At 41.7% G+C, this 121,896-nt stretch overlaps 3 protein-coding genes across 4 annotated transcripts; all 3 read left to right on the top strand.

Moving 5' to 3' along the window:
- The first annotated feature begins 15,595 nt into the window (after positions 1 to 15,595).
- On the top strand, positions 15,596 to 18,644 carry LOC142197804 (uncharacterized). The gene is made up of 3 exons (XM_075268395.1): positions 15,596 to 15,648; positions 16,083 to 16,157; positions 18,549 to 18,644. Exons 2-3 carry the CDS (start codon positions 16,155 to 16,157, stop codon positions 18,642 to 18,644), a joined length of 99 nt encoding a protein of 32 aa, XP_075124496.1. The 5' UTR covers positions 15,596 to 15,648; positions 16,083 to 16,154.
- A 304-nt stretch (positions 18,645 to 18,948) lies between these two features.
- Positions 18,949 to 24,618, top strand: PTP4A1 (protein tyrosine phosphatase 4A1). 2 transcript variants are annotated; one of them, XM_075268393.1, is made up of 5 exons: positions 18,949 to 19,084; positions 19,975 to 20,067; positions 21,577 to 21,707; positions 22,843 to 22,917; positions 23,388 to 24,618. In XM_075268393.1, the coding sequence occupies exons 1-5, from the start codon at positions 18,980 to 18,982 to the stop codon at positions 23,569 to 23,571; spliced, it is 588 nt and encodes a 195-aa protein (XP_075124494.1). In that variant the 5' UTR covers positions 18,949 to 18,979; the 3' UTR covers positions 23,572 to 24,618. The 2 variants fall into 2 exon arrangements, with proteins under 2 accessions (XP_075124494.1, XP_075124493.1); XM_075268392.1 differs by having other exon boundaries at positions 23,384 to 24,618.
- Positions 24,619 to 52,272: 27,654 nt separating this feature from the next.
- Positions 52,273 to 106,965, top strand: PHF3 (PHD finger protein 3). Its single transcript, XM_075268373.1, has 16 exons — positions 52,273 to 52,374; positions 67,264 to 67,530; positions 71,904 to 72,053; positions 74,217 to 75,771; positions 78,386 to 78,704; positions 81,975 to 82,152; positions 85,011 to 85,164; positions 90,560 to 90,716; positions 90,833 to 90,949; positions 92,316 to 92,444; positions 94,808 to 94,940; positions 95,435 to 95,630; positions 98,552 to 98,708; positions 100,416 to 100,505; positions 102,085 to 102,280; positions 104,115 to 106,965. Exons 2-16 carry the CDS (start codon positions 67,287 to 67,289, stop codon positions 106,172 to 106,174), a joined length of 5,835 nt encoding a protein of 1,944 aa, XP_075124474.1. The 5' UTR covers positions 52,273 to 52,374; positions 67,264 to 67,286; the 3' UTR covers positions 106,175 to 106,965.
- Positions 106,966 to 121,896: the final 14,931 nt, after the last annotated feature.

Here is a 121,896-nt window from a genome sequence, read left to right as displayed (position 1 = left end):
GTTTCATTTTACATCTCAGCCCACTGGTAGGGTTATTATAGGGAATCTATTTAGGTTCCTGTGAGGGGCGCCCTTGTAAGGACGTTACTCTGACGTTAGGCAGGTTCAGTCAGGGGTTCTTATAGGGAAAGTTTCCCAACCTGTTCCCGCCCACGTTCCAGGACTTGCACTCAGCCGTCACCAATCCAGGTCAGTGTCTTACAAGTAGTTACTCTCATTTGATTAGCTGTCTGAAAGAGTTCTTATGCACTTGAGAAAGGGTCTTTTGACTTGAAACGCGTTGTGTGTGAACTATAATAAATCTGTTTATTTAACCTAATCAAACGGGTGAAGCGCAGTCCTTGTTCCTCGGTCCCCTACATTTACTTCCATAGTCCGATGGCAGGGGAAGGATGCCAACAGTGTCAGACATGGCAAGCTGATTACAGATCAAGAGGATCTAGACTCCTGCAGAAGGGGGAAATGGTCCCTCCTGCTTGTAGAGCATCAACAATAGGGCTAGTCCTAGATATATATATATATATATATATATATATATATATATATATATATATATATTGGGGAAGGAAGCTCGGTAGAAGCAGTGGTGTGGACCCAAACAGTCAAGACAGGGACACAAAATATGCAGCAAACTGGTTTATTAAAAAAAAACAAAAAACAGCAAAATACATAAACCTTGACTTCAGGCACAAAATGATCAAAATAAAATACAGCCTTAAGTTCAGGCTAAAAAAAAAAAAAAAAAAACCTGCTCATCTGAGCGACTAACTAAACAGTAATGTTAACTTAACTATATGTATGGCTTACTAGCAGCCACACAAACAAAACAAGCACAACTTTATCTCACTGGACTCAGGGTTAAGGACAGACTCACACACCTCTTTCACTCCATGGATCTGCATTGGAGTGCAGAATCTGCAGCCTTTTTCTGGCTCAGTAATGAGCCAAGGACTCACACCTGGAGCGGAGGCCTACTGGACCACTCATAAGTTAAAATCCTGGAGGAGATATAGCGAGATTCCAGCACCCTGCCTGTCACTTTTTCACATACATCCCCCCCTCTTGTTCAGACCTGTAGGGACGGACCACTTTTGACCCATATACAATGGGTCCTGGATAGGGCATCTGCATTCCCCTGCAGCTTGTCTGCCTTGTCTTCCACAGTGAATTTAAAATTTTGAAGAGTCAGAAACCACCTGGCGACTCTGGCATTTCTCTCTTTGGCGCAGCACATCCATGTCAGAGGGGAGTGATCTGTGATCAGCTTAAAGTGTCAGCCCAGTAGGTAGTGCGTTAGGGACTCTGGGGCTCAATTAATGGCTAAGCTTTCCCTCTCCACAATGCTGTAATTTTTCTCCGGTGCTATAAGCTTCCTACTCCGGTAGATGACTGGGTGCTCTTCACCACCCACCATTTGGGACAGTACTGCACCTAACTCTACATCAGAGGTGTCAGTCTGAACCAAAAATTATTTTGTAAAGTCAGATGTGACCAAAACTGCCTCTTGCAGAGAACCAACTTCAACTCCTGGAATGCCCCCTCAGCCTCTTCACTCCATTTGACCATGACAGAATTAGCCCCCTTAGTTAGGGCTGTCAGTGGGGCTGCAATAGTAGCTAAATTTGGGATGAACCTGCGGTAATAGCCAACGATTCCCAGGAAAGCCCTTACTTGCTTTTATTTAAGGGCCAAAGCCAATTTTGAATGACTTCCACTTTGTTAACATGGGGTTTTTGTCACCCTTCTTCCAATTACATACCCAATGTCTCTGGGATTGGGGTGGGAGACTCTCAAAGAAAGTCCTGTGGTGCACTCTCCCTGCATGTACATACATGTTCACACTGAGACGTGCCTCTCAGCTCTCAGTCTGGAGTAGTCCTTCGCCTCCTGTTCACACAGATCATAGTAGGCCTTCTGAAGTTCCCCAGTGAGAAAAGGAGACAGCCCACTGATCCTTAAGCAGTTTCTCTTGCTTGGCAACTCACTGAAAAACCCGAAGATATGCCTCCACGTCGTCTCTGGATGTCAACTTTTGTAGAGCATTCTGTATGGCAGCTTAAGCAGCGGTCTGTACCCGCTGGGTCTCTCTTACACCAGTATACTCTCCTGCTATATCACAGCATAGTATGTAATTGGCATGATATATCGTGATATATATCATGACACACATTTAGGTTGGCTGTGGCTTCATCACCCTGGCAAAAAAGGAGTGTTTTACAGTCCATAGATTGCAGAAAAATACATGGAGCAATAATGCTGCACTTTCAAAAACCGGCTTGGATATCGCAGCATGTCGGTGTCGGTGGAAATGTCGGTGGTTTCCCTTTAGGTATAATTGAAGCAGAAAGAGGAAACCTCAGCGGACTTTCTGTGAAAAGTGCTGTGGGAAAGACCATGATGCATTTCCATTGCGGCCCACTATGTGGGGCCTTAGCCTTAAAGGGACCCTTTGGCATTAATGCATATCCCAAACTTCTCTATGTATCAAAGGAGACACAAGATTCCTGACTGGTCAAACCCCATTCCAACATGACCAAAAGGTGCTGATAACAGAGAACTACAGCATTTTGTAAACAGATTTATGTTACAGAATGCTTTATGCTGCATATTACATGGAAAGGTTACACACTTGTAGCATTGACATCCCACCTGATGAAGGTTCTAGAGAGACTGGTCCTGACACATCTACGCCTTCTAGTGAGTTTTGCTGTGGAGCCCCTCCTGTTTGCCTATCAGCTTGGCATTGGAGTGGTTGATGCCATCATCCACCTTCTTCACAGAGCTCTTTCTCAATCGGAGAAATCAGAGAAAACTGTGAGAATAATGTTCTTTGATTTCTCCAGTGCTTTCAACAGCATTCAGCCAGGGCTACTAAGAGACTAGCTGGATATTCTGTCCTCTGGTCAACCAAAGCCTTGCTGAGTTGTTTCACCTCCTGGCTCCCGAGCAGCCGCCATAGCCACCGGGTGTCTTCTGTTTTATAAAGGAGACACCCAGAACTAATGTCCACCATCGGTGCCCACATGGATCGCGGGCATTAACCACTCTGATGACCCCTTTGATTTCTGAGTGCAATTAGTTTAAAGGGGTTGGCCACTTTCAGGCCAATAGTGAGAAACAAATGTTATTGTTTGTACAGTAAAAGGATACACAATTTTGCAATATACTTCCTCTATCAATTCCTCACAGTTTTCTAGATCTTAGATCTCTGCTTGTCATCATTCATTCTGTTACTTCTAGTGGATAAAAGTCTGACCATGGTCATGTGATTTACGGTCCATGGTCATGTGATGAGCACACAGGTGCACAGCTGATTACCAGGCAGATGTCTGTTTACTGGGCTGTGACTGTAACGAGCAGCACCTGTGTACTCATCACATGACCACGGACCGTAAATCACATGACCATAGTCAGACTTTTATCCTCCGGGGACCGATCGGAGGCATTAACCCCTCCGGCGCTGCTGTCAAAGGCACCGGAGGCGCCATCTTCCCGGCGGCGCATGGGCGCCGCCATTTTGGCAGGGATCGCCGGCTCCTGGAGCATGCTCCAGGGCCGACCCCCCGTTGCCATGACAGCCGGGAGCCTTGTTAAAGGCTCCCAGCCGGTCTGCAAATTCTCTCTTTTGCAGGCTGGTGTATACAGCCTGCAAAAGAGATGATGATTTTTTGCAATGCATTGCAATGCATTAGCATTGTAATGCATTGCATTAGTGATCAGACCCCCTGGGGTTCAACACCCCTAGGGGGTCTAATAAATGCTAAAAAAAAAAAAAAAAAAAAAAAGTAAAAAAAAATATAAAAAAATATAAAAAGTATTAAAAGTTCAAATCACCCCCCTTTCCCTAGAACAAATATAAAAGTAGTTAAAAACTGTGAAACATATACATGTTAGGTATCCTCGCGTCCGAAATCGCCCGCTCTACAAATCTATAAAAAAATTTTTCCTGTTCGGTAAACGCCGTAGCAGGAAAAATAGTCAAAAGTGCCAAACCGCCGTTTTTTCACTGTTTTAATTCTGATAAAAATTTGAATAAAAAGTGATCAAAGCAATAACATTTCCCGAAAATGGTAAAACTAAAAAGTAAACCCGGCCCCGTAAAAAAAGACGCCCTATGCATCCCCGTACACCTATGTATAAAAAAGTTACGGCCGTCGGAATATGGCGACTTTTAGAAAAAAAAATTTTAACACCGTTTTGGAATTTTTTTAGGGGTCAAAATGTAAATAAAACCATATAAATTTGGTATCCCTGGAACCGTACCGAAACACAGAATACAGGGGACAGGTCATTTTGGCTGCACAGTGAACGCCGTAAAACCAAAGCCCGTAAGAAAGTCGCAGAAATGCATTTTTTCTTCAAATCCACCCCATTCTGAATTTTTTCCCTGCTTCCCAGTACATTATATAGAATAATTAATGGTGGCATCATGAAGAAAAAATTGTCCCGCAAAAATTAAGACCTCATATGACTCTGGGAGCGGAGAAATAAAAAAGTTATGGGGTTTAGAAGGAGGGGAGTCAAAAACAAAAAACGAAAATCAAAAAATGCCATCGGCGGGAAGGGGTTAAAGAAGAAAAGAAGACAAATTCAAAAATGGTGTTGCAGAGCTTCAAGATAAAGGTAAGAGATGCTATTAGTTTAAAACCATTATTTTTTGATAGAATCTCTTTAAGCATGGTGGCATGTCCAACTCATTGTCGATCTCCAACTTGCTTATCGTCTGCATGTTGTAAGTCTCAAATGCAATTTCCCTCTAACATTACTCTGCATTACCTCCTAATTTTCCAATACCCTCCTTTAACATTATTTTTGATTAGTTTGAATTTCTTTAAAATCCAATGTCAAGAAATAAAGCTCCTGACTCTATATGGGGTCAAAAAGTTTATTGCCCGTATATCAAATTCCTCATGAATTTCTTCTAAGGAAATAATGGCATTGTCTTTACGTGTACTTTTTAAGTTAAGTAGAAAGCTATATGCCATTTAAAGTGCAATCTACCATTATGTTCTTCAGATAATTCCTGATCTCAGCAGGTTTTTCCAAGGTCTCCTCTATTTCTGCCCGAATAGAATTATGGTTCTCAAACCAACAGAGATTAGATGCTTCTACTTCGGCTGATACTGCATATGCTGCAATATCTGGGAGAGCCCCCCCCCCCCTTTAAAAAAAAAAAAAGGCAAATGAAGGATCTTATTGGCCACTCTCACTTTACCTTACCCTCTACGCAAATAAAGTTGGAGATTAGGGACTGCAACTGTTATAAAATTTATTAGAAAAATCTAGGGGGGTATATATGAAAACACAGTCGGGAGTGGGATATTTATATGCAATTATATGTAACTGCATTTTATGATACCTGACATATAGCTGTTTGAACATCCCCCACCCTCATTTTCTCTTCACTTCACATAGTGCCAAACTCCATACATAACAAATAGGAATGGAGGTAAAATGTTTGCTTAATCATGATTTTGATTTAGGTCACAATTGCCAAGCCCTAGTTGCCTTCATTTGTCAGCATAGAATAAATCCATATTGGATTCTAGAGACTGATGTTGTGATGACAGTTTTCAAATGATTAGCAATGATAGAAACAAAAAAATTATATCACTATTAAGAAAAGAAATAGGTTGATAACTTTATGGAAGTTTACAGTTCTTCCCTTCCATAGTCATAGTTGTTATCATCAAGCCATACAGCAATTCTGCTGGAAATAGTGTCTCTCCACATGTCCAGTTCTAAATCTAGACTGTGCAAGGGGAATGAAATCCAGAAAAGGCCTGATTTGACTTTCGGTGCAGAATTTATTGCCCTCAGCGCTTCATCCATGCCTATAGGTTAATTTACACAATGGTAGAGGGATTGTTAACATTTTGATTCCTACACTCCTCAAGTTGCAGTTTCCCTATTCTGTCACCCATTTTGTATGTATTCGCCTGTTCTTTCTGTCTAAATTCAGCATAATTGCTTTGTAGGAAATTTTACATTTGAACGAAAATTAATTTCAAATCAGACTGTAATTCTGGAGTTTGGGTGCGCTTATGATCCATTACTAAATAATGCAATCTATTTATCACGTCCTAAAATGTCTCTGTGGTTTTCTTTTATGGACATATGCAATGTAAATATAATGATCATGCCTTATGAAATCCCCCAAGCAAAAATCCTGAGGAAGTTGTACCCTCATTGAACTGAATATACTCAATATACTTGAGATCATCTTCTAGTAGAATCCATTGACAGAAAATTGGATTTAAGTCTCCCAATCAGTTTAGATGATCTACCTAAACTTTTTCAGCTCTAGAAGCCCTTGGGAATGAACTGACCAGACTTTATTATCATTGCCTTCTTTACCATATTAACTAATGACACACTAATCAAAAAATAATCAATTCTTGAATAAGATTTATAGCCATTGGAAAAAAAAGTATAATTTTTACTAGATCCATTTAAATATTGCCATATATTATGCAAATTACTTTTAATCAGATTCTTAAATATAATCGCATAGAATTAGATTTCCCTAAAGCATCTAATCTAACATTAACTACCACATTACAATCCCCCACTACTATAACATGACAACCTTTCTATTCTTGTATATGATTTATTATTTAACAAACTTTAACTGCCCAGAGTTTGATGTGTATACATTAACCAAGACATACCTTTGATCATTTATCATACAATCAATAATTAAAAATCTGCTGGATGGATCAGACTGGATTACTGATTCTGTGGTGTCCTGCATTATAGTCCTTGACCTGCCTGGTTTGCTGTCACCAACACCAGGACCAAGAGGTAGCGAGCTGGAAGACTTCTTGCAGCAAAGTCCAAATACCCATGTGGGGGCTAAAGGGTGAATCCTCGGGAGTCCACTTAAACAACTCCCTTAGGAGTAGCCCACAGTCAAACTGGTTTAATAACGCAGTGGATCAAATTTACTATGCTAAGTTTTCATGGAAAGTGTGCCAATGAAGTTGTAAAACTGCCCACAATAGGAAAATCATGACTGGGTTTCTGACAAGTCCCAAAGCATAGAAAGCCCCTGCATTCATGGGCTATCCACTGGGAACCAATCAAGACAAAATATTGTCACCAAGTTGTTTAGCAAAAATCATTAAATCTGCCAAATTTTTTATTACATATATTTGCAAAAATGTTTAACTTTTAAACATTCAAATATGGTTATGCTCTTGAGATACTCCTTTAAGCTGGATGGCTACATATTTACCTTAAAGGGGTATTCCCATAACTCTTGTTCTGCAGCCTGAAGGCTCTGTACTCTTTTCACTTCCTGGATTTCTCGCACATTGGTGGGAGGGGTTTCACTTGCTCTGCTATCTGCTATGATCCACAGTATGATGCTGATGTGGAAACTGATGTAGAAGAGCTGGATTTGAGTCAGCTTGCATTACATACAGAGGTAACACTCCTTATCTCAGCCCTTATCAGCCAAATTCAATTAAACCGGCTGATAAGTGGAAAAGCTAAAGATAGACAGCACAGTAATCCCGGAGCTCTCACCTCTCCCAACCCTATATGAGGAGCTCCGTTGCTTGTCAGCCCCTCCCTCCCCCCCTGAGAGCAGGCAGCTAGTCACTTGACAAATGAGCAGATAATCCCAAAGGCTGGTGTCAACAATGAAGTAAATAAATTAAGATAGTGGCCAAACAAAACAGTTTTGATAAAGCAATGTATTTAGGAAAAGCCTTATATCCACATAAACTAGCAGTACAGATAGGATGCTTGTTATGGGACAACCCCTTTAATCTCTGTTCTAGAATGTACTCCAGTCAACGAGCCTGACTGGTTTCCTGAATTTCTTCCATCAGGCTAAGGCCCCACGGAATGACCTGCAGCTATAAGGTGCTGCAGGAAAAACCATAACGGCAATGCATTGCAGTTCTTCCCGCAGTGCTTTAAATAGAAAGTTCGCAGACTTTTCCTTTGCAGAATTTCTGTAACAATTATATCTATGGGGAAACCGCCAGCGTTTCCGTAGATATAATTGACATGCTGCAATTTTCGAAACCGCGCCAGTTTCCAGTGAGCATGGGATTCACAAGAATCCCATCCACTTTGCAGTTACTGTAAAACGCCACGAATTTTCCCACGGCGTTTCCGCAACAGACAAATCGCGGTGTTTCTGGTCCGTGGGGCCCCGGCCTCATCACTCTGAACTGGACAAACAGGAGAGTCAGCACAGGCCTTCCTCAGAGTAGATGTCGTGTTCAGTCTCCTGAGTCCTCATTATACACCACCAGAGGCGTAGATAGCGAAAGGTGGTGGCATTAATACATGCCATACTTTTAACTACAACAGCATCTATAGGACATCGATCTGGCTAAAATGGATCCTGACACTTTGCTTAACAAATTGTGGGGTGCATTTTCTCCTTCAACCCCTTGAGGACCTTGAAAAATTGCGGTTAAAGCAACATTTCTATGGCTCAATTCTGTGAAACATATGAAAGGTCAAAGTACTCACTATACCCCTTGATAAATTCCATGAGTTGTCTAGTTTAAAAAAAAATGGGGTCACATTTCGGGGGTTTTCCTCTGTTTTGCTTCAAATCTAGTCTCCAAAAGCCAATTAACACTTCTATTGTTTCAAGTACTACTATGTGTATCAGAACATATCGTAATTAGAGATATTGTAAACAGCCATTTACTTGTGGCTGGCGGGCATGCGCAGTCGGCTTTGCCCTAAGCCTAGAAGTTTGAAGCCTGCGCCAGAAGAAGACACGTGAAGAGGCCATTCCTGAAGAAGATGGAGGTGGCGCTGGAGAGTTCTCTCGCAGCATTGGGGACGCCCCCAGTGCTGTTTGAGCGCCGGGACCCACCCACAGTGCTGCGAGAGAACTCATTTGCATACCGACGAAAACCGGGATTTATACCGAGCGGCGGCATGGAGAAGACATCTAAAGGTAGGAGAAGAATAGCCTTTCTTAAGGCTATTCCTACATGTTAGTGAGGAAAAAAATGAGTTTTAATGATAGGATCCCTCAAAAAAATTCTGTGAAACACCTGTAGGGTAAAAGTTCTCACTGTACCCCTTGATAAATTCCTTTAGCAGTCTAGTTTCCAAAATTGGGTTGGACGGCAGTGTTTTCAACTGTTCTATTACCTCAGGGGCTCTGCAAATGCAACATGGTGCCTCAAACAGAGTCTAGCAAAATCTGCTCTCCAAAATCCCAGTTTACATGCTCATGTAGGATAATTTCATGCTCAGTAGAAATTGCATAATAGATTGTGGAAAGCATTTTCTCTTTTAACTTCTTGTGAATGTGTAAATTCTAGGGCTAAATGAATATATTGGTGTATTAGTGTAAATTTCACCTACATTTTGTTTTAATTGCTGTGAAATGCTGAAAAGGCTAAAAAATTTTCCTAAATGCTGTTTCTTTCAGGACTGCAGTTTTTAGAATGGGGTGAGTTATAGTTGTTTCTATTAGAGAAGCCTCCCAAAACTCCTTCTGAAATGAACTGATCCCTTGAAAAAGGTGTCTTGGAAATATTCTTGAAAATGTGGAAAATTACTGTTTGACTTGGAGGGATTGTCGAAATGTTTTTTTTTTTGTTTTTTTTAATTAGGTCAGAGGAGGTAAAAATAAATAAATAAATAAATAAATAAATAAATAAACAAACAAACAAACAAACAAACAAACAAACATACTCTTCTGTCCTCGTGCCTTCCAGTGCGGTTATGTCTTGAAGCTTCATTGTATTCTTCCGGTGGGAGTCCATGCCATATGTGACCGCTGAGGACTTCTGCAAAAGTAGATAACAGAGCAGCAGATCCAGACCGTGCTGGGAGGGCACCGAGGACAGCTGATTTTTTTAAATTTCCCTCAGCCTAATTAAAGAAAAACAACCTCTTTAAGTCTTATAATATACTTAAGCCTAATAAAATCTGAAAAAAATAAAAGGGAGATTAAAGTTTGATGCCAACATAAAGCAGAGATACGATAAATTATATTTATGAAGTAATTTGGATAGATATGATTTTCTATATGAAAGGTATGTAATTTCAAAGTTTAAAAACAGCATTTTTTTTACACATTTTCAACAAATTTCTTACTTTTTCATATTTTACACGTGTAAAAAATATCATTGAATTTTGACAAGTTAAAGCATCTCAACGTTATTAAGATAAGATAATCCTTTAACCCCTTCCCGACATTCGCCGTAATAGTACGGCGCTGCCGGGAAGGGCTTCCCGCAAACCGCAGTACTATTACGGCGGATGCATGGTGCGCACACAGAAACTGTGTGCGCACCATGCGCTGCGGGTGACAGCCGTATGTTATGGCTGACATTGCCCTGTAACACCCGCGGTCGGAACTGGGTCCGATCGCGGGTGTTAACCCGTGATATACTGGCGGTCAACATGACCACCGGCATCTCCGGGGTTTCACTTTGTTGTGGTGGCGATCGGCACCCCCCGCGCCGGTTTCGGGGGGTGCCGGTGTTCGTAGGGGGCAGCCCGGGGTCTGATCAGTGACCCCGGGTCTGCTCCATCACTCACCCCCTCCACGTACCTGGTTGATCCTGCCTAAAAAGGAAGCTGTCAGCCTGTGCGTCCACACAGGCTGACAGCTTCCTATACTCCGCAATACACGTGTAACACGTGTATTGCAGCGTATGTGTAGTGAAGCAGTGATCAGCCGATCACTGCTTCAATCCCCCATGGGGACAGAAAGAAAAAGTTTGAAAAAAGTAAAAAGAAAAAAGTTTAAATAAGTTTAAAATAAAATAGAAATAAATAAAGACCCAAAAATCCCTTTTACCCCATATAAAATGTTTTATTATGTAAAATAAAGAAAAATAGAAAAAAAATTACATATTTGGTATCACCGCGTCCGTAATAACCTGAACAATAAAATTAAAACATTATTTAACCCGAACGGCGAACGGCATAAAAAAAAAACGTAGAAAACCGCACAAAATAATGATTATTCACCACCTTTCCCTTACAAAATGTTCAATAAAAAGTAATCAAATGGTCAGATGAAAACCAAAATGGTACCAATAAAAAGAAGAGGTCTTCCCGTAAAAAATAAGCCCTCAACCAGCTCTGTCTAGCGAAAAATAAAAACGTTATGCCTTTCAGAAGATGGCGATGCAAAAATAATTGATTTTTTTCCTTAAATTGAATTTTATTCTGCACAAATAGCAACGCATTAAAAAATCATATAAATGAGGTATCGCCGTAACCGTACCGACCCGCAGAATAAAGGTAACATGTTACTTATGCTGTACGCTGCACGGGAAAAAAAAAAAGCAATGTCAGAATTGATGTTTTCTTTTACATCCCACCCAGAAAGAGTTAATAAAATGTAGTCAATAAGTTACAGGCCCCAAAATGGTGGCATTGAAAAGCTCATCTAATACCGCAAACACCAAGCCCTCATATGGCCACATTGCCAGAAGATAAAAATCTAGCTTGTACAATGTGAAGACAAAAACCCCAAAAGTCGCCAAATCATTAGGACATAAGTGGCTGCGACTAGAAGGAAATGTATAAGCTGTGCGAGCGTTTTCAGGGGACACCCCATATTTAGAGATTATGAGAGAGAATACACCAGCGCTGATCCCCCAGAATGCCCCTCTTCCCCGTCATAGGAGCTAGTGGGAAAATAGAATGGGATTTGGTGTACCCAATTTACTCCGCACAGCTTACACATTCACTTCGGGGTTACTAATGCTCACTACATCACTTGATAAATTCTTTGAGGGGTGCGGTTTTCAAAATGGGGTCACTTTCTAGAGGTTTCCACTGTTTTGACACCTCAAGGGCTTTGTAAATGCGACATGGTTCCTGAAACTGATCACAGCCATATCTGCCCTCTAAAAGCTCCTTGGTGCGCCTTCCCTTCTGCGTTTCGCACAAGTGGGGTACTGTGGTAGTCGGGAGAACTTGCCTAACAAATTGTGGGATGCGTTTTCTCCTTTAACCCCTTGTGAATGTGCAAATTCTAGGGCTAAACGAAAATATTAGTAAAATAAAATCAAATTTGAAAATTTCACCTCCATTTTGTATTAATTCCTGTTAAGCACTTATAGGGTTAAATTACTATGTGTTGTTTTGGCTTATTTAAGGGGTGCAGTTTTGAAAATGGGGTGATTTATGGGGGGGTTTAATATAAGGGTCTTTCAAAACGCTTTCAGAACTGGATTAAGCCCTTAAAAAATGGGTTTTGGAAATTTCTTTGAAAATTTTGAATATTGTTGTTTCACTTGTAAACCTTATAATGTCCGTAAAAAATAAAAAGGTGACTAAAGTTTGATGCCGACATAAAGCAGAGATCTGGGACATGAGATTTATGATATAATTTTGGCGGTCTGACTAACTGTATGTAATGTACATCATTTCAAACTTTATAAAATGCATATTTTTCAAAATTTCCACCAAATTTCCTATTTTTTAAGAATTAAACACAAAACATATCAACCAAAATTTACCACTAACATGAAGTATAATGTGTTATGAAAAAACAATCTCAAAATCACTTTGGTAAGTTAAAGCGTTCCAAAGTTATTGCCACATAAAGTGACACATGTCAGTTTTGAAAAATCGAGCTTGGTCAGGAAGTCAAAAAGTGCCATCGGCGGGAAGGGGTTAATAGTCCCACATTGGGGAAATTTCAGAAATTTATATTACCATATAAATTGACACATCAGATGTGAAAAATGAGGCCTGGTCCTTAAAGAGGACCTTTCATCTACGCAACCAATTCTAGTTCTTACCATCTTTTAATAGTTCCCTCCTTACTCCACTGATTTTGGCACAGTTGGAATTTTTTCTCTTGTCTCCATCATTCCCAAGCAACAGGGACAGTTAGGTGCATGATGTGCTATTTAAGCTCTGTAATGTTAGATGGATGGTGTCAGGCGGGAGCATGACTGGAGCTGGGTTCACATGGGGTTTTTTGGTTTGGCTTTTGACGTGGAATCCGCGTCAAAATCCGGACCAAAAAACCGCCTCCCATTGAATTCAATGGGTTCCTTTTTCTGCGAGCGGTTTGTTCCGGCTCGCAGAAAAAAAAGCGACATGCTCTTTCTTGAGGTGGATTCTGCGGCTGATTCAGCTGCGGACGTCCACCTCGCGACACTCCCTCCCAACTAGGCCCATTCATTTAGGCCTAATACGGAGTGGAATGCCGCAACTGCATGCCAGTGCACTGTATGCACTGCATCGGCATCCAGTCGCGGCTAACCGTTTTTTGGACCAGATTGTGAGGTGGCCTCCACGTCAAAATCCGGTCCAAAAACATCCGTCTGAACCCTGCTTAAGAGCTCCAGTCAGAGGCAGCCAGTGTCATAGCTCAGGATCACACCCCCTTGCCTGCTCCTGCCTGACACCGCCCTCCTGACAATACAGAGACTAAATAGCATATCAGACACCAAAAATAACAGCATTGATTGCTCAGGAATGGTGGGGGCAAGATAAAAAATTCCAACTGTTCCAGTGGAGGGGGTACTATTAAATTATGTAAAGAACTGGAGTTGTAAGTAGTGAAAGGTCCTCTTTAAGGGGATAAGGTCTGAGACTCAGGGCAGGCAAAAATGACAACACACTACACCCAGATCATAATGGCTACCTGGGAAATGAGAAGCATAGTGTTGCCACAGGGACGTAACAATCACAGTCACAGGGGATGTGACCACAACTGGAGTAGTACAGGACCCATAGCCAGCTGGAGATGGCCGGAGCCCCACAGCATCATGATAGCGATTGTGGAATGCTTGGTTCCCCAACTGCTATACATATTGTTGGTATTAGTGTAGCATGTCTCCACATTAGACATGTCTCCACATCGCAAAAATGATTAGACGCGTATCCACATAATGTGTACCGTAGTGCAGTATGTCTCCACATCTTCCAGAAGAACCAGTGAAATCTGCCTAGTGATAACCTTTGACCCTGAACTACACATCAGCTGAGGTAAGTGAAAAAGGCGGGAAATTTGAATTACAGTGCACTGCTTACACTAGCTTTACTTCCCTGAGTGAACCTGAGGAGAAAAAGTATATTTTATTAATTGACCACACATTTTGGGGTACCATACCGCCATGTGTCCCCCAAGCAAGCCTGCTTTGGGGGTCCCTTGTCATTCTCCACATCACAAAAGTGCAGAGTACGTATAAATATCAGGCTTAGTAACAACGCGATACATGGCTTTGGATCCAAATATTTACGAATTCTGTGAGCTAACGTCCACTGAAGATCTGGCTATTGAATTTGCCAAGCAAAATCGATGACTTGGGGTCATGTCAAAACGGAAATTCTGCGGAAAATGTGTGGTACTTCGCCGAATTTGTTGCCAGGACACTTGGCTGATGGTGGAGACTGCAGCATCGAGAGACTCAGTTTTGCAACATCATTGCTGAAATTGCTCGTCAGTTCCCATTACTATGAGTTTTTCGAATGTGGAGACATGCTACACTAGAGCAAAAACGTGTGGAGACATGCTACACTAATACCCATATTGTTAATGGAAAGCCTGTCCAGAGGAGGTGATTAAAAGTAACAAATACTCACCTCACCTTATTCTCAAAGAGGAAGCTGCAGAGAACCAGATAGAGCAAGTATGCGCAAGAGAGGTGAGGTAAGGTGAGTATAAGTGTTTATTATTTCCCTCACCTTCTCAGGGACTCTGAATATTATACTCTGGGGTCTGAGGCAACCCCAGTGTATAATAGTAGCGCCAAACCTCATGAATATTTGCCAAATAAATGCCAGAATGGAGTGGGTAAAATCAGATGCTGTCCAGTATGCCTCAGATCCAGTAGGTTGGCGCTACCTGCTTTGGCTCTTAGTATGAGGCACCGCATGCTGTAGTTATGTCAAACCAGGCAGGTTATAGCAGCATATACAGTAGTAGAGGCATTAATAGCCTCTGCTTCAATAATTCAACACCCGAAAATGAGGAGCCTATGGGTGTGTCAGCTGTGATAAGCGGTATACAGCGCCACCTACTACATCCACAACATACTGAAAGTAGACATACAGACTGACAGGGATACCAAGACCGTTATTGAAAAATGATTTATTTTTTTAACCTGGAAAACCCCTTTAATCTCTTCAATGTCTGCATGAATATATCTAGCAAGGGGGCTAGCCATCTACCTAATGTAGTGGCCAAGTGTTTGTAAATGCTGTAGCCATAGAAACTCATAGTGAGATCCTGAATGGAAGAACCAGGGACTGCCGGAAATGAATACAGTGAAAGCAGCCACCTGTATAGGACCAGTTGCCCTGTCTATACACCAGATGGCGATATACAGCAGCCAGCAGAATTTGCCTACTGCATTACAGCTAGTCCCCTTGCCCGTTACTAGCTATATTTATATTGACATTGGCAGGTTATAGTCTCCACTTCTCAGCACGCACAGGGTTAAGTCCCTGTCTCTACGTCGCTGATTCCTCCGGCTTCCTTCCTGTCACACGGCCGCTATTATCTGGTTATACTGTGAGACGCACAGCCACGCCCCTCCCAGTAGCTCCTGTTAATACAGGCCGTCTGACGTCATGACGTATGACGTCGGGTCCGGGATATAACACCGGACCCGGCGTCTGCATTAGCATACCACCGCTCTCAGGCTTCCTGTCTGTGCTATATAACCGCTAACATTCCAGGTTAGTCGTTGGTATACTGTGTCTATAGCCCCGGGATGGTTGCGCCGCATGGCGGATTGTAGTACCTTCCCCGGGGCCACGACCTCCATGATTGTCTGGTAGAGATACTTTATTAGCTGTTATTCCCGCCGCATAGTGCGTGCTCCAGCTCTCCTTCACTTTGGCGAAGTTCGCACAGCCCGTATCAGTATAATTGTATGACGTTATTCGCGTGTATGAAGCCCGTTTTCTCCTGCTATTGCAGGCAGGCAGCCATTACGCCTAGGGTGTAGTATAATGCCTCGGAGCCCTCAGCTGTTCCATCCTATAGCAGGACCGCCATATGCACTCCCCCACCTGTAAGCCTCATCCATAGCACTGTGCATGACCCTCTCTCATATGCAGCGCTTATACTGTACGTACTCGGTCTCAGCTTTACGTCCCTTCATTTCTAGGTCGCGTGGTAGAGGGGACTCGCCCCGGAGACGCCTTCCATAGATCTATCAATCGCTGTTACCAGAGAATAGATGGTAAATCTCTTATTTCTTTATTGCTAACCAGATGTGTGATATGTATATATTGTGTTATTGTACAGCTGTTCATATTCCTGCAGCATTCTGTATTTGCACTGTAAGGTAAATCCTGGTTATTTGTACTACAATCAAACCTTTATGTGACATAAGTTCATGGGGTGCTGTTCTACATGATCTTCACCGCAGGTCTTGTCTGCCTGTGGAGTCTCATGTTAGCAGTTGGTAACCAGCTCTATGGCAGTGGAGTAGATCTAGTCAGCCTGGGAATCAGATGTCCAGTGTTATATTAATCTGTCATCCAGTGCTAGCTGGAGCCTGGGAGTGTGATATGTGATTTGTGGTGCGTCTGATATGGGCTGGAAAGCAAATCTAACTACATAGTAATCTGATTTGTGGCACCCTCAACAAATACAATCTATAATCCTACAGAAGTAAATTAAGCCAAGCAATCCAGGTTACCAGTCCTCTGGCCGTCTGTGATATGTCAGCATTACTCCAAGCACAAAATACGTCCCAGTGCTTTGAAAAGGAAAGTCCTTTGACTTATATAGGGCCAAGTGTATTGGATCTCTGCGTTTTGGACAGATCCTTTCCTTTTCATGGTAAACTTGCTGTGAATTTTTTTCATTATGTGGCCAAAGTTCCTTTTGTAGTACTAGCTTTCTAGTTCAGAGCTGCATTGACAATTCAGAGATGGAATCTACCAGCATAGCTTTATAACTTGATGTTCTGCTGGTTGGTTTTCTAGTCACTCTGCAGCAACTTTAAGTGTAAAGGCCAAAAAATGTAAGACACTAAGGAGATCAGTCTCCTAGACAGTAGAAATAAAGTTTTTAGTTGCGAGGAATTGGCAGCTTCCAGATACCCTTAGCAGTAGTTACTGCCTTGAACAAATTGATTCGGCACATTGTAATCCAACATGCCTGTCCTTCTTTCACCTGTTACTTGTCAGTTCTTCTCCAGACACACTACATGGCTGGCAGGTTCAACCTACTTGACAATAGAGAGCTTAAGTTTTAGTGCTTGATGTGCCACTTTACAGCACTCTCTGCTCAGAATTTGGTCTAGATTAGAGGTTCTCAAACTTATTTCTTCGGCTGCCCACTTTGAGACTAAATTATTTTCTAGCGCCCCTAAAACTTTACCACATCTTAAAAATCGCAATCATTACTTTCATTTATTTATAGTCTGCCATATGAGTCTTATCCTGTTTCTGAGTTCAAACTTTCATTTTAAGGGTATGTTCACACGAAGTTTTTTGCAGCCAGGTTTTGAAGCGGAATCTGTCTGTCTGCAAAAATTTCTCCCGTTCACGTCAATGGGAGTCCCTCGCTCCCCTCCCATCCCACGCGGTGGAAAAGCTTTCTGCTGCATGAACATACCCTAAATGAGACTGTCCTAATCAGAGCAGTAAAACACAAACTTTTATTCAAATTAAAACACATTTAAATTTTAAAACAAAACTAATGTGAAGGATGAATCTGATGATTTTTAACAAGCTTCTTAATGTCAGGCTCGAATTTACTCAAACAGCCATAATTCACTGCGTTTGGTAACATGCAAATGATTTCTCTTTTCAGTTAGCAGCGTTGCCAAGTTTTTATTTTATACAATCCAAATGAGGCAGGAATAAGAACAAAATAATTGATATAGTGTAGCAGGTAGGTTTTGATTTTAATTTAAAATATTAGAAAAACACATCAACCATCGCGACCCTAAACCTCTTCAACAATCGGCGCACTATTTGCTTTCCCGTTATGCACCCCGGGGGAAGAGATGTCAACGTAATTGCCCATAGCACTTCACCGTCAGAAGGGCGTTCCTGACAATCTAGCTGGGAAGGCCCCTCCTGACAGTACTATCCATAGCTCTATACTAGAGGGGGGTGTTCTTTACCGCCCAGCCATGATGCTGAGCGGTGAGGAACGTGCTCCCCCGACAGTACTCATCCGTAGATTACTACTGGGGGCTGGGCAGTAAGGCACTCCCCCTCTGATGGTGTAGGACTACGGACAGTACTGTCAGGAGGGGTGTTCCCAGCTGGACTGTCAGGAACGCCCTTCTGACAGTGGAGAGCTATTGTGAATGGCACAGATATCTCTTGCCACAGGGCATGTAACAGGAAAGCAGACAGTCTGCTGAATATAGCACACTGTCGGCTTTCTAGCGGTATATAAAATTGCATGTGCCCAAGGACATGAAAGGTCTCTTGAATTTTGGTTGAGGGGTTTTCTTTGACTGTCCACAAAATGGAAGATCTTAGACCAGCACCATCAGGTCCAATTAATGCTAAACTGAAGACATTTTATTGTACTAGTCATTCTATATTGTTGTGGGTTGTAATTTAGTTCTATACATATTTTTATTTTTTTTCTTTCCCTTTTACAGCAGTTCTGTGGTATTCTTGGTCACACATTTATGGAGTTTCTAAAGGGCAGTGGAGACTACTGCCAGGCACAGCATGACCTCTATGCAGACAAGTGAACTGTAAAAGAAATTCACTACTACTCCACTAAGAAACCCCCCTAAGAGCAGTCAACCTGGACAAGAAGTGTTGGATTAAATTCGGCCGTGCACTCTAAGGGGCCAATATCTGGATGGGGTAAACTTCAGTGCACTGCTTGCCTTTTGTCTCAGTATTACTGGGTTGAAGATTTGCTTCTTCTCATAAGGAGGCTCATTTCACATCCATTGCTTCCATTCAAACAAGCACTGAGAAATTTATGTGGAGTAGAGTGAAGCTGACCTGTTTATAAACATAATTTCCTTTGCAATTAACTTTTTTTTCTTAAGTATTGATTTTTGCCTAAATCTGTAAAATGGCCCGAATGAACCGCCCAGCACCAGTGGAGATAACCTACAAAAACATGAGATTTCTCATCACCCACAACCCCACCAATGCAACCTTAAATAAATTCATAGAGGTAAGCGTCTGCATGAAATGGTTTTAATGCTATTTGATAAGAATTTCCTCTGCAAGGACAAAGATGAATTTTCTACCTTTATGGGGCAAGGTCTAGGAAGCACTGCGAAAACTAGAGCTTGGCCTTGTGCTACCTGATGCTAATAGATTTACCAAAGAATTTGTATTCCTGCAACATAACCTTTCTAATTTCCACATGGGTTAGACACTTGAGCCCCTTGCAGTGTGCATGTGTGTCATGACTGAGGTTCTTCCAAAATTTGGTATGCATGGATAACTTACAAGCTGGGCTGTTACATGGACCATATTTCCTGGGCTAAACACGGCTATCTGAATTTTTAATCAGGCAGTGGTCAGTGAGTAGAAGATGGATGGACTCATGGGACACAGCTTTCTTTATAGATTGATAACATACAAGGCTGGATGCTTACTGTTACACTGGGTTCACACCAGTGCTCGATTTCAGTCTTCAGATTTCCGTCTTCTGCAGACAGAAGTCGGAAACCTGACAGACCATGTCCAGCCGTGAGCGTTTTGTGCTTTCTGTGGCGACACTTTTTTTTTTTTTTTAAACCGGACACAAAATCCTGCATGTCCAACTTGGTGTCTGGTAAAAAAAAAAAAAAAAAAAAAAAAAAAAAAATTGCCGCGGAGAGCTCAAAACTCTCACGGCCGGACATGGTCTGTCAGGTCTCTCATTCAAATGAATGGTTTTGAAAAATGACTGCAGGTTTCAGTCTCCTGCCCAGTTTCGGGCAGGAAACAGAAACCTGCATAACGGAGACCCGGGGTGCAGATGTGAACGAGCCCTTACACTCATTTTGCTTTACATGTAGCAAAACATTAGATCAGAATATAACTTTTGGTTCCTCTTTCTGTCAACTCTACCAGGAACTTAAAAAATATGGAGTTACTACAGTTGTAAGAGTGTGTGAAGCTACCTATGACACTGCCCTAGTGGAAAAAGAAGGAATTCAAGTCTTGGTAAGTATGTGCGGAAACTTGGATAATATTTTGTAAATTTGCTAAATGAAATTTTAGTGCCAACATATTTCACAGCACTTTACAAATTGTAGGGTTCAAATACAGACAAAAAGATAATTACAAAGAAGTAGTCAATTTACACAATGGGACTGAGGGCCCTGCTTGCAGGAGCTTACAATCTGAGGTAGAGAGGGTGACACGAGGTAGCAGGGGTGGCATTGCTTATACAGTGGTCAGACAATTTTGTAATAGAGGTTACTGTCATTTAAACAAACTTAAAAGTTTATGAGCAGTCACTAGTCATGTCCTTTAACATGTGGATGGAGCTTGGACATGATGCCATCTCAGGCTAACTTTATATCATGTGGGAGCTGGAACATAGAAGGGTTAATTTTAGGGATTCTTATTACGATACGGAAGGGTTTACGTTAGAAATTGTGATAGGCCTGTCTGAAAACATGTCTTTACTTTGCGCTTGAAGCTGTAGAAATTGGGAGTTAATCTGATTGTCTGGGATAGAGCATTCCAGAGAAGTGGTGCAACTCAGGAGAAGTCTTGTATACGAGTGTGGGAGGTTCTGATAATAGAGGATGTTAGTCTTAGTTCATTAAGTGAACGGAGCGTACGGGTTGGGCAGTAGACAGAGATGAGGGAGGAAACGTAGGGAGGTGCAGCATTATGGAGAGCCTTCTGGATGAGGGTGATAACTTTATATTTTATTCTATAATGAATAGGCAGCCAATGTAGCGACTGGCACAGACCGGAGGCATCGCTGTAGCGTCTAGCTTGGTAGATGAGCCTGGCTGCTGCATTCAGAATAGATTGTAGAGGGGAGAGTTTAGTGAGGGGAAGACCGATTAGTAAGGAGTTACAGTAGTCAAGGCGAGAATGAATCAGACAAGAAGTGTCTTTAGTGTATCTCTGGTAAGGAAAGGGTGTATTCTGGAGATGTTTTTGAGGTAGAGGTGACGTGTGCGAGTGATTGAATATGGGGGGTTGAAGGAAAGGTCTGAGGCAGCGGCATACTGTCTAGGAGTTATAGCAAAGGTGCAAAGCACAGGGATGAAACCATGGTGGAAATTTTTTTTTTTTCCCCTCTTCACAGCGTTTTTTAATTGCAACTTTGCAGAGTCTTCCTATGCAGACTCTGATTCTATCCCTATACAGAAAATGCCAGTGTTTCCGCACATAAAAAAGGCAAGCTGCGATTTTCAAAACCTCTCAACATAAAGCTTCTGCCTAAAAGCCTTGTGTGTAGTAGGAAACTCTGATTAGATTTTCCTTATAGCACACTTTTGTGGCTCAAGATATAGCTTTTATTTCCACTAATTCTAGGGAATGTCCACCAGCAGAGAGGACTCTGCTGTAGCAATGTTTTATAGACATGACACTTAGATCTGCAACCAGAGTTCCTACCAGACATAACATATTAGGCGCATAGTAAATGTGAATGTTTGTTTACCAAGCAAATTGTCCTTTAAGATTTTTGTCTTTTTAATCACACAACAGGACTGGCCTTTTGATGATGGAGCCCCACCTTCTAGTCAGATTGTAGATGACTGGTTAAACCTTCTGAAAGCTAAATTCCGTGAAGAACCTGGATGTTGTATTGCAGTCCACTGTGTTGCTGGGCTGGGAAGGTATGCTATTGTAAACTTATATAGTCACAAGTTCCATAATCGCTCTTATTTAAGAAAAAAAATTTAAAAAAAAGTGTGTAAATGGGACGTTTCTGATTTCAGCTTAGAAGTGACTATTTTCTGCTTTAGTAAATGTCTACATTAGCTAAAGTAAAAGCTGGTGTTAAGCTCTTTACATCTGATTTAAATGTATATCATGCTGGTCTGCAGAATTGACAGGACTTCAGAGCTAAGTCTTCTCTATGTATGGCAGGTGTCAGCTGTTATACAACTGGTAACAAAGCCCAATGACTTGTATCTTGTATAACTGAGTCTTTTTGGTGTGTTAATTGAAATCCTTTCAACTATTCCAGAGAAGCCTTGTTTGTATTCATGTGATCAAGGGTCAATTAGCCAAGTGGGCAGTAACCCTGCGTTGTTTTTTTTTTGGTTTTTTTTAAGGACAGTTAGTGCTGTATGCCAAGCAGTGTTAGGGAGCCTTCACACGGAGTTTACACTCCGCTCATTCAGATGCGTAAACGCATGTCAAAGTGCCCGCTGTCAAACACAATCCCATAGATCAATGTGTGCCGGTCTTACGTGCGCTACACATTCACTTTCAGCACATCAACTTGCATAATGTCATTTAACTTTTGAGACCTGGTAATAAATTCTCCAACACTTTGGTGCTACAGTACCAAAAATACAGTACCAATAGGTAGCTCATACCACAAAGTGCATTTACACAGCACTATAGAGATATGTAACAAAATTATGGTCATGTTATGGTGTAGTGGAGAACCTTTTTTGAAAAAGGTATCCACCTTTAAGAAGTTTTCTGGGTTCCTAGTATTGGCACCAATGCTGGAGTAAAACAAGCCCTCATTCCACTTTGTGAATAGGACAATAAGTGGTGGCTATTGGAAGGAAGAGGCAAAAAAAAAAATCTAATTTACCCTGGCAGGAAATGAAAAGACTATACCAAAAGTTTGTACCCAAAGAAAAGGATGGTGTTACAGTGAGCATCTCTCATAGAAACCACAGCCAAAGTTCACTTCTCACAGATCTTAAAGGCAATTATGCTTTTTCTGGAACTGTTTGCTTTTTGTAGCATGTATGTAATGCAACTTGTCTTTAATGTATCTTTCTGTTCTAGAGCCCCAGTGCTTGTTGCCCTAGCTTTAATTGAATGTGGAATGAAATATGAAGATGCAGTTCAATTTATAAGGCAGTAAGTATGCAACTCATAGTCTTAAAACGTTCATGTATAATTCAAACTCTTTATATGGGTTTGAGTTGTCAAACTATGAACTCATTCATCCCAATGAATCATTTGGTTGGAGGAAAAGGGGAATGCCCAGGATTTTAAAATGACCACAAAGTGGAGAAAATACCAGAATAATTTATATTCTCCTGGTTGTCCTGTCAGTTTCTGCTGTTCTGTGGTGATATAATGGACTTCAGTAGGTACTTGGTCCCACCAGTCTCCGCTGTCCTGCTGTGATTGTGCCATCAGAGCAACAGGGACTTTAAGTCCATTTGTGGCAGTTTTAAGAACCTCCTGGACCACTCTCTTAATTGGAAAAACATATTTGTGCCATGAAAGTGTTAAAATGCCTAGAAAGTTATACATTGTAGAATATACCACAAGCGTGACATTGCTGACTCTATCTACATCTTTTGCATTGTTTTACCAGGAAGCGCCATGGAGCTTTTAATAGCAAACAGCTGCTTTACCTGGAGAAATATCGTCCTAAGATGCGGTTACGTTTTAAAGATCCCAATGGCCATCGTAACAACTGTTGCATTCAGTAGAGTTTCCCCTTCTCACTCCAAAAGCGGAAAATGTAGACCTGAACAGGATCCAATGCTAACACCTGGTTAATGTTTTATAGGTCAAGTAATGCTTTGGAGAATGTGTAGGTCACAGCCCTTCCAGTTGGGAAACTGGTCACGTAGTTAAATGTAATGAGCTTGAATGATTTGCTTATTTGTTTTATTTTAAAGTACCTCCTTGCTACAAAATTCTCAAATCTTGCAGTAAAAAAAAAAGGTTCATTGGTTTTCCAAAAAATGTATCAATTTAGTGAAGGACTACACAATGCCAAAATGCCCAGCAATTTTTCTTATAGTGCAATACCTCTCAGCAGTAGTGTTGTTTTTATGATGGTTTAAAAGATATTGCCTGAATATTTGCTGGCTGTACACTGTATGTTTACATCTTCTCCCACACTTGCTGTAAAATCAGGACTTGCACAGGTCTGTTGTGCAAGGCTTCAGTTTTTAATAACCTTGCCAATTATGCATTGAGTAGGCTTAATGCCCTATCATAACTTTTTTGTTCTGTAAAGCACACCAACCATATAGTAGAAGTCTCCAAACAAAGTCTTACTGTTTGAATTAATGTCTGCACCTTATGGTGCACTTTACATGGAGGACCTTGATGTATTTTACATTTTATTTTTTTTATTCTAGTAAAATGTTGCCTTTTGTCTTGTGCAGGAAGTGTAGAATATGCCATTTTATTCTGTAACTTTTTAAAAAGTAAATGCTTTAATGTAGCTGGTTTCTTAAAGTTTCTGATGGTCCTTTAACTGTACACTTGGACAGTTTTCCAACAATTGCTTTGTGACTTATTTTATTTCCCTTCCTGAGAATCTGCTTTAGCGAGGGCAGAACTCAACATCTGTAATATTTTGTATGCCTTTTGAGCTGTGTAACTTAATATTTGGATACTTGATTATTTTGTTTTATTATGTAATTGATAAAAAAAAAATGGTGATCTGTATCAATGTTAGCTCAACCATATATTTATAACGTCTTGGGAATGTGTGGTGTTAGTACTGTGGGAGAATAGTTACCAGTGTTTCACCAGCTTGTAAAATGTAGTAAGGAAGCATAAACATCAAATAAAGAAGGATGTTAAGTCTGATGCTTCACTATGCTTTTTCTAATGTATGGATTATACTTATCTTGAGGTTTAACTTTTTAATGCAAATTGGTTTTAATCCTCCTATTTAAAGAAAATACCACTTATAATTATTACATAAGATTACTTGTATATTGAGAAAACATGAAAAGGATGGTAAAACATTCAAAGAGGAGGACATTGTCTTCTATAGAACTAATATATTCTGCAGTGCTTTAGTCACACAGCCCCCTCCCCCCATGGGGCCTCACTATCTGAATTACTTATCAGTATGTCTTTGGCATGTGGGAGGAAACCAGAGTACCTGGGGATGCTCTTGGATGGATTTTTACCTAGGGCTCCGGTGGAAAAAACCAAATCTGGCTATTTTCGACTGACATTACCTTCTTCTAGCAAAGCAGATTGTTGAGTTGCTATGGTAAAGTCCCATCTACCTCTAAAATTGAGGAAAGCAGGAGATTTTTTTTTTATTTATTTTATTTTTATTTTTTTTTTTACAAAGACGTTGACATACTACTTGAAACTGTTAGAAATGCCATGAAGGAATTTAGTATTTCCCTGGCAGATGAGATTTCATTTCAACCCAGAGGATATTGCTAGCTGGAATGAGATCTCAAAAACTAGCATTTAAGTATCAAAGGTAGTGTGGGGAAGGTAGCTCAGTAGAAGCAGTGGTGCGGACCCAAAGGCTCCATTTCCACAGAGTAATGAACCGCTGATTCTGACACATAAACACGTGTCAGAGTGAGCGCTGTAAAACAGAACCCTAATGACTTCCATGGGTGCCATCTTACGCATGCTACACATTGAAATCAATGGGTTAAAAAGCCCCCAATTGATTTCAATGTGTAACACGCGCAAGACGGCACTCATTGAAGTAAATGGGATTGTTTTACAGCGCTCACTGACGCGTGTTTACATGTCAGAATGAGCAACGTGTTGGCTCCTTTCCCACGGAGTAAACAGTCAAGACAAGGACACAAAAATGTGCAGCAAACTGGTTTATTTAAAAAAAAAAAAAAAAAAAAAACTGGAAAAAAACTTTCACTTCTGTCACAAATAAGCTTAACAAAATACAGCCTTCAGGCAAAAATAAATCAAATTCCTGCTCATCTGAGCTACTAACTAAACTTATAACCGAACGATACATGTGGCTTACTACCAGAAATATGAAAAACAAGCACAAATTGGTGTCACTGGGCTCAGGGTTGCAGGACAGACACAGTCACTTCCCCTCCTCCCAGCATCTGCCACGAAGTGCAGGCTTTTATGGCCCAATAACGAGCCCATGACCCACATCTCGATCAGACCTGTACTGGACCATACAAGTCAGGAATTTGGGGCTGATATAGTGTGATTCCAGCACTTTGCCTTTTACCTTCTCACATGCCCCCATCCCCCTTGTTCGGACCTTTTGGGGTGGGCACTTTTAGCTCACATACAATGGGTCCTCCTGGATAGAGCATCAGAATTTCCATGCAGCTTGCCTGCTCTGTGTTCCAAAGTAAATTTAAAGTTTTGCGGGGCGGAAGCCATGTGTTGACTCTGGCATTTCTCTCCTTAGCATGGCACATGCATGTTAGAGGGGAGTGATCAGTGACCATCTTAAAGTGTCGGTTCAGGAAGTAGTACTCTAGGGATTCCAGGGCCCACTTAATGGTTAAGCATTCCCTCTCCACAATACTGTAATTTCTTTTAGGTGGTGTAAGCTTTCTGAGGTAAGTGACTGGGTGTTCTTTATCACCCACCATTTGGGTTAGCACTGTGCCTAACCCTACATCAGAGGCGTCAGTTTGAATCACAAACTCTTTACTAAAGTTAGGTATGACCAAAACCGGCTCTTGGAATGCTCCCTCAGCCCTTTCACTCCATTTGACCATGATAGAACTAGTCCCCCTTAGGTCTGTAAGCGGGGCTACAATAGTTGCAAAATTTGGGATCAACCTGTGGTTAATGGCCAACAATTCCCAGGAAAGCCCTTACGTGCTTTTTATTTAAGGACCAAGGACAATTTTGAATGGTCTCTGCTTTAACCTGGGGTTTGATCACCCCTCTTCCAATGACATACCAAAGGTATCTAGCCTCTTCCATACCCAAAGCACACTTTTTTGGGGGTTGGCTATTTAAACCGGCTGATCGGAGGGAATTTAGTACGGCCTAAACTTTTGGCAAGTGACTTTCTCAATCCGTCCTAAAGATTGCAATGTCAATTAGGTAAGCTGAAGCATACCTCCTTTGGGGCTTAGGGACTCTGTCCATCAACCTCTGGAAGGTTGCTGGAGCTCTGTGTAATTCATAAGGCATCGTCACATATTGGAACAAGCCCTCTGAGGGTGACGAATGCAGTTTTTTTCTCTGGCCTCTTTAGTAGGCAGTACCTGCCAGTACCCTTTGGTTAAGTTGAGGGTGAAGAGATACCTGGCATGTCCCAACCTTTCAATTTAATTTTCAGAAACTTACACATCCCTTTCATTACCTTGGACATAAAAAGAGTCTCTTGGTCAGTTTGGATCTCCTTGGGTATTCCTGTCAGAGAGAACATATAAAAGAGCTCCTTGGCAATTAACTTAGCCGAAGTATGTATCAAGGGTATGGCCTCAGGGTATCGTGCAGCATAATCTAACACCACTAGTATATACGGATGACCCCTAGCAGACTTTACAACAGGACCTATGAAACCCATGGCCACTCTTTCAAATGGTACCTCTATAATGGGTAGGGGTACCAAAGGACTCTTGAAGTGTGACACAGGAGCGGTTACTTGACACTCTGGGTAGGAGTTACAATACTCTTGAATATGCTTATCAATTCCTGGGCAATAGGAATGCTGTAGAATGCGCTCTTTGTTCTTTTTGTATTCCAGGTGTCCTCCTAACGCTAGTGTTTCACTTTCAGGGTTAACTTTAGGCAAGATAACATCACAAGATAACTGTTTTTATACTGGGTGTCTGGAAAGTAAGTACACAAAATGAAAGGGTGGACTTTAGCCGCTATATGAAGAGGTTTTTTTTTTTTTATTAATGACCATGTGACCGGAAATGCACTGTGGTGGCGCTGTAGGTAGACTGACAAAGTGAATGTAAGCTTGTAATTGTGAATATAACAGTAATTCTTGTGGGGACATGTTAAGTCCGTTGTGTACGCAACGCCTGTGCCAACCCTCGAAGAGCTCGTGAACCGCATCCAGGCTGCGTTCGTCGTGGTGAGGGCCATGTCAGGAGTCTGTGAACGGGTGCGTCAATCCATCTCTCAGCGTTGCACTGCTTGTATCAAGGCAGGCGGCCAGCACTTTGAGCAATTCTTGTAAATAAGTAACAGTGATTAAACTGATTTCCTATTAAAGCACTTTCTCTTCTTCGTTTCTCCTTGCATATGGCGCAGTGAGTGAAAAATCCCTCCCTATGGTCACATTATGGAACAGGGACTTAACCATGCCCACTTTGTGGGAGGCGATACCAGAGGTAGTTTTTATAGTAACCTCTGCAACAGGATACTCTTTGGTTTCACTATGCATACACAAGACCTCAAAAGTTTGTCCTTTGTAGAGGGCAGGGTCGACCAAATCATGGTGCACCAAGGTTACCAGCTCCTAGAGTCCAGGAGAGCCAGTACAGCACGCTCTGCTACAGTCACAGTACACATTTGTGGTTCCATCACAGTTTCTGCCGAACAAGTGGGTTGAGCAAACAGGGACACCTGCCTGGAACTGCTGCAATCCATGGGCTCAGTTGTCAGAGAACAGTATGCTGCAACATGACCCAGTTCATGGCACCAACAACACCTGAGGCAGTGTGAGTCTCCATTCTGAGACCTGGGCATAACACTTTCTTTCCCAGCTGCCTGTTCCACCTCTGAGTGTCCTCGCCTCACAACCTTTCTAACCCCCACAGTGGTAGATGTAGTCTTACCCACCTTGGCGTTAGTAGATCCTGGAGATGCCCGCAGTAGCTCCTTAATGGTTCGGTATCGTTCCACCAAACACACTAACTAGTCAACCGTTGTAGGTACCGCTTGTCCCACCCAGTGCTGAACCTTAAATGGAAGCAACCTGGTGTTTTTGTCAAGTTCTACTCTTTCCACCATCTGAGCTCCTTAGGCTGAAGTCATTTCTTAACAGCTAATTCAAATCATACATCTAGGACTGGGGTGGGAGACTCAGAGAAAGTCCAATGGTGCACTCTCCCAGCACGTACATGCATATTCACACCAAGACGTGCCAAGATCTCACCTCTCAATTTAGAGTAGTCCTTAGCCTCCTCTTCACAGAGGTCATAGTAGGCCTTCTGAGGCTCCCCAGTGAGAACAGGCGCTACTACATTGGCCCACTGATCTCTCAGCAGCTTCTCTCACTCGGCAACTCGCTCATAGACCTGAAGATATGCCTCCATGTCGTCTGTGGATATCATCTTTTGCAGGGTACTCTGAATTGCAGCTCGGGCAGCAATCTGTAGGCTCTGGGTCTCTCTTACACCAGTACTCTCTGCTGCCGTCCTCTGGTTGACCAAAGCGTGGCTGAGCAGTATCAGCTTCCCCATAAGTTACAAGTTCATCTCCTGCTGCTGTGCTTGCGCTTGCCGCTGTCACCTCTTGGATTCCATCAGGACTTTTTGTTGCTGTGTGTGAGCTTCCTGCTGTCACCTCTCAGCTTCCATCTGGGCATTTTGCTGCTGTGACATTTGCTGTTGCTGTAGGGTGACCTGCTCAAACTGTTTTACAAAGTTCTCCATTCTGGTGGTCTCCTTTTTAATTTCTCCTGCAGCTTTCACCCATATCCCTGACCCTACTTTTCGTTCATTTCTCATACTTATTTACTAAACCAGGTAAGGATCACTTGGATTGTAAAAAATTCCAACCCATCACCCTCCTGAACTCTAAAGCTGTTCACTAAGGTTTTGGCTTCCAGACTTAATGCTTGCCTCCCACACCTGATTTATAAGGACCAGGAAGGCTTGTCCCTTGTAGGCAAGGTGATGATAATACTGGGAGAACAGTAGGTTTGATTGACGTTGCCTCTATATATGACTCTGAACTCTTGGTACTCAGCTTCGTTGCAGAAAAGGACTTCGCTTGCCTGGGTTGGCACTTCCTTTTTGCCACTTTGCAAGCTTTTGGCGTTAGGGGATCATTTTTGACACCGATCCGGGATATTTACTCGACGACCTTGGCTACTATTAAACTCTTGCATGCTACCTCCCTTTTATTCCCTTTAAGTAATGGAATGAGACACGGCTGCCCGCTATCTGCCCTATTGTTTGTCCCCTGGCAGCACCCATCCATTTGTCCTGATAACCGGTGGGTTAGGGAGAATTAAAACGTTCTCTGTTTGCGGATGATATTCTCCTGACTCTGACTAACTTTCGTATCACCCTCCTTAACCTTCATACCACACTGAAACAGTTTAGCCGTCTCTCTGACTATAACATTAACGCCTCTAAAACTGAGGCCTTCCTGATCCAGAATCTCCAGGTCATCTATCACAACTCCAACCTTCCATTAAGTATAACTGGCAAAAGTCTTTTTTGAAATATTTAGGTATCTGACTGACCAAGTCTTTCTCTTCCCTATATCAAGCAAATTTCCCCCCACTCTTTAGGAAGATTTAGAGCCCTTTTCACTAAACGGTTGACGCTTCTGCTGTCTCTTTCCGCCTATATTGCTGCAGTTAAAATGACTATTCTTCTCAAGCATCTGTATCTCTTTGAGACCCTCCCAGTTCCAGTCCCTCTTCGAGACCTTTGGTTATTACAGGGCTTTATACAGCAGTTTGTCTAGGTCTCCTTAAGTTGACCATTTACTATTGAGCTGCCCCCCTGGGGAGGAAGCCAACTTGGTCAACCTTGTTGACTTATTGGAAGTGGAGTAAACAATAGAGGCAAATATAACAAATTATGTGTGGGTAAATGACCATAGCAACAAAGTGAACCAGCCACACAAAAATATGAATAAAAATTAACTTTTATTAAGTGCTCCTAAAAAGGTGTAGCAACATATATACATACAAAATATATAAACAAACATAAAACAAAATCATATAGGGGTAGACAATGCTACAAATACCAACTTGTCAGCCATGGAATGTACACTGGATGGCAACACTAATATCATAGTACAAAGAGCTCAACCATAGCTAAAACTGAAAGTGTCCAATAATAAAGTGTTGTAAATGAAAACAACAAATAATCAGTGTAATAACCCACAGATAGCTATGAGACTGCCCACATAAGATGATCCAAGATTAGCCTCCATACATACCAACAGTAAAGGGACCCGACGCGCGTTTCACCTGTACTTGACAGGTTTCGTCTGACGAAACCTGTCAAGTACAGGTGAAACGCGCGTTGGGTCCCTTTACTGTTGGTATGTATGGAGGCTAATCTTGGATCATCTTATGTGGGCAGTCTCATAGCTATCTGTGGGTTATTACACTGATTATTTGTTGTTTTCATTTACAACACTTTATTATTGGACACTTTCAGTTTTAGCTATGGTTGAGCTCTTTGTACTATGATATTAGTGTTGCCATCCAGTGTACATTCCATGGCTGACAAGTTGGTATTTGTAGCATTGTCTACCCCTATATGATTTTGTTTTATGTTTGTTTATATATTTTGTATGTATATATGTTGCTACACCTTTTTAGGAGCACTTACTAAAAGTTAATTTTTATTCATATTTTTGTGTGGCTGGTTCACTTTGTTGCTATGCTTATTGGAAGTGGATGAAAATCAAGAAATATGGTTAGCTCCTTACCAACCTAATTCCTTACTTTGGACAAACCCAAATAACCCTCCTGCAGGTGTTGTATAATTAAATATGGCAGTGGCCTAGGAACTGGACTCGTGCTATAGATCATGGATACTTTTCATTTTATAAAGATTACTCTGATCATGAAGAGTTAACCTGTGAAATTAATACTAGGGGCCCACTATATACATAAATTATTTGCCTCCCAATTTTTTTTAGTATTAGCCTTTTACCTAGCCCTTAGATTAAGGACCATTTAGCTCTGTAAGCAAGATGATTGGTGTTGGGAGTCCTACAGTGACTGTATGGAGACAGGGCCCAGGAGGAAGGATAGTGGTTGACCTGCCTCTGTGCCTATACAGTATATTATCTTAGCCATCCAATGTATTTATAAATAATAAATGGGTAGTTTGTATAATATTCTACCCAGTTTATTATATAGGAGAATAGGCTTTATGAGATGCGCAAGCACCAGCAGACATCAGAGAATAGGAGGAGCCATCTCCACAGAAGGAAATCATCTCCCGTACCCACAAGATTTGGACAGGAAGACGATGGTTTGGGGGTTCGTATTTGTGATGTTCCATTTCCGGAAACAGGGAAACGTAACTTCACTGGAAAATGAGCCTGCGATACTGGTAAATATACAGTTTTGGTAAACTAAGTAATTTATAAAGTATGCAGGGGGAGGGTATTTAGGTTACAGTATAAATTTAATTTAATCCATGACAACCTCTTTAATTTATATTTAATTAAATAATACACACATAAAAGCACATACTGTATATCTCAATACATAAATAAAAAATCCACATTCAGTACCCCTTATGATAAAAAAAGAGAAAATATGTATCTATCCTCTAAGGGGATTATAAACTATGAAAAGCTGCCATCAACAGATGCAGAGTAGATCTCGAATAACCATATGCTCCATCATTTTTTTTTATTTTTATGGTAGAGTTGGAAGGGACCTCAAGGGCCATCGGGTCCAACCCACTGCGAGTGCAGGTTTTCCTAAATCATCCCAGCTATATGTTTATCCAGATTCCGCTTGAAGATTTCCATTGATGGAGCGCCCACCACCTCCCGTGGCAGCCTATTCCACTCTCTCACTACCCTCACTGTCAGAAAGTTTTTCCTAATGTCTAATCTGTATCTCTTTCCCTTTAGTTTCATCCCATTGCTTCTTGTACTTCCTTGTGCTAATGAGAATAGGGTAGATCCCTCTGCACTGTGACTACCTTTCAGATATTTGTAGACTGCTATTAAATCTCCCCTCAGCCTTCTCTTCTGCAAACTAAACAATCCCAGTTCTTTTAGCCGCTCCTCATAGGACATGGTTTGCAGACCTTCCACCATTTTGGTTACTCTTCTCTGGACTTACTCCAATATATCGATGTCTTTCTTGAATTGAGGCGCCCAGAACTGTACACAGTATTCCAGGTGTGGTCTGACCAGGGAAGAGTACAGCAGAATAATGACCTCTCTTGATCTAGATTCAATGCTTGTCTTAATACATCCCAGAATTTTATTAGCCTTTTTTGCAGCAGCACCGCACTGTTGGCTCATGTTGAATTTGTGATCTACTATTATGCCCAAGTCCTTTTCCCCTATGCTATCACTTAGTTCTATTCCTCCCATACTATATATGTTTTTTACATTTCTGTTACCCAGATGTAGAACTTTGCATTTGTCCCTGTTAAATACCATTTTGTTCGCCTCAGCCCATTGTTCCAGTGTGTCTAAGTCCTTTTGAATACACTCTCTCTCCTCTCTAGTGTTGGCTATTCCTCCTATCTTCGTATCATCTGCAAATTTTATGAGTTCCCCAATAATTCCATCGTCCAGATCATTTATAAAGATATTAAAAAATACTGGGCCCAGAACAGAGCCCTGCGGCACCCCGCTTTTGACTTTCTTCCAGTTGGATGTGTAGCCATTTAGTATTACTCGTTGTGCCCGATCATTAAGCCAGTTGTGAATCCACGTAACTGATTTTTTGTCAAAGCCATACTTAATCATTTTTTCAATAAGAAAATATCTGAATATATATCTGAATATATATCTGAATATATCTGACATTTGTATATATTCAATCCAGGTGTGCTGTCCTTATTTTCAATTAAATAGGACACTACCTTTCATTCTACTAATATTATAAGTGTGAAAGTTTGTGTGTTTGGATGTTTGTGAGTTTGGATGTTTGTTCCTCAATCACGCTAAAACGCCTGGACGGATTTGCGTGCAATTTTCCACAAACATAGTTTTCCCTTAGGATTGAGTCACAGGCTACTTTTGGTGCAACTAAACAACATGGCTTCCTAGCAGGAGACTCACAATAAGCAGGATTCCTAGCCCTAGCTATAGACTCACACACACTGCCTGGCAATTCCTGCCTCAACCTGCCTGCACACTCCTTACTGTCACCTCAGGAGTAGCCCTCACTCTACTCACTCACATTTACATATAGCTTTCCACTATATAACACATCACATTGTCTGTATCACAACAGATCACATTGTCTGTATCACTACATACACAATACAACACATCACATTGTCTGTATCACTACATACACAATACAACACATCACATTGTCTGTATCACTACATACACAATACAACACATCACATTGTCTGTATCACTACATACACACTACAACACATCACATTGTCTGTATCACTACATACACAATACAACGCATCACATTGTCTGTATCACTACATACACAATACAACGCATCACATTGTCTGTATCACTACATACACAATACAACGCATCACATTGTCTGTATCACTACATACACAATACAACGCATCACATTGTCTGTATCACTACATACACAATACAACGCATCACATTGTCTGTATCACTACATACACAATATAACGCATCACATTGTCTGTATCACTACATACACAATACAACACATCACATTGTCTGTATCACTACATACACAATACAACACATCACATTGTCTGTATCACTACATACACAATATAACGCATCACATTGTCTGTATTACTACATACACAATATAACACATCACATTTGCTATCCCACCAAACTTTTTAAAGCACTTTTACAGTTTCACACGTCTGTGTCCGCCCAATTCTCAAATCACCGCAGACGAAGTCGCGGGTAAAAGCTAGTATTCCATAAGAGTCACTAGGAAAAGAAAAAAAAAATGTCAGAAATTCCAACCTGCAGTAAAGTATATGACATGTGGGAGAGATATTAAATGTATATATGAATAAATGTAAGGCTATCTTACACTATCCTACTGCCTGCATACATTTTTAATACTACTGCAAAGCTGACAGTATGTTGAATTCAGTGAATTTATTTAACTGTTCAATCTGTGTGAATAAATCACAATGTGACACTTTGGTCCAGCATGGACCTTTCTTGGACTGCCAATGTACAACATATTATATAACAAGGCATCCAAATAGCAAAAGATCAAACTTAAAACCAATATATATAATATAGTATAAGGCAGTAACGCTAGGTTCACACCTGCGTTCAGTCTCTGTTCTGTGGTTTCCGGCTTCTGCATGCAGAAGACGGAAACCTGTCAGATTGGGTCTGGCCGTAAGCAGTGGTGAGCGTTTTATGCTCTCCGCCGCGAAACCGTTTTTTTTAAAAATCGGACACAGAGTACTGCATGTCCGACTCTGTGTCCGATTTGAAAAAAACGGTTTTGCGGTGGAGAGCATAAAACGCTCACTGCCGCTCACGGCTGGACATCTTTCAAACCCATTCAAATGAATGGGTTTGAAAGAGTCCTGCAGGTTTCAGTCTCCTGCCTCTGTTTTGTGCAGGAAACGGAAACTTGCAGAACGGAGACCGGACGCAGATGTGAATGAGCCCTAACATTAAATTCTAATAGGGTTACACAAATTTAAGTATAACCTAGAGAAAAGGATCACTATGCAGTATATCGGAAATTAAGTACAAATGACCATCTTTAGGGTGCAGCTAAAATACATGCAGTAATACAACTTCAATGGTACCAAACATACCATGTACAATATGTAATCTCCCACAGTGGGTTTGTTACACAGTACAATGCCATGTTTTGACCCCTCCACACTTTATTGTGCCCCCTCTACACTGTATTATGCCCTATAGTGGATACCCCATAATGGGCCACCCATGAACTATTATTTATTTTTTTATGATTATTATTACTATTTATTATCTTTTTAGACCTAAGAGTATAATAATCGGAAGCCCAGGAGAGGTGAAAAGACAAAAGATTTGTTTGGGTTCACCCGATAAATACTCTTGCCACAGACCCACGGCCTTACTTACCAATCTTCGCTCCTGCTCACAGCCACCTCTGCTTCTACTTCTTCCCTCCTAACACCGCTTTAAACTTCTCCAAACTTTGTATCTGACCTGTCACAAGAGTCCCTTGGTCTTCCTGATGATGTTTGTTCACTAACAATAGTGTTGAGGGGATATCGTCACTCCATAGGGAAAGACCACCTTTTAGGTGTGTGGAGTCTTATTAAGCCATGAGCGCTCCACTGTGCACAGGAACATGGGAAGAATATACAAATCTGACTTCCATGATGTAATTAGGAAGTCAGTGCCTCAGGCATGCACACCAATAGAAGGCGCTCCCTGAGAATGTGCAAGTCTATCTTCCATGATGTAATTAGGAAGACAAAGCCTCAGTCAAGCAATCCAATAGAGGGCGCTCCCTTTAACATTATGCCGACTTTCTCAGAGGCCTTTGTTTGCAGTGATGTTGGGATTTTACCAGGTAGGTTTATGCACAACCGCAAGCCTCAGGAGGATCCTACACTTTGAGGTTTGTGGGACTCCAGAGGCACCAGCAGCTTCAAATACCTGTTTACTGCTTTGTAATGTTATTTTAGGAGCTGGTCTCTTAAGTACAATGATCGAATTTAAGTTTTTGAGAAATATCTAATGTTTTCATACCATTTCCAAGGCATTGCACATTTGACACATTTCGGCAGAAGACAGATCCTTTTTCTTTCACATATTGCTTAAAACCTGTGGCCTGCTTAATAATGTGGAATGTCCTTCTTAAAGAGAACTGTCAGGTCAATTTGAGACACTAAACCATCCAAACCTCTTTATAGACCTGATGTTTAGTGTCCCAAATCGCCCTGTTTAAAATCCATTTGTGCCCGCAAATATACCTCTATACTTACCTACTGACTCTCATCAGACTCACCTCTCCCCTCTGGTGCTCACAGTCTCTGCGCAGTTCTTCATTGAAGTTGCGGATGTTCACACTGGTTTCACTGTGCTAGTGCCGGAAGTATACGTCATGTGCACTGAAGCCAAGGTATACACTCCTTTCCCTGTCGTCCCACAACAGCACAATACGGGGCAGAAAATGTTCCGTATTGTGCTGCTGTTGGGACTAAGGGAAAACAGATAATCAACGATTCCCTGTCGTCCCACAGCAGCACAGTACAGGGTATTTTCTGCCCCGTATTGTGCTGCTGTTGGGACTAAGGGAAAACAAATTATCTACATAATCAATTATTTGCTTCACTGAAGAACTACGTCAGAGTGGGGAGTACAGCGACAGGATAAGTATAAAGCTTTTTAATTTTTTAGTGCAGGCATGAATGGCTTTATTACATGGCGATTCGGGACAATAAATCCCTGATGCATAAGGACCTGTGGGTGGTTTAGTGTTCTTAATTGACCTGACAGGACCCCTTTAAGTAGGTTTCTTTTTATTGGGCTCACCTGGCAAACTAATTATCATTATGACAGATGTTTGAGATTTATTTCAATGATCCAAAGAGCCCTGAAACGCAAAGACACACTACTATCTTACCAAATGTTTATAACACGTATATTCTACTTGGATAATAATTTGTAATGCAGTGATATACATACCGGTACATATTGGGGGCAAGGTAGCTCAGTAGCAGCAATGGTGTGGCCCCAACCAGTCAGAAAATGGAATACAAAATCTGTAGCAAACAGGTTTATTTAGTAAAACAGCAAAATAAATAAACCTTTACTTCAGGTACAAAATAAGCAAAGTAAAATACAGCTTTAACTTCAGGCAAATGAATGACAAACAAAACCCTGCTCATCTGAACACTAACTAAACAATAAAGTACTAACTGTGCATGTGGCTTACCACACAAATAAACAAAAATAGTGCAATACATTCTCACCAGACTCTCAGTGTAGAAAATATATCAGGCACTCAAAATCAATTAGGGTCTGATGAAGGTCTAATATACACCGAAAAACGTTTTACCCTATTTTATTGGATTGCATATTTCCATAATAAAGCTCCAATTTTTTTGCACAACTAAAGAATTCTGGTTGATTTTGAGTGCCTGATAGATTTTTATACATAATTCTGGAGTGAAACCCTATCAAGTGCACCAACCAAGTTATTAAGAGTGCCATGGTTTTTTCAAACAAACTTTCAGTGTGTCAGGACAGACCCCGGCACCTCCTCTCGTTCCCAGGATCTGCCCTGAAGTCCAGGCTCTACAGTCTTTTATGGCCCAGTAACGAGCCCAGGCTGAGGCCTACTCAAGACCTGCCCTGGACCACACATAGGTCAGAAACCTGGAGCTGATTTAACAGGACTCCAGCACTTTGCCTGTCACCTTCTCACAATATATAGAAAGACATTGTTGTAGCCACACCAGTATTAAGGGGAATATTCACCTCCACAGGAGTGTGACACTTGTTAACCCCTTCCCAACATCCGCCATCACAGTACAGCGCTGCTGGGAAGGACTTCCCAGAAGCTGTGTGTGCACCGAGCTTTGCGGGTGTCAGCCATATGTAACTACTGACACTGTCCTCTAACATTCTCGGTTGGAGCTGAGCACCGATCGCAGGTGTTAACCCCTGAGATGCTGTGGTCAAACATGATCAAATCATCTCAGGGGTTTTATTATATATTGGGGCCCCTGAATGGCTTCCTGTGACATTTTCGGGGGTGCCGCTGTTCTTATTTGGGAGCCTGGCATCTGTTCAGTGACCTCGGATCTGCCTCACCGCTGCCCCTTTACATACCTGGTTGATCTATGATGCATAGGCTCACAGCCTCCTGTACACTGCAGTACATGTGTATTGCAGTGTATAACTATTGAACCAGTGATCAGAAAAATGACATTTAAAGGGGTTGTCCCATCACAAGGATCCTATCTATACTGCTGGTTAATGTGGATGTAAGACTTTTCCTAAATACACTGCTTCAGCAAAACTGCTTTGTTTGTCCACTATCTTACTTTATTCAATTTTTTGTGGCCACAGCCCTGACCTAGCTGCTCCTGAGTCAAATGATGTATCTGCTGCTCTCAGGGGGGAGGGAGGAGGGGCTAAGTGCAGGGAGCCAGCCTGTGTATCTAGCTAATCCTGTGTCTACACCATGTGACCTAGCTTCCTGCTATCAGATAGGGGAGCTGCTTTCATTTCTTCTGTTCTCCCAGTTATCAGGCTAGCTAATTCAGTTGTGTTCATTATGGCAGAGACAGGCAGTCTCTGTATGTAACACAGAATGGAGCTGCTCCTGCCTGTACTTCATAGTCCAATGTGGGTGGGCGGAGCTACACGCGGATTTGGGGGCGGAGCTAAACGGCAGGTTGCCTGTGAAACCCCGCCCACCAAATGATGCAAGAAACCAGGAAGAAAGAAGATTTTACAAGTGTGAAGACTGCTGAGTATGTGAGGTGGGAATACCCCTTTAAAGCCTTTCAGAAGATGGCAATACAAAAATAAATAGTTTTATTTTCCTTAAATGGAATTTTGTTTTGCACAATTAGCAACATAAATTAAGTATTTACATAATCAGACAAACCCACAGAATAAAGGTAACACATTACTTATTCTGTACACTGCACAACAAAAAAAATTAAATGTTAAAAAGCAATGCCAGAATTGATGTTTTCTTTTACATCCCACCCAGAATGAGTTAATAAAATTTAATCAATAAGTTGTAGGCACGCCAAAATGGTGGCATTGAAAAGTATATCTCATACTGCAAAAAAAAACAAGCCCTCGTATGGCCACTTCGACAAAAAATAAAGTAAAAAAAAAATATATATATATATATATATATATATATATATATATATATATATACAGTAGCTTGTACAATGTGAAGACAACCCCCCCCCCCCAAAAAAAAAAAACAAAACAAAACAAAAAAAAAAAACACCAAATCATTAGGACAAAATTGGCTGTGGCAAGATGGAAAAGTATAAGCTTTGCAAACATATATCAGGATACACCCCACATATAGAGCTTATGAGGGAGACCACTCCAGCGCTGATCCCCCAGAAGGCCCCTCCCATCTGCGTCATAGGAGCTATTGGGTTTATAGCATGGGATTTGGTGTACCCAATGTACTCAGCACAGTTTACATATTAAAGGGGTGTCCCATCTCAAGGATCCTATCTATACGGGTAGTGCATGTAAATTGAAGGCTTATCCTAAATATATTGCTTTAGAAATACTGCTTTATTTGCCTGCTATGTGAACTTATTCCTCCCATTGTTTACACAGCGTTACCATAACCACAGACCTGTGAGATAGGACAAGTGACATCACTTACAGCTCTGATGGCAGGACAGTCAATCAAGCTAATTGCAGTTTGCTGATAAAGCCCTGGATGTTATCGCTCTATGTAAACACACAGATAACACTGAGTCTGTTCTCTACAAGCATGTTCATATTATCTGATCTGCATAAGTATTGTGATACTTCAGTGTCCTGTTCAGCAAGAGTGAGGGAAGGTGTGTGTGTGGGGGGGGGGTACAGGAAGCGAGAAGAAGAGACAACAGTCAAACTGCTGAAACAATGAGATGGGAAAACCCCTTTAAAGAGGACCTTTCATCAGATTGGGCACAGGCAGTTCTATATACTGCTGGAAATCTGACAGTGCGCTGAATTCAGCGCACTGTCGGCTTTCCCGATCTGTGCCCGGGTAAAGCGCTATCGGTCTCGGTACTGTAGCGCTTTACAGTCAGAAGGGCATTTCTGACAGTTAGCCAGGGACACCCTTCTGCCCAGCAGCGCCTATCACGCTGTACTGTGGAGCGGGGAGGAACGCCCCCTTCCCTCCTGATAATACTCGTCTATGGACAAGCACTGTGAGCAGAGGGAGGGGGCGTTCCTCCCCGCTCACACTGTACAGCATGATAGGCACTGCTGGGCAGAAGGGCGTCCCTGGCTAATTGTCAGAAACACCCTTTTGACTGTAAAGCGCTACGGTACCGGGACCGATAGCGCTTTACCCGGGGCACAGATTGGGAAAGCCAACAGTGCGCTGAATTCAGCTTTCCAGCAGTATATAGAACTGCCTGTGCCCAATCTGATGAAAGGTCCTCTTTAACTTCTAGGAAACTAATGTTCACTACACCACTTAATAAATTTTTTGAGGGCTAGTAGTTTTCAAAATGGGATCACAGTTAGGCGAATTCCAATTTACTGCCACCTAAGGGAGTCTGCAAACATGACATGGCGTCCAAAAACCGAACCATCTAACTCTGAAAGTCCAAGGGCGCTTCTTACCATCTGTTCCCTGCTGTGTGCCAAAAAGGCAGTTTATACCAACATACTTGACATTGTTGTACCCCCACTTATCTAACATATGTGGGTACAAACTTGTGTTTGCGCACGCCACAGGATGCAGAAAAAAGCAGCATTATTTGGGTTTTGGAACGGTTTGGTTTTTGGATGCCATGCCACTTTTGCAGAGTTCCAGAAATACCAGTAAAGTGGAATCCCCTGACATGTCACCCCATTTTGGAAACTACATTCCTCAATGTTATTTATCCAGGGGCACAGTGAGTATTTCTACTCCCCAGAAATTAATGAACCATCATCTGCGCAGAGTGAAAATGATAATTTTTCCAGGAATACATCATTTCATTTCACAATATGTTGTGCCCGTCTTGTTTCAGAGACAAACACTCTGAAAGCTGTTGTACCAAGGATAACCCACTTAACAGTTTTTGGACTGTGTGTCTCTGCTGTCACAATTTGGGCACAACATATCTGGCACTGAACATATTGGTGTATCTGTGGAAAAATTGCAATTTTAACTTTTCACTGCGCATTTATATCTGAGGGTTAAAGGTTAAAAATACTCACTATGTCACTTCATACATTCCTTGAGTGGAGTAATTTCTAAAATAGGGGGTCCGTTTTTTATTTTGCCCCAAACGCTCTGCAGTTGCTTGCCAAAGCAATGTAAATAATCAAATTAGACTTCAAATAAGCATGCTGCTTCTTAATTTTTGAGCCTTACCATATTTGTAGGCAAAAGATTAGGGCCACATATAGTGTTTCCAAAACCAGGTTAGGGGGCGTTCACACTACCGTCGGTGTCCGACATGTAGTGTCCGCTCCTAGTGTCCGCTCAAAATCTGTCACGGACACTAGGAGCGGACACTAGATGTGTCCGTGACACCTGTCATTCACTTTAATGGGCATCGGGTGCGTTCTTTTGCACTCCGTGCCCGTCCTTTCCTGTCCGCAAGAGAAGATGTCCGACTTCTCAAGCGGACAGAAAAACCCTGCATGCAGGGTTCCTCTGTCCGCTTGAGAAGTCGGACATCTTCTCTTGCGGACAGGGAAGGACGGGCACGGAGTGCAAAAGAACGCACCCGATGCCCATTAAAGTGAATGACAGGTGTCACGGACACATCTAGTGTCCGCTCCTAGTGTCCGTGACAGATTTTGAGCGGACACTAGGAGCGGACACTACATGTCGGACACCGACGGTAGTGTGAACGCTCCCTTACAGAGTATAATAACTGGAGAGCTGACGTTTCACAGTGCTGTGATATGAACAGGACCTATTGGGCACTGAAATGGCCTATCTGGGAAAATGTCAATTTTCATTTTGCACCATCTGCCGTGTATTTCTTTTTGGAAAGCATCTCTGAGGTCAAAATGATCACTATACGAGGGGTACAGTTTACAAAATTAAGTCACTTCTTGGTACTCTCCACTGCATTAGCCCCTCAGGGGCAAATGTGTCATGGCACCTGAAAATGATTCTGCCCTCCCAAATGCCTACTGGTGCTCCCTGCCTTCTTTGCCCTGCCGTGTGCCAATACAGTAGTTTTCCTGCACATGTGGGGTATTTCTGTAGTCAGGAGAAATTGTATAACAAATTGTTGAATACATTTTTTCATTTAACCCTTTGTAAAAATGAAAAAACTGTGGCTAAAGAAAGATTTTATTGCAAAAAAGTAGAATATTTTATAATAAATCTATGAAACAGCTGTGGGATTAAAATGCTCAGTATAGCCCTTGATAAATTCTTTGATAAGTAGTAGTTTACAAAATGGGGTCATGATTTGAGGTTTCCATTGTACTGGTAGTTTAGTGGTTCTGCAAATGGGACACGGCACCCAAATACAATTCCAGCAAAATTTGCCTTCTAAAAGCCAAACAGTACTCTTTCCGTTTCAAGATCTGCCACGTGCCCATATAGCAGTTTATGATCACATATGGGGGATTGCTGTGTTTCGAAGAAATTGCGTAAAACTGCGGGGTGATTTTTCTCCTTTAACCTTTTGTGAAAATAAGAAATTTGGTTCTAATACAACATTTTATTGGAAAAAAAGGCATTTTTAATTCTCACATTTCACTGGTAGTAAATTTTGTGAAACAACTGTGGGTTTCAAATGCTGACTATAGCTTTCAATAAATTCCTTGAGGGGTCTAGTTTCCAAAATTAGGGAATTTATTGGGGCTTTCCACTACGCTGGTACCTCAGGGGCTCTGCCAATGTGACATGGCACTTGAAACCAATTCCAGCAGAATCTGCCCTATGAAAAGCTCAGTGGTGCTTCTTCCCTACTGTGTGCCAATACAGAAATTTATATTCACATGTGGGGCATTTCCATAGTTGAGAGAAATAGAAATAAAATTGTGGGGTGCATTTCTCCTTCAACCCCTTGTAAAAATGAAATATTTGAGGGGGCGGAGCCTGACCGGGGAACGAGATGGCAGCTTGATCTGCAGCTCTGCCACTCGAGTGTCCGCATCCATCTCCATCCAGCCTCATAACAGCATATAATAGTCAGAACTGGGAAGGATAGACTTTCTGATACTCCTGGCGCACAGAAACCCCAAAGTTCTCAACCCGGAATGCACAAATTCCTGAAGAAGGGTTCCCTGAAGTTATCTCTCCCTGCCGACAATATGGCGCCTGATGACAACAGTAGTGTGGGAGAAGCAACGGCCGACTCCGATATGGACTCTTATCCTGCGGAACCGATTGTGCCCCATGCCTCGGCGCCTATATCCCGGACCTACCTAAAGAAAACCCTGGCACAAGCCCTGGCCCAAGCAATAGCTCCGGTCATGACTGAATTGGCGGAGCTCCGCGCAGACACGCAAGCCATAGGTAAACGAGTAGACCGATTAGAAGCTACGCACTCAGTCTTCCTGAAGTCGGTTAAAGCCAATACCAGACAAATAGATCTCCACACGGAACATCTTAACAAAGCTTACCTTCTGCTCGAGGATGTGGAGAACAGGATTCGCCAACGAAATGTGCGCATCCGTGGCCTGCCGGAGCTGGTTCTTCCTGAGGCGCTGCCGGAGGCTGTCTCGTCTGTCTTCCAGGCCCTTCTGTCCTCTGCGCCCGACCTACACAATGTGGAGATGCCGTTTACTACCTCCCGTATCGAACGAGTGCACAGGGCACTTCGTCCCAAGCCCAACCCTGATGAACCACCAAGAGATGTGGTATGCACCCTCCTCACCTCTGCAGACACCACGGCGATCTTGAGAGTGGCTAGAGACAGGCCTCAGTTTGCTCATGAAGGTACGCGATTGCATTTTTACCAGGATTTGTCCCCGGCCACTCTTCAAAAGAGAAGAGTCCTTAAGCCCCTCTTAGACACCCTCCGGGCGAGGAACCTCCAGTACTCCTGGCTGTTCCCCTTCGGCCTCTCGGTGCTGAAAAATGGTAGACGGCTCAATATCTACTTGCCCGCAGACCTAGATGGTCTTTATTTGGCCCTGGACATACCCCCATTAGACATTCCTTCCTGGCTACCGGTGCAAGACCCGACGCCCCCGGACTTGCCGACTACTTCTGCCACGCCACCCCGTACACCGGGGAGAACCAAATCGCCTAAGAGTAGGCGAGCACATCCTAAGTCCGGTCTACTCCCATCGGCTTTGTCCCTGGGATAGCTACGGCACGCTTCCGCGTCATGTTTGCAGTATACCGGGTTTCTCACCAGAGATACCCGCTTTCGTCACCTACACTTCTCCTGAGTTGGGATCTCAGGGACTGCTATTGTCGCTTTATGATGTCTTTTTAGGATGCTTTTATTTAGCTTTCCTTGGAACTTTAAACTTTTGTGCTCCTTTCTACTGTTGTACGTTTGCTCATTCTCTCCCTGCCCCCCTTCCCTGTCCACCCCCCCTTCCCTGTCCACCCCCTCCCCCATCCTACTTGTCTTTCCCGCCCTTTTCCTTTCCTTCCCGCGCTTTTGCAAGCCCCCCCCCTTCCCCCCCCTCCCATCTAGCCACTATCCCACCCTCATTACCTGTCCCCTCCCCCTCCCTCTCCTACCCCTCCCTCTCCCTCTGCCACTTCATTTACTCACCTCTGGTTGATTAGATCCCGGGTTTAGCTTCTGATTCGTTTTGCTTCCTCTGGAGCTCTGGATTGTCAGGAGTTATCACTGTTTGTTTTGTTTTTCCATTGCTATTCATACTTATGCGAGATGTGTATTATGATTTTGTTTGCGTTAATACAGCAGCAGAATTAGATCCATCACCCGGGCGCTGACACGCACACTCTCAATGCTCCTGTGAAGTATATACCACCACCCCCGCGGGGGCTCCGTTCTGACTCTAACATTTGCATACGTGGTTATGGATCTTTTCTGCTTCTTTGCCTACTATTGCTCACTGATATCCCTGTGACTACAAAGATTGTTTTTGTCCTTCTGTTTTGAAGACCCCCATTGTCATACCCTTCCTCCCCCCCCTTTTTGTCCCCCCCCTTTTTACCGTCCGTCCCCCTCCCTCCCCACTCCTCTTGTCCCATGTATTATTATTGCTATGCGATCCTTTACCCTCCACGAATTCCCCCCCCTCCTTTCCCTCCCCTATCCCTTACCCCTCCCCCTCAGTCCCACCTCCCCCCCCCTCCTCCCCATTATCCCTATCATGGTCTGTGGTTCCTAGTTCCCTTTCTTTCAATGGCTCTATGGAAATATTATACATGCTGTTATGATTCTATATCGTTTTCATTATAATCCGTTCTGGAGATGTATGTTATGGACACGTGTTTTGATCAGGACTCTCCTCTGCCTCTGGCAACACCTGCGTTCACACGCACTCTCACATTCCCCTAGTAGTTGTCTGAATACTTCGTTGTACCTTCTCAGTGGATACGCAGATCTAATCCACTGTATTCAAATACCCTCAGCGGCGTTAGCCGTACTCTCTCATACTCTATTTTTCGGGGCGCGGCCCCCGCGGTTTCCCTCCCCCCCCTCTCCTCCTCCCCTTATCTTCAATACAGATCCTTCCCTTTCCCTCCCCCTTCGTCTATACCCAGTCCACTCCCTCCCTTTTGTCCCTCTTCTAGTCTTACTTTCCCCACTCATCTTTCGCTTCCCCCCTTTTCACTTTCCTCCTCTGCTTCTTCTTCCTCCCGCTTCTCTTCCCTTCCTTCCTGCTTTTGACCGACTCTTCCCATTCCCAACTCCCTCCTCAGATCTTGTTCTTACTCTTCCCACGCCTCTCCCTGCAGCGGCGCCCATGGCTCGCATCACTTGTTCTATCTTTAATGTGAAAGGCCTCAATTCGCCTGAAAAGAGGCACCACATCCTATTACTACTAAACAAGCTACACACCGGAATTGCGTTTCTACAAGAAACTCATTTTAAGGAAGGCCGAGTCCCGACTCTTCCCAAGCGTCATTTCCCTTTAGCTTTTCACAACCCTCATCCCACGTCTGCTTCCAAAGGCGTCTCCATCCTGGTCAATAAATCTGTACCATTTGTTTGTCGGGAGCGTTATGCGGATCAGGAGGGTAGGATTCTTTTGCTTAAAGGCACTATTGCGGCTCAGCCATACACCCTCGCAAATCTATATGCACCAAACAGAGGCCAGATCTCCTGGATTCTAGATGCTCTCCAAACTCTGAAACTTTTTTCAGTGGGGCCCATTATATTGGGGGCTGATCTAAATGTAGCTATGCAGCCACAGCTTGATTCTTCCTCCTCCTCGCAGATCTTTACACAGAGATCGCTCGGTAAGCTCCTAGGCACTTTACATGAGATGAACCTTCTTGACGTCTGGCGCATGCAACACCCTAACGTTAAGGACTTCACCTTTTTCTCGATTCCTGGCGACTCGTTTCACCGCCTGGGTTATCTATTCATCTCCCGTCCCCTTCTAGAGCAACTAACTTCATCGCACATAGGATCTATTACGGTCTCGGACCATGCTCCGGTATCCCTCACTCTACGACTGGGTCATCTGCCCCGACCTCAGTGGACTTGGAGACTCAACGAGTCTTTGTTGGACTCGGAGGAGAATTACACCTCTCTTTTGACACATCTAGAAGAGTATTTTCGTCTAAACTCTACACTGGATGTAAAACAAACCTCCGTTTGGGAAGCCCATAAGGCTTATATTAGGGGGGTTTTGATCTCCCTGGCGTCAAAGACAAAGAGGACTAAACAGAAGGAGGTGGACACCATTCTTCAACAGATAGCGGATATTGAACGTACTAGGAAGAAGTCACAGTCTTCACTTCTCCAGACGGAGCTAGACTCCCTGAGGAACAAACTCCACAATGTTCTTAATTTCAGAGCGGCTAAGCACCACCTTCACTACAGAAAGCTCCTTTACACACATGGGGACAAAGGGGGGCGCTTAATGTCCAACCTCATCAAGAAGGAAAAAGCCAGATCATATATTGCAAGCATCAAGGACTCAAAAGGGAAACTCCTCACCCGCACCTCCGAAATCGCTGATGCCTTTGTCACTTTCTATTCTTCCTTGTATAACTTACAATCAGAAGACTCTCAGCCCTCCCCTGTCCAGAGACAAGCCTTGATGACTCGCTTTTTGGACTCTATCTCCCTCCCCAAGCTTTCCCCCTTAACCTCCTCTTCTCTCCTTGCTCCGGTCTCTCTCCAGGAGGTCGAAGATACTCTTAACAGCTTCTCAATGGGCAAGAGCCCTGGCCCGGATGGGCTACCACTTTTTTACTACAAGAAATTCCGAAAAGTTCTTTCCCCCCAGCTCTCCCTTCTCTGCAATGCGCTTTTGAATGGGCAGTCCTTGCCGCCTCAAGCTCAGGAAGCCCATGTGACCCTTATCCCCAAAGAGGGTAAGGACCCAGCTGCCTGTGGCAGTTACCGCCCCATCTCGCTGCTGAATGTGGATGTGAAGGTGTGGGCAAAGATCCTCTCTAGACGCCTCCAGTCCTATATTCCAGACTTGGTGAACGACGAACAATCTGGATTTGTTTATGGCAGGGAGGGGAAGCATAATACTGCTAAGCTTCTTCCGCTAATACATTGGGCTAACCACTCTAATACCCCTTTGGTCCTGTTAGGCGTCGACGCCGAAAAGGCGTTCGACAGAGTAGACTGGCAATTTATGAGGCTCACTTTGCTCAAGTTCGGCTTCCCCTCCTCCTTTGTCGATGCTATATTTTCCTTGTATAACGCTCCTACAGCCAGGCTGAGAGTGAATGGCACTCTCTCCCACACCTTCACCATCACTAATGGGACCCGGGAGGGTTGCCCTTTGTCCCCGACACTCTTCATATTGGTGTTGGAAACTCTCCTTCAAAAAGTCAGGCAAGATGACAGAATCCGAGGACTGGAGAAAGGAGGCCTTACCTTGCACGCCATGGCTTACGCGGACGACGTACTCTTCGTCGTCACCAACCCCGAGGATGGCTTACCAGCATTGGTTGATGTTCTTTCAGACTTTGGTAGAGTCTCACGATACAAAGCTAATCTGTCGAAGTCGGAGGTCCTCAATATTTCTCTCCCATCGTCTAGAGCGACGCGTCTCAAGTCTAGGGCCCCCTTCTCCTGGTCAAACTCCCACTTGAAGTACCTTGGTATATATCTCACCTCCCGCACATCGGATCTCTATGCCCGCAATTTTCCTCCCCTTCTCGACGAAATATCCAAATCCCTCGCAACGTATACTTTGCTTCCTTTATCCTGGTTCGGTAGAAAAAGCTTGATACAGACTTATATTCTACCAAAAATCTTGTACAAAATCATGATGCTTCTCATTTTCATACCGCCGGCTTTCTTTTAAATCCCTACAGACTCTTTTCTCTAGGTTCATTTGGAGAAATAAGACCCCAAGGATTGCATGGGGGAAACTGACGGAGAAGAAGCAATATGGAGGGATCGGCCTCACGGATATTCGTAAATACTACCGAGCGAACCAACTGGCATGGTGGCTGGAGCTTACCTCTCCCATCCGTTCTCCTCTGCCGCTCTGCCTTCTGTCTCCTCCGACCTCTCCTTCTCCTTTATTGGCTCTTTGGATCCCTTCGTTTAAAGAAGATAAGACACTCCAAACCAATCCCCTTCTAAAAGGACCCATTTCCATTTGGTCTTCTCTGGGTACTGACCTTGCACCGACGCCTTCTCCGCTGATGCCCCTGGCTGCTCTCCCGGCCCTCCTTGGCTTAGTGGGCACCCCTTACCGGGATATGTGGTCCAGATTTGGGTCTATAACTCTTTTGGACATCCTGACTACAGATGGTCTCCGCCCGCTCTCGGAAATCCTAGCGCTGACCCCGAACCTCTCTCTTTCTTTCCTTCACACCCAACATCTGACAGCCTGTTTAACTCTCCTGACTCGCAACTTCACACTCAGGAGGAAACTTACCGAATTCGAAAAATTAATATCATCTAAGACTCCTCTCCTCAGAAGGGTGTCGCGCCTCTTGCACAGATATGTCGACCCGATCAGATATACTACACTGAGTTTTATTACCACGTGGGAAAAGGAACTGGGAGTCACCCTTCCGGACCACTCAATCGACTCTATCTTACAACACTCTCATGGCCCATCCAGATGTATTCGACTGCAGGAATGTCATTATAAGCTGCTCTCGAGATGGTACCGCACCCCCTCATGGCTTTACAGCAAGGGCCTAGCGCCCACAAACCTGTGCTGGAGATGTCAGCGAGAAGAAGGCACCTACTTACATATTTGGTGGAATTGTCCGCTCATTCGCCAATATTGGACTGATATACAAGATACAATTCGAGCCATCGGGCATCCTGACCTTGTGATCACGCCTGCCATGATATTCTTGTCAGCCTCGACGTCTGAATACCACCCTTCAAAACATGTCCTGGTCTCCCACCTGCTGGCAGCGGCCAAGTCCCTTATTCCCATCCACTGGCTGCAGACTGTTCCCCCTTCCTCCCAACACTGGATGCATAAGGTAGATCTTATTGCGCGCTTTGAAGAACTTCTAAGTTGGACTCATCGGTCTCATGACAAATTCTGCCAGATCTGGTCGCCATGGCTGGACCGTTCTACTGCCTCACTCACTACGCCCCCTCTATCTTCGCCTGGACCTGCATAGTGGCATGGAAATCCTCACTGTCTCCCACTGAGTAGCTGTGCTTTTCTCTGCCCTCTCCCGTCTTTTTCCCCTTATTCTCCTTCTGGACATCTTTCCTCCCCTTCTCTTTTCTCTTGCTCCCTCTCAGTGTGCTCATAGCTCTTATGGACCCCCCCCCCTCTCTCTCTTTCTTGCACTTCACTCTATACCTCTCTATCTATCTCCTCTCCCCCCCCTTCCCCCCTTTTTTCTTCCTTCACTCCTCCCCCCCCCCTTCCCCACTCCCATCCCCTCCACCCACACCCCTTCCCTTTTCCCCCCTACCTCCCCCCCCCTGTAGACAGGTCTGTTTACGCCACGGGTCTCCGCGGGGACTGCGACCCTATGTCTTCACTTTAATTACCTTTCTAATATTCTCCCTTTTTTCATCCCCTATGACCTACCCACCTGATTACCTAATCCTTAAATCCACCCATACCCTCACGGAAGCCTGATCAGTCGCACTTGTAGTCCTTATATGTTGGAACGCACTCTTTATTTACTGATTCCACTTCTGTTTGCATATTGGACTTGTTATTTTCGATATCCCTGTATCATTTGATTAAGTCATTGTAACGTTTCCTGTTACTCACTTATGTTTCCTTTCCTGTACCATACAAGAAAAACCCAATAAAACTTGTTGAATTAAAAAAAAAAAAAAAAAAAATGAAATATTTGAGGTCAAAGCTACATTTTAAAAATAAGAATGTAATTTTCCATTTTTATGGCCCAATTCTGTGAAAGGCCTGTTAGTTTACATTCACATGTGCGGTAGGTACTGTGATAGTCAGGAGAACTTGCATATCAAATTGTGGGATACATTTTCTCTCTTTAACCCCTTGTGAATGTGTAAATACTATGGCTAAATGAACATATTAGTAACAGAAAATGAAACGTGTAAATTTTACCTCCATTTTGTCTTAATTCCTGTTAAATGCTTAAAGGCTTGAAATAGTTTGTATATGCTATTTTGCCTTATTTAAGGGGTGCAGTTTTGAAAATGGGGTGATATATGGGGTTTCTAAAACAGAGGGCTTTCAAAGGGCATTAACCCTTCTGGCGCCTCCCTTCAATGGTGACTAAGGCACCATTTCACCAGTAGCACATGGGCGCCGCCATTTTGCTGGGGATCACAGGCATCTGGAGCAAGGTCCGGGCCAGCGGAAGTTGGGAAAGGATTAAAGTCATTAAAGGGTGTTGTCCCATCTCTATGATCCTATCTATACTGGTAGCTTATGTAAATTGAAGCCTTTTCCTAAATATATTGCTTTAGAAATTCTGCTTTGTTTGCCTGGTATGTGAATTTAGTACTCACATTGTTTACACAGCGTTGCTATAACCCCGGACCTATAGGACAAGTGACGTCACTTACTCAATGCTCTTGCCGGCAAGGCAATCGTTCAGCTGAGTGCAGTTTGCTGATAAAGCCCGGTCTGTTATGTTATCTCTCTATGTAAACACACAGAGAATACTCAGCCTGTCCTGTACAAGCTTGTGCATATTATCTGACCTGCATAAGTGTTCGGTGTCTCGTTCAGCCAGAGGGAGGAGAGAAATACAGGAAGTGAGAAGAACAGACTGCAGGCAAACTGCTGAGACACTGAGATGGGAAAACCACTTTAACTCGTGTTAAATATACACTCAATGTGACATAATAGTAAGACAGGGTGGGAAGGGGTTAATTAAAGAATAAAATAACACTACTGAAAACCCTCCAGACAAAATCCAGTAATATAGTTGAGTGTTAAACAAGCCATACTCCTAAACATCTTTTATGGTTTAAAAATAAATTGACAGAAATTGTACACTTTATAAAAAAAAAAAAAAAAAAAAAGAAAAAAAAGAAAAAGATAATCATGCGATCTCCCCCGGACAGATGTGAATGAGCCCTTATCAAGGTAACACTGCATGCTGCTCTATAAAGTGGGGGGCATGATGTAGTCCAGGAAACCTCACCCACCACACCCCTAAATATTATTTTGAGAAGTTAGCAGCTAATATGAAGCATGTGTCCCCAAGATACTCATCACAATACATTTAGAGAATTGATGTAACTGCCCCCAATGTCCCTGTGCCAATGCTAAGCTATGGTGGCACAGCTGTGCTGGTACATGAATTTTGCACACTAGTATACACTGCAGAGCTGTTCTTACACTTTATAACATGGCAGGAGTGTGTAAGAGCATGTGTGGTAGCAGCAGCCATGCCTGTATTATGTGGTGTCACCATATTCCACAAGCGCCACAACCTCCAGTCAGAGCTCATGAGCGCGCACAAGGGTTCGGGTGGTCACGTGATAGAGTACAGGAGTTCGAGGACGCGCATTCGCTTGCGATTAGCAGCGCGCTGGGTATGAGGCCGTAGACATGAGCAGCTCGTCACCCGTGACCGCCCCCACCTCGGTAAGTGGCCGCTAGACATCGGAAACACCTGCACACCCGCCGTTCAGGCAGCATTTGGTATGAGGTGACTTGTGGCTTAAGTTGTGTGCGCGGATAATGTCGCCTGGCAGAAGGTAGGCCTCCTCAGATAACTGCCCCCGGGCGCTATAGTGGGGCGTGTGTGTTTATAGGGCAGTGGGATCACGTTGTGCGCTCACGTATGTCATCGTGTGTTGTATGTATGCAGCGCAGGCAGGGGGCGGGTTGTCATGGCTTGTTCTGTGTGTACATGGTGGAGGACACATGACGACATGGCTTGTGTTCAGTGTCATGTATGCCATGTGCACATGCGTGTTGTGTGGCCCAGTGCGGTGCTTGATGTGTGTATCGGTTTGGGCCTGCTATGTTGTGGTTTCCGTGCTGTGTATACTATGTTCTATTTAGTCAGCAGCACACTTTGTATACATATGCTGATGTGTGGGCACATGACAGCCTCAGTGACTGCACTTCTGTCACAGTTCCTGATCAGCAGCAAAACTTTCACCTTCTTTGGAGTTATTCTATGGATTGGAAATATTAGGAAGGATTTAGGAGAACATGAAATAGTCTCATTACTTCAGCTCCTATCTGATGCTCTAAAGGGGTGGACTCAAATCATTGTTGAAGGCAAAATGGCTCATCTATGATCATGTCTGTCTGTCAGTAAAAATGAATTGTTAAAAGTTTTTCAGTGTATTTAATTCTCTAGATCAAATCAAATCAAAAAATGCTTTATTGGCACGTCCGAATAGGTATTTGGCATTGCCAAAGCTAGTAAAGTGGGCGGGGGGGGGGAGTTGGGTTAGGTGGGTGGTGGGTATGGGGGGGTGGTTTGGGTTATAACAGTCCATGGAGTCACATCTTCCTCTTCGTTGGTGACCGCTATATGGGGAGGTGGGGCGGGGCGGGTGTATTGGGATAAATATAATAGTCCGTGGAGTCTCATCTTCCTCTTATTTGGTGACAGCTGGACACGTATTGGGCAGCGATCTCCACAGTGGCCTCTTCTTCTCCCAGTAGGATGTAGAGTTTCCTCTTCTCGTCTGCAGATATGAAGTCTGGGATGTGGGCAGACAGTCTTTGGTAGTAGACGGCCCTCACAGCTGAGTATTTGGTGCAGTGTAGCAGGAAGTGGGTCTCGTCTTCTAGGGCCCCCTGGTCACAGTGCTGGCACAGTCTGTTCTCCCGTGGCTTGTACGTCTGCCTGTATCGCCCCGTCTCTATCTCTAGGTTGTGGGCGCTCAGTCTGTACCGGCTCAGGGTCTGTCTGTGCTTGGGGTGGCGTATTCTCTCCAGGTAGGTGGCCATGGTGTAGTCCCTTTGTAGGGATTGGTACACGGTGAGTTTCTTGGAGTTATTTATTTCGTTTCTCCATTCTTCGATGTACCGCTCTTTGTTTGCCTCTGTGGTCGCCTTTATTTCGGCCTTGGTTATCATCTGTTGGTGTTTTTGGTTTGGTGGTTGGCTGTTGTTTGGTTGGTGAATGTCTGGTTTGCTCGGGTGGCTTAGCCAGGCTTGGTGGTGGTAGGAGTCGGGCTTGCTCACCTGGATGTGTGCCTGGAAAGCTAGCGCCCTCTTTTGTATGGTGAGCCATAGGGGGAGTCTGCCTAGCTCTGCCCTGCAGGCTATGTTGGTGGTGTTGCGATGGACATGGAGCAGGTATTTGCAGAACTCCAGGTGGAAGTTCTCTGTTGGGCTGGAATCCCACTTTGACTGGTCTGGGTAGGTGGCTGGGCTCCAAACCTCACTGCCATAGAGAAGGATCGGGGAGATGACTGCGTCAAATATCTTCAGCCAGACCCTCACCGGTGGTTTGAGGTGGTACAGTTGTCTTCTGATGGCGTAGAAGGTTCTGCAGGCTTTTGCTTTCAGGGTTTCTATTGCTGCTTTGAAGCTTCCTGATTGGCTGAGCTCCAGCCCCAGGTAGGTGTAGCTGTTGGTTTTCTCCAGTGTGGAGCCGTTCAGTGTGAATTGTGGAGTGGTGGAGGCTTTATTGTGGCCCTTCTTCTGAAATACCATGACTTTGGTCTTCTTCTGGTTGATGGGTAGGGCCCATGTGGTGCTGAATTTTTCCAGCACTGACAGGCTTTCTTGGAGGTCTTTCTCGGTGGGGGACAGGAGTAGGAGGCCGTCGGCGTATAGCAGGAACTTCACCTTACGGTCGTTCAGGGTGAGGCCTGGGGTTGGTGAGGCCTCCAAGACTGTAGCCAGTTCATTGATGTAGATGTTGAAGAGTGTTGGGCTCAGGCCACAGCCTTGTCTGACCCCTCGGGCCTGTTGGAAGTATGCTGTCCTTTTCCCATTCACCTTCACACTGCACTGGTTTCCGGTGTAGGAGCTCTTGATGACGTCGTACGTTCTTCCTCCTATTCCACTCTCTAGGAGTTTTAGGAGTAGGCCTGGGTGCCATACTGAGTCGAACGCCTTCTTAAAGTCCACGAAGCAGGCGAATATCTTGCCTCTTCTGGTGTTGTGGACGTGCGTCTTGATGAGGCTGTGCAGGGTGTAGATATGGTCTGTGGTGCGGTGGTTTGGCATGAACCCTGCTTGGCTCTTGCTGAGGACCTCGTGTTGTGTGAGGAAGGTGAGGATTCTGTTATTGATGATGCTGTTGAACAGTTTCCCCAGCGTGCTGCTGACGCAGATCCCTCTGTAGTTGTTGGGGTCATATTGGTCCCCATTCTTGTAGATGGGGGTTATGAGCCCTTTGTTCCAGTCTTCGGGGAAGTGTCCAGCATTGAGCACGAGGGTGAATAGCTTTGCCAGTGCCGCGTGTATTGCTGGAGAGCTGTATTTGATTATCTCTGGTAGGATGCCGTCAGGGCCACTGGCCTTTTTGCCTTTCAGCAGGGCAATTCTTTCCTGTTTATCTTTTATGGTGATTGGTGAGTCCAGAGGGTTCTGGAAGTCTTTGATGACTTTCTCCATGTCCCTCAGTTTGGTGATTATCTGTTGCTGTTCTGGAGTTAGTTCTTACTTACTATTATATACACCGACCGGCACTATTGCCCTCGCTGTTAGGTTTCCGTAGTGCAGCGGAAGGACATTCCCCCCTGGCTATACATGTAACATAACTGTTGGCTGGACTACCTGATACCGCCCTCTCATACGCATGGACTCTCAGGTCAGCAGTGGAAGCGGAAATCAGCCAAATCCGATCTAAGATTCCATTCACATCAGGGAGCGAGAGTGGAGGGGGGGTAGTTTACCCTTTGGGGGGAAGGGGCCGCCAATACAGACCCGGCATCCGCTGTAATAGAGAGGCGGATGCCGGGGAGGGTTAGACGCCAGCACAGATGCCAGCAACATCGCTATGCTTCTGCCCTGGGGGTGGGAGGGAGGGGGCTTCTGCCGTTGCTGGCTTCATGCAGGGCGTCTCTGCATCTGTGCCGGCGTCTACACTCCCCGGCATCCGCCTCTCTATTACAGCGGATGCTGGGTCTGTAGTCACATATGCAAAGCCAAGCGGCGAGATGCCGCTGGCCCTGTGTGCACGCTCATAGACTAGAATAGCCTTCACAATGCGAATACAGACCCGGCATCCGCTGTAATAGAGAGAGGCGGATGTCGGGTCTGTATTCGCATTGTGAAGGCTAGACTGGTCTATGAGTGTGCACGCAGGGCCAGCGGCATCTCGCCGCTTGGCTTTGCATATGTGACCCCACCCACCAATGACGCAACAAAGCCGGAAGACAGAAGATTTCACAGCAATGAAGACTGGTGAGTATGCGACGTGGGAATACCCCTTTAAAAACTGGATGCTACAAAATATTTAGGAACGGGTTAAGGATAGTGCATTTTTTTTCCTTTTCATTGGTTTGAAGGTGCATGGAAGAATTTAAAATGTTTAGGTTTTGGGTCCAGTTGCTTGTTATGAATGAAATTGAGGCAGGATTTTCATGTTAAAGGGTTTGTCCACCAATATGAATTGTATTCCATAGGCCATAAGTATCTGATTGTGGCAGCTTCCCTGTCAATCTTCAGTATAGGGCCACTTCTGTCGCCTTTGCTATGCGCAACACAGGGCCCTCGTTTGACTTAAATATTGGCTGGAGGCCAGGACTGCAGCTCAGCTCCCATGGATTTCAGCAGGAGCTGAATTGCAGTACTGGTGCCCATCCACTACACAGGGCACAGGGTCAACTGTGTATAGCAAGTCTTTGAAAACAACTTTCCTACTACTGTGTGATCCCACAATTCAGATATTGTAGCCTAAGGATAGACCATAATATTCTTGGACAACCTCTTGAAGTTTTTTTGTTGTTTTTGAAGCCAAAGCCAGGAGTGAATCGAATAAAAGAATAGTAGTGCTTGCCTCATATACTTTCTTCCCCTTTGTGATTCACAACTGTTCAAAGACCGCAACAAAACCTGAATGTAGAAACCAAGCCTGAGGAATTTGCAGTTATCTTAGGAAAAAATGCTTTTTTTCCTACTTTGCACAGTTGAGTCATGCTTTTAGGGTACAGAGAAGGTATGGCACTTTAGAGGAGAGAATTCTACACTTATGTAGTACTTCATGAAAGTTAAGGTAACTAAGTTTTCAGTCTCTACGATTTTAATATGGTCATTAATCACCATATTACTTAGTACTTCGACTAATTCTTAAAGGGGTGTTTCAGTTCTTTTCAGTGTCATTGCGGCGCTGTAAGGAACACCCCTCTGACAGTATAGAGCTATGAACTCTACTATCAGGATGGTTGTCTTCACTGAGTGTCAGAAACGCCCTTCTGACAGTCAAGAGCTATGATAATGGCACCGATAACTCTTCACCAGGGGCACATAATGGGAACGCCAATAGTGTGCTGAATTCAGCGCACTGTTGGCTTTCTAGCGGTATATACACTATGTGATCAAAAGTATCCAGACAACCCCAAAAACATACGTTTTTCATATTAGGTGCATTCTACTGCCAGGTACTCCATATCAGCGACCTCAGTAGACATTAGACATTTTGAGAGAGCAGAATGGGGCGCTCCGCGGAACTCACGGACTTCGAATGTGGTCAGGTGATTGGGTGCCACACATCACACAGGTCAATGCCAAACGATGCCTCGCTTGGTGTAAGGAGCGTAAACATTGGACGATTGAACAGTGGAAAAACGTGTGCAGTGACGAATCATGGTATACAATTTGGCGATCTGATGACAGGGTGTGGGTATGGCGAATGCCTGGTGAAGTCATCTGCCAGCGTGTGTAGTGCCAACAGTACAATTCGGAGGCGGTGGTGTTATGGTGTGGTCGTGTTTTTCATGGAGGGGGCTTGCACCCCTTGTTGTTTTGCATGGCACTATCACAGCACAGGCCTACATTGATGTTTTAACTCCTTCCTGACATGCGCCGTAATAGTATGGCACATGTCGGGTCTGTAACTATGGCGACCGCTCGGCTATGGCGGCTGGGTGTCTACTGCTTTAAGCAGTAGACAAACGGCTCTAATGCCTCCGATCGGTCCCGTCGGTCGCCGACGTCACGTTGGCATGACAGCCGGGAGCCTTTACAAGGCTCCCAGGCTTGTCTGCAAATTCTTTCTTTTGCAGGCTGGTCTATGCAGCCTGCAAAAGAAAGGATGATTTATTGTAATGCATTGCATTAGTGATCAGACCCCCTGGGGTTCAACACTCCTAGGGGGTCTAATAAATGCAAAAAAAAAAAATTTTTTAAAAGTAAAAAAAAAAATATAAAAAGTATTAAAAATTCAAATCACCCCCCTTTCCCTAGAACACATATAAAAGTAGTTAAAAACTGTGAAACACCTACATGTTAGGTATCCCCATGTCCGATATCGCCCGCTCTACAATTCTATAAAAATATTTTTCCTGTTCGGGAAATGCCGTAGCGGGAAAAATAGTCAAAAGTGCCAAACCGACGTTTTTTCACTGTTTTGATTCTGATAAAAATTTGAACAAAAAGTGATCAAAGCAACAACATTTCCCGAAAATGGTAGAACTAAAAAGTACACTCAGCCCCGCAAAAAAAGACGCCCTATGGATCCCCGTACACTGACATAAATTTTTTTTTAACACAGTTTTGGATTTTTTTTAAGGGGTCAAAATGTAAATAAAACCATATAAATTTGGTATCCCTGGAACCGTACCGAAACACAGAATACAGGGGACATGTCATTTTGGCTGCACAGTGAACGCCGTAAAACCAAAGCCCATAAGAAAGTCGCAGAAATTCATTTTTTCTTCAAATCCACCCCATTCTGAATTTTTTTTCCTGCTTCCCAGTACATTATATAGAATAATTAATGGTGGCATCATGAAGAAAAATTTGTCCCACAAAAATTAAGACCTCATATGGCTCTGGGAGCGGATAAATAATAAAATTATGGGGTTTAGAAGGAGGGGAGTCAAAAACTAAAATCAAAAAATGCCATCGGCGGGAAAGGGTTAAACACCTTCTTGCTTCCCACTGTTGAAGAGCAATTCGCGGATGGTGATTGCATCTTTCAACACGATCGAGCACCTGTTCATACTGCACGGCCTGTGGCGGAGTGGTTACACGACAATAACATGTCTTTAATGGACTGGCCTGCACAGAGTCCTGACTTGAATCCTATAGAACACCCTTTGGGATGTTTTGGAACGCCGACTTCGTGCCAGGCCTCACCGACCTACATCGATACCTCTCCTCAGTGCAGCACTCCGTGAAGAATGGGCTGCCATTCCCCAAGAAACCTTCCAGCACCTGATTGAACGTATGCCTGCAAGAGTGGAAGGCTAAGTGTTGGTCAACACCATATTGAATTCCAGCATTACCGATAGAGGGCACCACAAACTTGAAGGCATTTTCAGCCAGGTGTCCGGATACTTTTGATTACATAGTGTAATACCACATGTGCCCGAGGACATGAAAGATCCTCTTCAAGCTGTTTTTAGCTCACTTTTGGCTTTCCCAGTATCTGTGCCCGTGCTGGAGATATCAGTGCCTTGCAGCCTAGCATCATTGCACGGCTTTGAGCCTTGTACTGTCAGAGGGGACATTTCTCATAGCTCACGGTCATCACTGGGAGGTAGGGAACAACCCCCTGTGAAACTGAAGAAGGTTATGACAATGGGCTGTGAGGAATGCCCCCTCTGACACTACAAGTCTGTATTAGAGTACAATCAGGGGGGCATTCCTCACAGCCCAGCAATGACATTAGGCTGTAAGGCCCGCCCTTCTGACAGTTGGGAGATAATTTCGGCACCGTTAGTGGCACCAATGTCTCCAGCATCCTGGTACATACTGGGAAAACAGTCAGTGCACTGAATTCAGCACACTGTTGTCTTTCTAGCGGTATATAATATTGCACATTGATGAGGACATGAAAGGTGCTCTTTAATGTAAATATGTGTGTTTTGGGTGACAGTGATGGTTGTACTAAAGGCACGCTTTCTATTAGAAGTGGGTGATTAATCGAAAAATAACTGAAACTGAACATCAACAAGACAACCAGTGTGATTTTGTTATGAGAGGGCAGCAGAGAAGCCGCTATCTTTAAAAACCCGACATCTGCTGTAACAGTATGGCGGATGTTGGGAAGGGGTTAAGTCTACCATGAAATGTATTCAGACCTTCCACCATTTTTGTAGCCCTCCTTTATACCCAGTCTATGCTATCTACATTTTTTTTGTAGATGTGTATCCAGAACTAGACACAGTATTCCAGATGCGGTTTCTCCGCATTCCAGATCATAGTCTCTCTTCCTACTTGTGTACAGCCAAGCATCCCACTTCCTTTCCCTGCCACCTGACTGCATTTTTGACTCCTTTTGAAGCTATCTGATATCAGGACCTCTAGATGCTTCTTTTCTGAAGTCCTCTCTAACACAGAATTGACAATACTCAGATAGAGGGTTCCCTCTCCCATGTGCATTTTCTTACATTTGGAAATGTTGAGCTGCAGTTTCCATTGCTTGGACTATTCACCTAGTAAAGCTAGATTTTTTTTTTTCATGTTACAAAACCCCTCCAGGGGTATTAACCCTTTTACACTTGTGTCATCAGAAAACTTTACCTACCAAACCTCCTTTGTCACCTTCACAAATATTAAAAAGAATAGGAACCAGGACTGGCCACCGAGGTTCATCACTTGTGACTCTTTTGACCTCAGAATGCACACCATTATCAACAACCATCTAGTCAGTCTATTCCACTGAACTATCCAGTGATAAAGTCGAATCTTCAATAACACTGAAAAACACGCTGTGGATATCTTAAATGTCATTAAGTGTTTCTTAAGCAGTTTTTTTATGCTGATTTCAAATCTTAAAACTGTTTTGCTCTATCAGGTGAAATTGTTAAGATATTGTCGAATAAATGTTTTTATTTTGCTTAAATAGGACTACAAGCTTCTGACAGTATACACAATTATATAATCTATATATATTCTCTCTCTTTCTTTCTCTCTCTCTCTCTCTTTCTTTCTCTCTCTCTCTCTATACTAGTATCTGCCCGTGTGTTGTTGTTGGCAACCATACACGTATATGCATTCAATTGTTGCTGGCGACGATCTGCCTGTGTCTCGGCTCTGCTACATCTCTGTACATATATGCACAGTATACCCAGGTGTGCCACGATATAGCTCCGCCCACACAATTGTGCGAGCCCATCTGAGAACGGTTGAAGGACCTGTGATGATGTCATCTTGGTTCCTTTAGCCTAGCCTGAACATAAGTTTGGTGCTAGTGGTCGTGAACTCCGGGCATTTAACTGCATAATAAGTAGCCTATGTTTCATTCCATGTCACAACCTATGTATGTGGCAAATGTCAGCCAAATCCGTTCAGCCGTTTTGGTGTGTTTGAGGACCAAACATCCAAACACACAAACTTTCACATTTATAATATTACTAGGATATATATATATATATATATATATATATATATATATATATATATATATTATAAAAGAATATTGCTGTATAATTATTCACAGATCGTGAAAGCTGACAGTGCGCTGAATTCAGCGCACTGTTGGCTTTCTAGCTGTATATCAGGGGTCAGCAACCTTCGGCTCTCCAGCTGCTGTGAAACTACAACTCCCAACATGCTCCATTCACTTCCATTGGGAGCTCCAAGAAAAGCAGAGCAAGTATGCATGCTGGGAGTTGTAGTTTTACAACAGCTGGAGTGCCGAAGGTTGCCTACCCCTGCTGTATATAAAGCTACATGTGCCCCAAGTGATGAAAGGTTGTCCTTAATGAATACAAACAAATGACCACATTCTTCGTAAAAAAACAAACAAACATCACTTTATATCTTTTTTTTTTTTTTTTTTTTTTTTTAAAGGACACAAATGCCTGGTATTCCATACGGAGGTTTAGTTTAGAGAGAATTCTCTTCTACTTTTTGAGTCAAAATTAATTGGGCATATTTCCCAAAAGAGTTGTACTGAGGAGTGTGTAATTCTTGAGTGTGTCATGTCATTTCCTAATGTACCGTACTTGCTGGAGATGTTACTCAGTAGCTGGGCTTTGCGTGTATGGCATGCACAGCAAACAAACATTATAAACTAACCTCATATTTAGTGCTAAAAAATAAGATGCAATCTCATCATGGGAAAACTTTAATACTTTTTAAAATGCTTTCACTAAAGGTATCCTTTGGTCATGACTTTGTCACCATAGTTGTCCAAATTCTCACAAGCTAAGATCTTATCAGGTAGATTATCTGCATGTCTGATGGAGCTTAAATGAAAGAACATTTAATGAGTAGATAAAGAATATCAATTACAAGTTTCACAGGTTCACTATCAAACAACTGTGCGGCTTTTATAGTGTAAAACACAACTACAATGTAGTTCAGTGCTTCTTGTATTTGTGTGTTGTAGCCTTTACTAATCCGTCTGCATCTGGCTTAAACTTGATGGAATAGTAAGTGACTGCAGCACTGTCAGTTTTTTGTATTTCGGGAATAAATCTAATTTAATTACCTTTTTTAAATTTGTAACTCATTTTAATTGGATTATATAAAGGTATCAGTTGAAAATAACACGTTGTTTAAAGGGAGTCTGTCATCAAGAAACCATATCACACCAGCCTCAGTGCTTTGTAGGGGCATTATGCAGATCATCCCTATAGATAGTCCAATAGATAATATTAATAATTTTTATTTATATAGCGCCAACATATTCCGCATCGTTGTACAATTTTTAGGTACACTGTTCCCTGCCATTTTTAGAAACATAATGAGGCTATGTGCAATAAGATATGTTAGATCCTCAGATTGAAATACAAGTGCTGTGGCAGACGCCATTGCATAATTAGAAAAAAAAGGAAATTATGCATTTGTTGGGCTGTCTGTAGTTGGCATTATACTGAGCATCATCATATCTATAAAGATCAAGTATCCTGATGAAATATTTCCTTTAAATTAGGTTATTATTAGAAACCCTTTTTCTCACGTTATGTGATTTTTCCATGTAAAACTTTGAATATTCTAGCTTTACACTGGCCACCATAGGCCGACATTTCCTTTTTCTGTAGCTTTGCCATCTTTTCTGGGCATAGACATATCTTATTCATAATTGTTTGATAGAATGATCCCTTCAACATTATTAATTTGCTTGATAAGAGGGCAGTTTAGTTGTGAAAAGGCACAAAGTGCTTCCATGGAATTGAATAGGGAGGTGGTTCCTACTTCCAACCACTGCTCCATTCAAACTGGGGTGTAAAATGCCATTGTTATTGTGATCATTGGGGTCCAAACAGACGATTACCAATCATTAAGTTATTATCCATCATGTAGCTAGGTTGTGAATGGAATACCACATTAAGGACAGCTCTATCATTCTTTTGGGGACCATAAGGTAGGAGAGTAACACAATACATGGCATTCCGTGCCGCCCTCTGTGTAAGGGCTCGTTCACATCTGCGCCCAGGTGTCCGTTCTGCAGGTTTCCGTTTCCTGCATAAAACAGAGCAGGAGACGGAAACCTGCAGGCGTCTTTCTCACCCATTGATTTGAATGGGTGAGAAAGCTGTCCGGCCGTGAGCGGCAGTGAGCATTTTGCGCTCTCTGCCGTGAAACCGAGTTTTTTAAAAAATCCGGTTTTGCAGCGGAGAGCATAAAACGCTCACCGACGCTCATGGCCAGACCCGGTCTGTGCTTTCCGTCTTCTGGCATGCAGAAGACGGAAAGCACAGAACGGAGACCAGAACGCAGGTGTGAACCTAGCATAAGGTATGTACTCCCTCCCTGGCTTTTTTTGAGGCCACAACTATCATCTCTGTCAATTGTCATGTATTTATATCAGGTGCCATTAAAGTAAAAATCTAGCACTGATGGTTGTACTGTTATGGCTGTGAGGTAGCTATGCACTACTGTTCCCCCGTATGCAGACACAAAGCAATAGCTTTAACAAATGTTACCAGCTGTGACAGTAGATGACATTTGTGTGATAGTTTTTCACAGATCCCTTATTAGGCAATGATGTAAAAAAACAAAACTACAAAAAAAAAAAAAAAAAGTAACTAAACTTTCGGACAACTTTTGATTTCTGCCAATATCTGTGTCATTAAACTTGTAATTTACTTTATTAACAAATTTTGGATCATTTCTGTGAAATCCTGCTTTTTTTTTTTTTTTTTTTACTCATTCCCTTTCTTCTGTATTGGAATTCTGTTCTCTGCCTCTCACTGAATGTTACTGTATGTGGCAGAATGGGCTGTAAAATGAGTGAGGGAGGGTCTCTTCAAACAGTTATATCTCGGACATTATAAGACATATAAACTTGCTTTTTGTGTCATATGAAAGTAGAAATTCTAAGATTTACAGCGAGGCTGCAGTGATATCTATATAATTTCCAGAGATATCACTGGTTGAGATCACAATTGGGATTGGGATATTTTTATACAGCTGAATATATATTTTATAAAAATCCAGATCCCGACTGTTTCTTCAACCAGTGATATCTCTGGAAATAATTTAGATAGCATTAGAGCCTTAGTGTCTCGTGGAAGAAGAGAGTCTCGGCTTGTCATTGCTGTTGTTCTACTACACACTGCCATAGGCCATAGTAATAGAAGTGAATCGATTTTACTATTCACTGCAATACATTATCACTGCAGTGAGTAGTATGTGTGATCAGACCCCCTAGGGTTCAAGGTCCCTACCGGGTCTGTTCATAAAAGAGGAAGAAGAAAAGGAAGAAACGTTTTTTTTAAATATTTCCTCCCCGCCCCCCCCCCCCCAAAAAAAAAATAAAATATACAAAAATTCTAATTGCCCCTTCCTTTCTCTAGATTATATATAAAAATAAATAAAAGATCTCTTCACTCAAAAATGTCAAAATTATTAAAATATAAAAATATTTATCCCATAGCAGGGTAAAAAATCAAAATAGCCATTTATTTTTTTCTTTTTTTTTCCCTCAACACTTAAAAAAAAAATAAAAAAAAATTTTTTTTAATAAAAAGTGATCAAACCCTACTCCCAAATGGTATCATAAACGTCATTGAAAACATCACATAAAAAGACACCTTACCCTCCTCCCCCGATCTGAGCTTCTCGCTACAATCCCAAACCATGATTTCAGACATCTTATGCATGCACAGCATGGAAAGCCTGTTCGCAGAACTGCAACATGACGAACCATCAACAAACGTGACTACTGTGGAAGCACTTTTACTATGCTCAATTCCAGTCTGCCTTCCCCTCTGTGTCCTCTTGATTTTCCCTTTCCCCTATTCCTCCTGTTACTTTTCCCTTTTCTTTCACAAACGAGATTGATACGAGATTTGTTTACCATTGTTTTTGATCTTGCTCCTGATTCACGCATTTGACTCTGCTGCAACAGAGCTTTTGTTTCCCTACTTTACCCCCCTCACCCGTGTTCCTCCCTGCTCCCCACCTGCCAATTATTGTTCTCTTTACTATCCTCTCCATTCCCTAACCCTCCCTCTATCAATAAAATTCATGATGTAAAAGAAAAAAAAAAAAAAAAAGCCTTACCCTGCTCCATACTTATAAATATGAAAAAGTTACAGGTGTCAAAACATCGAGACACACACATTTTTATTTTGCAAAGTTTTACTTTTTTTATTTTTTATTTTTTTTAAACATTACCAATGCTATATAAATTTAGTATCACTATGATCATACTGATATAGGTAACGTCATTTTTACCACATAGTGAATGCCTTTAAAATTTAATCCATAATAAATTGGTGCAAATGTGTTTTTTTTTTTTTCCCCATTTCCACCTCATTCTGAGTTTTTTCTTTTCCAGCTTCCAGTACATTGTGCAGGATATTGAATGGTTTCATTACAAAGTACAATTTGTCCTGCAAATAATAAGCCACCATGTGATACACAAAAATGAGAATTGGCTGGGTCGTTAAGAGGCTAAAAACAGGATGTGTGGTGGAAAAAAAATTAAAGCCATGTAGTTGTAAAACATTGATTGAGGTAAAAACTGCGCTTGTCCAAATAAAGCTTTACGCTGCAAAATTGCCACCCTGCATTTAATAAGCATATGGTTTGGGGGATATTGTCACTCCTTAGGGAGAGACCACCATATAGGTGTGTGGAGACTTGTTAAGCCTTTAGCACTCCACTTTGCAAGGAACTATGGGAAGAATATGCAAATCTGCCTTCCATGATGTAATTAGGAAGACAGTTGCTGCCTCATTGTTGCAAACCAATAGAGGGCGCTCACTGGAATGTGCAAGCCCGTCTTAAGACAGGATTCCAGTGAAACAACCCAATAATGGCTGCTCCCTTTAGCCTCATGCCGACCTTCCAAGAGGCCTTTGTTTAGCAATGACGCTGGGATTAATACCAGGTATAGTCTCTCAATCGAGGACAGCTGTTTCGATCTGGTTGGATCTCATCAGCCCGATGTAGAGAGGACTATAACCTGGTATAGGTGAGAGGCTTAGACAGGGTTTGGGGGATATTGTCACTCCTTAGGGAGAGTCCTCTCTACATCGGGCTGATGAGATCCAACCAGATCGAAACAGCTGTCCTCGATTGAGAGACTATACCTGGTATTAATCCCAGCGTCATTGCTAAACAAAGGCCTCTTGGAAGGTCGGGCATGAGGCTAAAGGGAGCAGCCATTATTGGGTTGTTTCACTGGAATCCTGTCTTAAGACGGGCTTGCACATTCCAGTGAGCGCCCTCTATTGGTTTGCAACAATGAGGCAGCAACTGTCTTCCTAATTACATCATGGAAGGCAGATTTGCATATTCTTCCCATAGTTCCTTGCAAAGTGGAGTGCTAAAGGCTTAACAAGTCTCCACACACCTATATGGTGGTCTCTTCCTAAGGAGTGACAATATCCCCCAAACCCTGTCTAAGCCTCTCACCTATACCAGGTTATAGTCCTCTCTACATCGGGCTGATGAGATCCAACCAGATCGAAACAGCTGTCCTCGATTGAGAGACTATACCTGGTATTAATCCCAGCGTCATTGCTAAACAAAGGCCTCTTGGAAGGTCGGGCATGAGGCTAAAGGGAGCAGCCATTATTGGGTTGTTTCACTGGAATCCTGTCTTAAGACGGGCTTGCACATTCCAGTGAGCGCCCTCTATTGGTTTGCAACAATGAGGCAGCAACTGTCTTCCTAATTACATCATGGAAGGCAGATTTGCATATTCTTCCCATAGTTTAATAAGCATAGTGAGAATGATATTTGTATAGTGCTAACATATTGTACAGTACTTTGATGTGTGTGGCCAGCTTTACGTGCTCTGTAACTGTCATCATCTTCCTCATTGTACTGCTGTATAGCAGCAGGAGGTCTGCTAAATTTTTACTTTAGCCTTCTGTGTGAAAGAGGAATAAAGCCTCAGAAATCTTAACATTTATTGTACATTGTTACTGAAAAGTTTTTAAAGAACTTGTTGGAATAAAACTAGATCTTTTCTTTTTCCCACAGGACTGAAATATACAGAATTCTTCATGGATATAGTTGACACATTCAACCATTTAATCCCTAGTGAACATTTGGATGATGCCCTATTTCTAGGCGATAACCTAGAAAGTGAAGGCTGTGACGAATTTGCCACAAGCCAACATGTTATTGAAGACTCCTTGAAGAACATGCTTAGTGACAAGGATCCTATGCTTGGATCTGCAAGCACCCAATTCTGCCTACCAGTTTTGGACAACAGTGAACCCAATTTCCAGTTACCAGCCTCAGCAGGTGTGTAAATGTATGAGAATTTATATTTTGAAAGCCACATGCTAAAGTTCTAATATTAGTGTAAGGTCATTGAATACAAGTAAGACCTCATTGGTAAAAAAAAAAAAAAAAAAAAGTGGCTCCTAATGAAAGGTAGCTTTCTATAGATTAAGAATTGTTTTTTAAAGAAACCTAAGGGCATGATCTGGGAATAATAGCCATTCTGGTATAACTCCCAGGGCCGGTTTTAGACAAAGAGGGGCCCTGGTCAAAATTAAAAGTGGGACCACAAATGTTGAAACATTGTACCTACTACATAAGCATACTGTTAATTTGATGTGCTGCACTGCCTGTCACTTATATTTACTGGAGTGTTCCTAAGGTCTTTAAGGCCATGGCCCCACATAACTCAGCATTTTGGCTACAGCAGAAATACCGCAGTAAAAAATGCGGCGTTTTACAGTACTTGCAAAGTGGAGGGGATTGTGGCTAATCCATTGCACAGCATGTCATTTATACTGGCAGACACACTGGCGTTTTCTGTATAAGAATAATAGATGCAGACAGTCCGCAGAGGCAAGCTCTGAGATCACAATTAGAAATGATTCAGAAAAATATGCGATGTCTTTCTGCACCTCTACAGGTTCCTGGCTTGGCAATAGTCCTGGAATACCAGGAGACTGATGCAGGTGAAGTACATTATATAGGATGTGGCGGTGGGCGCTGCAGCATCACATGACCCTTTGTTACTGGCCATTTTCAGGCTACCAAGGCTTGGTGTTTCACAATGAGATTCAACAAGCCAACTTGTAGAGAGAACGTATGAGTAAACTGCCGACATCCCCGTACCTAGTCTTCTGTACAGACTGAAGATACTTCCCCATAGGATAAGTGTCCGCTGCGGATATCCCATTGTAGGAAACCAGCAGAGGATTTTCCTGATCTATTCCCCAACAATGCTTAGAATGACCTGCAGCATAAGCGGACATGAGGCTGCAGCGAGACATTGTGCACCTCAGGTCAGATTATGCGGTGGAATTTATTTAGATCTCATCCACTTTTCTGCTATTGCACAATGCAGCAAATCAGCCACCGACAAATTCTCAGTGTCTAATCCTCTGCATGTACATCCTGTGTAGACTTAATTGAAAAGGGGCTTTCCTATAATCATATCTGGTCATTTGTCCACAGAATTGGTGTGTGTCTGATCATGTGTCTGATCAGTGGTGTTGTGTGACTAAAATCGCTATCAATCACACACACACACACACACACACACACACACACACACACGGTCCCATGTTCTTCTGTCTCAGTGAATTGGTGTTCATGTGCAGTGCCGTTCCTTTCAAAGACTATGGGACAGACGTCAACAGCTGACCTCTGCTTCCTCCATCACTTCCATACACTTTGTACTGAGTGGCAGTGTGTTCACTCGCCCACCAAAACTATTGATATGGGAGAACACAGGACACCTGACCTCATGACAAAGCACTTAGGCACTTATCACCTATTTTAGGTTAGACATTTTGATTATCAGAAAACCTGTTTAAAGCTGGAGCCCCTTGTTGCGTTAACACAGCTTTTTTGTTGCAGATTTTGCTGGGGGTTTTTTTGCTTTGTTTTTTTGAGCCACAGCATTTATGACAGCTGCAGAGTGCCAGCAAACTGAGTAAAATGTCATTATTTAATCTCATCTACAGCAGGCTAATTTTAGCTGTAGAATCCTGAGCATTAACACATATTTTTAATAGGGCAAGAAACTGCAGAGAAAAAAGCAGCAAACGCTCAATGAAAAACACTGTGGAGAAAAAACCTGAGCTTTTGCAGTTTTTTTTTTCTCCAGTGTTTTTTTTTTGCAGAGTTTTGCTGTGCTTGGCCTAATCCCTAAAGTAAAACACATAGGCACACAGCCCACTCACGTTGTTCACCATATTTTCCAAAGACCACCGTTCTCAGCTGCAGATGTATGGGTAAAGAGCCCTCTTGGCTAGGGCAGCGAAACTGGCAAAATTACTTGAAAACCCAGCACGCTGTCAGCTTGAATCTTTGTATAAAACTTAACTTTTATTCCATGTGTACAAAAAGTAGTTTCAATTAAAAATCCTGAAAAATTCAATTTCATGATGCGCAGAAGATTAGAGCTTACGCGTTTTGGGGCTCTCGTCCCCTTGTAGAATTTGCTCCTAGCCTATACCTAGTTTTTAAAGAAAGGGCATCTGGGAATAATAACCAAGCCAGTATAACTCCTCCATAAGGATGAGGTTCCTATCCACATAGAGCTGTTTTGTGGTTTATTCCTCTCATCATTGCAGTACGAGGAATTGTCTGGCTGTGGGTCTAGGAGCAAATTGCGCTTTTATTATTTCCTGTACATTCATTCCCTAGATTTAGCTGACTTTATGTGTAGTAGTAGGTAGATGAGAGTAAGCCTCTGCCAGACATCACTGAGACTGACGCTAGGTTCACACCTGCGTTCAGCTGTCCGTTCTGTGGTTTCCGACTTCTGCATGCCAGAAGACGGAAACCACAGACTGGGTCCGGCCGTGAGCGTTTTATGCTCTCCGCCGCGAAACCGTTTTTTTTTTATCCATACACAGAGTACTGCATGTCCGACTCTGTGTCTGGATTATAAAACCTGGTTTCGCGGCGGAGAGCCTAAAACGCTCACCGCCGCTCACGGCCGGACAGCTTTCTCACCCATTCAAATGAATGGGTGAGAAAGCCTCCTGCAGGTTTCCGTCTCCTGCCTCTGTTTTAGGCAGGAAACGGAAACCTGAAGTACGGAGTGCCGGCGCACATGTGAACGAGCCCTTACAATCAAATCTTAAAATCAACATAATGAGTGCCATCTTTTGTAGGTTGTTTGGTTTTTACTAAAATATGTGAATACAAGTAATCTGAGTGCCTGATGCTACGTTATTCAATTCCATTTTAAAAGCAAAGTGTAATAGCTTTGTTGTATGGATTTGCTACAGTTCGCAGCATGTAGTCATTTATGCTTTTCTTTTATCAATAATCACATGGCTTCACTTAAAGGGGCTCTGTCAGCAAAATTATGCTGTATGAGCCCCACATATGCGTGAATAGCCTTTAAAACGGCTATTCAGGCACCACTAATCTAATTTTAAACCCCCCGCCCGTTTTAAAATAAAACTATAAAAACATATATGTAAATGATACCTTAACATGCACGCTGGGTGGTCGTGCCCGATCCGACGTCATCTGCGGTCCCTCCTTCCTCCTCTTTCTTCTTCCAGCGACGTCCTCCTGTCCTGGCTCTTCTCTGCCTTCATTTTCCTTTCTTCCGGATATGAGGACATTTGCGAGCGTTCTGCGCATGCTCGCATAGTTCTAAGGATACTTAGAACTAAAACAAAAATGGCGGTGGCGCGTGCGCAGTAGCGCTCTGGAGGGAGTGCTACAACGCACGCGCGGGATTTGAACACAACCTGCCGGAAAAACAGAAGATGAGGGCGGAGAACAGGACAGGAGGCTAGGCCAGGACAGGAGGACGTTCCTGAAAGAAGAGGAAGGAGGGACCGAAGATGACGTTGGATCGTGCACGACAGCTCAGCATGCACGTTCAGGTATCATTTACATCTATGTTTTTATAGTTTTATTTAAAACGGGTGGGGGATTTAAAATAAGATTAGCGGTGCCTGAATAGCCTTTTTAAAGGCTATTCACGCATATGTGGGGTTCATACAGCAACATTTTGCTGATGGAGCCCCTTTAATATGTTAAGACTGCCAAGCTCAAGATGTAAAACAATGATTGAAAAGATTGATTCACTTTAGTTTGAGAAATGTTTCAGACCTAATTACAAACAAGTATATGTGCACTTATTAACTGTACAGATACATGAACCATAAAAACAAGGGACACTTTGGCTAGGTCCACATTTGTATTTGGGTTTCCGTTTGGGGGGTTTGCTTGGGTACCACCGAACGGAAACCTTTTAAAAGCTGTTACCCACAGAAATCCGTGGACCCCATAGAATATAATTGTGTCTGGAAGGTTTCTGCTCGGTTTCCGCCTGAAAAGGACGAAAAATGCAGAGAGAAAAGCTTAATTTGCAGCGCTTCTCTTTCCGCATTTTTGAAGCAGAAAGGGGAACAGAATCCCTGAACGGACTTCAAGCGCTGGTGTGAACCCAGCCTTTCATCAAAATACAAACTGAAAACCTATAAAATGCGGATAAAACCAGTACAAGTGTTATATTGCTATATTGTATGTCTGTATTTTAAACACAATAACTATAACTTTTTTGCTACCTACAATCTCTCACTTTATAATTTTTTCTTCTCATATAACACATTGACAGCTGCTTTTACGTTATGGATAAAATGTTTTACTATTAGTTTAATTTTGATTTTTTTTTCCCTCTTGAGGTGTTGGTCTTGATGACATAATGGACGTGGGTGTTGAAAAAGTCACTGTGAATGATGTGGAGGATCTGATTCTTTCAGATAAGGATGTGACTAAATTAGATGACACATCTAGGAAATCAGTAAGGAAATCTCCACGCTTAAAAGCACAGGGTAAGTTTCCCAAATTGTCAATTTTGTGGATCTGTAATATCTACATTTGTTTTATAATGATGCAGAAATCTCCCTTATGTAATACTTCTTCATATTTCTATTGATCATGCATTCACTTCTGAAGAATTAATTATACAGGTGATAAAATATATCTAGATCAGTATGTTCTCCCCGTGTTTGCATGGACTTCCATCCCATATTCCAAAAAGACATACTGATAGGGAAAAATGTACATTGTGAGCCCTATGTGGGGCTCACAATCTACATTTAAATATATATATATATATATATATATATATATATATATATATATATATCTAGATCATACATCGGGACCACAACAGTAAATGGGCAAATGTCAGAAAAACAAGGCTTGGTATGGCCGATGTAAAAACGTTTAGGGGCTGACAAGGAGACTCAGGCTGGTCCACAGGGGAATCTCCCCACCCACAACAGAGGTGCATACCACAGTACACTCGCTGCACTATATGCAGATAGTCTATGCATCCATATAATGAAGTGGGTAGGTTATTTAATAAGAGATGGCACAGAGGCCTGTCTTCCCTCCCGCTCAGGTCCTATCTCCTTACTGTCACTGCGGTCACCTAATGCCAATAATCTTGCTCACATATCTAAGGGAGCCCTAAGGTAAGGTCTAAGGTGAAAAAGAGCCAGCAGACTAGTGAGGGGGACACAGGACAGAAACAGTCCAAAAGGAGAGCTTAGTAGCAGGCTAATACTGAAACAAATGTGCATTGGTGCAGTTTTAGGAATCTGCAGATGCAAGAAATATAATATTTGGATTTACAATGGCGGCCAAAAAAAAACCGCACCATTTCACAAAATGTAATGATTGTAGCAAAAATGATTTCTTGTCTTTTTCCATTTCTATGCTCTTCTCTCCTGGATGATGAGTATTTGGCAATTTTGTACACAATGTCACGTGACATTTTTTCAGTCAATTTCGTAGCAGGAGGTATACATATCATCTGCAGGGACTCTATACGCATCACATACATTTGACAAAATCCACTGGTGGTGCATTTTTTTTTGGCCGCCACTGTAGCTGTATAGTGGGCCCCAGGAATGAGCTCCACTGGTGAGCCCTATGCACCACAGTCAGTCACTGCTGACAGAAGGTAAGATTTAAAAATATTAGCTGGATATGATGACCATATCGTACATTGCTTTACCTGTTGATCATTAGCATTCATTTGATACTAGTGAAGGTTCTTTAAGAACAAAAATTGTTATACATAGGGTGTCCATACACATAAACCGACCGTTTTAACCAGCAATCATTTTTTAGGTGGAGTTTATTGGTGAGCAGTCATTTTAGCAGACTGTCATCATCTGGAAAGAAGGTGGACACTAAGATTTTTCATGTAGTAGTCATTTGTACAAGAACAATTTCTCTGTGAAAGAACATTTGTACATTTCTGCTGTCTTTGAACATATGTAGCCAGATGCAAAAAGAGATCATTCGCTAGAATATTGTTTGTTTACTGGTTCTTTCTAATATGTGTGTAATATCAAAAAAGAAATGGTAAAAAATGGTCATTCTACCCCTCTCCCCCTTAGATCTTGGGTATGGGGCAAAATAACAGTGACCCATTTCATACAGTTCAGTCTCTAAATATTTATCTTGCCCGTTTAACCCCTTCATGCTTTGTGGTCTATATATGCGGCAACAAAAGTTGGGAATTTATTTGTGCAGATAGAAAAAACTGCTTGCTCCCTAAGGGTATGTTCACACAGTTTTTTGCAGGCAGATTTTGACGCAAAATCCGCCTGCAAAAGAGGCTCCCATTCACTTCAATAGGAGCAGCTCCCCCTTTTTTTTTTTTCCCTCTAGCTAGCTAGCGGGAAAAAGAAGCGACATGCCCTATCTTGCTGCGACGTCCGTGGCACTAGACTCACTCCCGATTAGACCCATTCATTTGGGCCTAATCAGGAGGGGGATTGCTGATGCAGTGTATCAACATCCCATCGTGGGTAGCCGCGCAGAGAATTCACGTGGCAGGATAGGTTTCTGCCGTGTGAACAGACCCTAAGGCCCAAATAGCCTTGGTCATTAAGTTGTTAAAGTGGTAAAGTTTCATATATATACAGTACTTACTGAATGGTACGTTCTGAATTGAGTCTTACGTGTTTTCTTAACAGAGTCCACAAGATCCCTGAGACAAAGCACTGTTGAAAAATCGTTGAATCCTTCAAAGGTTTCAAGTCCTAAAAAAACAAGATACTCAAAGAAAGCTACAGCAGTAGATAAAGTAAAAGATGAGGAGCATGTTCTACAGCCAGAGACTAATGACGTAAGAAGCAAAGAAACCATTCCATTAGAAGCAGCAAGCACCTCTCCAGTAAGTTCAAGGAGATCATCTAGAATCGCACATAAGGAGCAAAAGGATAAAATTAATACTGCTGAGAATGAGACAACAGAAGAATATTCCAGTTCAGTGAGTGATATGTTATGTAAAAAAGAGAGTGTGTTGGAAGAAAGAAGAGAAAAAAACGAGATTTTGCATGAGGGGACCCTTATTTTGCTAAATGAAAATGCTAAAGATGTGGATGAAAAGGCTGGGCTGGCATCACATAATACAGAAGGGCAACATGTTCACCAAACTTTAGCAGAACCAGGTGGAAATAAAGAATATGAGTTATATCGACCTGAAGATAAAAAGACAGACATAATATATGATAAAGTTCATCAGGAGCTTGCACTTTTATCAGGAGTTGAATGTAATCTGGATGTGAAAGCAGCATTGCATCCAGAATTGAGTGATAAATGTATGTTGCAAAATTCTGAACAAGGATCTACACAAGGAGGCAATACGGAAACTTCTTTCATTACTTCCCAAGTATTAAATCCCCTCAATACATTTCCTACTGAAAGTGATACTTCTGCTCTAGGAATTAGTGCTGAAAATCATCCTGAAAGCTGGAAAGGCAAAGAAAAAGCTCAAGTTCCAGAAAATGAGATTATAGCTGACAATGATATTAGTAAGAAGAAAAGTCATACTAGAAAGGGCGTAAAAAAAATAAAATCCACCTCTGCTAAATTGCCCATGCCTGAAGATATTACAGAAAAAGGGCTCGTTATTTCACAAGATGACAACTTCGATACTAAGCCGGTAAAAAGTAGGACTAAAGCCACTAAAAATCTCAATCCTCAGTCTATAAGCCAGCCTGATAAGATGAAAATTGTGAAAGTAAAGAAGAAAATTTCTCATGGTTTGAAGGCAGATAAAGTTCCTTTAAAGAGTAAAATAAAAAAGAAGTTGGATGTGGATGACAAAAAACGGAATTCATCCACATTGTTGAAACAACTGGATGATGCATTAAAAGACGATCAAGGACATTTTAAGGAAGTGTCACAAGTGGTTTCATCTCGGGCTCGTTCTAGGAGCTTATCTCATACTAGTGACAAAGCTGTCAGTAAACCAGCACCCACAAAAGTGAGCAGTCAAGTCAAGGAAGATGGGGAAAAGAGAGAAATCGCTGAGCAGTTAGAAGAGAAAACAAAACTAAAAAAGTCTCTTCCGCCTCGCCAGAGAAGGAGTAGTAAAAGCATTTCTGTTGATGAACCACCATTGTTCATTCCTGATAACATTCCTAATATAAAAAAAGAAGGAACAGATGTGACGTCGCCAACTGATAAGTATGTTTGGAACCCAACCAGACATTGTAGTTCTTGCAGAAAACTTCATGGAAATAGGTAGGCCAATTCTATCATCATTCATTTGTAACTTACCTGATAAAGCACCATCTGTGTGCTGAAAACTTGCACATATATTTTTTCTGATAGGCTAAGGTATGTCATACAGTGTATGTGTATATATATTGTCAGGGTCTGGGGTTGCTAGGTGTGGTGGCATAGACACACAAGTCCAGTTTCTTTTAGTCAAAAACAAAGGTAGAGTTTATTTTCACTCAAAAAAGGTAGTGCAGCAACAAAAGGAAACAATACAAAGATAAATACCTGCCCGGCTAGGCTCTAACTAAGCATAAGAATAGGTTACCTCACCTAGAATAACAGGAATCCAAAAGTCAGTTGAATCACTCAGGACACAGCTCCAAAAATATGACCTCTCAGTTGGCTCTCCAGCCAAGCTCTGCCCAAAGTGTTGCTGCTGGAGCTGACTTCTTAAGCCACCTTGATGAGGAGACTCTCTGCAGCTGAGTCGCTGCCGGAACATCCCCAATGTGTGGACTGGAGGCGGGTGGAATGACAGGTCCCACTACCAATCCTACCTGTCATTCCTAAAAATCCAGCCCAATACTGAGCATTTACCAAAATGCTCAGCAGGCGAAAGTTGTCTACTGAGAACAAACATTCCTGGAGCTTTCTAATCTCACCCACCTGAGTAGTCTGGGTGAGATGTACACCCCCTCCATTACCTGACCAGCCATTGGCTTACAATATATATACATTATATTTTATAATATATATATATATATATATATATATATATATATATATATATATTTTTATAATAATAATATATAGTGACAATTGGGGGTAAATTAGCATCAAAGGTAGCGGTTTTCCTGGACTAAACAGAGGTGTTGGTGGCGCTGGGTGCCGAATAAACAGCAGATCAGGTGGTACAATCCAAAATAAGTTGCTTTATTCAGTTTTAAACAGGAACAAAAACAACAAACAATTATCCCCCACAACGGGCACTACCTCACTTCTTGAACCCTGACTAAACTACTAAGGGCAAGATACTTTTCTGAGGTTTCAGCTCACCAGTCCAGCTCAAAGTCCTTTATGGAATACAGTCCTCTTGGGACAGACCTCCTGTCTGTCTCTAACTGTTCCAAGATCCACCTTCTTCTGCAGGTCACAAGCAACACTCCCTCTCTGGAGTTGGGCTCCTTTTGGATTCCAGTCTTCTTGGGACAGACCTCCTGTCTGTCTCCAACTGGTCAACAGTGCACCTGCTCCTGCAGGTCACTAGCAGCACTCTCCTGCTGTGCGCACTCCCTCTGGAATTGAGCTTCTGTCTCCCATGGGTGTGGTCAGGGTCCTTTTTAACCCTACATTTGGTTGCTCTACAGCGCCCTCTAAGTTCACACCCTCACTATATATATATATATATATATATATATATATATATATATATATATATTGTTTTTTTTCCTTCTATCTCTCCTGTTTGTCTGAAAAAAACTAAGGTTGAAAGAGCTTGTGCAGACAACCTTTTAAAGTATGTATTATTTTTATTTTTTTCACTGCCCCCAGCAGATTTAAACTTTAAAGTTTTGCCTGGACAAACCCTTTAACTTAAATATTTTATACAATACACCATCTATCCACAGGGTAGGAGATAAGGATCTAATTTCTGGGACTAGAACAGAGATCCTGTGTGCCCTGTTTGAATAGAGTAGTGGTGGGGAATGTGCACTTCTGCGCCATTAAATAGCTGAGTACTCAGTGTAGAATGGAATAGCAGTGTGTATGCCCGACTACCACCACATTTAAATGGTGGACAACAGACCGTGTTCTTATGATTGCTGGGGATCCCAATGGTGGGAACTCCTATCCTGTCTATAGTCAATGACATTTGTAGTAATCCTATGGGCTGGGGATAACTTGCTAAAGGTTATTTCGGGGCATTTTAATTGATGACCAATCTTCAGGAAGATCCGTGGTGATCTGACACGCGGTACCTCTTGCGGTTTAACTTTCACTTCACAGGCCATATGCATCACATTCATCATTGAAGTGGCCTGATGGCACACCTAGTCAAGTGAGTGGGCTGAGCTGTGATGCAAAGAACAGCTGCAGCAGATAGGTCATTCATTATTTAGACTGGGAAACCCCTTTAAGTGAGATTGAGAAAAAAAAAATCATGTAAAGTGTATGCATCAACAACTATTCTGTGATCTCCTGTACAAGGGAATGGAGAGACTTGTGCATGTGCAATCCTCTCATATTCACTTGTGGCCTTTGTGATAGATGTGGTTCATAGCCATCTATCAGGTCTTTGTGGCGTATCCTCTGGATATAGTTATGATAGGAATACCCCTTTAAGTAAGTTTTCTGTAAATATCTTCAAAAGTCTGCTAATTGTGCATAGTGCACACTCTACAAACAATTCATATAAGAAAAAAGGCTGTTATCAATGATGAGAATTTACTATTCCCTCCATCCCAAAAAACTAGCATAGATGTGAATAGCTGTGGTACGTCTTTGGTGCACATTCCTTTTTTTTTTTTGTGCCAAAGATGCAACACTTCCCTCCCTTTTTTCTTGCCAGAATGAATTGTTTTCTGTTGTGGATGTGAGATGCATCACTAATTCCATATCCATTTTTCTTCATCAGGTTCATGGTGGGCTGTGGAAGGTGTGATGACTGGTTCCATGGAGAATGTGTTGGCTTAAACCTCGCTCAGGCACAGCAAATGGAAATGGATGATAAAGAATATATATGTGCCAAGTGCTGTGCAGAAGAAGAAAAAATGGATATTACAGAAACAAACATTTCTAATGATAATCATAAAAGTGATTTACAGCAAGATATTAAATCTTCGGAAAGTAATAAAACCATAATGACAGAATGTCATAGCTTACCACAAGAGAAGACCAAGCCAGTTGATGATAGTATGAAAAACAAAGATCACAAAGTTAAGATTTCTAAAAAGGTATCTATGACCATCTGGTTTAATTTGTTTGATGTCTGTTTTACTCCTTCCTGTCTGCCCCATGGAAATTATAATGGTCCATTTGGGGCTGGCTGCTGTTAAGCATTATTGGCAAGACACCCCCTTCCAGTTTTAGTTGTGTACCCCTGGATAGTCAGTTTTGACACAGGTGATGATATGCGTTACAGGTCTTTCTGTGGTTGCTTAAATGGAGTCGTTTAGGATCTGAAGATATTTGAAACTGATGACTTATTCACAGGATAAGTGATCCAGTATCAGTATGGTTGTGAACCTGATGCTGATGTGACCTATGTAAGCCATATGCTAAGTGTATGGCTGGAAGCAGTCCTGCTCCCGTTCACTTGAATAGGCCATATAATTAACATATGACTTCTGGCAGCTGTAACAGCTGTTCGGTTTGGGGTCTGATAGATCAGATACTGACCTACCCTGTGTATAGGTGAAATATCCTCAGATCCTGGACCACACCTTTAACCTCTGCCTTCGACCTTATTTATATAGTTCTAGTCATACTTCACTGCGATTCTAACCCCTTAATGACGCAGGGTAGTTTGTATTTAAATGGTCGGTGACTTTTTTTTTTTTCATATTTTTTCATATTTTACCTCCCCGTCTTCCATAATGTTTTACCTTTTTTTTTATTCTTCTTTCGACAAAGCTGTGTAAGGTTTTATTCTTTGCATGATATGTTGTACTTTCATTTGTCACCATTTTTGGGGACATATGTTGTTTTCATTAACTTTTATTTACTTTTTGGAGGGGTCCATGTAAAATAACACACTATTCTATCATTTTTTTGCATGATGCTATTACGGTGTTCATGCTACATTAAAAATAACATGACAACTTGGTCCGGCGGGTCATTCCGAATACAGCAATACCATATTTATATTAGTTTTATTACGATTTACTGCTTTTACAAATAAAACTTTTTAAAAATTTTTTATATATAAATGAACACTTTTGCTGGGGGTCACCGTGTTCTGATACTTTTTTTTACTGAACTGTCAGCAGCGATTTGTCACAGCTTTTTATTAGTGGGACAAGTTGTACTTTTTATCGGTAGCAATGTTTGTTATGTATGCATTTTTCATCATGTTCTATTGTTGTTTTTTTGGGGAAATTTTTGTTGTTGTTTTTTTACGGCGTTCACAGTCACTAGTTTCGGATAGTGGGGACTAATACGCAAGTGGGGATACCTAACGTGTTTTTTTTTTTTGTTTACATTATATATTTTTTTTACTATAATAGGTGGGGTTTTTTTTGGACTTTTTATTATTTGTCTATTTTTTGTGTGTTTTTCCTGTGTGTTTTCACTTTTTACCTATCCAACGAGGGGACTTGAAACATGGATCTCAAATCCCCTCTGCAATGTCCTGCAATACATAGTATTGTAGAACATACTATGGGAACTGTGCATAGGAAGTCAGGAGGCCTTGGCCTGACCTTCTGGCTGCCATGGGAACCCCTGGAAACCTATGATCTTATCACAGGGTGGTCCGAGGGGGAGGGCGATCTTGCCCCTCGGACCCCCTGGATGCTGTGATCACTATTGGTCACGGCATCCAAGGGTTCAATCCACCGGAGCAGGAGTATCTTCCGACTCCAGCGGCTGGTCCCTCCCCTTGATTGTGTAACACAGTTGAGAGCAGGATGTAATGCCGCAGGTACAGCTTCTGTGTCCACGGTATTACAGTGCCATAATTGTACTGAGTGGAGTGTGAACTATGTACATGCTGCAATGTACAATTACGGCGCAGAGAGGGAATGATACAAGTTAGCAGCATAGACTTCTATGGTGGTGTGAGTTCAGTAAGTAACCTGCAGTCATATCCATTATCTGGAGGCTATACGATAGTTTGTGAATGCTCTAACCTAGCTGCCTCTTTGTGTGCCTATTTTAATCTTATGACTTTATATATCTGGCTGGTGAGTACGCAGTGGAAAATTTAGAGAAGTCTTGTTCTAGAAAAGGAAACTAAAATTCTTATATTTTTTTAAAGGTGCTTATCCTTTATATACATGCTTGTTGAGTGAGGTTCACTTAAAAAAATAAAAAAAACTAGATTAAAATTTTAAAAGTGAAAACTCGTAGATATAATTTGTGAGTCCAGCTATCCTACCCACCCCCATCACACACAGTGATTCAGTTTGTATGCAGTAAGATTTATCAATCACTGTTTGTCTGGGAGAATGAGACCTTTTTCTATGAATCGTGGTAACATTTTAAAGTGTGACTAAACTTTAGAACAGCTTTTAATTTCTGGCAGCATTTATGTCATTAATACGTTTTGTAATATACTTCATTATCAAATTTTGGCTACTTTGTATGAAATCCTACTTTTTTTTTTTTTTATTCCTTCCCTTGTTTCTGTATTGAGAGCTGTTTCTGCTTCTTACTGAATGCTACTGTGTACAGGAGTACGGACTGTGTAGTAGAGAAAATGAGGGGGGTGGGTCACTTCAAACAGTTAATTTGCGGACCTTATAAAACATACAAACTTGCTTTTTGTGTCATATGAAAGAGGAGATGCTCTTCTTCCATGTGACAGTAAAGCTATCTAATATCTATATTTATATGCAGCTGTACAATTTATATGAGACAAAAATCCAAATCTTGACTGTGTTTTCAATCAGTGATATTTCTGGAAGTAATTTAGAGAGCACTGCAGTCTTAATGTCACATGGAAGAAGAAAATCTACTCTTTTATATGACACAAAATGCAAGATTGTTCGTTTTATAGTGTCTGCTTGCAGTTGACCCTCCCCTCATTCTCTACATATTACATAGCCTGTTCTCCCATACACAGTAACAATTAGTGAGAGGCAAGAAAAGCTCTCAATACAGAAGTAACAGAAAAATTGAAAAAAAAATGCAGGATTTCATAGACATTATTCAAAATTTGGTGCTAAAGTATATTACAACTTTTATTAATGACACAAATGCTACCAGAAATCAAAGGTTGTCTGAGAGTTTAGTTACGCTTTAACTTTTTACATGCAATCATATCGGAGAAAACAATATTTTCGAAATCTGTATTGCTCTCCCTATAATATCCTGCACTATGAGACCTGACAGTCACTTTAATGCTCCATATGCATCCATCTGATATGTAACAGTGTTGACGTGTATTTTGCAGTATGGGTTTTATAGACCGATTGGGAACCATGTTTTATTTGGCTTTTTCTCTTGCTCAGTAGTGCTTTGCAACTTTGTAATTTTACCTCTGAAGTGATTTTTGCTCTTAGATCCCTGCAGATAGTAGGCATTCTGCCGAAAACAAGGATTCAGATATTAAGAGGCAACACATTTCTAATCGCAAGAACTCCGCCACAGCAGTCCACAGAGTGTCAGAGGAAAGACGGGAAAAGTCCTCAAAAGATTTGGCAACTGCTTCAACTCATGATGAGAAGTCCACTAAGCCTGGTAAAACAAGCATCGTACATGTACCTTATATTTATTGTGAAAGACATGACCTTTTTCACACGCTATCCAGAACTCTTCAGCATTTGGCAGCACACTGTCATTTTGTTGTTTTAGTTGATGGCAAAATGCTCTGTTAGAAAATTTGCACCATTACTTGAATTAAATTCTGTGGAATGCCCATAGCTACCACAGCCGGTGCAGATATTTATTTGAAAGCTATTATAACATCAGATAGTGGTAATAGTAATACTGTAGAACATTGTTAAAAAGAAAATACAGGCAAAAAAAATCTAGAATTGATGTTTTTTTGGTGTATTGCTGTCAATGTGACTTGCAGTCAAATGATTTCAGGTTTAAAGGGGCTCTATCAGCAAAATTATGCTAATAGAGCCCCACATATGCGTGAATAGCCTTTAAAAAGGCTATTCAGGCACCGTAAATGTTACATTTAATCCCGGTCCCGTTTTTAAATAACAGTATTAAAACATATATGCAAAACTTACCTGAACGTGCGCCATGGGCGGGGATAAAGGATGCGACGTCAGCTTCGGGCACGCCTGCCTCTTCTTTCTTCTTGGAGCGACGCCCTCTGGTTCCGTGTCTTCCGGCTTCTTCTCTTTAAATCCCGCGCCTGCGTAGTAGCGCATCTCTCCGAAGCATAATTTCAGCATAATTTTGCTGATAGAGCCCCTTTAAGCCCACTGGAGGGCTAATAAAATGGTTAAAAAAAACTATAATAATAAAACTTTTACAAAATATAAAAAAAACAAACCTATAAGTTCAAATCACCCCCCTTTTCCCTATAATACAAAAAAAAAAAATCAATAGTGCCAGACTGACGCTTTTTCACTTTCGCCTTTGATAAAAATTTGAAGAAAATTAATCAAAGTGAAATGAGTTACGTTCACCACTGTTAGAGTGAACATAGCCCTCCACACATGGAGTTGTAGCGATCTTCTTTGTATGGAATTATCAGATTCATCCATCATATCTCCCTGATGAGCACCTGCTATGGGGTAGCAAAACGCGTCAGACGAAGGTGTATGTAGGATTGTTGAGGGCAAGGATTGGGACTACCCTTGTTAGGGTGCAAGTCAAATTCTTTTGGTTTAATAGGGAGAGTGCAGGTTATATATCTTTTGACCTGAACCTTGATTCCCTTGCTGGTTTCATGTGATTTTGGCCCCCACATTGATTAGTTTCAACCCACTCCTGGAATTGGTAAGACTGTTCCAATTTCTTAGGGGCAACATGGTGGCTCAGTGGTTAGCACTGCAGCCTTGCAGCGCTGTAGTCCTGGAGTTCAAATACCGCCAGGAACAACATCTACAAGGAGTTTGTGTGTTCTCCCCGTGTTTGCGTGGATTTCTTCCCATTATACAAAGACATACTGATAGGAGAAAAATGTACATTGTGATCCCTATATGGGGCTCACAATCTACATAACGAAAAAAAAGACTGTTCCAATTTCTTTTAAAAGATGTTGTTTGATTGTCTTATAGCACTTTGTTAATATTTTAATTGGTAAATTAAATATTAAGTTTTACTTTCCCTGTACATTGAGGATCCATGCTTCTAGTGTAAAAAGTGATCAAATCAATAGGCATTCCCCCAAATGGTATAAATAAGAGGTACACCTGGACACCCCCCCCCCCAAAAAAAAAAAAACAACAAAAAAAAAAAACCTTACAAATTCCAGTACACATACATATTATATATACACACACACACACACACACACATTTTTTTTTTTTTTTAGGAGGAGGTCTGTGACCAGCCACAATATCAATGTATAGAATCTCCAATAAAACAGTGCAAAAAAAAAAGAAGATTTAAAAAAAAAAAAAGAGTTCTAAATCACTCTCACTTTCCTTAGAATACATACAAAAGTAGAAAATGACTGTGAAACACATACACATTAGGTATCCCTGTGTCTGACAGTGCCCGGTCTACTGAATATAGGGGATCTGCAGTGCTCCTGTTATGTCGGGAAGGAGTTAATAGGAGCATTGCAGATCCCCTATATTCAGTCAGACTGAATTCCAAGTAGGGGAAGAAAAAACAGTCCTCAAGCTCAGGGAAGGGCCAGACAGACAACCAAAACACCCCCTCCCCTTTCACAGCATCTACTGCACCCAAAAACTCTGACCATTTTAATTTTTGAAATTTTCCAGCAGCTGCTGCATTTCCCCCCTAGGCTTATACTCGAGTCAATAAGTTTTCCCAGTTTTCTGTGGTAAAATTAGGGGGGGTCGGCTTATATTCGGGTCGGCTTATACTCGAGTATATACGATATATATATATATATATATATATATATATATATATATATATATATATATATATTCATTCCCCGGAATTGTACCAAATCCTAGAATATAGGTGACATGTCATATTGGCTGCAGAGTGAATACCGAGAAAACTAAGACCATAAGAAAGTCGAGCAAATGCACTTTTTCTTGAAAACCACTCCATTCTGAAATGTCACATGGAGGGGGTTAGGGGTTAAGGACGCAGCCAGTTTTGACCTTCAAGACAAAGCCCAATTTTTCAAATTAGGCATATGCCATTTTATATGGGAATAACTTTAGAAATTTAACTTATCCATGTGATTCTCCTTTTTTTAATGTAAATTGTGAGCCCCATATTCATATATTCTATTTATCTTAGAGTGTGTGTGTGTGTGTGTGTGTGTGTGTGTGTGTGTGTGTGTGTGTAAAATCAGGGCAATAGGTACATAATGAAATAAAATCAAACCAACGGAGTGTTGTTTTAAATACTACAGTGCATGGTATTAATGGTTGACTGATTTCGTAAAATTGTTATAGTAACACATATTCTGTTTGCTTTTTATACAGGTGTTACTGAAAAGATAGATATAAAGAAAAGAAAACCAGAAAGGAAAGGGTCATCATCTGGTGTTTCTGTTACTTCTCCATCAACACCAAAACCATCTGTTGAACAAATAAGACAAAGTGTTCGTCACTCTCTAAAGGATATATTAGTAAAGAGGTATGCTAATCTCTTATATAAAAAATGTAGCGTACCATGTATTGTTTAAAAAAACGTTTTGTTGGATGCTTTTTTTTTTTCTAGTGGCACTTCTGTATGGCTTATGATAAAAGCTGTACAGCTTATTGTTATGTTACCTCCAATATGGTTATATGAGAAAAGTATCTGTTTTGTGTGTAGACAATTTACAGTTCCCTAGTTTAAAAACATGTTTCACCTCCCTTAAAGGGGTATTCCTAACTCCTTTGTTCATCACGATGCAGGCTGTGTGATCTGTTCACTTCCTGGTTTTCTCGGTAAATTGGTGGGCGGGGTTTCACTTGCTATCTCACAGACAAAGCCAGCTCTCGCTTCATAGCAGTACATGTTTGCAGTCAGTAATGAGGGAGGGTTGTAACTAAATTAGCACAGTATCACTGGAATATGCACATTATGAAGCTTATGTAGCAGAGGTGGATTTGTTAGGTGATGAAAATCCAATACTTACATGCTACAGGACCACGGGTCAGTTTGCAATATACTCACTTTTAGGTCTGTGTTTAATGGACTCCCTGTCTCAGCCCTTATTAGCAAAATTCAAGCTGACTGATAACTGGAAGATCCAGAGATAAACAGCTCAGAAATACAAGCTTTTCCGAGCACTCAGCTCCCCCTCCTCTCCTGAGAGCAGGGAGCTACGTCACGTGTCCTGGGTGGAGAGATAAAGAGCTCAGAAATACAAGCACCGAGTACTCAGCCCTCCCTCCCCTCCCTGAGAGCAGGTAGCTACATCACTTGTTCTCCGCGGAGAGATAAGACTACCCCCAGGTAGGTGGTTATGGAAACACAGTGTAAACAATGAAGTGAATAAATTAAGATAACAAACAAAGCAGTTTTGCTTAAGCAATGTATTTAGGAAAAGTCTTAAATCCACATAAGCTAGCAGTAAAGATAGGATCCTTGAGATGGGACAACCCCTTTAAAATGTTTAAAGGTATTTTAGATATTGATAACAGTAGGTTATCTGTGTCAGATCAGAAAAGGCTGAAAACACTACCAATTGTCTGATAGCGGAAGCTTCGCTCTGTGAAATACAGCAGTGTACAGACCTGTGCTCGCTGTCAGTCAATAGTTCTGTACCTTATGTAATGCTCTGTTCCCATTTACTTGAAAGGATCATCAAGGACTGCATTTTTGCTAATTTCTCATTACTAAGCAGTGTGAAACACTATGTACCTGGATGTAGTTATAACTGCAGTCAGGTGATAATTAATTTCTATTTGTATTCAATTGGTAGTTCACCATTTACGGAATATAACTGACTATTCATTAGTGAAACCGTTGATACATGGTGGTCTTTCTGAAAAGGTATTTTTACTTGGTATGAAATTGCAATTTCATAGATGAATTGGAAGAATTTACTGTCTTATTGACCCAAAGAGTCAGACCCTGTGGTATTTGTTTTGTATATTTTTTGTTTTTGACATTTAGGGTGTGAATAATATAAGCCTTTTATAGATATTGTTAGGATCTGGGGTTGCTAGGTGGGGTGGCATAGACACACAAGTCCAGTTTGTTTAGTCCAAAACAAAAGTAGTTTTATTTTCACTCAAAAAAGGTAGTGCAGCAACAAAGGAAACAATACAAAAATAAATACCTGCCCAGCTAGGCTCTAACTAAACATAGAATAGGTTACCTCACCTAGGATAACAGAAATCAAAAAGCCAGTTGAATCACTTAGGACACAGCTCCAAAAATATGACCTCTCTGTCAGCTCTCCAGCCAAGCTCTGCCAAAGTGTTGCTACTGGAGCAACTTCTAAAGCCTCCTTGACGAGGAGACTCTCTGCAGCTGAGTCGCTGCCAGTACATCCCCAAAGTGTGGACTGGAGGGGGGTGGAATGACAGGTCCCACTACCAAACCTACCTGTCATTCCTAAAAATCCAGCCCAATACTGAGCATTTACCAAAATGCTCAGCAGACGAAAGTTGTCTGCTGAGAACAAACATTCCTGAAGTTTTCTCATCTCACCCACCTGAGTAGTCTGGGTGAGATATACACCCCCTCCATTACCTGACCAGTCATCGGCTTACAATATCCTTATTTTCCCTCCTCTGTGATTCTTCATTATGCCCACATACACTCACCGGCCACTTTATTAGGTACACCATGCTAGTAACGGGTTGGACCTCCTTTTGCCTTCAGAACTGCCCAATTCTTCGTGGCATAGATACAACAAGGTGCTGGAAGCATTCCTCAGAGATTTTGGTCCATATTGACATGATGGCATCACACAGTTGCCGCAGATTTGTCGGCTGCACATCCATGATGCTAATCTCCCGTTCCACCACATCCCAAAGATGCTCTATTGGATTGAGATCTGGTGACTGTGGAGGCCATTGGAGTACAGTGAACTCATTGTCATGTTCAAGAAACCAGTCTGAGATGATTCCAGCTTTATGACATGGCGCATTATCCTACTGAAAGTAGCCATCAGATGTTGGGTACATTGTGGTCATAAAGGGATGGACATGGTCAGCAACAATACTCAGGTAGGCTTTGGCGTTGCAACGATGCTCAATTGGTACCAAGAGGCCCAAAGAGTGCCAAGAAAATATTCCCCACACCATGACACCACCACCACCAGCCTGAACCGTTGATACAAGGCAGGATGGATCCATGCTTTCATGTTGTTGACGCCAAATTCTGACCCTACCATCCGAATGTCGCAGCAGAAATCGAGACTCATCAGACCAGGCAACGTTTTTCCAATCTTCAATTGTCCAATTTCGATGAGCTTGTGCAAATTGTAGCCTCAGTTTCCTGTTCTTAGCTGAAAGGAGTGGCACCCGGTGTGGTCTTCTGCTGCTGTAGCCCATCTGCCTCAAAGTTCGACGTACTGTGCGTTCAGAGATGCTCTTCTGGCTACCTTGGTTGTAACGGGTGGCTATTTGAGTCACTGTTGCCTTTCTATCAGCTCGAACCAGTCTGGCCATTCTCCTCTGACCTCTGGCATCAACAACGCATTTCCACCCACAGAACTGCCGCTCACTGGATGTTTTTTCTTTTTCGGACCATTCTCTGTAAACCCTAGAGATGGTTGTGCGTGAAAATCCCAGTAGATCAGCCGTTTCTGAAATACTCAGACCAGCCCTTCTGGCACCAACAACCATGCCACGTTCAAAGGCATTCAAATCACCTTTCTTCCCCATACTGATGCTCGGTTTGAACTGCAGGAGATTGTCTTGACCATGTCTACATGCCTAAATGCACTGAGTTGCCGCCATGTGATTGGCTGATTAGAAATTAAGTGTTAACGAGCAGTTGGACAGGTGTACCTAATAAAGTGGCCGGTGAGTGTATATGACACTTTTGTACCGGGAATTATGTACTTGATATCATATGTCCGTATAAACTGCTGTGTGGACACACAGCTGGGCACATAAGGGAAGGAGCACTATTTAGTTCTTGGAGCACAGTTTTTTGTTTTTAGACGCCATGCCACTTTTGCAGAGTTCCTGAAATGCCAGTAACATGAGTTCTCTGAAATGTGACATCATTTTTGAAACTACACCCCTGAAGGAATTTATCCAGGGGTATAGTGAACATTTTAATCTCCAGGTTTTGTGTTAATTTATATTCCACAAAGAGGTTTAAAAATGCTCACTAAGCTGCTTCATAAATCCATTGAGGAATATAGGTTACAAAATGGGACAACATGTCTGTGTATTCCACTTTACAGGTAATTTGGGGCTCTGCAAAAGTGGCATGCTCCAAAAATCAAATAGCGCTCCTTCCCTTCTGTGCCCGAACAGCAGTTTATACCCACATATATAAGATTATTAAGTGTGTATTCTGGGTACAACATTGTCATACATCGGTGCATAAACTCCTATTTTGGCACACAACAGGGCGCAGATGTGAAGGAGCACTGGGTAGTTTTTGGAGCACAGATTTAGATTGCAAACATGATATAGTGTCCAAAAACCAAGTAGAAGACCCCAAAGTGTCTCCTACAAAATGGGGTCACTTCTTGGGGAATTCCAGTTTGCTGGAACCTTTGGTGTTCTGCAAACACAATATGGTGTCCAGAAACTAGTCCTTCTAAATCTATTCTCCAAAAGCTAAAAGCTAAGTGCTCCTTCCTTTCAGAGCCCTGCTGTGTGCCCAAACAAAAGTTTACACCCACATATACAACTTTTTTTGTACCTGGGATAGCCCATTTAAACGTTTTAGGAATGTATATGATTTGAGGAATGCAGTTGTTAAAATGGGAGTGATTAATGTATTTTTTTTTTCTTTTTCTTTTAAATCCCTTCTTAAAGAGGACATTTCATGGTTTGGGGCACAGGCAGTTTTATATACTGCTGGAAAGCTGACAGTGTGCTGAATTCAGCGCACTGTCGGCTTTCCTGGTCTGTGTCCCAGGTAAAGAGCTTTCGGTCCTGGTACTTTAGCTTTTTACAGTCAGAAGGGCGTTCCTGACATTCAGTCAGGTACGTCCTTTCTCAAAGCAGCACCTATCGCGCTGTACAGTGTGAGCGGGGAGTTCTGACTGTAAAGAGCTACGGTACCGGGACCGATAGCTCTTCACTCGGGACACAGATTGGGAAAGCCGACAGTGCGCTGAATTCAGCGCACTGTCGGATTTCCAGCAGTACTGTATATAGAACTGCCTGTGCCCCAAATCATGAAAGGTCCTCTTTAACTGAAGTGGTCCCTAACAAGTGTTTTTGGGAAATTTTCTTGTAAATCTGGAAAATGCTGTTACAGTTGTAAGCTTTATAATGTTCAAAGTAAATTAAAGGACGATTAAAAGATAATGCCAATATAAAAAAGAAATATGTTAGATAATATTTATTAATGTATTTGAAAATTTCTACAAATTTCCATCAAATTTCCTATTTTTTTATTGTTTTAATGAATGCAAAAAATATTGTTCAAAGTTTACCATAAACATGAACCGCAATGTATCACAAAAAACAATCTCAAAAACACGTGGGTAAGTTAATGCATCTCAAAGTTATTGCCATATAAAGTGGCACATGTCAGTTTGAAAAATGGGGCGAGTTATAACTACTGTATTTTGTCCCCTCCCAGTAATGATAAATAGCCGGTATTTAATCAGTGTGTTAATTAATAGTGACCGTTCCTGTGGCCTCAAAACTGACTGCAGTTATAAATATATCCAGGTACTTGGTTTGAGACCCCCTTCCCCTCAGTAATGAGAAATAGCCTGGAATTAATCAGTGTGTCACTTATTAGTGACAACTCTTGCGACCCCCAAACTGACTGTAGCTATAACTATATCCAGGTTCTTGGTTTGTCAACCCCCCCTTAGTAACAAGAAAAAGCCTAGAATTTAGTTGATCTGAACAAACAACATTTCTAAAGATGTTTTTATTCATTTTATTAGGCTTTTGGAGTCGAATTCTAAGATTCCCGAAGAAAGAGCTACAAAAGTATCGGCAAAGATTGAAAAGGAACTGTTTTCGTTTTATCGAGACACAGACGCTAAATACAAAAATAAGTACAGAAGCTTAATGTTTAATTTGAAAGATCCTAAAAACAATGTAAGTTTCTTTGTAATCTAAGCATAGTATTTACTACACGATTGAAGACTTTTTCTCTGTTGATATAGTTAGATGGAAAATGGGTATGTAATTTTACTTTCATTTTGATTTACCAGGTGCTGTACAAGAGAGTGCTAAAGGGAGACATCACCCCTGAACATTTGATCAAGATGACACCAGAAGAATTGGCCTCTAGAGAGCTGGCAGCATGGAGGCAGCGTGAAAATAGACATGTAAGATATTTACCGTATTTTTCGGACTATAAGACGCACCTAAGTTTTAGAGGAGGAAAATAGGGGAAAAAAATTTTGAAGCAAAAAATGGTAAAATATTTAATATATGGGAGTTGTAGTTTTGCAACAGCTGCAAGGCCACATTGACAGGTGACCCTGCAGCTGTACGGGGACGCATAGAATGTTTTTTTTTTTTTTTTTTGCGGGGCCAGATGTACTTTTTAGTTATACCATTTTGGGGAATATCTATTGCTTAGATCACCTTGTATTGAAAAAAAAACCCGGTGGTTTATGATATATGATTTTCTACTTTTATAGATATATTCTAGGGACAGGAGGTGATTTAGAACTTTTATTTATTTCATATTTTAATTATATATTTTTAAAGTTTTTTTTTTTTTTTTTTACTATTTTATTTCCCCCCCGGGGGCTTGAACCTGCGGTCACTTGATTGCAAGTCCCATAGACGGCAATACAACTGTATTGCCGTCTATGGGACATTCTGTCTATTAGTATTACGGCTGGTCATAGACCCAGCCGCAATACTAATATATAGCAGTGACAGGCCTGGGAGCCTCATTAGGCTCCCGGCTGTCACCCGAACAGGTCGGCTCCTGCGATATCGCCGCGCAGGAGCCAGCCTGCAACTTCACAGGTACGGGGCCGGTGGGGACCGGCCCCGGGGGAGAAGGGGCCGCCAATACAGATTGCAGACCCGGCATCCGCTGTACTAGAGAGGCGGATGCCGGCACAGGATAAACGCCATCACAGGTGCCGGGCCTGAGACATTGCTACGCTCCTCTGCCCTGCATGAAGCCAGCGGCGGGGGGACGGAGGAGCGGAATAGCATCACTCCTCCCGCTGGTGGCTTCATGCTGGGCAGAGGAGCGCAGCGATGTCTCAGGCCCCGGCGTCTATCCCTTGCCGACATCCGCCTCTCTATTACGGCGGGTGCCAGGCGCCACATTCGGACTATAAGATGCACCCTTCTTTTCCCCCAAAATTTTGAGGGAAAAAAGTGTGTCTTATAGTCTGAAAAATACGGTATATACTTGTATTATTTAAGACTGCTTTTTTATGAACTTCATATCCTTACTTGAGTATCCATACTTTTTATGGGATATTTTACAATTTTAGGTTTCACTTTTGAAACTGTCAGATTAGTTACACACTTCAGATAGGTTACAGAATCAATACTAGGGCAAGTTATATGCCTGTACAAACCATTTTGTTGCAATAATTTTTTAATAGCCAATCCTTCTCAAGTTCCATACCATTATGCTTTCACCATTCAATAACATCTGAGGTTACAATTGACCTTGCAGCAGTTGATCATTCTTTTACTTGCACTTTATTCCCTGTTTAGACCATTGAAATGATTGAAAAAGAACAGCGTGAAGTTGAACGCCGTCCAATCACCAAAATTACACATAAAGGGGAAATTGAAATCGAAAGTGATGCTCCTATGAAAGAGCCTGAAGCCATTGATACTGAGGTACATCTGTTGTCTTCTCTGCTTTTTTTTTTCTTCAATCTTTTGTATTTGAAATTTTTCATTACTTCACTCTTGGTACAAAACTGCATCAGCACTGTCTAAAATAGGCAACTGTCTTACTGTCTTCCACATTCACATATGGACAAAATTGTTGGTACCCCTCATTTAATGAAAGAAAAACCCACAATGGTCACAGAAATAACATGAATCTGCAAAAGTAAGAATAAATAAAAATTGTTGACAAGCCACAAAGCTTCTGGGAGAATTTCGAACTTTTTGGCAAGGCACATCAGCTCTATGTTCACAGATGGAAAAATGAATTATATCTCGTAAACAACACTGTCCCTACTGTGAAACATGGAGGAGGCTGTGTTATGTTCTGGGGCTGCTTTGCTGCATCTAGCACAGGGTGTCTTGAATCTGTGCAGGGTACAATGAAATCTCAAGACTATTAAGGCATTCTAGAGAGAAATGTGCTACCCAGTGTCAGAAAACTTGGTCTCAGTTGCAGAACGTGGGTCTTGCAACAGGACAATGACCCAAAAAACACACAGCTAAAAACACCCAAGAATGGCTAAGAAGAAAACATTGGACTGTTCTGAATGCCTTAATAGCCTTCAATGAGCCCTGACCTAAATCCTACTGAGCATCTTTGTAAGGGCGGGTTCACACCAGCGCCCGATCCCCATTATGCAGGTTTCCGTTTTCTGCCGGTGAGCACATTTGAAAGTTTGTCATGTTATCTAGGCAGCAGATGTCATGGCAGCATGGAAATAGTCAAGCTATTGGTGCTAGCATGGGAGCAGCGATGGAGAGCTGAATTGTTAGCCAGACATAGTATGCGTGGTGGGCGTACACCAGGGATTTATGCTCCAAATCTATTGCTATGCCCTTCACCTCCCCAAACAAGCCTATTTCACCACTTTATTAATAATAATAATAATACCTTTTATTTATATAGTGCCAAAATTTTCCGCAGCACTGTACAATTTGTAGGGTTCAAATACAGAAAAAAAATACAAGAAATACAAAGATAAGGAATACAAAGAAATAGTGTTTTCACACAATGGGACTGAGGGCCCTACTCGCAAGAGCTTCTAATCTATGAGGTAGAGCGGGTGACACAAGAGGTAGCAGGGGCAGCATCGGAGGTAGTATTGCTTATATAGTGGTCAGACAATTTTGTAATAGAGGTTACTGTCATTACACAAACATAAAACTTTATGAGCTGTCACCAGTCCTCTCCTTTAACATGTGGATGGTGCCTGGGGATATAAAGTTAGCCTGAAACAGCATCTTATGTGGGATAATGTGGGAGCTGGTACAGAGAAGGGTTCATTTTAGGGATTCTTATTAGGGTACAGAAGGGTTTACATTAGGAATTGTGATAGGCCTGTCTGGAAAGATGTGTCTTTAGTTTGCGCTTGAAGCTGTAGAAATTGGGAGTTAATTTGATTGTCCGGGATAGAGCATTCCAGAGAAGTGGTGCAACTTGGGAAAAGTCTTGTATAGGAGCGTGGGAGGTTCTGTTAATAGGGGATGTAAGTGTTAGGTCATTGAGTGAACAGAGAGCATGGGTTGGGTGGCAGACAGATAACCTTAAAAACATCTTTGAAACCTTTCATTCCTTACTTACTCCCAAGGTGCAGATTCTTATGACAGACCTCTGTACTGAGGAATTGGCTACATATTTCCAAGACAAAATTGATAAGATCTGTAACAAAATAATTACCCAATCCCCAGGCACCATTGATCCCCTTCAACTACCACACTTCATCCTGTTCATTTTCATCTTTTGGTCCAGTTACAGAAGCCGTCTCCCTGCTGTTTTGTTCTTCTCACCCTAATATCTGCATTAGTGACCCTTTCCCTCACACCTTCTCCAGTCTCTGTCCCTGGCTGTCACTACTAAGGCTAAGCTCACATCTGCGCCAGATAGAAACTCTGCTGGAGAAACCGCCAGTATAAAAACGTTGGACACCTGGCTGACCTGATTGTACTCAATGGGGTCTGCAGGTAACCACTGTTTTATCCGTCGAACCTAGCCTTACCTTACCAAAATATTTAATCTCTCTCTTTCTTCTGGAATCTTTCACTCCATTAATGGTCAATGGTAGTGCCAATAACTCTACCACTTATCCTGAAAAAAAAAAAACATGCCCTCATACAATTACATTGACAAAAACAAAAACCTAAACTATAGAGTTTGGTATGTGACAATGGAAAAATGCAAAAAGTAGTTTTGTTATCACGGTCTAGAAGAGGCCAGCCAGTATGTGGTTAATTATTGAGTTACTGCAGGAGCACTTTGTCTACATATTCGTTTTTTGTAATGCAGTGATAATGTTGATCATACATTGCAGGAATCAGTTGCAAAACCATTAGAGAAAGAAGAAGAACCTGAGAAAGAAAAAGAAGATCCTGTGGATTCTATATCAGATACGACAGCACAGCACAAAAATCATCTCTTTGACTTGAATTGCAAAATTTGCACAGGTTTGTAAAACTAAGCCTCAATTTGTTACTGGAGTCATGTAGATCTTTTTCATTACAATTTCCTGCTACTCCAGTGAATTCAGCACACTGTCGGCTTTCACGATCTGTGCCCCCGGTGAAAAGCTATCGGTGTCGGTACCGTAACTCTTCACCGTCAGAAGGGCGTTTCTGACGGTCAGTCAGGAACGCCCTTCCTCACAGCAGTGCCTATAGCGCTGTACTGTGAGAGTGGCGAGGAACGCCCCCTCCCCTCCTGATAGTGCTCGTCTATTTTTTTTATTATATTTTTTTAAAGCTTCTTTTTTTTTTTTTCACTATTTTATGGGAGATTCTATACATTACTATCGCAGCTGGTCATAGAAACCAAAGAAAAAAAAAATTTGACTCGAGTATAAGCCGAGGGGGGCTTTTTCAGCTTATAATTCGGCTTATACTCGAGTATATACGGTATGTCTTTTAATTACATTTAAATAAGTTATTTTATTACTTTAAAGGGCGTATGGCACCTCCTGCGGAAGATCTATCGCCTAAGAAAGTGAAATCGACCACCAGTGCTATGCGTAAGCTGTCCGATATTGAAGTTGATAATGTAACAGAGGCTGCTTTAACTCTACCTGCTTCTCTGGATGTAGACATGTTAGAAACAGAAAAACTGGATTCTCCAAAGGACACATTCCTCTTTGCAACCAGGTAAAATTGGTTTCACGTGATTCAAACTGTGTTTAGTGTGTTTAACCTCTTCTGGACCGCCCATAGACTATTTACGTCCGGGCGGTCCCTCTCTTGTTCTGCAAGGACTTGCTGACGTACCGTCCCTTGCTATCACTGATCGCTGTGTACACAGCGCTCAATGAACGCTGTATACGCAGCAATGGGCGCCACCATGACACGGCTTCCCTCTGACTCCAGCATTCATGTGATCTCCTGTTATCAGAGTCTGCTAGAGCTGCTGGGTCCTACAAGACCCAGATCAGTGCTGTATTCCTCCTGCAACTGGGGCTAAATTTACCAGCTCCAGTTACAGGGGAAATTGTCCTCCCTAACAAAATTCAGTTTTCCCAAAGGTCTATTATGGTGACACAATGTAAAAAAATAAATAATAAAAAAGTACATAAAATAATATGCCAATTAAGCGCCTTTATTACAGGTTCTAGCCCTACCCCCAACGACTCCATAAAAAATTAAAATTTCCTCAACAAAGCGGAAAAACCATTTTAAAAAATTATTTAGTAGTAGTGCTATAAAATAAAAAGTGAAAAACAGACACGTTTTCCCACCTCTTTTGTTTATATGGAAATGAAAAAAAAACAAACAACATAAAAATAAAGCCCTATGTGTCACCGAAAAAAGACACAGAAATTAGTTGAATAACACAAATGATAAAAATGTTATAGTCCTCAAATCCACACATACAAAAAAATTCAAAAATGTGTCTAGACCTGGACCACAAATTAGCCCAGTATTAGTTTGCAAAGAACAAAGTAGTCAGCGGCACTACTGCAACAGCGCTCGTATTCACAATCTTGTGTCAGTATTGGCAAATCTTCCAGCTGTAACAGCCAAAAAACCATGGAATAAATAAAATCCCAGGGTGGTGCTCACTGTGAAAAAACCTAGACAGGCAGTGACATATGTGAAATGTAGAAAACAGGGCACTCACCCGCCACGGGATACATAAAACATTCGTTTTTATTTCATCCTCTTTAAAAAAAGGAAGCCTGACGAAGTGCACTAAGCACGAAACGATCGTCGCTGTTTGTTTCTTTGCATCATTCCATCTTCTGTACCCCGATGGTCAAGGTTTGACCCTTTTTTTAAAGAGGATGAAATAAAAACGAATGTTTTATGTAGCCCAGTATTAGTATAAGTTATTTGACTGAAATGTTTTAAAATGTGACTTTTTTTCTTTTCTTTTTCCTGTTTAAGAGATTGTCATCAGGTAGTTTTATTTCATGTGGGTGTGTGTTGGCCTTTTCAAACAACTGATAGGTGGGGATCCAGATGTCAGACTTCCACCAATCTTCAGTTAACAACCTGTGTAGTGTTATAGAAATCCTGCAGTGTAGACAGGGGTTAATCTTTTGTGGATAGTTTCTATTTGTGGTTAGCACTCTTTTTGACTTTCAGTAGAAAGGGAATACTCTTAGGCCTGGTTCACATCTGCGTTCAGTATCCACATGGGGACCCCCCACCTTCCCGAACGGTATACCAAACGCATTGACAAGCGTTGAGCTTATGAAAGCACAGGGGACCCCATAGACTATAATGGGGCCATGTGTTTTGCGTGCGTTGTCCTCATGAGTCATGCAGAGAGGATAGTATTTCATGAACTACTTTCCTCTCCACATGACTCAAGCGGACGCAGGTCATCAGGGATACGCAATTCTAAAACTATTAAGTGGAATATCCAGAGTTCAAAAAAGTTGTATATGTGAGCTTACGCTGCTTTTTGGGCAAACAGCAGGGCTCAAAAGGGAAGGAGCACTGCACTTTTGTAGCTTTTGGGTATAGGTTTAGAGGGAGTTTCTGGGTGACAGGTTGTTTTTGCAGAGCCCTGAAGGTGACAATTAATTGGAATTTCCCAAGAATTGACCCTAGCGCTCCTTCACATATGCATCCTTCTGTGTGCCCAAATGGCAGCTTATACCCACATATATGACACTGTTGTACCCAGGATAATGTACTTAACAATGCAATAAGTGGGTGTGAACTGTTGTTTGAGTACAGCCAAGGACAGAACGAGAGCTATTATGGTTTTTGAGGCACAATTTGGTTTTTGGAGGTCATGCCACTTTTGCTGAGCCCTTGATTTGCCAGTAAAGTGAAATCTTGGAAGACTTGTGACCTCATTTTGGAAGCTACAACACTGAAGGGATTTATCAAGTGACATAGCAATCATTTTTAACCCTTGAGCGTTGTATTAATTTAATTAACAGAAATGAATGCACAACTTATAATGAAAAGTTTGATATTGCAATTTTTCCAGAGATAAACCATTGCAGTGCCCAACGTGTTCTGCCCAGCTTGTTTCAGCAGATACATAAACTCCAAAAACTGATAAGCAGGTATCCCATGCACAACAGCTTTTAGAGCATTCATCTCTAATAGGTAATATCCCGCACAGCAGATGGTGAAAAGTGAATACGTAAGTTGTGCGGAGTACTTTGGGAACATCAAATTCCCTGTTTACCCAGTTGCTCCTATGATTGAGGGGCGGTCACTTCTGGTTTCCCTTCCCTTGTAAGCTCTTAATCTGGGGTATACCCTGATATGCACTCTCACAGCTTATACTTTCCCTTCCTGCTGGAGCCAGTTGTATTCTAATGATTTGGCGATTTTTTTATTTATTTATTTATTTTCTTCACATTGCACAAGCTATATTGTTTTTTATTTTTCTGGTGATGAGGGCTGTTTTTTTGAAGGCAGAGATGCATTTTGTAATGGCACCATTTCAGGGGTTCCTAAAACTTATTGAATACATTTTATTAATTCTCTTACTATTACGTTCTTGGTCGCTAAGGGGTTAAAAAATGGTACCAGAATATTATTTGTATGTTATTGAAACGTTTTCAATGTGTGATGTTAAATGTTTCTTTTAAATAATTTTATAGCTCTGAATCATTTACTACTACGGACACCGCTGAAGATGAATCTACTTTTTTAGCCCGTTTAACCTACATTTGGAAAGGATTTCTTAATATGCCTTCTGTAGCAAAATTTATAATCAAGGCTTATCCGGTTTCTGGGTCGCTGGAGCACTTATCAGAGGTTTGGAAATTAATTTATTTTACAATTGTTACATTTATTTCTTTATTTAAATAAATCATATCCATGTTAAAACATCAGATTACCAATAGTAATTTATAAGAGTCATAATATTAAGAAGCCAAGGACAGTATCTGAACTTTACACCTCTATAACTTTACTCAGTTATCCTTAGAGGTAAGAGCAAAGCAGTGTATGGATTCATAATGCTAGTTCAGGGGTCCTCCAACTATGGCCCGCAGGCCACATGCGGCCCGCCGAGGAAATATGTCTGGCCCGGCGTATGAAGCCCGCCCATCGTCGCCTGGATCGCTCACTAACGGGGAATCCAGTACAGGCTTCCCCATTAGTGAGCTTTTGCTGTTTTCAGTTGTATGTGCCAATCCACGTACAACTGAAAGCTGTCAGTGTAGGCCAAGGTCCATGCAACCTACAAGTGTGATCTCTGCCCCGATGCAGTCTGAAAGAGGACGACGCACGGTGGCTCTTTATGGGTAAGTGTTTGTTTGTGTGGGTGTAGGTGCGCACTGAAGAGCATATAATACTGTGTGTGTGTGGGGGTGCGTACTGAGGAACATATTGTACTGTGTGTGGGGGGGAATATTGAGGAGCTTATAATGCTGTGTGTGGGGGGCCGGGCATATTGAGGATCTTATAATACTGTGTGGGGGGTATACTGAAGAGCATATAATACTGTGTGGGGGAGGGCATACTAAGTGCATATAATACTGTGTGGAGGGCGTACAGAGGAGCATATAATACAGTGTGGGGGGTGTACTGTGCAGCATATAATACTGTGGGGTGGACCTGCTGTGGAGCATATAATACTGTGGGAGGAGCTACTGTGGAGCATATAATCTTACTTTTTTTTTAAACTATATATCGGCCCGCCAAAGGTCTGAGGGACAGTGAACTGACCCCCTGTTTGAAAAGTTTGAGGACCCTGTGCTAGTTGTTATATATGCTCAGTAGTTAAGCCCTACCAGCTCAACCCGCTTGTAAAGAGGTGGCACAGTGTTCTTTGTTATTATGCAGAGCCTAAGTAGATTGGCTGCTAGGAATTGGCACACTGGTAACAGCTTCTTTACCTCCGCCACCACTGAATGACAGGTGGCAGCATAATGAGTATGTAACAGCAAATTCTACACCCATGGTACCATTTAATATTCTGTACAATATACTGGGAAGCTGAAAAAAGAAATTCTGAATGGGGTGGATTTGAAGAAAAACTGTTTGTACGACTTTTTTATGGGCTTTGTTTTCACTGTAGACAAAATTACATGTCACCTGTATTCTATGGGTAGGTATGATTTTGGAGACACCAAATTTTTTATAGTTTTATTTATGATTTAACCACTTAACGTTAAATTTCTTTGTACAGGGATGCATGAGGTGTCTTTGAGGGCATTAGCTCTGGGTCACAACTGTATATTACTGTACATAGTTAAAGTCACTGGGTCTACTGTTATCGTATGCCGAATGTTGGGAAGGGGTTAATAGGCATTGCTCCACTGATTCCGATACAAATGTTTCTGCAAGTCTCAAAGTTATGGAAACTGAGTAGCTCATTCTGCTCCCAGAACTCCTGTGTAGCTGAGACAGCCTGTTTCAATATGAACCTAATATTACAGATATATAAAAAAAATTATTTTAATTCCCACAAGTGTTTATTTATTTTCATTCATTCATTCAATTAATTTTATTTTCTAGGACCTTCCTGAAAGCATACAAGTAGGTGGAAGGATTTCACCACAAACTGTTTGGGACTATGTAGAAAAGATAAAGGCTTCTGGAACAAAGGTAATATAATATGGGGTTTGGCAGACAACTACATTTCACAGACATGTGTATTTAAAGAGTTTAATGTGGTTCTGGCTCTTATAGACTACATGCCAGGGTACAATATCCTGCAATACAGAAGTATTTTGGTGTAATACACATGCTATTAGTTCATTGTAGAAGACCATAATAAAAATGCAACTAAAAGTTATTAATAGAATGTTTAAAAAAAATTTAAAAATTATTTAAAAAATTCAGTTTTCCTAGAAGACATAGTTTTGCTCTATGAAAAAAAAAAAAATACATAAACCTACACATAATTGGTATCGCTGTGCCTGAAATGACCACTTAATGAACGCTGTAAAAATAAATGAATAAATAGACAGGTTTTTTTTTTTTTTGTTAACCTCCCCAAAAATGGAGTAAAAAGTTAAATGGACTCCAGAAGTGTACCCATAAAAACTACAGCTTTTCCTGCAGAAAACTTGCTCTTACACGGCTTGTTACAATGGAGATTGCAAAATCAAAATATTTATTTTAAAAATATTTCCAAATTTTTTTACAGTCTCACAACATGTGATTGCTTGCACAATTTTGTATTGCTGCATATTGTACACTTTACCTATTAAACACTGTTTGTTCATCCATACATGACAGATCAAGATGCCTTTGCCTCTACTTAGTAACCTTTTTCTGTAGTGCAGAGCTTGACAAATGCTATGTGACCTGTTCACAAAGGTGGATAGTGGATCCTATAATAGAGCTGTTATCTTAAATCATACTCCTGCCTGTGATGCAGTAGGATAGCTGCTGAAAAGTGAACAAAATTGTGTAAAGTGCATACTAGTGAATAGAAAGTGTTAGTATATTATTAGGCTTAGTGGCCAGTATAAAACGGTAGAATATATAAACAGTATAATATATAGAAAAGTAAGATTAAACATCACCACAAAGCTGGTATACATTTCCAGCATTTACACCTCTATAACTATACTCCATTATCCTTAGAGGTAAGAGCAAAACAGTTTTTTTTTAACCGGACACAAAGTCCTGCATGTCTAGCGTTGTGTCCAGTTAAAAAAAAAAAAAAGGTTTCGCCGCGGACAGGCACAAAACGCTCTCGGGCGGTCACTTTGCAAACCCATTTAAGTGAATGGGTTTGAAAACTGACTGCCGGGTTTCCGTCCCCTGTCCGGTTTCTCTGGGCAGAAGACGGCATTCGGCAGGATTTGCCTAAAGTGGGCACGGGTGCAGGTGTGAATCCACCCTAACATTGACACCAGTACCATTTTGGCAATATAAATTCCAGCACAGTGTTTACTACTACTACCCTGCTGCACCAAAGACTTGGGGTATGTCCAATTAAGACCTCTGTTTCTGCTGCTAAGCCAAAAAAAACTACCTTTCTCCATACTGTACTGTCCTGACCGTGTTCCTGGCACATACAAAGAAATTTTATTTAGAGTTTATTTATCATGTGTCTGTATAAATATTATGCTATGAAAGTCCAATGCACACCTTCTGCAGCTTGATAGTTAAAATTGGTTAACGTGAGTCTTCCTCATTTTAAAACTTTTGTTACCTACTATTTTATTTTTAGGAGACCTGTGTTATACGATTTACTCCAGAGACAGAAGAAGATCAAATATCTTACACACTGCTGTATTCTTACTTCAGTAGCAGAAAACGTTACGGTGTAGTCGCAAACAACATGAGGCAGGTGAAAGACATGTATCTCATTCCCCTAGGTGCCTCTGAAAAAATTCCACATTTCTTTGTACCCTTTGATGGGCCAGGTAAGTTTGGAGCACTTGAAGTTTATTCCTATACTGTTTTACTATTTGATACTAAGGGCTCGTTCACATCTGCGCCCGGCACTCCGTACTTCAGGTTTCCGTTTCCTGCATAAAACAGAGGCAGGATACGGAAACCTGCAGGAGTCTTTCTCACCCATTCATTTGAATGGGTGAGAAAGATGTCTGACCGTGAGCGGCCGTGAGCATTTTATGCTCTCCGCCGCGAAACCGGGTTTTATAATCCGGACACAGAGTCGGACATGCAGTACTCTGTGTCCAGATTAAAAAAAACGGTTTCGCGGCAGAGAGCATAAAACGCTCACCGCCGCTCATGGCCGGACCCGGTCTGTGGTTTCCATCTTCTGGCATGTAGAAGACGGAAACCACAGAACGGACAGCTGAACGCAGGTGTGAACCTAGCGTAAGTGAAAAATATTCCTTTTCTCTAATGGTTCTGTTTTCTCATGGTAGATTTTTTTAAATGTAATTTTCTGTAAATGATTATTGAGGAGGCTGCCCTGTCTGAGCTGCAGTTCTGCTTTACAGGTGCCACATGGGTCATAGGCAGCAATGGCAGTAATGATACAAAGTATCTTAACCCTATAAGTGCTTAACAGGAATTAAGACAAAATGGAGTTGGAATTTGTGGAGTGGAAACTAGACCATTCACTGTATTTATAAAGGGGTATTAGTTAGTATTTTGATCCTGCAGGTTTTTCACTGAATTTATTGAAATTGGGATGTGAAAATTGCCTTTTTTTCCAATAAAATGTCGCTTTAGCCTCAAATTTCTCATCTACACAATTGGTTAAAGGAGAATAATGAAGCAATATTTTTCTCCTGAACACAACAATATGCCATACACTGGTGGCCACATTTTGAAAACTAGACCCCTCAAGAAATTTATTAATTAATGCTCCTGAAAGGAAAACATGCATAATATTGCAGGGATATAGGAAAATGGGAATTTTCATAGCTACACTTCTGTCACTCAGCACTTTGAGAAAGTTGGGTGATTTTCCCTGTGGAGCTGTATTGGGTTGTATTGTTATCACTGTGAGTGAGATACAGCCAGTTGTCACTTTGTATATGCTACTGCTGGTACTGCTGATACAACTGCTGGTACTGTTACCATATCTGTTTCATATGGCATAAAATATGCAGCCTATAACCCACCTTTTCTTCTTAAACTTCCTGACTCACATGCACTAGCATTACAGGGGGAGAGGGGTAGAAAGCATGTTTGCTGCAATGGAGAAGAATACATGGCTTTTTCTAATGTTTTTTTTTTTTTTTTTTTCATGCTTTTATGATATAAGACAAAAGAGGAGCACGAAAAATATTGATGATGTGAGGTGCAGGGAAGTTTTGCTTGTTTGTTTTTTTGCTTGGATTCTGGGTATACTTGTGCTGTAAATGAAAGGAAGGAGCTTCTGTGTGTCTAGATTTCTTTATTCTGGCAGATCTTAGAAAAATGTCTAGAGACAGTATTTGTGGGAGCTTAGGAGTTTAGAATGTTACTAGACATTAGAAGAAACAGGACACAACTTTTCTAGTGCTCACTTCACTCAAAAGTAAAGGTGGTAGATGATGGGGTGTAGTGGCCATGACATTCAGAAGAGTGCTCGCTTACTGAGTACCATGTACACTCCTTACTTGTAGTTAATTTGCACTCTTTGTCAGGGCTCCCCTGCCTATTTCAAACATCAAAAGTTGGAATGTGGCCACACATTCATGTGAATAGTAATTACATTATTATAGCATCTTACTGATATTTTATTTGTATTCTTATATGGCTTCATACTAAATGTACATGTGTTTGTTGTCTCCTCAGGCCTAGAAGCTCGTAGACCAAATTTGCTGTTGGCTTTGATAATTCGCCAGAAAGTGAAACGACAACACAATACAAGCATTGATGATGAGCCTTTAGGCTCCTTACTAAATGTCCCGGAGAAGAAGAGTAGGCTTGAACTTGATGATGAGGACGATGAGGAAGATGATGAAAATGATTTTTTTAATTCTTTTACTGCTGTATTGCATAAGAATAGAAACAGAGCACAAGTTTCAGAATCTGAGGAACCACAGACAGCAGTCGAACCTGTGCCAGAAGCAATTAAACGCGATCCACCAAAGCCACTACGATTTCTACCAGGAGTATTAGTTGGATGGGAAAATCCACAGTCTACTTTAGACCTAGCTAATAAACCTTTACCTGTTGATGATATATTACAGTCTCTGTTAGGGACTACAGAAAATACGTATGAATGTAAACCATCTATACCAAGTAATAAGCCACTAAGAGAAGAAACAAAACAAGAAATTGATGAACCAGTCACACCTGAAAAGTCATTAGATCTAGATTTAGATATAGAAATGAACACAGCATCCAGTACACCAGAAGAGCCAAAAGACCCAACTCCAATAACTACATTACCTGGATCATCATTAGGGCTTTCTCTAAAAGATAAACCTCCTGATGTTTCCACTGAGGCATTTTTGACTACAATGAATGTTCTGGGTGAGGAAACAGTAGATAAAAGTCTTTTTGCAGAACAAGATGAGGTTAAGCATGATATTGTACCAAATTCAAATATGTCTTCAATTACAATTACAAAAATGAATACTGATGATAATAATGTAGTTGCTATGGATGTTAGTTCAAGCCCTGTGAAATCTCCAAAGTTAATGCATACTAAAAGGGATCCGAGACAAGCAGCTGGAAGAGGTCATAATAATACTTCAGATACAAAAGATTTGGAATACCAGAATAAGGAATCTCCTGATAGTACATCCCGCCACAAGAAAAATAAAACAAAAAAACATTCTGATGAAGAAATAGATGTAGTGTCACCTAAGAATAAGCCAAAAAACAGTTTGTTGCTTTCTTCTTCCACAGACGTTGAAACAGAAATAGCCAAAGAATCAAATTCTGAAAAGCAATTCCCTCCAGTTCTCCTTATAGACGACACAGATCCTCTCCAGCAATTTCGGCGAGCCTTGGCTGCAAACAAATCCCAGGCACAAACATCTAATGCTCCAAACTCTGAAAATTCTGTCAAAAATCCAGCACCTGCATTTTCAGGAAACTTTTCTCCATTAAGGTTACAGCAACCTCCATTTTTACCTTTGAAGACTAGTCCCCCAGCTTTTCCATTCCAGCACACTCCTGGCTTTCCTTTGCAGGCTAATACATTATTTCCCTATGCACCGCATATACCACCTCTCTTACCAACACCATTAGGTATGGGTTTTCCAAGACCACCTAGATTTCCATCTGCAGAATCCACTATACATAATCCATTAGTTGCCTGGCACTCTACAATTCAGTTGGCTGGACCGACACCTCCGTTTTTTGGACATGTTACTACTGGGCCCCTTTTAAACACAGAACAAGTCATGTATCAAACACCACAAAAGTTATATCACAAAGATCACAGAGGTCCAGAAAGACGCCACAGTGATCCTTGGGACAAGCAAGATCGCGTGTCTGACAGAAGTTCTAGTCGAGGAAACAGAAGTGAGCACAGGCAGAGATTTTATAGTGAATCACATTATTCGAGAGATAAAAGGCACGATAAGGAATCTGGGAGTGATAAGCATGGAGATAGAGACTCTGAAAGAAGCAGACGTAGGGACCGAGACAAAGAGAGAAGTCATGACCGAGATCGGAAAAGCCGTGATGATTCACACCGAGAAAAAGAGAGATCTCGAGCTTCTCACAGTGATAAGTCAAGTAAAGAAGGGAGAAATGATAAATCTAAAAGTGAGGATCGTTCTCATGATAAAGAAAAAAGTAGGGACAGAAACAGAGATCGGGAAGAAGAAAAAGACAGGGATCGGCACCACAAAGACAGAAGTAGGGACCACAGTGATAAAACGAAAAGTAAGCGATAGAGGAAAAAGAAAAAACTCATGCTGTTAGTTTTATCTCTTACTTCGTTGTGCCATCAATTTCTATGAATTGTCAGTGTTTTTCCCAGACACAAACTGTTGTAAGCCTGATTGCCCATTTTATGTTCAATACTCACTAATCTTCTATGTATTTCACATGTCTTTTACACAAATGGAATTGTAATATCCAATATATTTCTTTCTAAATATGCTAACATGTAATATTTAGTTGGAAATTTTGTGTAGAATGAAGCAGGTTTTTCCATGCTATTGTATTAACATTTTAAAAGAAAATTCTTTACACAAAATGTTTTTAATTGCACTGTTTTTAAAATCAGATTATTCTGAAGCGCTACAGATGCCTACTTGGAAATTTAGATAAGTATTTGGTGCTGTTGAAAACAACAAAAAAAACTTTTGGAAAAAAAAAACCCCTAAGTTTCCATAAATTACTTATTATTCTCAGCATATCAAAGTTTACTATATCATGAATTACTGAGTCAAAGCCGTTCGGTTACTATAGCTTTGAAATGCACTTGCCATAGGGGTATATAGGCTAATCTTTCAAGCTTCAGTTTCTTAGTAAGTTAAATTTAGAAATTTTTGTTTGTGCTTTAAATACTTGAAAATTCAGCTTGTACATTCTTGTGTTTTTGCTATTTTTTATACTGTAAAATGTACATATTTTAAGGAAAATTTTGATTTTAAAGATAAACTAACATATTTTGTCTCATTCCACTGTATGTAATGTTGTGTTTAATTCCTGTTCTACAAAAGTAAAGGTTTTAGTAATATTTCTTGCATTTGCTTTAAGTTTTCCCCTTTTTTTTTCTCCTCATTTATTGCAACGTTTGACTTTTCTATATGTAAAGTATGTTTTTCTACGTGGATTGTCCTTTTTAAAACAACATCCTGTTGGCATTTAAAAATAATCACTGGTAACATTTGGTGGCTAATGTTACAGAGGCCGTCTTACATAAAATGTTTTTAATTGCACTCTCTTTAAAACTAGGTTGTCTTGAAGATATTTTTAACTTCCTAACCTACAACATCCTAATATAATTGATTCAGGATATTTTTCTTGTTCTTTTATATCCACATAATTATTTGTATGCTTAATTTTTTCAGGTAAGAAAACCCCTTTATCTCCTATCCAAAGGGATATGTTGCAGATCAGTTAGGATCTGCAGGAACATCCTCTGGCTACTAGACTTTAGCTATGTCCTTTGATCACACTGAACTCAGTAGAGCAGGTCACGCCTTTCACCTTCTCTGTTCAGGTATTGGTGCAGAAGACCCCAGTTTCTTATGATTGGTGGTGGCCCTATGAGTGTGATCCCAGTCATCTACAAATTATTTAAAGGGGCTCTATAATTGGGAAAAGCCATTTTTAACTAAGCACATGCTTGCATAGCCTTTAGAAAGGCTAATCCACACATACCTTTTGTATGTAAATTGCCTCAGTGGTTTTTGAATGACCCCGTTTCTAGTCATATGCTAATTAGCTTCCAGCCAGCACTCCTATCTGTGTGTGCAAGCAGGAAATAGGAAGTCATCAGCAGCAGCAGCCTGTGCTGTACACATACATAGGAAAGAATAGCAGAGGGTGCACGATGAGACTTCCGGAGTGCACCAAGAGGCTAATTAGCACATGAAAAAAAAATGGCTCATTCAAAAGCCACTGAAGCGATTTACATACAAAAGGTGGGTGTGGAATAGCCTATGCAAGTACAGTGCTTTGCGAAAGTATTCAGCCCCCTTGAACTTTTCAACCTTTTGCCACATTTCAGGCTTCGAACATAAAGATATCAAATTTTAATTTTTTTGGGAAGAATCAACAAAAAGTGGGACACAATTGTGAAGTGGAATGAAATTTATTGGATATTTTAAACTTTAACAAATAAAAAACTGAAAAATGGGCCGTTCAAAATTATTCAGCCCCCTTGCATTAATACTTTGTAGCGCCACCTTTTGCTGTGATTACAGCTGCTAGTCGCTTGAGGTTTGTCTCTATCAGTTTTGCACATCGAGAGACTGAAATTCTTGTCCATTCTTCCTTGCAAAACAGCTGGAGCTCAGTGAGGTTGGATGGAGAGCGTTTGTGAACAGCAGTTTTCTGCTCTTTCCGCAGATTCTCGATTGGATTCAGGTCTGGACTATGACTTGGCCATTCTAACACCTGGATACGTTTATTTGTCAGCCATTCCATTGTAGATTTTGCTTTATGTTTTAGATCATTGTCTTGTTGGGAGATAAATCTGTGTCGCAGTCTCAGGTCTTTTGCAAACTCCAATAGGTTTTCTTCCACAATGGTCCTGTATATGGCTCCATCCATCTTTTCATCAATTTTAACCATCTTCCCTGTCCCTGCTGAAGAAAAGAAGGCCCAAACCATGATGCTGCCACCACCATGTTTGACAGTGTGATGATGTGTTCAGTGTGATGAGCTGTATTGCTTTTACGCCAAACATATTTTCCATTGTGGCCAAAAAGTTGGATTTTGGTTTCATCTGACCAGAGCACCGTCTTCCACATGTTTGGTGTCTCCCAGGTGGCTTGTGGCAAACTTTAAACAAGACTTTTTATGGATATCTTTGAGAAATGGCTTGCTTCTTGCCACTCTTCCATAAAGGCCATATTTGTGCAGTGCACGACTGATTGTTGTCCTATGGACAGACTCTCCCCCTCAGCTGTAGATCTCTGCAGTTCATCCAGAGTGATCATGGGCCTCTTGGCTGCATCTCTGATCAGTCTTCCCCTTGTTTGAGATGAAAGTTTAGAGGGACGGCCGGGTCTTGGTAGATTTGCAGTGGTTTGATACTCCTTCTATTTCAATATGATTGCTTGCACAGTGCTCCTTGGGATGTTTAAAGCTTGGGAAATCTTTTTGTATTCAAATCTGGATTTAAACTTCTCCACAACAGTATCTCGGACCTGCCTGGTGTGTTCCTTGGTCTTCATGATGCTTTCTGCGCTTTAAACAGAACCCTGAGCCTATCACAGAGCAGGTGCATTTATATGGAGACTTGATTATACACAGGTGGATTCTATTTATCATCATCAGTCATTTAGGACAACATTGGATCATTCAGAGATCCTCCCTGAACTGAACGGAGTGAATTTGCTTCATTGAAAGTAAAGGGGCCAAATAATTTTGCATGCCTCACTTTTCAGTTTTAGTTGTTAAAAAAGTTTAAAATATCCAATAAATTTCATTCCACTTCACAAATGTGTCCCACTTGCTGATTCTTCCCCAAAAAATAAAAAATTTGATATCTTTATATTTGAAGCCTGAAATGTGGCAAAAGGTTGAAAAGTTCAAGGGGGCCGAATACTTTGGCAAGGCACTGTATGTGCTTAGTTAAAAATGACTTTTCCCAATGATAGAGCCCCTTTAATTTATTTTTCCTTTCAAGAATTAGCTCTCTAGCAGGAGACTCAAAGAAATGCAGCATAACTCCATCAAAAGAGTAACCAACTGTAACATTGATACAAGAAAAATGTAATAAAGTTATATCAATAGATCAAAGTTATTTATTGGTCAGTGCAACATGATTAAAAGTTACATTAAAAACATAATAATGATAGAGAAAAATGGGGAAGAGGTTGCAACATACTAGGGAACACACAGTACTAAATATGAATGCAAAATTTCATATAGGATGTATAATACATAATCAATACCAAGTAATAACAATCACGTGATAATTACTACAGTTCATTACTATAATTCATATAAGAAAGTACTACATAGCAATACAATATTTAATATATGATCAATATATATGGGCCAATCAAAACACTGCTATTATTGTCATAATTATCACCACAGGGCTATAAATACTGCTGGTGAAATAAAATGCTAGGTATGTGAAAAGTAGTCTAATACCAGAGTTTTATGCAGTGCACTACTGAATACATTTTACCACTATGGATCTTGGAGGAACTGCAGGTATGAAAACACCTTCTATATTGCCCACAATCATACATCACAAATATATTTATTTATTGTGCTTACTTATATAGCACCATCATATTCCGCAGCACTTTACAGAGAATGTCAGTCTCTGTCCCATATAGGACTCACATTCTACATTCCCTATCAGTATGTCTTTGGTATGTGGGAGGAATTCAGAGTACCCGGAGGAACCCAACGCAAACACAGGGAGAACGTACAAACTCCTTGCAGATGTTGTCCTTGGCAGGATTCGAATCCAGGACTCTAGTGCTGCAGTGCTAACGACTGAGCCACAAATATATACATTAAATGTATCTAAAGTCACAAAGTGGACTCTCACCTTTTCTTTGCTGCAACCTCCAGTTACAACGTACGATTCGCCCTTGCTTCCTCAGAGGGCTGCTACGTTATTCTCTATCCTCTTGGACTCCTTTAGAGAACTAGCAAGACTTGCAGCCCTGGATTAAAAACTGTTTTTCATGGTCATGCTGCTACGAAGAAAATGCACAAAGGTGTGCTTAAACAGCTTTCCAGGGTTCCTACCAAAAGCTGTTAGCAATTTCACATGTTCAAAACTGCTCATACATTTATTTAGTGTTAGGCTAGAGTTTTACTTCTGAATATCTTTAATATTATTCCTGTAAGGGCTCGTTCACATCTGCGCCCGTACTCCGTTCTGCAGGTTTCCTGTACAAAACAGGGACAGAAGACTGAAACCTGCAGGCATGTTTCAAGCCCATTCAGCGCGGAGCGCATAAAATGCTCACCAGCGCTCACAGCCGGACTCTGCATGACAGGTTTCCATCTTCTGCATGCAGAAGACGGAAACCTGAAAACGGAGTTCAGGTGCTGGTGTTAACCCAGCGTAAGTTACAAAGTTTTCTTTATAAACAGTTCTTCTAGTTTGTTGAAAACTAGAGATGAGCGAGTACTGTTCGGATCAGCTGATCCTAAGAGCATGCTCGCATAGAAATGAATGGACGTAGCCGGAACGCGGGGGTTAAGCGGCCGGCCGCCGTCAAAGCGGAAGTACCAGGTGCATCCATTCATTTCTATGGAGCGTGCTGTTCAGATCGGCTGATCCGAACAGTACTCGCTCATCTCTATTGAAAACGCTTTCAATTTACAGTTTACAAAATATACGTTGCTTTTCCTGAAATCGACCTTGGTGTGATGTGAAAAATTAGATTCTGAGCCACACTTGGGACAAGGTCGGATATGAGTTATTCCAACCCCCCCCCCCCCCAAACAATTGTTATTCCTTAGCCACTACAGTGTGATCTTATGGTTACCCATTAGTCTTTACTTTGATCACAGAAACTAATGCCATAGTGGCCAATGTCTTTAAAGTATTGGGGGATTAAATAAGCGGGGGATTAAATTGGATTGATTTATTGACTTTTTTCATTATATTGTACCTCCAGCCATCCTTTTAAAACCCCTGCTGTGCCCTATTCTATTAGCCTTCACTTGCAGGCTGCACATTCAACATGGAGTAGGAGGAAACTTGAATTGCTCACACCGCTTACTGCTTCTACTAAAGGAACAAGGAATATAGGTAGGTAGCCAGAGTGATATGACTTAAATAATTTTATTACCTTCACCAAACAAGAAATTACAAGTTAGCATATTCTCTCTGTAGAAGAACAAAGTAGTATGTTCACAGCCCCTTTCTATTAACGCTAGGTTCACACCTGCGTTCTACTCTCCGTTCTGTGCTTTCCGTCTTCTGCATGCCAGAAGACGGAAAGCACAGACCGGGTCCGGCCGTGAGCAGCGGTGAGCTTTTTTTGCTCTCCGCCGCAAAATCGGATTTTTTAATCCGGACACAGAGTACTGCATGTCCAACTCTGTGTCCGGATTAAAAAACCCGGTTTCGCGGCGGAGAGCGCAAAACTCTCACCGCCGCTCATGGCCGGACATCTTTCTCGCCCATTCAAATGAATGAGTGAGAGAGACTCCTGCAGGTTTCCGTCTCCTGCTCTGTTTTATGCAGGAAACGGAAACCTGCAGTATGGAGAGCAGAACACAGATGTGAACGAGCCCTAACCCTGCAGGCATCATCTGCAGATGAACCATAGGAATAAGACAATAGATGGTTACACATTGTAAGTAATGGTGAAAGTTAGTAGTCCTTAAAGAGGACCTTTCCTGTCCTCATGCATATACAGTTTTATATACTGCTAGAAAACTGACACACTGTGCCCTGGGGCTGGAGATATGGGTGCCGTTAATTTGGGCACCAATCTCTCCTCACTGTCAGAAAGGTGTTCCTGATAGTCTAGCATCATTGATGGGCTGTGAAGAACGCTCCCCGATAGTACTCTAACATAACTTTGTACTGTCAGAGGGGGTGTTCCTTACTGCCCAGTGATGACACTGAGCTCTGAAGAACGCATCCCCCAGTACAAGTCTATAGATGAGTACTGGGGGAGGGTGGGGCATTCCTCACAGCCCATCGATGACGCTAAACTGTCAGGAATGCCCTTATGACTGGGGGAGTGTGTAACAAAAAAAATGCTGCATTTCCACAATGTGGCTTTTATATAATGATCCTTTTAAAATAGTTACATAAAATCATAGACACAGGAACAAAAACTTTTACTGAATCTCTTCCATAGACCTGTCATCCAAAAATTGATAATCAAAACTTCAGACCAGGCCATTGACTCCATGGAAGAATTAACATTAACTCCGAGTGGATCTACAGTGCCTTGCAAAAATATTCATAGCCCTTAAACTTTTTCTCATTTTGTCACCTTACAACCACAAACTTAAAATCTCAAAAAAATACATTTAAGTAATAGACCAATACAAACTAGCCGATAATTGTGAAGTGGAACAAAAATGTGACTTGCAAAAGTATTCATCCCCCTGTACTCTGATACCCCTAAGTAAAACCCAGTGCGCACAATTGACTTCAGAAGTCACTTAGTTAATAGAGTCCAGCTATGTGTAATTTAGTCTCGGTATAATACACCTGTTCTGTGAAGGTCTCAGTCACTAGAATCCATCATATTAAATCTGCTATTGACTCCCTTTAAGAGTCCATTCACATGGAGGAAAATGGTGAGGAATTTGGTGTGAAATTTGAGCACTGAAAAAAAGCCTCTCATTGACTTCAATGACTTCAATCGACTTTCTAGCAGAAAAAGCAACCCATTGAAGTCAGACTTTTTTTTTCAGCATTCAAATTCCACACCAAATTCCTCACCATTTTCCTCCGTGTGAATGGACCCTAAAGGGTAGCTGCACACAACCGTATTTTAACCATTAAACTCTGTTCATGTGTTAGCCAGATTGACCATCTTAAACTTCATGCTGGGAGCCGGACTCCTAGCAGTATAGTTATCCATGCTGCTAGGAGTCCCTGCCTCCCAGCGTCATATGTATACATACATACAGTATGTCACTGGTAGGTAGGGACTCCTACCATCAAAGATAACTAGGATGCTAAAAGTCCCACTCCCAGCATGACATTTAAGTCGGTAAATCTGGCTAATGCATGGACCAGGTTTCACAGATGAAACACGATCATGTGCAGCTACCCTAACCATGATGCTATATTGTTATCTATAGAATAAATTGAACAAAAGCAACTCAAACCATTGACACTATCACGAAGCTATAAAGGGAAAGTGTGAGACATTCTACTTATATTACCAAAATGCAATCATTTAGCCATTATTAGTATGACAATGTTATACAACTGAAATTACTTCATAAGTGCTAGATATATCATTTATAAACTCAGAATCTAAATATGTAGAAGCCAAATTAAATATATACTCAACATTGAAATTACAGAATTAAGCTCTCTAACTTTTGACTGGGCCAGAATCACTGGAGGAAAGCCTATTGTAGACTATAAAGAGCTTGAGTTGTTGGAGATGGCGAATTGCCTTCCTAACGGTCCATTCACACGGAGGAAACGCGCGCTCATTTTGGCAAAATACACGTGTAAAGAATACACATGTAAAAATAAGACTCCCATTGACTTCAATGTCATCTATCTCTCTTTCACTCTCTCTATACATGTGTATATTTGTTTTTCTTTACGAACATTTTTTACACATCTGTATGCTCCATGCATGCCCTAAGGGATTATATATCTATATATAATATAGTAAGCCGATGGCCAGCAAAATAATGGAGGGGGTGTACATCTCGCCCAGACTACTCAGGTGGGCAAGATGAGAGAAAGTCCAGGGATGACTTGTTCTCAGCAGACAGCTTTTGTCTGCTGAGCATTTTGTTACATGCTCAGTATTGGGCTGGATTTTTTAGGAATGGCAGGTAGGATTGGTAGTGGGACCTGTCTTTCCACACCCCTCCAGTCCACACATTGTGGATGTTTCTGCAGTGTGTCAGCTGCTGTGGATTGTCCTCATCAGTGAGGTTTAAAGGGGCTCTATCACTAGGAAAAGTCATTTTTAACTAATCACACCCTTGCATAACCTTTAGAAAGGCTATTCCACACTTACCTTTAGTATGTAAATTGCCTCAGTGGTTTCTGAATAAGTCCATTTTTATTCATATGCTAATTAGTCTGGTGCATGATACATCGTGCACACCTCTCCCTGTTGTTTTCTATGAGAGACTGCTGATGATGATGACTCAGCTTCCTGTTTGCCTCACACACATAAGAGATAATAGAAGAGAGGAGGCTGCTGGGAACTTCCTGAGCTGGCTGGAAGCTCATTAGCATATGAATAAAAACTGACTTATTCAGAAATCACTGAGGCAATTTACATACTAAAGGTAGGTGTGGAATAGCATTTCTAAAGGCTATGTAAGCATGTGATTAGTTAAAAATGACTTTTCCCAGTGATAGAGCCCCTTTAAAAGGTCAGCTCCAGCAGCAAGACTTTGGACAGAGCTGGGCTGCAGGGCCAGCTGGAAGGTCACACTGTGGGAGCTGTGTCTTGTGCCATTCAATTTTGCTATTGAATCTGCTATTATAGGTGAAGTAACCTATTTATGTGTTTAGTCAGAGCCTAGCCGGGCAGGTATTTATTTTGTATTTTTTTTTTCTTTTTTTTTGGTTGCTGCACTGTTTCTTGTGGAGTAAAAATAAAACTACCTTTTTGGACTAAAAATCTGGACTTGTGTGTCTATGACACCCCACATAGCAACCTCAGACCCTGACAATATACAGGGTGGCCATAAAATAACCTCAGGTGCTTGGAGTCATGTGCAGGCTGACCCAATGGACGGAATTGCCTGAAAATTTGTATGTGTGCTAATCAAGGCATGGGGAAACGGGCGGCATGAAAAAATGTGCACGAAGAGCGTTCTTCACAGGATTTGCGATGTGAGTAGGGGCTCCATCCTGCATGAAGGTGATCGTCTGCTGACACTGCCGCTGTTGGAGTTAGGGAACGACCACTGTTTCCAGCATTGTCCGGTAACTCTCTGCTGTGACGGAACAGGTGGCAACCCCAGTTGGGCCCAAGTCTTTCCAAAAAGAACGGTCCGATCATGAACGATGAGGTGAACCCACACCAGTCACCTTGGGTGAATGCAGCGGAACCCCCTCGAGTGCATGCGGGTTTTTGGTGGCCCATATGCGACAGTTCTGTGTGTTGACCGTTCCATTCAGGTAAAAATGCGCTTCGTCGCCCCACAGGATACTCCATACCCAATTGGTCCACTTCCACTGTGGCCAGAAACATTAATGCAAATGTCATGCGGGTGTCATTGTCACGAGGAAGCAGTTGGTGATGAAGGCTAATTTTGTATGGGTATGCCCGCAAGACTTTTCGCGGAACTTTCCACATGGTACTATATGGGAGGCCCAATTGCCTGGAAACACAGTGTGCACTGCAGTTACCGCTATGACTACTGGTGCTCTGTTCCTCAACAGCTGCAGCAATATCCTCCACAACCTCAGTGCGTACAGGTCGTCGGCCGCGGCCTGGTTGCACACTCAGTAAACCAGTTGCCTCAAAACGTTTCATCATTTGTCTCAGCGATGTTACAGACATTGGGCCGGCACCTGTATGCAGATCTTTCAAATGACGAAAAGCTCTCAGGGCAGCTGTGACATTCCCGGCATTCTCATAAAACAACCTCACTAGACACGCATGATCTGGCAAAGAGACAGGCATTGTGACGACTGAGTAGAGAATAAGGAACGTTTACTGTTCAGCGCCACATTATCCCCTGGTGGGGATTTTCGGTATTAAATTTTTTTTTCATGCCGTCCATTTCCCCATGCCTTGATTAGCACACATACAAATTTTCAGGCATTGGGTCAGCCTGCACACGACTCCAAACACCTGAGGTTATTTTATGTGTGTGTGTGTGTATATATATATATATATATATATATATATATATATATATATATATATATATTTTAGAGACCTTCATAATTAACCTACTGTGACCGGGGACTATTACTCCAAAGAGTACGGATTATCCATCACCCAGGGAAGTAAGAAACATAGAATTCTTACCTCCAAACACAACTCCCTGTTGTCTTGAGGCTTTTTGAATGATGTCACAGACCTGGATTACGTTGTTGTCATTATTAGAGATGAGCAAGTAATGAAATATTCGAGATTCGATATTCGTTAAGAGTAGAGCCTCAATACTCGACTACTCGATTGAATATCGAATCCCATTATAGTTTATGGGAAAAAATGCTCGTTTCAGGGGAAACCACTATTCAACTAAAAGAGAGTCACCAAGTCCACGAGTAGCAGGAGGAGAGTGTTTAAGAGGAGTGGTGTGCAGTTAAAGCGCACGCACCCTATAGACTATAACAGGTCCATGTGCTTGCAGCGCGCTGCCCACATGAATCATTTGTGTGGGCAGTGCGCAGTAAGCACACAGACCCCATTATAGTCTATGCGGTCTGTGCGCTTTAACTGCACAGTGCTTGCAGTTACGTTGATATTCCGTTCGGGGTGTGGGGGGGTCCTCCTGTGGACTCCTTCCGGACTGGAGGCAAACTCTAACGTGAACCGGCCCTTACGCATCCTGCAGAACCAGCATTGATTGGCTGAATGCTATACACTGTATAGCATTTGGCAAATCAACGCTGGTTCTGCAGAAGGCTCGTCCTTGCTAGTCGGGAGAGCCGAGTCTAAGATCGGACCACAATGGAGACTGCTGTGGTCCGATCTTAGACTCCGCCTCGTCACAGACAAGCCTCCAGCAGAACCAGCGTTGATTGGCCATATGCTGTACATTGTATAGCATTCGGCCAATCAACGCTGGTCAATGCGTTCCTATGAGAAAAAGTCGGCTCCCACATAACCGCAAGCTGCCAGCTCTCCCGACTAGCAAAGATGAGCCTGCTGCAGAACCAGCATTGTTTTGCCGAATGCTATACACTGTATAGCATTCAGCCAACCAACGCTGGTTCTGAATCGAATCTTTACTGCGTATAGCGAATAGTAGTCGAAAGAGTATGAGTATTTCGAATGGGCCTCTGAGCATTATATTTTGAGGTCTGAAGAGACCCCACAGTATAATAATAGAAATTCAGTCTGAACATATTAGGTCCGAACTAAACCGCTGGGCGAACCTTGCGAGACAAATCTTGCGAAGTTTGCCAAAAAATACTCTAGGCACAGGCCTGTGCCTTACTTAACAATCCCTGCTCCTGTCCACATCCGCCTCTGCTTCTGCCCTCCAGGTGGCCATGTCCCATATCATGTCACATCCTGATACTTTTCAGCAATGTGATATAATACGCACAAATCCCCTGGAGCAGTGATTCTCAGCCTTACTAATGCAGCGACCCTTTAATACAGTTCATCATGTTGTGGTGACCCCCAACCATAAAATTATATTCATTGCTACCTCATAACTGTAATTTTACTACTGTTATGAATTATAATGTAACTATCTGATGGATGTATTGTCATTGTTACAATTTTTTTTCAGTAGTTGATGATTTTACATTTACCCATTAATTATAATTCATAGTTTAATTTCCCCCTCCAGCTGCACCAGTTTAAACTGGTGGCAACTGGAGGGGCACATTAAACTGGGGCAGACGGAGAGGGACATTAAACCATGGGGAAACTAGAAGGGGACATTAATCTGAAGCAGCTAGAGTGGGAAATTAAACCGAGGGGGCAAATAGAGGGGGACATTAATGTCCATTTGCCCCTAGTTTAATGTCCCCCTCTAGTTGCTCCCAGTTTAATGTCCTCCTCCATTTGTCCGCATCTTAATGTCCCCCTCCAGTTGCTCCCAGTTTAATGCCCCTCCATCTACCCCCAGTCTAATGTTCTTCTTCGTTTGCCCCCAAGGTTTAATGCCCTTTTTTGTCTGACCCTGAAGTTTAATGCCCCTTCATATGTCCCATGTCCCCTGCTGCACAGTCTTCAGTCTCTTGATATGGGAGATAAAGGCGTGAAGTGAGTGACGTCATCACTTCGCACCTACAGCTCCCAAAGCCTGAGCACTCGGGCACAGTAGTGAGGCGGGAGCTGTCCGCTTCTTCTTCACCACTGTATTCAACTCATCTGCGTCCTCTCCAGATGCAAGTGAGTTGAATCTGGAACTTGCCTCCAGCTGACAGGGACTGTGGGATACGACCTGGAATCCGGGACGGTTGGGAGTTAAGGGAGCGTGTCTCCGTTTCTAACACCATCTGAAATGTGTTTTTCAATGTTCTTAGACGAACCCTGTGAAAGGGTCATTCAACCCCCACTGTCCTGGAGGATGAAAGCAGAGTAATTCTAGCAGGTAATGACCACTGAGCTCCTTTAGATCAAAGGACCCATTGCTATAGCAGTATTTCCGCTTCTATCTATATACTATGTTCAATTGTTTGCAGCATATCTATATCTAGATATCTGTCCAACCTTTGTAATGGTCTCTAGGCTATTGCTACTTTTGTCTTCATTGATTTTACTTTCCATTTTTGTCTCTCTCCATTTTGCTGTGTTAGGACTAATCTTTCTAGCTAGCTTTTCTCTCATTTCCAGGTAACGTATAGTTTGTGCATGTAATGTAATACCAATAAATGATCTGTTACAAGGTCATAACACTGCTTGTAAATCTGTGTGCCACTTGAGCAGGTAAAACTGACCTGATTATAGAGTCTTTGCATTGTGTATGTATGTCGTTCTATAAAAGAAAATAAATCATTACAGATAAGCCGCGTTCACCTGTAATTTAAGAAATAAATATGATGACAATGATTTAGTGCATCAAGGAGAAGTAGAGAGTACAAACAAGTCTTGCTATAACTTATGAATTACAGTAGACACCTAAAAGCATAAGTCTTGCTCATTTCACAAGGATACATGGGCACCCATCTGTCAATCCATTGAGATTCACATCTAAGTAGTAAATTATGTGTTGCCTGCCCTTAGCTTTAAAGTATCATGCTTCAGGACCTGCCACCTTAACTGAGATGGATTATGTTTCTGCTGAAAAAAATTGGTGTGTTCGAGATTGAAAATTTATGTTCCTGTATTCTTACTTTGATTGCACATGACATTTGGCCCAAATAGCCCTGGCTACAAGGACATATTCTCAGATAAATGACAAGATGACATTCATGTAAAAAGCAGGGCTTTAGGACTGTACAACCATGGGCTTTATTATATTTTAATAGGTTTTCATTTGTAATATAGGGCAGCTATGTATCTACCAGCGATGCCTGAGTACAGATAACTATTTATACATCTTTATCTTGTATCTTTCATATGCTTCTAGAGTTACAGTTGCTGTTTCAGCTAATATTCAGTGTTTTAATTCAATATCTGTTCTCTAAAATGTTAGATTTTTGTTATTTTTTCTTTCTATAGCATTTTTTTATTGGATTTTTACTCCATTTTTATTTATATTACTCTTCCCATATTAAATATATAGGAAGAATGTTTGCAATTCTGCAGCTAAACTTAGTGGAAAAGAACACCAAAGTTTTATGGGGGCACAAAGTGATAAATAAAGTCAAAAAAAGAGCTAAATTACATAAAAATGTATCTGTCAAGAAGGAAGGGAAATTACATTGTTTTGAACTAGTTATACATAGATTAATAATTGTGTTTTATTACTTTGTTAATTGTCCCTTTATTATATTTTAGTGAGTGTTTTTTTTCTTTACATTTTTAAAAATATGTTCTAGTTAGGGTTCAGCGATCGGGATTGGAAAAGATCGGATTCCAATTGGCGATCGAGTAAATTTCACGATCGTGATCGGAATTCCGATCCCGATCTTTTTAGGCGGGATCGAGGTCGGAGGTTATTTCCCACAATGCTTTGCTACTGGCCAAGCATTGTGGGAAAAGCTAACAATGTTAGATACTAGAGATGAGCGAGTACTATTCGAAACTGCCGTTTCGAATAGCACACTCCCATAGGAATGAATGGATGCAGCCGGCACACAGTCTGTGCCAGCGTCCGGCCACTTAACCCCCTGCATGCCGGCTGCATCCATTCATTCCTATTCCTACGGCATAGCGGGGAGGAAACAGAAGAGTAGATAGTATCTACTCTTCTGTTTCCTCCTTGCTGTGCCATATACTGGATTTTGCTACATCTGCATTACTGTACATTGACTTGTCTATCTACTCTTCTGCTTCATCCCTGCTTTACGGTATACTCAACTCTTCTACATCTGAGATCTACATCTCAGATGTAGCAGAGCAGGGAGGAAACAGAATAGTATAGTCCACTAGAAACAGAATAGTCCACTTACCTGCACAGATCCGCTGCTGCTCCCTGTTCTTCTCGCTCTGGTTCTCTCTCATTTACAGGCCTTCAGAGCGCCGTGCGCGCCCCTAGCTTCCAGGTTAGTGTTACAGACCTAGGAAGAAGGCGGGGCTTGTGGCTTAGAAGAGTGTAGGCAGGTACTAGGAGGGGAGACGTGAGTGATGCACTGGTGGAGGTACACACGGCGCTCTGAAGGCCTGTAAATGAGAGAGAAGAGGAGCGAGAACAATGGGGAGTGGCAGCGGCAGCGATCTGTGCAGGTAAGTGGACACCAGGGGGGAATAAGTAGCCAGAGGATTTTTTTTTTAATCACTACACAGCGTGGAGTCTAAAAATTGGACTCCATGCTGTCTAGTGAATAGGATCGTTTTTAAAATCCGATCTTCGATTTATTAAAAAAATCTCATTGACTTGCATTAGGATCGGAATTGGGATCGGGATTGGGTTTGAATGGAAAATGATCGGAAATTGGATTTTAAAAACAATCCTGAAATCTCAAGATCAGCTCAACCCTAGTTCTAGTGATTTTTATTGCTTTACATTAGTGATATTAAAGCTCTACTGTCAGTCTAAAGTAGGTGTTGTGACACTAAGGGCTAATTCATGTTTTATGTTGCAGAAGCTAAGATGCTGACTTGTTTTTATCTCTGCAAGAGAACTGAAATTCAGCTGCATGAAATTCACATGAAATCCTTATTGACTAAGTAAAAAGTATAAGGATAAATGTATAGTGAGAACAACCAAAGCATAATGGTACAGTGAGAGTATTCTTACCAAAGACAAATGCTGTATAAAGACCAAAATTCAGCCCCAAAAAATGCAATTTCACCCTTTATATAGGTCACAACAACTAGATTGGAACAATATAGCTTAAACACTCATGATCTTTGAAGATACAGAAATATCACCTACAGTGTAGGCCAAAAGTATTGGCACCCCTGCAATTCTGTCAGATAATACTCATTTTCTTCCAGAACCAGAAAATCATTGCAATCACAAATTCTTTGGTATTAGTATCTTCATTTAATTTGTCTTCAATGGAAAACCACAAAAAGAATTGTCAAAAAGCCAAATTGAATAT

The sequence above is a fragment of the Leptodactylus fuscus genome, chromosome 3 (genome assembly GCF_031893055.1).
Source record: "Leptodactylus fuscus isolate aLepFus1 chromosome 3, aLepFus1.hap2, whole genome shotgun sequence".
NCBI lineage: Eukaryota > Metazoa > Chordata > Amphibia > Anura > Leptodactylidae > Leptodactylus > Leptodactylus fuscus.
Note: the sequence above shows the minus strand (reverse complement) of the source record. Positions and strands in the feature narration are given on the sequence as shown.

What these genes read in the sequence shown, in the direction of transcription:
- PHF3 (XM_075268373.1), top strand. Translation starts at nt 67,287, where the DNA reads ATGGATATAGTTGACACATTCAACCATTTAATCCCTAGTGAACATTTG. An exon ending in AGAAAACTTCATGGAAATAG is followed by an intron (nt 75,772 to 78,385) that starts GTAGGCCAATTC and finishes TTTCTTCATCAG; the next exon opens with GTTCATGGTGGGCTGTGGAA. An exon ending in TAAAGGCTTCTGGAACAAAG is followed by an intron (nt 100,506 to 102,084) that starts GTAATATAATAT and finishes TTTTATTTTTAG; the next exon opens with GAGACCTGTGTTATACGATT.
- PTP4A1 (XM_075268393.1), top strand. Translation starts at nt 18,980, where the DNA reads ATGGCCCGAATGAACCGCCCAGCACCAGTGGAGATAACCTACAAAAAC. An exon ending in TGTGTTGCTGGGCTGGGAAG is followed by an intron (nt 21,708 to 22,842) that starts GTATGCTATTGT and finishes TTTCTGTTCTAG; the next exon opens with AGCCCCAGTGCTTGTTGCCC. An exon ending in GCAGTTCAATTTATAAGGCA is followed by an intron (nt 22,918 to 23,387) that starts GTAAGTATGCAA and finishes TTTACCAGGAAG; the next exon opens with CGCCATGGAGCTTTTAATAG.